This window comes from Mesoplodon densirostris, chromosome X (assembly GCF_025265405.1).
Source record: "Mesoplodon densirostris isolate mMesDen1 chromosome X, mMesDen1 primary haplotype, whole genome shotgun sequence".
In the NCBI taxonomy this organism is placed as follows: domain Eukaryota; kingdom Metazoa; phylum Chordata; class Mammalia; order Artiodactyla; family Ziphiidae; genus Mesoplodon; species Mesoplodon densirostris.
In genome coordinates this window covers 31,758,604-31,902,782 of record NC_082681.1, presented here as the reverse complement: position 1 = coordinate 31,902,782, position 144,179 = coordinate 31,758,604, and positions in this window count along the sequence as shown.

The following is a 144,179-nucleotide window of genomic DNA, read 5'->3' as shown; positions in this document are numbered from 1 at the left end:
TTCACAATGTTGTACAACCATCACCACTATTTCTAAAAAGTTTTGTCACCCCCCAAAAAATTCTGTACCCATTAAACAATAACTCCCCACTCGTTCATCCCTCCCATTCCTGGCCCCTGGTAACCTCTAATCTATTTTCTGTCCCTATGAATTTGCCTATTCAAGATATTTCATATAAGTGGAATTATGTAAAATTTATTCTTTGTGCCTGGTGTATTTTGCTCAGAATAATATTTTCTAGGTTCATCCACGTTGTAGCGTGTATCAGTATTTAATTCCTTTTTGTGGCTGAATAATATTCCATTGTATGGGTATGCCACATTTTATTTATCCATTCATCTGTTGATGGACACTTGGGTTGTTTCCACCTCTTGGCTATTGTGAATAAGGTTGCTATGAACATTGGTGTTCAGATATCTGTTTTTTGAGACCCTACTTTCAATTTAGAAGTGGAATTGCTGGATCATATAGTAATTCTATGTTTAACTTTTTGAAGAACTGCCACACTGTTTTCCACAGTGACCTCACCATTTTACATTCCCATAAGCAGTGCATGAGGGCTCCAGTTTCTCCAACTTCTCATCAACACTTGTTATTTTCTGATTTTTAAAAGATGATAGCTGTTCTAGTAGGAGTGAAGTAGTATCGTTTTTTGGTTTTGCTTTACTAATGACTAATGATGTGGAGCATCTTGTGCTTATTGGCCATTTGTATATCTTCTTTGGCAAATGTCTTTTCAAATCCTTTGCCCATTTTTAAATTGGGTTGTTTGTCTTTCTGTTGTTGAGTTGTAGGAGTTCTTTATATATTTTGGATATTAAACCCTTATCAGATATATGATTTGCGAGTAGTTTTCTCCCATTCTGTGGCTTGTCTTTTCACTCTCTTAGTGTCCTTTGATGCACAAAAGCTTTCAATTTTAATGAAGTGCATTTAATTAATTTTTTTCTTTTGTTACCTGTGCTTTTGGTGTGATGTTTAAGGAAACATGCTTCAAACCATGGTAATGAAGATTGCCCTTATGTTTTCTTCTATGAATTTAAGGCTTTGATCCATTTTGAGTTAATTTTTATATATGGTATATATTAAGGTCTACTGCTTTTGACAGTCTTGATTCATAAATTCTCTTGGCTCTTTCTCCAAATTTGGCTTCATACCATTGTTCCTACCATTTAAAAAAATCTGGGGCTTCCCTGGTGGCGCAGTGGTTGAGAATCTGCCTGCCAATGCAAGGGACACGGGTTTGAGCCCTGGTCTGGGAAGATCCCACATGCCGCGGAGCAACTAGGCCCGTGAGCCACAACTACTGAGCCTGCGCGTCTGAAGCCTGTGCTCCGCAACAAGAGAGGCCACAATAGTGAGAGGCCCACACACCGCGATGAAGAGTGGCCCCCGCTTGCCGCGACTAGAGAAAGCCCTCGCACAGAAACAAAGACCCAACACAGCCAAAAATAAATAAATTTTAAAAAAAATCTGCACTGTTGGATTGGTTACGCAGCTAGGACATTGGCCCCATCTCTGCAAGTAAGAGTCACTTAACCTATGTGCTCTATGCCGCTGTGTCAGAGAAAGATATCAGATATAAACATAGAGTACCAGAAGACTGGTCACCAACTCTAAAAGAAGGATGCTTTCTTACATTATTATGCAGGAGAACCATGTACCTACCACATGCCTAATCACATATAAAAGAATAAAAGTATAAAGAGTATAATATATATAATTGTGTAATAATATCATTTATTAAAAGTATAGAAGGATATTATAATACAGAATTCAGAAGGCTTGAAGAATCATAGGTTGCCCGCAAAAGAGCTATAAGAGCTGAGATCTGGCTCTCTCCATGTTAATCAGATGACCCAATCTCTGCTGCGTTTTTTAAAAAAGCATTATTTATTTATTTGGCTGTGTGGCATGTGAGATCTTAGTTCCCTGACCAGGGATAGACCCATGTCCCCTGCAGTGGAAGCTCAGAGTCTTTTTTTTTTTTTAAGAATTTTATTTTAGGGCCTCCCTGGTGGCGCAAGTGGTTGAGAGTCTGCCTGCCGATGCAGGGGATACGGGTTCGTGCCCCGGTCTGGGAGGATCCCATATGCCGCGGAGCGGCTGGGCCCGTGAGCCATGGCCGCTGAGCCTGCGCGTCCGGAGCCTGCGCGTCCGGAGCCTGTGCTCCGCAACGGGGGAGGCCACAGCAGTGAGAGGCCCGCATACCGCAAAAAAAAAAAAAAAAAAAGAATTTTATTTTATTATATTATTTATTTATTTATTGGCTGCATTGGGTCTTCGTTTCTGCGCATGGGCTTTCTCTAGTTGCGACGAGCGGGGGGCTGCTCTTTGTTGCAGTGCGTGGGCTTCCCATTGCTGTGGCTTCTCTTGTTGCGGAGCATGGCTCTAGGCACGTGGGCTTCAGTAGTTGTGGCTTGGGGGCTCTAGAGCGCAGGCTCAGTAGTTGGAGCCACATGTGCTCCGCTGCATGTGGGATCTTCCCAGACCAGGGATCGAACCCGTGTCCCCTTCATCGGCAGACGAATTCTTAACCACTGGACCTCCAGGGAAGTCCCTCTGCTGCATGTTAATCCTTGATAGTATAAAGTATATACCCTACAGTATAGGATAAAGGATAGTATAAAGTATACATCTTAACCCTTTAAAGAGTGAAGACTGTACTTAGAAGATAAGGCAGCATGACAGGCCAGTGTGCGGGGTCACTTTGGTTAGGAAGCACTTTCAGAGCTGCACTTTCTGTTCACAACACCATGCTGCTAGTGGTTGATGGTGACAACACAGGAGGCTGAGGCCATCTCGAAAGAGTAATGAATTTGCATCTAATGTAAGAGAAAGTGACTCTGGAATGAAAGCCTTGCCATGTCCCCACTCATGCTGTGGGTGACAGTATCTCCCTCTCAGTTCGTCTACTGCCTAATGCTGTGATACCTGCTAGGGAAGGTTGAGAACTGCTTCTTCCTTCTCTTCTCGTGCAATTCAATGCAATTTCACTGAGCATCTACTCCGGACCAGGCCCTGCACTGGACTGAGGATTGACAGATGAAAAACACTTGGTTCTTATTCTTGGGAGCATTCTCATCACAGTCTTGTTTCATTGCTACCTTGCCATATTACTTTATGGAAACTTGAGTGCTTTGGTCTATATTGGTAACTGAGGACATTTGAAGGGGCCTATATGGCAAAGAAACTCAAGATTTCACACTCAGGTTTCCACAGAGGAAATGGGCTTTGAGGATGCATGTGAGAAAGGTATAGATTTGAATGAAGGAAATAGGGCATGCTCCTATAAGAAAATCTTCCATCTGCCAACCACTGTATGGTTGGATCTAGATAGATTGTTGGGCTTTGATAATGTATTCCATTAACAACAAAAACAACAATAATAATGGTACAAATAGTTAACAGTGAGCACTTACTGTTGTCAGGCATTCTACTAAGCATTTTACATATATGAACTCATTAAATATTTGCCTCAATCACATGAAGTAGGTGCTGTTATTATACCAATTTTACAGATGAAGAAACAGACGCACAGACTGATATGCTGGTTTTGCTGTGTATAGGTTTTTAAAAAAATGAATGAATGAATTTTTAACATCTTTATTGGAGTATAATTGCTTTACAATGGTGTGTTAGTTTCTGCTTTATAACAGAGTGAATCAGCTATACATATACATATATCCCCATATCCCCTCCCTCTCGTGTCTCCCTCCCACCCTCCCTATCCCACCCCTCTAGGTGGTCATGAAGCACCGAGCTGATCTCCTTGTGCTATGTAGCTGCTTCCCACTAGCTATCTATTTTACATTTGGTAGTGTATATATGTCCATGCCACTCTCTCACTTTATCCCAGCTTACCCTTCCCCCTCCCCATATCCTCAAGTCCATTCTCTACATCTGTGTCTTTATTCTTGTCCTGCCCCTAGGTTCATCAGAACCTTTTTTATTTGTTAGATTCCATATATATGTGTTAGCATATGGTATTTGTTTTTCTCTTTCTGACTTACTTCACTCTGTATGACAGTCTCTAGGTCCATCCACCTCACTACAAATAACTCAATGTCGTTTCTTTTTATGGCTGAGTAATATTCCATTATATATATGTGCCACATCTTCTTCATCCATTCATCTGTCGATGGACACTTAGGTTGCTTCCATGTCCTGGCTATTGTAAATAGTGCTGCAGTGAACATTGTGGTACATGACTCTTTTTGAATTATGGTTTTCTCAGGGTATATGCCCAGTAGTGGGATTGCTGGGTCGTATGGTAGTTCTATTTGTAGTTTTTTAAGGAACATCCATACTGTTCTCCATAGTGGCTGTATCAATTAACACTCCCACCAACAGTGCAAGAGGGTTCCCTTTTCTCCACACCCTCTCCAGCATTTGTTATTTATAGACTTTTTGCATGACATGAGGATTTTAAAATCATGGGGACTGAATTCCCTGGCTGTCCAGTGGTTAGGTCTCCATGCTTTCACTGCTGAGGGCGCAGGTTCAATCCCTGGTCGGAGAACTAAGATCCCACAAGCTGTACGGCCAAAGGAAAAATAAATTATGGGGACTAACTCTGTAAACCCTGATTAACCAAGAAAAATTTCCCCTAATTGTGCTTTGGAATTTCTTACCTCAGTCAGATTTCTCTGGCTAGTGAACTTGTTATCTGTTAATGTTGAATCTTTTTCGTGTAACCATAACACTGTGAACTATATAGATACCATGAAAGCTTTTGGAAGGTGGCCTGAGTAACAAATCAAAACATCCCTGGGATAGAGTATTCTTTCTTTATCTTCTTCCTCCCTCTTCTCTTTCATACAAAAGCTCTCAGTCCAACACTCTCACCAAAATATACTATCTGTCTTGCAAGTGGATAAAAAGAAACTGTTTAGATAACTCCAATCCCCTCTTCAGTTGCAATGTGAAGAGTAAACTAGTTTTGAAAACTGTGCTAATTATATTTAAAAACACCAGGTAAACTACTTTTAAAGTGGAACAGAAAAAAGTAATTTTATTAAATCTCTGGTGTTTGGAATATAGTAATGGTCAGCAAATATGTATATTTCCCTCATATGCAAAGCTCTTTGCTAGATGCTAAAGTGTAGGTGATAAAAGAGGAATAAGACAGTTTCTGCCTTCCTCCAGAAGCTTAACCCCAATCCCCCCTGTTTTTCTTCACATAGTCTCTTGATTCGCCAGTTCCACTTAATTCTCACTGCCCAGGTGGTAGTGTGGGCTGCTATTCCACTAGACCTGCTTTGCTGCCCATAGTCTCCCAGCCCACTTTCATCTCACTTCCGCCTCACCTGTACACCGTTGCCAGATTAACAGGATTTCCTAAAGTCGTGTTTCCCAAATTGTGCTTTGAGGAACGTTAGCCCCCATTAAAACGAGGATTTTGTGCTATCGCAAGTTTAGAAACCAGGGAATGTTCAAATTTGAAAATTCACGATGTACATGATTAGCATGTTAAAGGGTCTGAGAAGTTCTGTGATAAACATTTTTAACTTTCTTTAACCCAGCATTTCCCATGCTTAGTTGACCACAAAACTTCTTTTTCATGAAACATCAGTTAATATTACATACAAAGCTTCTTCAGAAATGTTGCCCTGAAGCATCGCTTTGATCATGCCATTTTCCCAGTTTAGAAATCTCCAGTGGTTCCCCATTTTCTCCTTGGGGAGGGATGTCCACCTTGCCAGCCTTCTTTCAAGGACCTTTGCAACCTGGTCCTAAGTTAACTGAGCCTGATTTCATTTTCCACTGCTTCCCTACGTGGCCCATTTCCCCCTAACTATATTCCCCCTAACAATAGATTGCTCTGCTCATCATACTGTGCTCCTCAGCTATTAAGGACCAAGGGAAGAAGTAGGCCAAGAATGGGTGGGGACCAAGATCCGAGGCTTCAGGTAGTGGTCATTTGTGAGCAGGGAAGGCCCAACAGCAGGAACCTGGGAGTGGGGCAACTCAAGCAGGATGAAGTGGAGGTAGAGTTCAGCATGAGTATGTGTGGGAATACTAATGGCTGAAAATGGCTTACAACTTGAGATATAACCCTGAGCATGCAGTGCAAGGCCTGATAGCCAGAGAAATGAACATCAGGACAGGGCAGATTCTAAAAGTAAGTGCCAAAAAAAAAAAAGAAAGAAAAGAAAAGCAGTGGTTAGATCAGGTCTGCTATTTTTCATATGCAGAAATAGCTATGGGGTCTGCTGGCATGGGATCAAAAACTAAAACATCCCTAAAGACAGGATGTGTGTGTGAGTGTATGTGTGTGTGTGTGTGCATACGTGCACACGTGCACACCTTTAAGATAGTGACTGTTGATATTCTTTGAGAATCTGATGGAAGTTTTGAGACTTCTTAGAAAAATGCACACACACAAAGAATTTTGCATAGAATTTTAGGGGTTTCATAGACTCTGAAATCCATGGGCCTAAGTTTACTGAAACCATCTTATCTAATGTTTAAGAGGAGAGATAGAGATAGACAGAGAACTTTCCGAACAACAGAGATGCTACCCAGGCTGATCTCTTAGGTGTGTTTTTCTCCTTTATTTCTCCAAAGCAGCCCCAATTTAAAAGCTAGCCGCGTGACATCAACCAAATTATATTTTGCTTCTGCTTATTGACTTACTGATACCACTTCTGGAATTGATTCAGTGACCTGTTCTCTGTTACAGTTTTCTATGTCCCTGGGAAATCTATTCTCTGTGACCTTTTGACCTGTGATACACACATACACACATGCTCACACAGAGTTGCTTAGATACCTCCATGTCCATTTAGTATCCTGGAGAGAAGGAGACACATGAAAGAGGACAAGGGGATGTATAAATCAAGATCTCCAGAGGCTTTAAGACAGGGAGATTTCGGTGTGTGTGAGGACAGGGCAGGGTGTGAATGAAGCTGTTGTGCTGGGTGAGTGATTATAGTGGTGGTACTTGCTTCAAGGAACAAGTGGGCTTTGAGTGCTGTTCACACTAAAGCGTGAGCCTTGACTTTCTTATTACAATTCTCCCAAAGCAATGGTTGTCAACCCTGGTGATATACTAGGATCATCTGAGAAGCTTTAAAAATATGCCCATGTCCAGGCCCCAAACCCCAGGGATTCTGATTTAATTGTTCTGAGGTGTGGACAGAGCATACTTATATTTTATAAACTGCAAAACATTTAATTTAAAAATGCTACTCTACAATATATTAAAAATAGATCTTATGTAAACACCTATAATGTTTTCTTTAGCTACAAGATTTCCTTTGCTTAAAAATATTTTATCATCATCATCATCATCATCATCATCATCATCTATCTAAGGAAACTGTAAATTTCACCTAGGGAAAAGCCCATATTCTATCACAAATGTGTATGGCCAGATTTCTCAGATTCCATTTTTCGGGGTTGGTATATTATAGATTTTGATACAGAAGTAGACAGAACAGTATAAAGAACCCCTATGTTTCCATCAGACATTTAAAATAATTAATAACCTATGGTCAATTTTGTAACATCTATATCCCCATTACTCCCTCTATACTTGTGTCTTAGTCTGTTTGGGCTGCTATAACATAAATACCATAGACTGAGTGGCTTGAACAAGAAATATTTGTTCCTCACAGTTCTGGAGGCTGGGGAGTCCAAGATCAAGGTATTGCTAATAGATTCTGTGTCTGGTGAGAGCTGGCTGCTTCCTGGTTCATAGATAGCCATCTTCTCACTGTGGCCTCACGTGGCAGAAGGGCCGAGGGAACACTCTGAGGTCTTTTATAAGGGCACTAATCCCGTTCACGAAGGCGCCTTCCTCATGACCTAATCACCTCCCAAAGGCCCCACCTCCAAATACCATCACATTGGGGATTATTTCAATTATTCAATTATTTCATAATTCATGTATGAATTATGAATTTTGGGGGGACACAAGCATTCAATCTATAGAAACTTGGCAATTCTATTCCTTTAAAATATATATTTATTGAGGGACTTCCCTGGTGGTCCAGTGGTTAAGACTCCATGCTCCCAATTCAGGGGGCCCAGGTTTGATCCCTGGTCAGGGAACTAGATCCTGCATGCTGCAACTAAAGATCCCGCATGCTGCAACTAAAGACCCTGCATGCTTCAACTAAGACCCAGCGCAGCCAAATAAATAAATAAATAAATATTAAAACATACATTTATTGAGGGATAATTTACCTTCTTTGAGTGTACAGGTCTATGAGTTTTGAAAAACTCATACAGTTGTATAAGCATCACTGTGAGCAAGATATAGGACATTTGCATCACCCTAAAATGTTCCTTTATGACACTTTATAGTATATAGTATCACATGGTATGGATGTACCACAATTTGTCCATTCACCCATTGAAGGACTTTGGGGTTGTTGCCAAATTTGACTATTATGAAAAAAGCTGATATGAACATTTGTGTACAGGTTTCTGTGGAAACAAATTTCAATTTCCTCTTTGGTGAAATGTCTGTTCATACCTTTTGCCCATTTTTTTTCACTGGAATGTTTTTTTTCTTACTGTTGAGTTTTGAGATATAGACAGATAGGTAGAATACAAATCCTTTATCAGATATACAGTGTAGAAGGGTAACTGAGGACATGGGAAGAGACATGACCCAAGAATCGGCTCACCTAGCAAGCTGGGTTCGTGTGAATGTTTCAGGACTGCAAGCAGTACTGATTGTTCTGGGCACTGATCTATGCATGTCCTTGGTATAATCGGGAACATAAGAAAATAAGGAGGTGCATTGTTTAGATGTTCAAGGACGACACAGCCTGTGCTAAAAAGAACCTTTTTGTATTAGATAAAGCTTAAATAAATACGCCATAGTGGACTGAGGGCTTTGCTGTTTTGCCTGAGCGAGCAGCAGCCCTCTACCACTGTGCTTTAACGCATACATCTCGTGTGTTGGACTCATTTTCGTCTCTGACTGAACAACTGCAACATACAGTTTGCAAATATTTTCTCCAAGTCTGTCGATTGTGTTTTCATTTCAATACAGTGTCTTTTCAAGAGCAGAATTTAAAAATTTTGATGTTCTAATTAATCATTTTTTTCTTTTATGAATCATGTTTTTTATGTCATGTCTAAGAATTCTTTACTGAGCACCAGATCAAGAAGATTTTCTTCTATGTTTTCTAAGATTCATTTTGAGTTAATTTTGTATAGTGTGTGGGGTTTAGGTCAACATTTTGTTTTGTTTTTCTTTGCATATGGATGTTTATTTGATCCAATTTCATTTGTTGAGACAACTATACTTTCTCCTTTGGATTGCCTCTGCACCTTTGTCAAAAATCAATTGAGGGCTTCCCTGGTGACGCAGTGGTTGGGGGTCCTCCTGCCGATGCAGGGGGCGCGGGTTCGTGCCCCGGTCCGGGAGGATCCCGCATCCGCGGAGTGGCTGGGCCCATGAGCCATGGCCGCTGGGCCTGCGCATCCGGAGCCTGTGCTCTGCGGCGGGAGGGGCCACGGCGGTGAGAGGCCCGCGTACTGCAAAAAAAAAAAAACAAAATCAATTGAGCACGTATGTGTCGGTCTACTTCTAGGCTATATTCTGTCCCATTCATCTGTCTGTTTATCTTGACACTTCTCTTGATTACTGTTGCTTTATAGAAAGCCCTGAGGGCATGTATCGTGAGTCCTATGACTTTGTTCTTTTCAAAATTGTTTTGGCTCTTCTATTTCTTGTGCTTTTTCATATAAGTTTTTGAATTAGCTTGTTGAGCTCTACAAAACATCCTGCTGGGCTTTTGATTGGCATTATGTTTAAAGTATAGATCGATTTGGAGAGAATTGACATATTAACACATTATTTATTTATGGCTGCAGTGGGTCTTAGTTGCGGCACACAGGATCTTTCATTGCGGCATGAGGGCCCTTCGTTGTGGCACACGGGCTTCTCTCTAGTTGTGGCATGCGGATTTTTTCTCTTCTCTAGTTGTGGTGCACCGGATTTTTTCTCTTCTCTAGTTGTGGTGCATGCAGCCTCTCTAGTTGAGGCTCATGAGCTCAGTAGTTGTGGCACATGGGCTTAGTTGCCCCACGACATGTGGGATCCTAGTTCCCTGACCAGGGATCGAATCCATGTCCCCTGCATTGGAAGGTGGATGCTTTACCACTGAACCACCAGGGAAGTCCCACAAATTAAGTGTTTCAATGCATTAACATGGTATCTCTCTCCATTTATTTAGCTTCTCTTCAATTTAGCACCATCAACACAATGTTGAATAGGAGTGGTGAGAGCAGATCCATTCCTGTATTGTTTTGAGTCAAATAAAAGATATTGTATAATTTCATCTGTAACTATGACTGTGTATATTTGTAAAAGAAAAAGGATAAAAACTCACAAAATATTCATAATACATCTAAATTAATGTCTTTAATTATAATAAAATATTCATTCATGTATAAATTTTCAGTTGTCTCATAAATGTCTTTTTTTTCCCTGTTTATTTGAATCAGGATGCAAATAAGGTCCATACACCGTAATTGGTTGATATGTCTTTTACATTTCTTTTAATTTATAGTTTCCTCTCATACCTTTTTATTCTTTGCAATTTATTTATTGAAGAAACTGGGTTGTTTGTCCAGTAGAGTTTTCCACAGCCTGGATTTTGCTGAAAGCTATCCCACGGTGTTTAACATGTTCCTCTGTCTTCTGTATTTCCTATAAATTAGTAGTTGGATCTAGATGCTTACTCAGATTCAAGTTCAATTTTTAAAAAACAGTTTCAATTATTAACTACTTGGATCAAATCATAAGCAGTATTATTGCAAAAGAGCCCACTACATGTTCTAGTATTGTAATTGCTACCCAACAACTCATTAATATACAGAAACATGCATCATGAGGAGCAAGAACTACCATGCGTCCATTCTATAGATTAGCAGTTTGCCACCATTGAGCCACAGTGCTCCCTTCATTAATCTAGGTAGTCACTCTTCACACTCATCTTGAGTGAATGATGGGATGATGTAAGCTCAAATGCAACGTATAAATATTTCTTTGTAAAAAAAAGTCATAAGTTGAAAATAAAATATCTTGCATAATTTACTATTAAACACGCAAAAACTGCCTTAACTTAAGGTCTGTCTCACTCTATCCAGCAGGCTAACAGGGCATCTTAGGGCATGACAGAGACTCTTTTATCACAGATGACTCACAGGTTAAAATCTTCAAATAAAACCACCCTGTATGCTTCGCTGGCTTTCCGAAGTACCCTAAGGCTGTATTCTGGAAACTCAAACCTATTTCGAAGTCCTGGACAATTTCCCTTACCACCTTCTGGAAAGAAAGCTTTTGGTTCAGGATCTCTATTGATTTCCAGCTTGTAAGACAAGACTTTTAAGCCATTGGCAGCCTTAGTAGCCAGCTAATTTCGTGGGGGCCTTCCAGTCAGTGGGTTCGCAAGCAGAGTGCTTTGTGTCACCCATTTCCTTTAACCCAATATCAAAGTCTGTAGTTGCTTCTGTGTCTGTCTCTGCTGTTATGACACTAATGTGCTCTAGCCATCAAGCGAAGAAAAAAAAAAGCTGCTCTTTCAACCAATACTTAACCTTTCTACTCTTAGAGTCAGTCTTTTTAAAAAGTTACATATATATATGTATACACACACATGTGTGTGTATGTGTGTGTATGTGTACACACAGATACATATATAATTTACCCCGCTTTTTAAAAACTAAGGACTTATTTAATATATAATCACAATGATATTATCACTTCTAACAAAACTAACAGTAATTTATTAATACCCAGTTCATATTCGAATTTCCCTGTTTATCTTAAGAAATGGTTAATTTGAATCAGGATCCAAACAAGGGCCACACATTACATTTTGTGGCTGTGTTTCTTAAGTCTTTTTTATTCTGTAACAATTTCCCCTCCTCATTTTCTTCCCATGTGTTATGGGCTGAATGTTTGTGTCCCTACCCTCCCCAAATTCATATGTTGAAATCCTAACCTCCCCTTTGATGGTCTTTGCAGGTGGGGCCTTTGGGAGGTGATTAGGTCATGAGGGTGGAGCCCTCATGAATAGGAGTAGTGCTTTTATAGAAGCACTTTTATAGAAGCCCCACAGAGCTCTCTTACCCCTCCCACCATGTGAGGGCACAGCAAGAAGACAGCTGTCTGAAACCAGGGAGCAGGCCTTCACCAAGAACCCAATCATGCTTTCACCCTGATCTTGAATGTCCAGGCCCCAGAAATGTGAGAAACAAATATCTGTTGTTTATAAGCCATCCAGTCTGTTACATATTCTGTTACAGCAGCCTGAATCGGCTAAGACACTATACTATTGGAGAAATTGGGTCATTTGTTCCTTAAAATGCTCCACTTTCTGCATTTGGCTGATTACCTCCTGGTACCATTTAACTTGTCCATCTATCTCTTTTATTTCCTATATACTGGTATTTAGATCTAGACTAGAGGATTGATTTGTTTCAGGTTCATTTCCTTTGGCAAAATACTTTGTAGGTAGTTCTGTGTACATTTAATTGCATCAGTCAGAAGGCACATTGTGTCTGTCCCAGTTTTAGCCATGAGATTGATTTCATTATGAGGTGTGTTTGGCCTGTTCCTTGTTAAGCTTTCACCTAACAGGTTTAGAATTCATTGATGATCTTTGTCTAAATCCATTATTTCATTTGAAGTTGTGAAATGGTGATTTTATCATCCTATCATTCCTTTTGCATTGATTAGTGGCATTCTACATGATGAAGAACTTTCCTTCTCAACTATTTTAGTGACCCTGAAATACTGTTTGACCAGGAAATGCAGAATCAATGCTTAATTCTTTACCTTTATTAATTTTTAGCTTAATGAATTATTGCTCTAGAAACCTCCAATGATAATCAATGAGTTTTTTTCTTGAGTATAATAATGAAGTTGTAGAATTTTATATATTTGATGTGCTTGAATCAACCAGTCATTTTTTTAATGCTCAATTAATTTGACAATCTTTGGTCAGTAGAAGTCCTTTCAAGTTGGCTCCTCTGTCTTTTTGACGTGTCTTCAGTAGTCTTTGATAGCGTCCTTGCTTTCTGGTATGACAAGATGCCCCAGTCTCATCTTGAACATTTTCTACTTTAGATCTGGAAACAGCCATTTCTCCAGGGGGCCATGGATCCTTTTTTTTTTAATTAATTTATTTTTGGCTGCAGTGGGGCTTTGTTGCTGAGCGTGGGCTTTCTTTAGTTGTGGTGAGTGGGGCTACTCTTAGTTGTTTTTTTTTTTGCAGTACGCGGGCCTCTCACTGTTGTGGCATCTCCCGTTGCGGAGCACAGGCTCTGGAGGCGCAGGCTCAGTGGCCATGGCTCATGGGCCCAGCCGCTCCGCGGCACGTGGGATCTTCCCGGACCAGGGCACGAACCCGTGTCCCCTGCATCGGCAGGCAGACTCTCAACCACTGTGCCACCAGGGAAGCCCGGGGACTACTCTTCGTTGTGGTGCATGAGCTTCTCATTGCGGTGGCTTCTCTTGTTGCAGAGCATGGGCTCTAGGCACGTGGGCTTCAGTAGTTGTGGCTCGCGGGCTCTAGAGTGCAGGCTCAGTAGTTGTGGCACACGGGCTTAGTTGCTCCACGGCATGTGGGATCTTCCCGGACCAGGGCTCGAACCCGTGTCCCCTGCATTGGCAGGCAGATTCTTAACCACTGTGCCACCAGGGAAGCCCCCATGGACCCTTTTTAATGAGAAATGCAATCACCATAAGTAATTTTTTTTGTTTTTTAAACAGACTATTTTTTTAGAGAACTTTGGGGTTTACGGAAATACTGAGTCCAAAGTACAGAGAGTTCCCATATGTCTCCTCTCCCCGTCTTCCACAGTTTCCCCTTTTATTACCATCTTGCATGACTCCAGTACATTTATTACAATTAATTAACCAATATTGATACATATTATTAACTAAAGTTCATTAGTTAATGTTCATTGCCGAGTTCATTGCCAACTACTTAACAGGCTGCTGCCATCAACTAGAAAGTGGTAGCTTCCTCCCTCAGCTCCTGTGATAACTAGGATTAAGAATGATACAGTTGCTGTGAACTCTTCCAGGAGGTGTCTCTAGGACAAGTGGCTCATAGACTGATGTCTAGGTCTGGCCAGTGAAAGTTGGGTAGGCTGGGTAGGAGAACCCTTTTGGAAGGAAGCATCTGAGTAGAAGCACATTGAACTCCAGGTCAGGCTGGGATGAGAGGTGTTCAGAGTGTTAGTGAGATGGGGATCTAAAGTTAACCCTGGGATATCAGTCTGCAAACTTAGGTTAGGACTCCATTACAGGCCTCAGAGTGATGGTCTTCTAGTCTTAGGTCTTTATCGCTCTCTAGACTAGAGACTTTGTATTGCCTCAGACTAGAGAGGGGTCAGAGCTGAAGGTCAAGGGACCAGGCTACCAGGATTTAGAAATCTACAGGGAGGAAGCTAGGTAGGCTTGAACCTAATCTCTTTGGGCATGCTTCAAGAAGCATTTAAGTGGCCCAACTGGAATCCTGAAATCTAGACCCCCTTCTGTTACCATCTCTCCCCCCTTTTCTGGACTAGTTATTTTGCAATTAACAATGGGTTAATTGCTTGGAAATGTTTACTTGACTGAGCTAAGATTTAAACTTGCTTCAGGGAAACTATCTTGGAAGGGTCAGAAGCCTGCAATGGGTAGTTGGTTGCAAAATGGGAATTAGATGGAGAAAGGATCCATCTCTATTAATCTCCACTTAGGTAGTGATTAGACTTGTGAAGAGAGCTGAGAACTTAATTGTTCAGTGTCATCGGGAAGTCAATTATTTTAATCTTTCTTCAATAGTTAGCTATTAACTGGGAATAAAGAGGAGAATAATTGGAGATGGATTTGCTCAGACTAGCTTGTGCCCTGTAGAGTCAATATTCTTTGCTGTTAATGAGATCTTGGATAAAATGAAGTCGGCACAAAGGGAGGCAACCAGCTAGAGGTGATGCTTGGCTAAGAGCAATATGACGGACTAGATGGATTCAGAGTATCCTGCACCTTCTCCCAATTTTTTCAGCAATCTTTTCCCCAAGGCTGTACACAGCAGTCCCAACCCTGGGTCTATGCCACTATAGACAGAACCCCAAGGTTTCACATGTAATGATTAAGAGTTTGGGTTTGGAGTTGGATCTGATCTAGAATCCCATCATGGCCCCTTATCACCTATGTGACCTTGATTGAGTTACTTAATCTCCTTCTGTTTCCTCAGCTGCAAAATGGCAGTAATAATAATACTTACCACATGATTGTTCAGAGAATTATATGAAATTAATGCACATAAAGCACTTAGTGTAATGCCTGAAAAAAAGGTACTCAGCAACGAATATTTGTTTCCTTTCATGCTTTTCCAGACCACGAATCTTTTGTGGTGGAAAATCCCAAGTGCTCTGATATTTTACACATACTTCTTCCTATAAGGCTGCTACCAATGAAGGCTTGATAAACCCTTGGGCTCTGCTCAGGGCTATGGCCTGGCAGCCCCTCTGTCTTTGACAAGCCCACCTCTACCCTTTCCAATGTGGTATAATGGTTTTGAGTGTGGGCTCTGGAGTGTGGACAGATCTGTGCTGGAATCTACAGCTCAACTACTCCCTGACTGTACAACTTTGAACAAATCATTTAACCCTTCTGTGCCATGCACCCTTTCCTTATCTGTAAAATAGCAATAATAATATTGTTATCTCATGAGATTGCTGGGAGGATTCAATGAGCTGATATATGTATAGTGCTCAGAACAATGTCTGACACATGGTAAGTGCTCAAAAAGTGGTAGCTATATTATTATCTATATTCTCTCCATCCTGGCTACCATTCTCTCAGGAACCTGAGGGGTATCAAGAGTTCACCTGACAAAATCATGTAAGTGGACACTTAATGGGTTAAGTGTCCCCTACTCCACCACCATGAAACCAAAGACACCATTACCTAGTGGCAGCTTATGGGTTCTAAGCTGTGTCGTTTTAAAACATGGCCCCCAAATTTTTGACACTCCTCCCATTGAGAAGTGATGTCTAATCCCCTCCCCTTGAATCTGCATTCTGTGAATGCTTGACCAATAGAATATGGCAGAAGTGGCACTGTGCCAGTTTCTGGACCTATGCCTCAAGAAACTGGCAGCTTCCACTTCCTATCTCTGGGGGTGTTCACTCTTGGAACTCAGACACATTCTGTGACAAAAGCCAACCAGCCCATTTAAAGGCCCTTGTGGAGAGGAAATGAGGCTCCTGGCCCTCAGCCCTGGTTGAGCTCTCAGTTGACAGCCAGCATGAACTTGCCAATCAGTGTGAGTGAGCCATCTGGGATGTAGTTCCTCTAGCTCCCCATTGATCCACCCCAGCTGATGTCACATGAAGCAAAGATCAGCCCGCTTTGCCAAACTTTGTCCATTGTTGTGACCAGCATAAATGTCGTTGTTTTAAGCCATTAAGTTTGAGGTGATTTGTTACACAGCAATAGATAATCAGAACATATATTGCGGGCAGCTGGCTGATAGGTGGGGGAGATCTTCTGGGGCAGGTGGGTCCATGTATTCCCAACTACATCATGCAAGTGGTGACTGGTCCTATCCATGTGTAGAGCTGGCCTTTGAATTATGGAATGGAATTGTCCTGGGATGTGGTTGTTAAGTCTAATGCTTCAGTCTTAAAAAATAAACCACAAACACAAAATGTTTTTGACCAAAATGTTGCCAGTATTACACTAAATATCAATCCCCTCCCTGACAAATCTACTCCTTCTCCATATCCCATATCTCAGAAATGATATCTTGTACTATCCAGTTATTCAAGTAAAACATGTAAGGGTCATCCATGAATCCTTCCTTTCCCTGACCCCTCACATCCAGTTCATTAGAAAGTGCTGTTGACTCTATCTTCAAAATGTACCCTAAATCTGTCCTCTTTTCTCCATCCCCAATGTCACTACTCTAGTCCAGACTATCCTTTTGTCTTACTTGGGCTAACCTGTATTGGACACAAACTTATGTGCCTTCTTGGATTCTTATCTGAGATGCTGCCCACTTGCCAAATTGTGCTGCTGTCATTCTATTTTGGGAGCATCCCTCCTGAACTTTCAGAGCTACAAGGTAGTCTAAGTTGATGCCCTACACCTGCATGACCCTCATGTTCTGCCCATTTACCTGTGAGTGCCAAGTTATCACTCCACTTCCACACCTGGGGAAAATGCCGTACCATGGGAATGGGATCTGGCTTCATGAGAAGCTGCCAAGGGACCAGATGATGCAACTGGAAGTGAAGGGCAATGAGTACCCTGGGGTAGGGGACTGACTAGTGGAAATGAGGAGGCAGGAGGGAGCCAGGCAGATCAATTTCTCCTACTTTCTCCCATTGTGTACAACTCTGAAATGTGCATGCGTGTTTTCCTTTCAACCATTGTGAGCAAACACACCTGGCAAGTGACCTGCAGTTTTCTGACGTGATGACCAGTGAAGTAATGCATTGTGTCACATTGTTTTACATCTTTCCTTGCCTCACTTGCCTTTTTTCCTCATCCTTGTTGCCTTAGGCTTGCGCAACTCCCATATGGTTAGTACTTGATTTTCTGACTGAGGCTCTGTTTTTTCTTTTTTTAAAAAAAAAAAAATATTTATTTATTTTTGGCTGAGTTGGGTCTTTGTTGCTGCGCACAGGCTTTCTCTAGTTGTGGCGAGCAGGGGCTACTCTTCGTTGCGGTGCGCAGGCTTCTCACTGTGGTGGCTTCTCTTGTTGTGGAGCAGGGGCTCTAGGCGTGCACCCTTCGGTAGTTGTGGCACTTGGGCTCTAGGTGTGCGGTCTTCAGTAGTTGTGGCTCGTGGGCTTAGGTGCTCCATGGCATGTGGGATCTTCCCAGACCAGGGCTTGAACCTGTGTCCCCTGCATTGGCAGGCAGATTCTGTTTTTTTTTTAACATCTTTATTGGAGTATAATTGCTTTACAATGGTGTGTTAGTTTCTGCTTTATAACAAAGTGAATCAGCTATACATATACATATATCCCCATATCTCTTCCCTCTTGCATGTCCCTCCCTCCCACCCTCCCTATCCCACCCCTCTAGGTGGTCACAAAGCATCGAGCTGATCTCCCTGTGCTATGTGGCTGCTTCCCACTAGCTATCGGTTTTACATTTAGTAGTGTATATATGTCCATGCCACTCTCTCACTTTGTCACAGCTTATCCTTCCCCCTCCCCGTTTCCTCAAGTCCATTCTCTAGTAGGTCTGCATCTTTATTCCTGTCCTGCCCCTAGGTTCTTCATGATCTATTTTATTTTATTTTAGATTCCATATATATGTGTTAGCATACGGTATTTGTTTTTCTCTTGCTGACTTACTTCACTCTGTATGACAGACTCTAGATCCAGCCACCTCACTACAAATAACTCAATTTCGTTTCTTTTTATGGCTGAGTAGGCACGTGGATTCTTAACCACTGCGCCACCAGGGAAGCCCTCAGGTTCTGTTTTATAAGACCCTGGCTAAGACATTTGATATTAGAAATGGTTCTAGCAAACAGACTATCACGATGGGGTTTGGGAGCTGTGTTGTTCTCCTGTCTAAAAGCAGTAGGTATCATTTCTTTTCTTTTTACATTCTGCATGTAAGTGATATATGATATTTGTCTTTCTCTGTCTGACTTACTTCACTTAGTATGATAATCTCCATGTCCAATCCATGTTACTGCAAATGGCATTATTTAATTCTTTTTAATGGCTGAGTAATATTCCATTGTATATATGTACCACGTCTTCTTTATCCGTTCATCTGTTAATGGGCATTTAGGTTGCTTCCATGTCTTGGCTATTGTAAACAATGCTGCAAAGAACATTGCGGTGCATGTATCCTTCTGAACCATGTTTTCCTCCCCATATATGCCCAGGAGTGGGATCTCTGGATCATATGGTAGCTCTATTTTTAGTTTTTTTTTTTAACATCTTTATTGGAGTATAATTGCTTTACAATGGTGTGTTAGTTTCTGCTTTATAACAAAGTGAATCAGTTACACATATATATATATGTTCCCATATCTCTTCCCTCTTGTGTCTCCCTCCCTCCCACCCTCCCTATCCCACCCCATCTAGGTGGTCACAAAGCACCGAGCTGATCTCCCTGTGCTATGCAGCTGCTTCCCACTAGCTTTAGTTTTTTAAGGAAGCTCCATAATGTTCTCCATAGTGGTTGTACCAATTTACATTCCCACCAACAGTGTAGGAGGATTCCCTTTTCTCCACACCCTCTCCAGCATTTGTTATTTATAGACTTTTTAATGATGGCCATTCTGCCCAGTGTGAATTGGTACATCATTGTAATTTTGATTTACATTTCTCTAATAATTAGTGATGTTGACCATCTTTTCACGTGCCTCTTGGCCATCTGTATGTCTTCTTTGGAGAAATGTCTATTTAACTCTTCTGCCCATGTTTTTGATGGGGTTGTTTGTTTTGGGGATATTGAGTCACATGAGCTGTAAAAATGATACAAATGAACTTATTTACAAAACAGAAACAGACTTACAGATTTAGAGAAGGAACTTTTGGTTACCAGGGGGAAGGGTTGGGGGGAGGGGTAGACTGGGAGTTTGATATTGACATATACACACTTCTGTATTTAAAATAGATAACCAACAAGGACCTACTGTATAGCACAGGGAACGCTGCTCAGTATTCTGTAATAATCTAAATGACAAAAGAATTTGAAAAAGAATTGATGCATCTATATGTATAACTGAATCACTTTGCTGTACACCTGAAACTAACACAACATTGTTAATCAATTATGCTCTAATATAAAATAAAAATTAAAAAAATAAAATAAAAACAAAGGATAAATTATCAAAAAAAAAAACCCAAAGGATAAATTTTTAAAAAAAGCAGTAGGGACCCTATTGCTGGTGTTAAGTGTGTGAAGATAACCCCTGCCACGAAATGGCATTGCAATCACTAGGGCTGTCACCTGTGCTATGTGGATTTTATTGGTATGATATGGAGGTGCAAGCTAAGATATGGGGAGGTCAAGTGGCTGTGGCACTTAATCGATATATGGACAATGTTATTTATAAGGATCTTGGAGTAGAATGGTTGCTTTTGACTGCAGGAGGAACTCTGCCTCTATGGAAGATTTGAAGGAGATCCTTATCTCCTGCAGCTGCAGGACAGACTATACTAAAAATCTGGCTCAGGATCCGATAATAAGGTGCAAAAAAGACTAAAGGTACAACCTTGTCAGGGCATTTTTTCAAGATCAGATAGGGAAAAATTGGAACATCGAGATCTGGAGTGGTTATTTGGTTAGGTGAATCCAAGTATTATGAACCCTCCAGTTTCCCCGAGCTTTTCTTGCTGGCAGAAGCAGCCGCTTTTCCCTTGCCAGAGGAGAGTAAGTTTCCTTTTCATGGAGATTATGTAATGATTTCACCTGAAGCAGCTGCCTTGTGAGATGACCTTTTTTCTCAAGATGCATCTCACTATCCTCATTACCTCCAGTCAATAACCAGAATTACATCTTGGCACAGCTTTGAAAGAAAAGTACACACCCTGCTGTAGAAATTTTTTATGCTCATTCATAGGGAGAACTGAAAGCAGTTCACAATCTCAAAAACATTATTTGCGTGCAAGAAGCCAGATATACCCCAAAATACATACTGCATGATTCCATTTAAACGACTTCCAAGAACAGATAATACAAATCTATGGAGAAAGAAAATCAGAAAGTGGTTGCCTCTGGATGGGTGTTGGGATTAACTGGAAAGGGCAGGAGGGAACTTTCCAGGGTGATGGAAATGTTGCATATCTTATTTTGAGTGGTGGTTACATGAGTATATACAGCTGTCAAAACTAAGAACTATATTTTTTGTATGTGAATTATACATCAATAAAGAATTAACAATCAGTTCACCTTTATATGGCAAGGACATGCTCACTGTCTTACCTCAGGGCTATTTTAACTCTCATACTTTCTATAATAATATTGTATTCAGGGCTTATACATCTTGACAATGAAGAATATCACACTAGCCCACTATATTGATGAATATATTTACATCATGAACTTCTGCAGGTTTGGGGGTCTGGGGCAGAATATACTCTCAAAGGTAAAGGACAAAACCCTGTACTTTATACCTCCTACCACTAAGAAAGAGGCACAGCACTGATAGATCTTTTGAGATTTTGGATACAACACATGGAACACACCTCTGACTCATTTATTTGGTAATCTAGAAGGCTGCTGGGTTCACGTGAGGCCCAGAGCAAGAGAGGGCTCTGCAGGAGGACTAGACCACCTGACAAGCTGATCTGCCTTCTGGGCCTTATGATGTATTAGATCCAGTGGTGCTAGATTAAGCCTCTGGAAAACCCCTAGGAAAGTCACAGTGCAGATCTCTAAGGTTCTGGAGCAGGGTCATGCCCTTGGTGGTTGGCGTACAATATTATGTTAGTTTCAGGTGTACTACATGGTGATTTGACATTTGCATGCATTATGAAATAATCACCATGATAATAATAGTATCCATCTGTCCCCATATAAAATTATTACAATGTAATTGACCACATTCCTTATGCTGTACATTATAGCCCCATGGTTTATTTATTTTATAACTGGAGGTTTATACCTTTTAACCCCTTCACCTATTTTGCCCCACTCCCACCCCCTCACCTCTGGCAACCACTTGTTTGTTCTCTTTATCTATGAGTCTGTTTTCATTTTGTTTTTGTTTGCTTTGTTTTTCAAATTCCACATATAAGTGAGATCATACGATATTTTTCTTTGTGTCTTATTTTGCTTAGCATAATACCATCTAGACCCATCCATGTTGTCACAAATGGTAAGATTTCATTTTTTATGGCTGAGTAATATTCCTCTGTGTGTTTGTGTGTGTGTGTGTGTGTGTGTGCGTGCCACATCTCCTTTATCCATTTATCTACCAATGGACATTTAGGTTGTTTACATATCTTGGCTATTGTAAATAATGCTGCAATGAACATTGGGGTACATATATCTTTTTGAATTAGTGTTTTCATTTTCTTTGGATAAATACCCAGGAGTGGAACTGCTATATTTTGTGGTAATTCTAATTTTTAATTTTTTGAGTACCCTCCATACTGTTTTCCATAGTGGCTCTATCAATTTGCATTCCCACCAGAAAACTGTACTTTTAAAAACATCATCTAGTGTGCTAGTAAGACTGAGCAGCTCATCATGGGGCACTGTATTAGTTATCTCTTGCTGAGTTACACAATTGTCAAAAACTTAGCAACTTAAAACACCACACATTTATTATCTCGTAGTTTCCATGTGTTGGGAGTCTGGTCTTGGCTTAGCTGAATCCTCTGCTCAGGGTCTCACAAGGCTGCAATCAAGGTATTGGCCAGGCTGCATTCCTTTCTGGAGCTCAGGGTCTTCTTTCAAGCTCATGTGGTTGTTGACAGAATTAAGCTCCTTTCAGCTGTAGGACTGAGGTCTCTGTTTGCTTGCTGGTTGTTGACCAGGCACCTCTCTTAGTCTCAGGGACTGCCCGTGGTTTCTTGTCACATGGCCCTCGCACAGGTCCTCCTACAACATTGCCGTTTCGTCCTTCCTGTTCTTCCTCTTTCTCTTCTTCCTCTTCTTCTCCTCCTCCTCCCTCTCCCCCTCTTTCTCCTTCTTCTTCTTCATATACATTGTAGAATGATTGCCAAGATCAAGATAATTAACACATCCATTACTTTACATGGTTAACTTTTTTTCTTTGTTTTGGTGAGAATGTTTAAGATCTACTCTCAGCAACTTTCAGGTATACAATACCATATTATTAACTATAGTTGCCATGCAGATTAGTTCTTAGAGGCCAGGAGGAGAAGTCTGCCAAGGCGGAGTTTATATAATGTAACATAATCACTGCAGTGATTGTCCTGTCACCTTGGCCATCTTCTGTTGGCTAGAAGCAAGTCACAGGTTCTGCCTACACATAAGGGGAAGGCATTATATAAGCATGTGACTCATTGGGAGTCACCTTAGGTATGTCCACCACAGACACTGACTGTGAAAATGAGCTCCTCATAGTAAAATGGGTGTTATCTGACATACCGAGTTATAAGGTTGGGCATGAACAGCAACAGTCTATTGTGTGATGGAAGTGATACAGTTGGGACTGGGCTCAAGCAGGTCCAGCAGGCATGAACAAAGCATCAGAGCAGATGGCCCAGACAGGTGTCACCTGTTTCTGCGGCACCACCCCTCTTTCAAGCCACACCTGTGCTGCCTGATGTTGGTGGTGGTGGTGGCAGGCTGTCTGCTGCTATTAACTGACAGAGGAGGAATGGATTCTGGCCTGATTAGCAGACGGGTCAGGGCAATATGTTGGCACCGTGTGGAAATGGATTGCTGTCCCATTCTAGCTCCACTCAGCAGGGGTTCTGAAGGACAGTGGAGAAGGAAATACACCCAGTGGGTAGACTTCCTTTCACTAAAGCTGATCTAGCATCTGCCACAGCGAGGTGCCCAAACGTGTGGCAGCCCTCATACAGCACCGTTCTTCAGGGAGACCAGCCAGCTACCTGGTGTCAGATCAATTACTTGGATCTCGTCTGTCCTGAAGAGGGCAGTGATCCTTCCTCAGATGAATGGTTTTTACTCTAGACTCGCTTTCTCTGCCCACATTGCCCACACTGGCACCACTGTCTGAGGGCTTACAGAATGCCTGACAGAACAATAGAATGGGCTGTTGAAGGCTCCGCTAAGTTTCCAGAAAGAGGGTTGGCTGCTGTATATTATATGCTGGGATGTAGTATATGCCTTGATACTCTGATATGGAGTACTACATCCCTTATAGTTAGAATACACAGATCCAGGAATCTGAGTCAGGATGCTTGGAAAAAATCCTGTAAATACTGCAAGAGGTGGGAGTCTCCTTCTCACCTTGCTGTCATAACAGCGGTGATGGCAGCCATAGCTACTGCCAGAGACAACCAAGGGTTTTAAACAAAGAATGCCATGGTCAGAAGCAGCTGGAAAAGCTCAATGACAGATAAGGAAAGTGGAAGAATCAGGTAAATGAAAAGAATTTTGGGGTTTTGGCTGTGGTGAAACAAGTTAGAGTTCTGGGATCATAGAGACCTAACTTTAAATCCTGCCTCTACAACTTATCTACATGACCTTGGGCAAATAGTTTTATCTTCTGAACCTCACTTCCTATATCTGTAAAAGAGATAATAATAGTATCTGCCCACAGAGTTATGGTGAGAATTAATTCATGCTTGTAGTAGTATTTGTAAAATTCCTAGAACAGTGTCTGGCAAAGATCAAGTGTCAATAAATTTATGTGTGCAAAGAACATACTTCTCATTTTAAGACAGACATGGTATGACTCTAAAAACAATGAGGTGGAACTGTCCCAAAAGCTACTTGAAGGAGCTTCTTTCATGGTACCCTCAGAGAAGTGCCAATGCCTGTGCCAAAGATAGATTTGCCTTGACACCAATGAATCTTGAGCTACAGGGTCCTGTATTTCCACCAGCCCCTTCCGAAGCTCTGAGTGTGGCCCTAGGAATGTGTTCATATAATCATGTGAACTGTATTTAAACTATATATAGTTAACTACATTTAACTATATTCTAAAGTTCCTTTTAATACATTTTCTCCAGAAATTCCCTTAAAGTAACCACTGATTTTTTTCTTTTTCATTTCTGCATTTTGTTTCTGGCCTTCAATAGGAAAGGATCTTTCAGTGAGCTATCTGCAACACTTTTCTGAAAATGATATATTGGTTTTATTTCCACGTTTCGAGTAGCCCTGCTCTGGCCTCATGCACAGTTGCATTCTGGGATCTCTCTCTGCATCTCTTCTACGTTCCGTTCACTGTTTCCTGGATTTCATACGTTCCTCTCAAGATGTTACTTAAGAAAAGATGCATCGAAAGTAAATTGAGAATTTGAATATCTGAAAATGTCTTTATTCTTTTCTAGAATTTCTTGTTGTTTGGCTGGGTGTATATTTCTAAGTTGGAAAAAAAATCCCCAGTGTTTAATTTCCACTGTTGCTATTGAGGAATTGAATGTGATTCTGATTCCCAATCAGTATTCTTGATCTCTGTTTGTGTCCTGTTATGATTATTCCCACTCTGGAAGCTTAGAATAACTTACCTTTAGCACTGATTTTTCCAAAATGTAATGATGATATGCCTTACTGGGGCTATTTTTTTCATTCATCGTGCTGGCCACTCAATGGGCTTTTCTATCTGGAGACTCATCTGGAGTCTCATGTCCTTTAGTTCTGGGGAATAATCTTGTATTCTTTCTTTAATATTTTCCTTCTCTCCTTTTTACTGTTGTCTCTTTCTAGTATACCTAATAGTCAGATATTGGATATCATGGACTGGTGCATTGATTTTATTTTTTTATCTCTTTCTTCTCCATGTTTGATGAAACCACACTTCATCAGTAACTCCTAACCTCAGTATATGGGGAGGAAAAGCATATGGATGACTGGTAAATGACTGAACAGAATGGAGGAAGGTCTCATCCCAAGTGCTCACAAAAGAAGACCAATGAAAAGCAAGTTGATTCTCCCTTCAAAATTCCAGATAGGCTTGGGAATTGGAGGAACCATGTAACTTTGACAGTGAGTACAGGGTTGAGAACTTGGAGGTAATTTAAAAGTCTGTTTATGGCTACCAAACGTAAAATAGATAGCTAGTGGGAAGCTGCTGCATAGCACAGGGAGGTCAGCTTGGTGCTTTGTGACCACCTAGAGGGGTGGGATAGGGAGGGTGGGAGGGAGACGCAAGAGGGAGGGGATATGGGGATATATGTATACATACAGTTGATTCACTTTGTTATACAGCAGCAACTAACACAACATTGTAAAGCAATTATACTCCAATAAAGATGTTAAAAAAATAAAAAGTCTATTTATGGAACAGTTTTCATGTGCCTAATGCACAGTGAGGCCAAACAAACTGGAACGTCAGAGTTTGGAGCAGAGAAAGGTTTATTGCAGGGTGAAGCAAGGAGAATGGGTGGCTCATGCTCAAAATGCCCAAACTCCCCGGTGGGTTTCAGGGAAGCATTTTTAAAGGCCAGGTGAGGGAGGGGAGTCGCAGGGTGTATGACCAGCTTGTGTACAATTCTCTGATTGGTTGATGGTGAGGTAACAGGGTGGTGTCACAGGGGTTAACGTTATCAGTCCTTAGACTCCAGTAGGTCTGGGGGCTTGTGCTCATGGTCATCATGTAGTTAACTTCTTCCATTTGGTGAGGATTTTAGCATCTGTAAAACAACTTAGGAAATGTGCATCAGATACTGTTATCTAGGTATTTCAGGGAGGAACTAAAGATTCTGTGACTGCCATATGTCTGATTTACCGTTTAAATTCTTATCCATTCTCCTGGCCCAACTGCTACTTTTGTCACTACATGTTCACATCCTTTCAATCATTAATTCTCGATCCAGGCTTTTGTGACTCAGGAGAGGCCTGGGAGACTACAGCTTTTCTACAAACAAGAGGCAGGCAGAGGACATGGTGGTGGTGGTGATGGGGGGTCCTGTCCCCAGAAGGCCCCATACAGTCCTGCTCGGTTACAAGGTGACTTTGGAACGCATTCTAGAAGACAATTTTGGTTTTTGTCTTCCAGTTGTACATATCATGGTGGAAGGTAAGAGTGCACAGTTGTGATCCTGAGTAGCATACTAAAAATAGGGGAGGTGAGTGGCCAAAATGTATACTGAATGTGATATGAAAATACATTTCTATGTTTTCTCATGTCACAAACAATCCACGTTGTTTAATTTTCTTTACATTATATAAGAAAAGGTATACATTGGGGGACTTCTCTAGTGGTTCTGTGGTTAAGACTCTGCACTTACAATGCAGGGGGTGTGGGTTCGATCCCTGGTCAGGGAACAAAGATCCCACAGGCTGCGTGGCGTGGCCAAAAGATTAAAAAAAAAAAGTATACATTGTCAACCAGATATAGCACTTAGGGCCTTCTCAGCTCTCTTCTGAGTATGCGCCCAGTCCTGGGCATGCGTGTGGCCTTCTAGATTCCCAGGAATATGTGGAAGCTTTTCAAAGCCCTTATTCCCCAAAGCATCTCATTGCCCAGCCTTTCCTCCCAAGAGTTTTGCTTAGTCTATTGTTTCCCCAACTGTTATGCCTTACCCCAGGTGGCAGCTACTAATGTTTGCCTTCAAATGATTTTAACAATTGCCCCCCTGGGTAGTCACCTCAGCCCTAGGAGAGTTCTGAGTTAGTCTAAATAAAGGTAAGCACTTTGAGTTGGTCTTTCAGGAAGTCACCAGGCACGTTAAAATAAACAGACACAATTCTTTGAGAATAAAGTCTGTTCTGCTGTCCTGGGTACTGGGTACTTATACCAGGAATGTGGGCTGCTGTTGTCTTCAAGGTCACTGCCGAGCTGGGGAGCAAGGAATGGGTCCAATGTAAATTAAAATGCCACAAATCTCTCTTAGCAAGATCCAGCTGCTTTCTCTTGATTGAGCATACCCCTGTTTCTGCAAGCTTTTGATTAGTATCCAGAGTTCTGAAAAAGTTAATTCTGATGGTTTTTGGCAGTTTATTCATAGCTTTTGTGGAGGGATGAACTTTTGGAGTTCCCTACTCTGCCATTTTCGCAGATGTCACCTGGATTCTTCCTTATTTTTGATGGCCTTGACAGTTTTGAGGAATACTGGTCAGGTATTTTTTCAAACGCCCCTCCAATGATATCTGTCTGATGTTTTTGCTCATGATTTGCTGGGGCTATGGATTTTGGGAGAAACAACACAGAAGTAAAATGCAAGTCTCACCACATTATATCACAGGTATATACTATCAGAGTGACTTATTACTGGTAAGAAGAGTGTAAGTAGAGTGTAGTACTTTTGAGGTTTGGGCTCTCAAGTCAAACACAACTGAATTCAAATCCTGCCTCCTCCAGTTGCTTGAGTAAGTGATGAAATTTTTCTAGGCCTCAGTTTTCTCATGTGTAAAGCAGGAGTAATAATAGTAGCTACCTCATAAGGTTACTGTGGGGAATTGAATGAGAAAATTCATGTGAAGTAATTAACATGATGTCTGGCACAAAGTGAATGCTCAATACATGTGAACTAGTACAATGAGAGGATGTGTGTGTGTGGGAGGGTATACACAAGAGCAATTTTAAAGATAATATCGAGAATCCGAAGTGCTTTTCATTATATAAAGTGCCATAGTTTTTCTTAAAGATTTGATGGGAAACCCAGAGTTCAGTGGGGTTAGATATATTTGGATAAAATGGGAAATTTCATGCGTGAGGCATTAGTCCTGAAGGCAGGCCAGATAGCTATAGTACCTTGAGCTCCTAGGTAGCCAGGAGCTAGTATAAAGCCTGGCATTTGTGGTCAGGATTGGACTCTAGAAGAAAAGGAAGGGGTGAAAACTATATAGTCATTAAAAGCACTACTGTTGGAATCATACAACCCAGGGATCAAATCCCGGCTCTCTTTTCACAGGCTCTGTGACCTTGGGTAAAGTGATTAAACTTCCCTCGGCTAAAGTTTCCTTATCTGTAAAATGGGTATGATAAATTGAGGTTAAATGAAATAACCCAAGCAAATGGCCCAGAACATTCCCTGTCATGTAGTTAGCTGCTCTTTATTACCTATCAATGGTGACTTGTTCGGGAGACACACCATAGCAGTTATAAGTCTTTGAGTCAGGGAGGACGTTTTGTGCCAAGAGGAGGCTTTAGGAAGCTTTACCTTTCAATATGGAGCTTGTTTTGGGCTTCTCCCCTTCGTAGTGGGCTCAGTTCCTTGCTCAGGCCTGCTGCAAGCTGCCCTAGGAGCAGGGTGCCTTTGTGATATTTGTGGTTGTAAGCTGCCCTAGGAGCAGGGTGCCTTTGTGATATTTGTGGTGTCTAAAAAAATCTTTAAAAAAGAGATTTTCAGTGTACAATCAGAAAGAAAATGAAAACCACATGGAAAATTCAGCTCCTTCCAATGTGTTCTTAGTCTCCCATTCTACATCCTGCTAGGCCTTCTTCTGCAGATGATGACTGAGAATATCCTCTTTAGAGTAATAAATCACAGGAACATTAAATGCGTCCTTGCAGCTGCAGGAGGGCTAGTTAGAGGCCTATTCAAGAAAAGGGCTTATGTGGAGGAGTTTTCCCCCCACCTTTTAAAAAGCCACCTGTACCATTTTTGTCTTGGTTTTTAAGTGGAAATGATTTTAAGATGTAATTTTCTTCCTCTACTTGTGTTTATGATGTACAAATAGTTCTTTGTTAATAGGGAAAGAAAAAAAACCCCAAACCCAAATGCTAAACCTAATTAAGTCTCTTTAGAGAAAGTGTGCCTCTTTAACTTTCCAACTTCCTTTCTGAGTTAGTAATTTCAGGGCTGGACAAGATGCAGGTGGAAGGAATTTCTTCACTGACAGCTGGCCCTGAATCTCTCACATTCCTGGAAGTACACCAGTTCAGGGTACAGAGCTATCTGGGAGAACTAGGGCTAGTCTGCAAAAAGCACGTACTGTAATCTAAATCCTTTTCCTGTTCATTGGCAAAATCCCAAAAGTTCTTTGAGGCTAGGAGAGATAGCTTTGAGAAGAAAATTGGGACCAGATCATCTAATCCAGATGTGGAAAACCATGCCTTGAGGAGGGAAGAAACCTTTTATTATAAACTAGGCCTTGAGGGAAAAAAAAATCTCTTCTTTATAAACTAGACCTTGAGGAGGGGAAAATCTTTTCATTGTAATCATATCAATTCTAGTTAGTTTCACATAATGAGGTTAGCCATGCAGTTTGGCAAAGATGATGATCAGCCATGTAGAATGATTTAAAGAGTTCCAGAAGGGCTCCCTCTACCATAAAATCATCCCTAGTCAGGTTCATAATGCCTGATAGCCCTTCATCAGTGATTCTTAGCCCTTTTTTGGTCAAGGACTTGCTTTAAGATCTGATGAAAGACCTTTCCCTGCAGAAACGCACATGTGTGTGCACATGTCAGCCTACATTTTTATAGGGGTTCACAAACTCCTGTGAACTACTGTGGGGAGTCTTTGGATGGTCAGTGTTTCTCATAGTTGATTTTCAAGAGCCACGTAATGGGCAGCCTCCCTACACATAGACCACTGTTGAGGTAAATTGAAAGGAAACCCTATCGCATTTTATCACCATTATATTAAAATATTATTTAGAATAATATATTTAATAATAACTTAATATAAGGGAGAGGGATGAGATTTAGGGGCAATATTTCACCAAGGTGTATAGGTCTACCTTGGTGATGCACAGCTTGACCACAGATCAAATTCTATGTTGAACTGGTTTCTTTCCTTCCTATTTCTACTAAATTAAAAAAAATCCAAACTTTAAAATACTTTAAATGCTTTAAAATACCCCAGGATAGATGAAATAAAAATGGTAAAATTTGATAACTTATTTGTCTTAGTTAGGTTTCCCCAAAGCAGAGTCTGAGGCAAGGACTCAGGAGTAGTTGGGTATATTTGGGGTGTTGTCCCAGGAAGCAGGAGTGGGGTATTTGGGAGAATTAGGGAGGAAAAGTCAATGTGAGGGTGCATTGTGAGGTTGCTACATTGCACCACAAGGGCTTGATTCTGGTTGGGCTTCCTGAGAAGGATACCGGACATCTCCCAGAACTGTCCCCCCGATGGATGAGTGGTGGTAGTTCTCATTCACTCGTTCCTATCTCCGCCCCTCCCCTCATTCAAGGTTATCCCCAAAGGGATTAGCATTCCCACTCTTCCAGGCTGTGCTTTGATATGGACTGACTTTGGAGAAGGCACTGGGGCAGAAGCAGAAATAGAGAAGCTTCATCTTGAGATGGGATGCTCTTGGGGTGATATGAGTCTGAGCTTGCATAGAACTGTCCATCACAGCTCTGGCTGAAATCAGAGGTGGATGGAGGGACTGTGATGTAGGGCCCCAGAGGCATTTGCACTAATACTGAAGCTGAGTAGTGGGTACATGGAAGCTCATAGTCCTATCCACCCTACTTTTGTGTATGTTCGAGAATTTTCATAATAAAAAGTTAGAAATCCTAACTCAGAATCATAGGTCATTGGGAACTGCCTTAAGTATTTAGTGGCTTCCTTGTATAGTTTTGGGTGTTTAGAACAAACATGGGCCCAGAAATTACAATGAAAGCTCCCTGCTGACACTTTGAAGCACTCCATCAGATGCTAAAGTCCTTGAACAAATCATACTCAAAGGCTGGAAGGTTGAATAGTTAAACCAGGAAGTAGATGGGTGTGGATTCACTGATCACTTCTTTGATTGATTCTGTTCTACAAAGTGTGGTAGCAAGTTCTACTGAAAGACTTGGATGTGATGTTTAAATGTCCCCAACAATATGTAGTCTATTTCTTTCTGTGAGAAGTGAAGAAATCTCCACATGTTGGGGCAGAGTCAAATTCTTAGTGATAAAACTGCCCTATAAGTTTCGTCTTTTTAAAGAAATCCTGCTCATTTCATCTTTAACATTACACATAGTGATAATACATCACTGAAGTAATTACTTGCAGCCTCTTCGAGATTCTGAATATATGGCTATGAAATACCTCTTGAGCAAGGCATTTAAAATCTGAGAAATTATCCTTAGTGTCATTATCAATGTCAGAGTCTTCCCCCCTGTCACCATCCCTTGTTTCAATAACTTGCAGGAAAGCGATTTCTCTCAACAGCTGGCATGCTTAGAGTAGAAAAGTGGAGTTGGTATTTGCTGCATTTCTTTGTACAACATGCTGGGAAGACATACCCTTAGGGGCCACAATTTGATTATTTTCACAATTTTTATGTTTTTTTCAATACTGAATGCGATCAAGGGACATGTTACTGATTGCTAACTGTTATCAGTGTATCAAGCAGTGAGTGGCTTGGCATTTGGGTGCCACCTCTATTATTTGCTTAGCAACATATTTCTGGACTGTGCTTATGGCTAATGCTCTTCAGAATTGATCCCAGTGCCCTTTTTCCAGTCTACTTTGTGAGTCACAGAAAACACTTGATAACTGAATTAAAAATCTTTCTTCTTAAAAAAATGCTGTATAATTGACATTTAACATTATACTAGTTTCAGGTGTACAGCATAATGATTCAAAATTTGTATACACTGAGAAATGATCACCACTATGAGTTTAGTTAACATCTGTCACCGTACAAAGTTAAAACATGTTTTTTCTTGTGATGAGAATTTTTTAAGATTTATTCTCAACAACTTTCAAATATGCAATACAATATTATTGACTATAGTCACCATGCTGTACATTACATCCCCACGACTTATTTATTTGATAACTGGAAGTTTGTACCTCTTGACCCCCTTCACCCATTTCACCTACCCCCAAACTCCCTCCCTTCTGTTAACCACCCATCTGTTCTCTGTATCTACGAGTGTGGTTTTGTTTTGTTCTGAAAAACCTTTCCTCTTACGTGGAGAAACTGGATCACTCTTACATTGCTGGTGGAAATGTAAAATGGTAAAGATTCTGGAAAAGAGTTGGACAGTTTCTTATAAAACTAAATATGCAACTACTCTACAAGCCAGCAATTGTACTCATGGGTGTTTATCCCAAAGAAGTGAAAACTTATGTTCACACAAAAACCTCTACACAAATGTTCACAGCAGCATTATTTGTGATAGCCCCCAAATGGAAACAATCCAGATGTCCTTCAACAGGTGAATGGTTAAACAAACTGTGGTACATCCATGTCATGGAATACTATTCAGCAGTAAAAAGGAACAAATTATTGCTTCACACATACATCTTGGGTAGATCCATAAAGAATTACACTGAATGAAGAAAGACAATGCCTAAAGGCTACATACTGTATGATTCCAAATGTATAACATCCTTGAAATGACAGACTTACAGAAATGGAAAACAGATTAGTAGTTGCCAGGATTAAGGTGGGGGTAGTGGGTGTGGCTATTAAAGGACCACATGAGGGATCCTTGAAGCGATGGAAATGTTCTGTGTTGTGACTCTATCAATGTCAGTATCCTGGTTGTGATATTGTACTACAGTTTTACAAGATGATCTTATTGGGGAAACTGGGTAAAGGATACCTGGGTTTCTCTCTGTATTATTCTTTTTTTTTATAGAATTAAAAAAATTATTTATTCCATTTATTTATTTTTGGCTGCATTTGGTCTTTGTTGCTGCACGCGGGCTTTCTCTAGTTGCAGTGAGCGGGAGCTACTCTTCATTGCAGTGCGCAGGCTTCTCATTGCAGTGGCTTCTCTTGTTGCAAAGCATGGGCTCTAGGTGTGCAGGCTTCAGTAGTTGTGGCCCACGGGCTTTGTTGCTCCGTGGCATGTGAGATCTTCCCGGACCAGGGCTCGAACCTGTGTCCTCTGCATTGGCAGGTGGATTTTTAACCACTGCACCACCAGGGAAGCTCTTTCTCTCTGTATTATTCTTAAACTGCATGTAAATCTACAATTATCTCAAAATTACAAGCTTAATTTTAAAAACTCCTTTCCCCTTATGGCGTGGGATTTCAGGGTCAAAAATGCAAAAACGTCGTGGAGCACTTCTCCCTGTATATATACCACTGCTATGCCAAGAGTCTGCATATCAGTGGTTTTGTCGGACTCCATGGGAAAAAAAAAATCTGCTAGCACCCACATGTGTTAGTAATTGCCCTTCTCCATTGTGTGCTATAGCTATTATGGATGTCTGCTGATGTTGTTTGTTTCAGGAATTTTGCCAATAGTTCATTCTGCTTTCTCTAAGTCACTTGTCATTAAAGTTGTGCCTGGTTTTACAAGCTTCTTGACAGTAAAGTGACTTATACTTGTTTTGCCAAGAGGCCTGACAACTTTGAAGGATACTCCTATCACTTCAGTATCTTCTCTGCCTTAGTCACAATATTCATCAATTTCATACAACAAGGAATTACTTCATGCTTGTTCTCAAAAAATTCAATTGGTTTATCACAGGGTTCACTGTACTTTGTTTAATAATTATGTAAAAGCTTTGATGACTTCATGCTTCAATTTGATAGATTTTATTACAAACAGCATGCTGGAAACTAGGGGCAAAGGTAACAAAATCAGATATTCAGATATTTATCTTCTTACTTCACATTTGCATTTTTGGCTACTTGTGTGCTATTGTCACATGCACAGGTTTATTTGTCCCAGCACATACAGATTCATATTTTGTATTCATACCTGGAGTCCTGTTCACTATTTATGTTCATGATGTTTACTGAGTTGTAGCAGTTAATTTACCATTTTTATTGCTACTTTAATATTCAGTGAACCTCTTTGAGTGGTTGATTAGGTTGGGGATGTAATGGTACACAAGAGCTATAACACAAAATGCAAATTTAACAAGCATAAGCAATAACATGCAAAAGGCACAAATATATGTTAACAGAGATGAATTGTACCCTGACAAATGAGTGTTGACAAATACAGCTCTTACTCATGCCCAATCTTGAAGAGCATAAGGATTGTTAAGAATGTAATGTGATTGCTGTGAAAAATCATAATTGGCCTTACATCTCAAATAAGTGGAAGGTATGTGAAGAAATAATCTCATTGCTTTTTCCTCTGCCACTTGCTAGATTTCTGGGGAAATTAGTGACCTTGGAGCACCCAGAGTCTATGCACCATACTTTAAGAAACCATGCCTAAGGGAAAGGTGTATGCTACATATTAAACACATTTATTAATACATTAAGTTTTAATTCTGTTTAAGTTGGTTGAACTTGATTGAACTGAATTGTCAAGTTTCTACTCTGGGTAGGAAATTGTGACAAAACAGATGCTTTTTCCTGACAGGAAAGAAGGTATGGCATCTTCTATAATAATGGAATTGTAGCTAGGATGAGGCCGTCCAGCTGGGAACTACATTTCCCAGCCTCCCTTGTGGTCAGGTGTGTCTGTGTGAACAATGGAATGTGAGCAGAAGTGATGTGTGCTTATTCTCGGACCAGCCCTTTACACATGTGCTCCTCTATGCTTTCTTCCTGTTTCTGTGAGCAGAAACATGGTTGTTCCTGGAACACAGCTTCAATTGGGCAGATGACACTGTTGCCCTAGAGGAGGGTGGAGAAACATGATGGGATGGAATGAACCCAAGTCCACAAATGACTGAATGGAGCCAAGTAGCTCACTTATGTGCCTTGGACTGTCATGTGGAGAGAAACTTCATTGTTCTTTTTTCGCTGCATTGTTGGGTCTTTACGTTATAGCAGCTTAGCCCTTTAACCCTGATAAAGAGGGGGAAACCCTGGAGGTCTGAAAGCCCTAGTTGGTAGGTTGTGGAGAAGAGTGGCTCTTGGTGGTACAGGGCAGGTAGGAGAACATGCGAGCCAGGACTTGGCACAAGACTAGTCACTATGGTAGGTGGGTATTGGCAGGTGAGTGCCCCCCTGATTTCTAATGCCGATTCTGATGGTACTGCCAGGTTGGAGAGATGAGAAGGAAGGAATAAGCTTGGTCATGAGTCATGCAGAAATGTAGTAGTGTTCCTATAGTAAAGATTAACTGACTCGGGAACTGGTGGCACTCAGAGTCACCCCGTTTAGGATTAGAAGGAAATGAAACCAAGGGAGCCGTTTTAGGCCTAGGTCATCCCTGGGCCATGTGATGCTAGATCCAGGAGAGTGGCAGTTCTAAACTCCCCAAAGGGTGACTGGGAATCTTGATTTACTTCAGTCATCATTAGTATAAGAACTGCTGCAGATCTTAGTCTACAGGTGTGGCTTCATTTGTGGCTTCAGCTCTAAGGATTTGGAGCTAGGAGAAATCAGAGCAAAATCTCATTTACCTCACAATTTGACTTACAGCTGATATAGTGCCTTGGCCACGGCTAGGGCACTTTTGTGTAAACTAGAAAAAGTGCCCTCTTTTCTGGACACATGGCCTGGCAAACACACAATGTACCAAGTTAGGAAAGAAAGCATGGCTTGGTGAGTGCAGTGCATTTTGGATTTCAGCTCCCATTTGCCTCCATGACTGGGCATCTTTGTGCAGTGAACAACATGCACAACTGTACATGACAGCCTTGCAGACTACCAGAAGTACAATGAGAGTGAAGAGTGAAATTGGAGAATGAAGGACCAATTCAAATGTGACCCACTGACTTGGAAATGCAAAAGGAAACTATTTTGGAAAAGTGCTACCAAATGAATGCAAGTTTGTGTGCCCAATGCACAGTGAGGCCAAACAATACCAAAACATTGGAGTTTGGAGCAGAGAAAGATTTATTGCAGGGCCAAGCAAGGAGACAGGTGGCTCATGACCCCCCAAACCCCACACTGCCCGATGGATTTCAGGAAGGTGAGGGAGGGGAGTCACAGGATATGTGATCAGCTCATGCACAATTCTGTGATTGGTTGATGGTGAGGTAACAGGGCAGTGTCACAGGGGTCAACATTATCAATCCTCAGGCTCCAGTAGGCCTGGGGGCTATACTCAGATTCATCAAGTATTTAACATCTTCCACTCCGTGGGGGGCTTTCATATCTGTAAAACAACTCAGGAAATGTGCATCAGATACTGTTATCTAGGTACTTCAGAGAGGAACTAAAGCAGAGGACATGGGGGAGGGGCCTGCCCGGGGAAGGCCACACAGGGTCCTGCTCGGTTACAGAACCAAAAGGCGAAGGGTGATTTAACAAGTTTTAAACTTGATATGCAAAGGGCTATACTCAAATATATAATGTATTTTCTTGTATCAATACCTTTTGCTCATGCTGTTTCCCATCTGAAGCATCCTCTCTGGTTATATAATTCTTATACATGCTTGAAGGCTCAGCTCTAGCCTTAACTCTCCAAAAAGCCTTTCATGACCTCTGTAGAGATCCCTCCCTCCCTCTTGCTGCATAATCAAATGGGTAAGCCACAGCTCAAAAAGATGTCTATTTGTTTGAGTGACTGAGAGTCTGGAAAACTTCTTCTCCAGTCCAAAACAATGTTAAATTCCATGTAGGGAACCTCCAACAAGCTCCCCATGGTAGGGTATGGGGACCACGTGGGACCAATCAACTTAAAGTCTTTCCCCTGTTCAAACACTATTTTAACAAATTCTTGTAGAGAAAATAGCACTAGGCTCATTGCCTAGTTCTAGTTCTAGTCCAGTTTTGCTATTAATTAGCCACGTGACTTTGAGCAAGGTGAATCACCTCTCTGGCCAGCCTTAGTTCCCTACCCTATAAAATGAAGAAAGAGCTTTATTGGTTTACCATGTTGTAAAGCAACACGATGAACAATGTGGTAATTGAGCTGAACTGTGAAGATGTATTAATATCTATGTTAATACCTCACTTCTAGCTCAGCCTGAAGCGACTTTTCTTTGGTGGTGAAAGGTCACAAGGTGTTTTACGTGTCTGATGACCAACAAACAGCTATACAAAACTCAAGGAAAATATAACTCTCCCTCTTAGCGTGTGTAATTTTACTTTCCTTGTTGTTATTAATGGGCTGCCACCACATCTTTCTCCTGTAGGAAGTTCATTCATCCATTCTATTTAGGGTTGCTAGATTTATCAAATAAAAGTACAATAAGGGCTTCCCTGGTGGCGCAGTGGTTGAGAGTCCGCCTGCCGATGCAGGGGACACGGGTTCGTGCCCCGGTCCAGGAGGATCCCACATGCCGCGGAGCGGCTGGGCCCGTGAGCCATGGCTGCTGAGCCTGCACGTCCGGAGCCTGTGCTCCGCAACGGGAGAGGCCACAACAGTGAGAGGCCCGCGTACCACAGGAAAAAAAAAAAAAAGTACAATAAGATTCCGCCATATTTTTTTAGTACTTCACAGGTTATGAAGATGCAGGGCAATGGAATGGAATGGAATGCACTATAGCAGCAGGAATAGCCTTGCTATCTAAAGCGTGTCCCTCCACTGGCTGCTCCAGGATTACCTGGGAGCTGGTTAGAAATGCAAACTCTGCGCCCCACCACAAACCTATTGAATCCAAATTTGCATTTTAACAAGGTACCCAGGTGATAAGTTGTATGTTAAAACTTGAGAAGCCCTGGGCTAGCTGCTGATTTCCTCCCCCATCTACTCCACAGCTGTCCCTAAACTCTGGAATAGGGAAAGGGGAGGAGGGTTGCCTAAAATGGGAACTTTCCGTTGGCCCCTGCATCATAGGGACTGTAGCAGATTCAGTGGTTTTGTAGGGCAGTGCTGCATAAATAGCAGGTAACGTTGAGTTTTCTGTCTGGGCCATGTGCTAAAATGAAGTCAGAAACCATATCCACAGTATGATGAGAGCACCATGTCTAGTCAAGCCTTGACCTGGGTCAGGCTGTCATCTGTGCCTGGTTGTGACATCTATGCCTGTGAGTACTCTTGGCTCCCCTTTTGGCTCCATTTCCTCACCTATGAGGCCCTTTCCCTTTTCCTTTCAGGTGCTAGGTGTGCCTCCCCCCACCAACCAAAGTGAACACCTGGGAAAGAAGGCATGTACTCTGCTGTGCGGCCTGGTTCCTAACAGGCTGCGGACCGGTACCGGTCTGCGGACCAGGGGTTCGGGACCCCTGATCTAGTGTGAAATTAAGTACATGTTTCTCTTCCCCTGGGCTTGTTGCTTTCTCAGTTGGCTTCTTCTTTCTGAACCCCCTTTTTAAAGGGCTATCAGTCCTCAGCTAGCTATTGGACTAGGGTATAGGGGGAGGGTCTGGGTCATGCATGCCTTCATAGAATAAGGACAGCTCTCTTTGTAGGCTCTTGACCCCAGCCCTACCCATATTCCTTAGTCTCTCCACTTGGCCAGGCTCTCATACAGTTGCCTTTCCTGCCCCACCCCACCCCTCCCAGTCTGGGCTTTGTTGGGCTATGGGTGAGGCTAGACTGGGGATGGCTGTACCCCAGAGACCAGTCAGAGACACAGAGACACTAAAGCAACCTGGGGAGGCCTAGGAAACCAGAATAGGAAGGAGCGCAGAGAAGTAGGTATAGTATGGTGCCTGTGGGTCTGATAAGAGGGGACTGAGGACTGGGATTCAGAGTCAAGAAAGGCTCCAGTTTTCAGAAGAATTAGGGAGTTGGCCTCAGATCTGGGAACTGACATGCTGACCAAGGATCCAGGGAACAGAGAGAGTCATGACTGGGCACAAGTTATTGGCAAAAAACCAGGGACTGGACAGAGGTCCTGAGGTCACAAAGGGCCAGAAGCTGGGAGAGATTTGGACCTCTAAGTGGGGTTGGTGGCTTTAGGAGCAAAGGTTCAAGTCCTGTGCTGAAGTCCCACCATTTGCTTTATTCATCTGTGTTAGAGACTTGGGCATTATAGAGTGGGGGTTAAGAGTGTGGGTTCTGGATCCAGACGACTAGAGTTTAATTCCTGGCTTCACCACTCACCAGCGGTGTATCTTTGGATAAGGCACTTAATTTTCCTGTGCCTCCGTTCTCCATTGTCTCATGTGAGGGACGCTGTGAGCATCAACTGAGACAACGCACAGCAAACACTTAGCACAGCACCGGCACTCAGACAACCTAGATAAATGCTGTGTGTTATTATGATTAACTTTTTTTAAGCTATTTTTTAAAATTTATTTTTGGCTGCGTTGGTCTTTGTTGCTGCACGCTGGCTTTCTCTAGTTGTCGCGAGCGGGGGCTGCTCTTCGTTGCAGTGCGCAGGCTTCTTGTTGCAGAGCATGGGCTCTAGGCGTGCGGGCTTCAGTAGTTGTGGCACGCCAGCGCAGTAGTTGTGGCTCGCAGGCTCTAGAGCGCAGCAGGCTCAGTAGTTGTGGCGCACGGGCTTAGTTGCTCTGAGGCATGTGGGATCTTCCCGTACCAGGGATTGAACCCATGTTTCCTGCATTGGCAGGTAGATTCTTAACCACTGTGCCCCCAGGGAAGTCCCTATTATGATTAACTTTTGTCAACCTAAATAAGGAGGTAAACTGAGGCAAGCTCAACTTACCCAAAATTTGGGTTTGTTTATTCAGGAATAGCAGGGGAAAGTATAATAGCAAGCTACAGGTGAGTCCCTTGAGTGTTTGGGGTGGGCTGTATTTATAAGCAAGGAGCACAAAGAGGGGGAAGTCCAGCCAGAGTCCAAGCAGTAAGTTCACTGGCTTGAGGATGGGGAGAGATGTTCATTGATTAGGAGATAAGTCTCCATCCTCTGTAAATCAAGCATTTAATGGAAATCTGTCTCTCGGTTAAGTTCCATTCTTCTGAGGGTGCATGCATGAGATTCTCCACTTCCTATCTTCCGGTTCCATTTTAAACTGAAACCCTCTCACACCCTCAAACTCCATGCTTCCATCCTGCTGCTCCTCAAACTGACCTATGGTCATCAGTACATGTTCCGTCTGCTTGGAACACCCTTTTTTGGTTAATTCCTTTTCATCTTTCAGGCTTCAGTTCAGAAATCACTTTCTGTGTGAATTTCTATGAGAAAAATGCACTGTGTTTTCTTTTGTTCTCACACTAACAATACTTTTGACATCAGATATGTGGATTTTCCACACCTAACAATTCTCTGACATCATCTGGGTGTCCTACAAGTCAATTCTTTTCCAACACTAACCGGAGTTATCGCAGACCTCACAGGTTAAGGGCTCAGTCCCACAGGACTGCCACCCACTGAGATGCCAGTTGAAAGTCCAAGTTGTCACCTGTGCTTCTCACCGACTGTCTGTAAATTCGAGGTTCCCATGACCCACTCCTCAGGTTTGATCATTTACAGGAGCAGCTCACAGAACTCAGGGAAACACGTTTATTGGTTTATTATGTAATAAAGGATATGATGAAAGATAGAGATGAACAACCAGATGAAGAGGTACATAGGGCAAGATCTGGGATGGTCCTGAGCACAGAAGCCTTTGTCCCCATGGAGTTGGGGTGCACCGCCCTCCTGGCATGCAGATGTGTTCATCAACCTGGAAGCTCTCTAAAACCTATACTTTTGGGGTTTTTATAGAAGCTTCATCACATAGGCATGAGTGATCATGAGCTCAGCTTCGAGCCCCTCTCCCCTTTCCAGAGGATGGGGGGCAGGGCTGAAAGTTCTGAGCTTCTAATCATGGCTTGGTTTTTCTGGTGATCAGCCCCCATCTGGAAATTATCCAGGAGCCCACCCAGAGTCGCTTCAGTAGATCAAGAGACACTGCTATCACCCAGGAAATTCTAAGGGATTTAGGAGCTCTGCATCGGGAACCAGGGTCAAAGTTCAAATGTTAGAACCAAAGATGCTCCTACTGCTCTTATCACTTAGGAAATTACAAGGGTTTTAGGAGCTCTGTGCCAGGAACCTGGGGGAGGGGGAGTGGCACGCAGAGACCAATGTATATATTTCTATTATCTCACAGGGTCCCTTCCCAGGCACTCTTGGAATGCGTGAGATACCCTCCTTCATTCTCTCACAGCACTTGCTCTTTCACATCATGCATTGTAATTGCTCATTTCCTTGTCTGTATCTCCCATCAGACCCTGGGCTCCATGAGTTTTTAGATTACATCGTTTTTTGTTTTTTTTTTCCCATTGCTGTCTCAGCAGTGCTGGCACATGGTAGAAATTCATTAAATGTTTGTTGATTAAATGAATAAATGGTGAGAGACTCCAGGCATAGATCCTTTGGGGAGCCATAGCCAGACAGGATTTCTCTGTTAAAGCTTAATCTACCGGCAGCTGAACAATGTAGAGACAGAGCCCCAAGGCCTGAGGTCCCTTTCAGATGAAGTCCCACTCAGGAGGTGGCAGTGAAACCCACCTGGCCCCCTCCCCCATACCTGCTTCCTGTGTGTTGTATGGGCCACAGGGGCATTGAGAGGAACAGCTTTCAATTTGAGGGGGGTCCCTACACATCATCCAAGCTGCTTTGGCAGCCACCATCTTTCCCAATCTGGTTTGTGTAATGATGCCTCAAGGCTGGTAAACAAAAAATAGTCTAATACCATTCAAAGCATTCTGGGAAGTACAGTATGTGTGCTCCTGCTTGTGGCATATGAATCTGTCTTACATCATTAAGATGCTGCTTTTCCAAGTGTTCATAAACTCTTAAATTTATTTTCTTTTAATAGACCTCTCAGTCTGTCTTTGTGAGGAAAATGATAGCCTCCACCAGCAGAGCTGCTGGAGCCAGGACAGGGGTTTAAAGGCTGCGGGGGCCTGAAGAGATGGGCTTAGAAGTTTCAGGGGACAGGCTGGACAATGGGCCCCTCCTTCCTCCTCCTGAACTCTGCCACTTTCCTGGGGAGCAATCACAGAACATTCTCAGGGACCTCTATGTGACCATCAGAACTGCCTAGACACTTGTAGAGAAATTCTACACATTTCTCTAAAACTTGAAGGTGGTAGAGTTCACCTGGGGAGAGTTCATTTTGTGTGAGAAAAGTAGACAGGTAACACAGAGCAAGTGAGAATTGGAGCCAGGGAGGTAGCTGCCAGCTGCTCTCAACATGGGCAAACTAGCCATGTGTACTGATTGCAGGTTTGGGGCACTGGGATTAGGACTGGAGAGTTTGGCCCCCTTTAGATAATTTGGAAAAAAGCGCATTTAAGCTTCGGAGACCTTGATTTCTTGCCCCATTATCAAAGGGCAATTTAGAGTCACATTGCTGTCTGTGGGGTTCCAGGGTAGGGATTTGCTAAATCTGCTAAATTTTCTCCTTGGTGTATGCCTTGAAAAATTCTGCTATAGTTGGCCTTCTGAATTGGCAGTTTCCACATCCGTGGATTCAACCAACCATGGATCGAAACTATTTTGTTAAAAAAAAATTCTAGAAAGTAACAAAAAGCAAAATTTGTGGGCTTCCCTGGTGGTGCAGTGGTTGAGAGTCTGCCTGCCAATGCAGGGGACACGGGTTCATGCCCCGGTCCGGGAAGATCCCACATGCCACGGAGCGGCTGGACCTGTGAGCCATGGCCGCTGGGCCTGCGCGTCTGGAGCCTGTGCTCCGCAACAGGAGAGGCCGCAACAGTGAGAGGCCCGCATACCGCCAAAAAAAAAAAAAAAAAAAAGCAAAATTTGATTTTTTTGTGCCAGTAACTATTTACATAGCATTTACATTGTATTTACAACTATACATTGTATTAGGTATTATAAGGTAATCTAGAGCTTATTTAAAGTATGCGGGAGGATGTGTGTAGGTTATATGCAAATACTATACCATTTTATATAAGGGACTTGAACATCTCTGGATTTTGGTATCTGGAGGGTTCCAGGATTAATCCTCCATGGATACTGAGGGACGACTGTACTTCAGTCTACTCTAAACTGCTTTTCCCAACAGGGAACCCAAATCAGTTAAGGCTCTTGACACTTTTAGCCTAAAGCCAATTTATCCTCATAAACAGAAACTATAGGATTCCAAAGGAAGCCACTGCTTGTGGAATATTCAATAGGAGAAAAACCAAAAAGGAGACTTGCTTAGAAGCCCCATGCCTATTCACATGGGAAAAAGAATCCAAATCTGGGGATCTGAGAGGACCACCAGGGCCTTCCTGAGATATTTAAGTGAGAGAAATGATGCAGATTCAAGTGAAAGACAACTTGATCTGGAAGCAGCATTGGTGTTTGGCTGAGTGGCTTTTGACAGTGAGCTGTAATGAGTTTGCTTCCCTGCAGATGTCTTGCAGGCATCTGTAAGGAAAGATGTTCCCAGCTGTTTCGGGGAGTAGGACTGGGAGGGTTTATTGCTAAGTGACCCACCCCATAGCCTGTTCACAGCACAGAAGGGCAACTTGGCCCACTTGAGACTGTACTGTCTATACTAGTATTTCCTTAATATATATATATTTTATAAATTTATTTGTTTTTTGGCTGCATTGGGTCTTCGTTGCTGCTCATGGGCTTTCTCTAGTTGCGGCGAGTGGGGGCTACTCTTCGCTGTGGTACACAGGCTCCTCATTGTGGTGGCTTCTCTTGTTGCAGAGCACGGGCTCTAGGCACCCAGGCTTCAGTAGTTGCAGCACGCGGGCTCAGTAGTTGTGGCTCATGGGCTCTAGAGCACAGGCTCAGTAGTTGTGGAGCACGGGCTTAGTTGCTCCGCGGCATGTGGGATCTTCCCGGACCAGGGCTCGAACCTGTGTCCCCTGCATTGGCAGGTGGATTCTTAACCACTGCGCCGCCAGGGAAGCCCCTCCTTAATATTTTTAAAATATTTATTTGGCCACGTTGGGTCTTAGTTGCGGCTCGCCAGCTCTTTAGTTGTGGCTTTCTGGCTCCTTAGTTGCGGTACGCAGGCTCCTTAGTTGCGGCATGTGAACTCTTAGTTGTGGCATGCATGTGGGGTCTAGTTCCCTGACCAGGGATTGAACCCGGGCCCCCTGCATTGGGAGCGCGGTGTCTTAACCACTGCGCCACCAGGGAAGTCCCCTCGTTAATATTTTTGAGTCAACTTTTTTTATATTTAAACAAATTTTCATTCAAAGGAAACTTTATAGCACTATCGAACATTGAAATCCAGTATCAATACCCTAAATAAAAGTGTAATAACTAGCCTGTAACTGTTAATTAGAAATGTTCATCTGGGCATGACTAACAATCATCTCGCATCTCACTGGTGGTTTGCCTCACACACTTCGGGCAAAACTTTATTGTTCTAAGCAATTTCTCCATCCTCAGGACTACAATGGGCCTTGAAGGCCATCTAATGATCCTCTCTCCCCCATCTCATCCTGAGATAGTCTACACGGTCTTTCGTCTGATAGCCTCCTGCTTCAGCTTGAACTCTTTTTTTTTTGGCCACACTGCATGGCTTGCAGGATCTTAGTTCCCTGACCAGGATTGAACCCAGGCCCTGGCAGAGAAAGCGCGAAGTCCTAACCACTGCACCGCCAGGAAATTCTCTTGAACTTCTCTTATGAGGACATGGGAAACCTTTTGCTTCTGACCAGAAACTGCCATTGCACATTCTTCTTTGCCCTCTGATGTTGACATAAGCATATAGCCTTTGAAGGACTTTTACTGCTAGTAGAAACCTGACATAAGGCCACTTGGGTGTCCCCACCTTTGCACTCTCCCTCTTTCTCTCTTCTCTTTTAACTGAGCCCTTGTAGGGAGGAGGACCAAGGAGCACATAGGTGATGCTGGTGTGTTGGAGAGAATACAGAGGATTGATGTTTGATTTATGTGCATTACTCTGAGGGAAACAAAAACCAAACACAGTGAGCTGGTTCCAGTAAGAAATCCTTAGTCTTGGGAGGGAAGGGGAAAATTCTGAATGCAGATGTGTGCATCTCCTGGTCCAGCTGCCTTTCAAATCATCTTGGAATCTTTTCAGAAAAAGAAGGTGGAAGAGAAGCGGGGGGTGGGGGGTGTCTCTAAAAAAAAAAAAAGCCTTGGTAGGACATCAGCACTTAAGCCTGCTTGGTTGTTCCTCTAAGAAAGGGTATCACAAAGGGAAGAGGTGTTATCTCCATCCATAACAATACATGGCACGGTGACTTTGGCATCCCAAGGGCCTCCGTGCCTCAGTGGTAGCTGCAGATAGGAGTGCCCAGCAGACAGAGTTCCTTAGCACAGGTACCAAGGAATAAATGGGGGGGCAGTGGCAGCAGCACCTGGCAGGAAGCAGCTACTCCTTATGCATTCAATTATTATTCAGGGGTCTTTTGTTAGAGGCTAAGTTCCGTGTGAGAGATAAAGGCAAGAGCTGGTAAAATTTGGGAGAGGACTGGTAGTGTGGCCTGGCAAGGCCTGGGGGAGCTCAGGTAACAAACAGCTCAGAGGAAAACTCTGATGAAACCAGTTCCAGCCATCGCAGAACAAGGGGTACATGCCCTTCTAAAGAAGGTCTTTTTCAAAATTCTCAGAAAGGCCTTTCAAATATAATACTTGGAAGCAAAGTCTGCAACAAAAACAGGAGGTGTCTTGCCCCATCATTATTGTGAATTAGCCACTTGATCACTGACCATCACTTGAACATACAGGCACCGCAGCAGCAAATGGGTCTGGGTGATTGGAGGCCAGCTATTTGTCCTCTAGAGAGACAGAGCTATTAGGGCGATGTCTGGGTGAGTTATTGAAGGGGAGGGAGGCACTCATAGCGCAAAATGGGTCCTCGAAATAGTTTCTTGTGCGATGGCTCAGAAAGAAAAATGGGACTCCAGCCCCATTTGCTAATGTCTGCTGCATCTAGGCGGGGAGTGGGGTCTGTCCGTGAGCTTCATGTTGACACAGGTGCTGGGGAGACGTTGGAGAGGAGAAAACAGGCTGGAAACATTGCTGTGGGGATCAGCACTGGGGTGGGGAGCGGCGGCAGGGGAAACAGCTGCATTTGGGTGCTGGAGGTGGGAGGAGGAAGAGCAGAGGCTTGCTGGGTTTTGAGCGTCCAGCCCAGCTCTGTCTGCCCTTCGGGCCCTGGATCAGGTGGCCCTGGGCAGCAACTGGGGGGAGGGAGGAGGGAGGGAGCTCCTGGGGTCAGAGCCACTCATCTGAGACTGGCTTTGCAGTGGATATCTTCATGTGTGAGGGGTGCACCAAGGTCATAGACTGGTGTAATGTCAAGTTCTTTTTTGTTTGTAATATTTCAAATTCCTGGCTCCCAGGTACTGATCACCAAAACAATCAGGTGGCAAGGACCTGTTTACCTCATATCTGCTTAGGAAAGGAGGTTTTTGCTGGCCTCCACCCTCACAGGAGCTGCCAAGAGCCTCTTCTCTTCTCCTGCAGCTCTCTCTTCCCTCAGCTCTTACAAAGCACACCAGGAAGTCACTTTCTTGCCTCCTTTCCATGGGAGAAAGAAGGAGGAATAATAATGAAAGTCCATATTTGTTGAAGACTTTACATGAGCCAGGCATTCACAATGATCCTGAGGTATAGCTGTTAATACTGGCCCCATTTTACAGATGAGGACACTGAGGTTCATTCACCCCTGCTTATTTCCTTCACAACGTGGATCACCACCTCTATTCATCTGGTTTATTTGTACCTCTGTCTGCCTGCCCGCATAGAGCACACACTCTACAAGCGAGGACTTTTGCCTGTTTTGTTCATTGTGTAATGTCCAGGGCCTAAAAGTATGTGTGGCATATCACAGCTTCTCAATAGGTTGCATCTTTCATCACATCTGGGATTTGATTTTACCCTACTTGCAAGCTCATAATTTAGCCTGTTATTGTTTTGTGGGTGCTGGAAGGAAACACAAGACTCCCGGATCAGAAACAACAAACTGTATGACTCACAGCATGGCAAGTAGTATGAACATCAACATGTTTGCCTCAGTTCCCCGTATCCCCAAGTCCCACAGGGCAACACAGAGGGATGCAGATGCATGCTTTATACATACTGGGTTTACATCATGGCTAAGGGACACTGAGCTTGGGGAACCCAGCATTTTGTAGCAGGCAGTAAGTGTGCCTACTCTTTGTCCCAGAGGTGACATTAATTCATCCCTCAAGATTCCTCGCTGCAAACGTAACCCTGAGAAATGTCCCAGATAAAGAGCACTCATGGTCTTGCATTCTTAGCATGGCCAGCAACAAATACAGGTGCACAAGAGACCCATGGAGGAATGTCTCCCAATATCCTCCCCTCTCTGCACTTCTGAACTGCACCTGGGTACTTGGCAGGGCTACTTTGTATTAGTTTCTCTTTAATGCATAGGCCTTGCCTCCTTATCTGATCTAGACTATGAACTTAATGGAGATAATCCCCCCTGCATAATTTGTGGTCCTCATAACTGTCCAAGTTTGTTGCACACAGCAGCTGCTTAGTAAACAACAAAGACAATGACAGTGACAGCAGCAGCAGGCTTTGGAGTCACAGACCTGGGTGTGAATGTCAGCTCTGATTCTAACTCATGTTGTGACCTTGGGCAATTTGCTTCACCCCTCTAAACCTGTTTCCTCATCTGTAAAATGGGCACAAGACAAGCTATTTATTTCAGAGGGTTCTTGTAATTTAAGTAAATTAATCCAAATGTGGCAAATAGAAAAGTGCCTGGCATGTAATAAGTATTCAATAAACGTTAGCTATTTATTATTGCAATTATTATTACTGAGCCCCGATGTGCCAGGCACTTTAATAATCAGTTTAAAAAATATAATCCTCATCTTATTTGAGCATAATAGAGTTATTATCTCTTTTTTGTACAAAAGGAAACAGGTTCAGAAAGATTAAAGTAACTTTTACACAAAGTGGCAGAGTGGAGTTTTGAGTACTCTGTGTTATTTCTGAATGGTTTTATCCTTTCTGAAGGAGTGGAATTGGCGACACCACTTTTTTTTAAACATTTTTATTGGAGTATAATTGCTTTACAATGGTGTGTTAGTTTCTGCTTTATAACAAAGTGAATCAGTTATACATATACATATATCCCCATATCTCTTCCCTCTCGCGTCTCCCTCCCTCCCACCCTCCCTATCTCACCCTTCTAGGTGGTCACAAAGCACCGCACCGAGCTGATCTCCCTGTGCTATGCGGCTGCTTCCCACTAGCTATCTATTTTACGTTTGGTAGTGTATATATGTCCATGCCACTCTCTCACTTTGTCACAGCTTACCCTTCCCCCTCCCCATATCCTCAAGTCCATTCACTAGTAGGTCTGCGTCTTTATTCCCGTCTTGCCCCTAGGTTCTTCATGACCTTTTTTTTTTTTAGATTCCATATATATGTGTTAGCATACGGTATTTGTCTTTCTCTTTCTGACTTACTTCACTCTGTATGACAGACTCTAGGTCCATCCACCTCACTACAAATAACTCAATTTCTGGCGAAACCACTTTTAAATGAAATGCTTGGAGACCCTCACAGCCACCAAGCCACCGAGAATCTTACCTCAACTTTCCCCAGAAACCTGGCCTGAGGGAGAGGAGGGGGGAGAAGCTGAAGGGGAGAGCTGGGGTTGGGGCTGGCTTTTTGAGGAGCTGAGGGTGAGAACAGTGTGTTGAAGGAGGGCCAAAGCAGAATTAAATCCAAATGCAGGTGATTTCACTGTGGTTGGGAAAATAACAGCTTTCTGGCCAGAGAATGGAAACCCCTCCCACCAGAGGCAGTGGGGCCCAGGCTCCTAGCAGCTGGGAAGGCTCCTTCACTCACCACAGCAAGCAGGTCTCCGGGATCCAGTGTTTGCTTTCCTTTCTCCTGGGATTTATGCAGAGAGGGCTGCAGAGCAAGAAACCATCAGAGACCAAATAAAACCAATTCAAGGCCAAACAGATGCTCTCTTCTTAAAGGTGCTCAGGGTGACTTAATCTGCAACAGAGCTGCTTGTCACCCCTCCCTAATTTGGGGGGCCTCCTGTTGGAGAGTTCATCCCCTTCTCTTGGGATATGAGCCAGCTGGGATAGGTGCTTCACTCAAAGACACGTGTGCATTTTGTCCCAGATCTGAGCTCCCTGAGAAGGGTCTGTGAACTCATCAAGGAACTCCAGGAAGTGGAAGAGGATCAAAGAACACAAGAGAATCGTCATTTAAGGGTCTTTGAAAGTCTAGCTGGATGTGCTGTGAAGAGGGAAGAGGCAGCTTCCTTGCCCAAGGGCTTTGTACAGAGAGAAGAGCTGTGAGGCCTCAAAAAGGACCACTTGCACCATCGTTCCCCGGGCACAGGAGTGGGGCTTTTAACATGCAGATTAGTGCGCCCCCTCTCAGACCCTCCACATCAAAATCTCTGGGGCTGGGTCCCCACAGTTAGCATTTCGGACAGGCTCTCCAGGTGAGTCACACATAGCTTCTAGAGGGCTTTAGTCTTATCTGTACTACATACTGGCTGTGTGATCTTGGGTAAGCTATTTAACTCTCTGAGCCTTAGTTTCTTCCTTATAGAGTGGAATAAAAATAGTACCTCCTTCACAACACTTGGGAGGATTAAATGAGATTTTTTATGTCTCATTCAACATGGTAGTTTTTATTAAACTTCTTGTCCCCCTGCCATGCATTTTTTTTCTGCTTCTTTTTTTTTTTTTTTTTTTTTTTTTTTTTTTGCAGTACACGGGCCTCTCACTGCTGTGGCCTCTCCCGTTGCGGAGCACAGGCTCCGGACACGCAGGCTCAGCGGCCATGGCTCACAGGCCCAGCCGCTCCGTGGCATGTGGGATCTTCCCAGACCGGGGCACGAACCCGTGTCCCCTGCATCGGCAGGCGGACTCTCAACCACTGCGCCACCAGGGAAGCCCCTCTGCTTCTTTTCAGTGGGAAATGCAAACTTATTTTTCTTTATTTGATGCACCCCCTTTCTTCTCACTGACAGGTGTTTGGCCCCTCTGTAAACACTTGTTAAAAACAGTGTTAAAAACCTGGGCAAAGCAGAGGCTCCATGTATAGTGGCTACAGATGGCTACCACATGGCATGCTTCTCTTGAGAAGTGCCTACCTGGCAGTGACCCCTTTTGGATTGCCTTCTCATCCCTCCCCACAGTTAGAACTTAGGCATCCAGCGTTGCATCTCTGTGTGACCCTCCTCTCTGTCAGGGCTACGGACCCTGAGTTAGTCTTGTGGCTGCATAATGTTGCAGCCTGTGTTATCGATCTCTTGTGAGTTTGGTGAATGGTAGTTAATTCCTCAAGAATATTGCCCCCTGTGTGGGCTGACAAAATACAGTCTGGTAATTTCTGAAACAGAAAGCCGGCTCCCAGACCCAAGATGACCCCACGGAGGAGCAGGTCCTGTCTTTGATGGTCATTTGAACATGATTTCATCCAGATTCTTTCTTTCGAGGTAAGAGGGGTGCAAGTAGTTCCCTCTGCTGAGGTGTTGTCCCAGACATTGCTGTTACTCATAAGACATGAAGAGTTATTTGACTTTTGGAAGCAGTGGGTAATGGTGGCTGCACACTAGGATCACCTGGTTAGTTTTTTTTTTTTTTTTTTTTTTTTTTTTTTCCGTACGCGGGCCTCTCACTGTTGTGGCCTCTCCCGTTGCGGAGCACAGGCTCCGGATGCGCAGGCTCAGTGGCCATGGCTCACGGGCCCAGCCGCTCCGCGGCATATGGGATCCTCCCAGACCGGGGCACGAACCCGTATCCCCTGCATCGGCAGGCGGACTCTCAACCACTGCGCCACCAGGGAGGCCCCACCTGGTTAGTTTTAAAACAGATTCCTGGGCCCTGCTCACAGAGATTCTGATTTAACTGGTATCAGCAGGTTTTAAAAGCACCCTACCCAGGCGATTCTAAAGTAGAGTCAGAGCTGGGAACCACTGCTTTAAACTATGTGAATTTGCTCATTCCACAAATATAGGCATACCTCATTTTATTGTGCTTTGCAGATATTGTGGGGTTTTTTTAAACAAATTGAAGATTTATGGCAATCCTGCATCAAGCAGGTCCATTGGTACTATTTTTCCAACAGCATTTGCTCACTTCATGTCTCTGTGTCACATTTTGGTAGTTCTCACAATATTTCAAACTTTCCCATTATTATTATATTTGTTATGGTGATCTGTGATCAGTGATCTTTGTTACTGCTGCAAAAACATTACAACTTGCCGAAGGCTCAGATGATGGTTAGCATTTTTTAGCAATAAAGTGTTTTTAAATTAAGATATGTACATTGTTTTATAGACATAATACTATTGCATACTTAATAGACTACAGTATACTGTAAACATAGCTTCTATATGCAGTGGGAAACCAGAAAATTAATGTGAGTGACTTTATTGCTATATTTGCTTTATTGCAGTGGTCTGAAACTGAACCCACAGTATCTCCTAGGTATGCCTGTATTGAGTGCTTATCATGTACCAGGCACTGTTATAGGCCCTGGGAATACAGCCATGAACAAAAGTGACAAAAATCCTTACCCTCATGGACTTTATGTTTTAATGGGAAAGACAGATAATAAATAAGATAATTATATATATTATATATATAAAATGTTAAATGATGGTAAGTACAATGGAGAAAAAGGAAATTAGGAGGGAATGGCAGGAGTGATTTGTGAGGCACTTTGAATTAGGGTGGTTGTTTTAGTCTGCTTGGGCTATTATAACAGAAATACCATAGACTGGGTGGCTTAAGCAACAAACACTTATTTCTCACAGTTCTGGGGGCTGCAAAGTCCAGGATCAAGGTGCCAGCAGATTTGGTGTCTGGTGAGAGCCTGCTTCCTAGTTTGGAGATGGCTGTCTTCTCCCTGTGACCTCACACAGCAGAAGGGGTGAGAGAGCTCTCGGGGGTCTCTCTTATAAGGGCACTAATCCCATTCATGAGGGCTCCACTCTCAGGACCTAATCACCTCCCAAAGGCCCCACCTCACTATCATCACATTGGGAGTTAGAATTTCAACATATGAATTTTGGGGGGACCACAACAGTGGTCAGGGAAAACTTCATGGAGAAAGGGACAATTAAGGAAGACCTGAAAGAAGTTCCTGGGTTGAGCCATGCAGATTTCTGGAGGAAGAGTCTTCTTGGCAGAGGGAATAGCCAGTGCAAAGAGCTCAAGTCAGGAGTGTGCTTGGTGTTCTAGGAAAAACAGGGAGCCTGGTGTGGCCGGAGGGAAGTAAGGGGGAGAGTGGTAGATAGAGAGCTCATGGTGGCAGTGGTAGCAGCTGGACAAGTTGCTCAGGGCCATGTAGGCCCTTGTAAGATAGATTTTTACTTTGAGTGAGATGAAGAGACATTGGATGGTTTTGAGCAGAGGAGTGGCATGATCTGACTTATGAAGGTCACTCTGGCTCTTGTGGGGAGGCTAGACTATGAGGAGCAAGGATGGAAAGAGGGAGGCTGTGTGGGGGGTTAGGGGAGTGTTCGGATTTGTCTGGGTGTTCTTGTCCCCTCTTATTGTCTCCCCTTGTGGGAATGGCAGTCGTCAGGGGAGTTCGTAACCCTGGACTTTGTGCCACAAGGTTAAAGGGAGAAATAAATCAGATATGAAAGTGTGCCTAACATTTGCAGATGTGGCTTCTCTGGATTAAGAGCCAAACAAACACATCATGGCAATTTCTCTTCCTCTTTTGTCTCTTATTCCACCTCAGATTCCCCTCCCAACCTATTCCTTGAGGATTCCTAGACACATTTTTTTCCCTGCAGTGACCTAGGTCTCTTATCCTGCTTTACCTCCCGCTTTTGACAGAGAGATAAAGACTTCTGCATTAATGTGAGTGGAGATCTTATTATAGCGCCACCTGTGAAACAGCAACAGGCAGTAGAGATGCTTAACTTGTAAAATGTTCATTGCACTGGGAAAAATCAATACCATAAATGTTGACTTAATGGGACCCCTTGGGGAAGGGGACTCTGGGCAATGTAACATTCTAGTTGATTGAAACGTAACCCACTCCTCACCCCTGCTTTTTTTCCTCCCCCCTTTTATTTTTCACATTAGTTCTTGTTTCTGAGTCTAAAAATAATGGGTTTTACCGTGTGCTTATCAGGTGCTAGGCACTGTGCTAGGTGTTTTACAGACCATTGTCTTATTTAATCTCAGCAACAACTGATGATATAGATGTTATCATTATCCCCATTTTAAAGTTGAAGAAATTGAGGCTCAGAGAAATAAGTCACCCAAGGTGGTGCAGCTGGTAAATGGCTGAGCCCATCTGATACTGAAGATCAGCCTATCAGTGTTTGTCCCTCATGGACTCTTCCTGGGCTCCAGGCAGGGTCTCAGTGCTACCGTGCCGGCCACCTGGGAGATGCTCAGGGTCAGTGATGCAGGCAGGGAGGGAGCTCAGGGGCACGGGCTGTGCAGCGGAAGGCCTGGGAACAAGGTCCATTTATTATTATTATTTTTTTAAAATAAAAACCCCAACATCAGCTTGTTTTCTTGTTATTAGGCTCTTCTAGTGGACTGTGGAAAAGCAATGTTTAGTTAATTGATAACAGTGTTAAAATATTACTATAAGTGGTAAAGCTCCTTAATTTGGTATACCTAACTTTTATTTTTTGCAGGGGGTGGGTAGTGGTGGGGTGGTAGGCAGTGGTGCAAGGAAACCAACCTGAATTAGCTATAAATCTGAAATCCAGGCTCTTTTCAATACGCAGTTTCATTCCTTTCAGTCACAGTTGGTAACAGGAGCTAACGTTACCAAAGTGAGAACCCATTTTAATAAATAGATAAGAAAAGTCATTCATTGTTCTATGCAAATGGATTCTTCCCTAGTTTAAAAATGTCTGAAAATGTTTACTTTTTTCAAAAGAATAAAAGCTCTCCTTGCCATTTAGTTTATCCTACTCCTTTGCTTACCAAAGCCGGTTTTCACAGATCAAAGCACAAGACACTGATCTCAGCTCTGGTCTGAATTCCTGCAAAATTTGAATGAGAATTTCTGTTCTGGATAGCTTCCATGTGCCCCTTCAGACCCTCTCTCCATCCTTCTCCACCCTGCACTCTGCCTCGGGAGGGGAGGCTGACCTGTAGGGATGACATCAAAGGCCTGACCATCTTTAGTCAGGCCTAGAGATGGTAAAGGCATCCCCCACTCCTGTTACTAGCCCTGGGTACCCTGCCCCCACCGTTATAAATTGTCCATTTATTAACCTTTACTCTCCAAAATACCCATTTTGAGTGTGCCATCTACTCCCTGCTGGGACCCTGACTGATACGGGTTTTGAGTGATGTCTCTATCTTTATTCCACCAGCAGGTCTGAGACATCAATTTCAAGGTGTTACGACCACACTACTAATTTGAATATACAAAGCTCCATACAAGTCCAGTGATTGGGTAGTGTCAGGGAACACAGGGACAAAGGAACAATCATCACCTGGCCATCAGATTCCTGTGATGTGGGTTTCAGGAATCTGGGTATGGATAGATCATGACTGGGCAAAAGATAGTTCCAGATCAAGGGGTAATGGTAACCTGTCTGGCCTCTTTGCTTCCCTATCAAGATCTTTCCGGCTAGGCCTTGGGTCTCAGGCATGGGGTTAAGGCAGGAGAACCCTGTGGACTGGATTCAATGCCCACAGTTGGTCCAAGGAGCAGGATAGGAACACCTGGTTCAAGTAAGGGACTTAGGAAAGGAGTTTGAGTCAAGAATCAGACAGTGTGACCCAGGAAAACACTAGTTCGTGAACTTTTTGAGGGAAGACATGTGTGACTACCTTGCTCACTGCTGTACTCTCATGAGCACCCAGCCAATAGACTGGCAAATAGTAGGCATTCTATAAATATTTGAGTGAATGATTGAATACAAGATGATGAAAGAACATGCTGACCAATGCACAAAGAAGTTAGGGGGTTACCTTAGGGAGAATCCTATCCCAAGTAGGGAGGTCAGTGTTTGGAAATGAGAGCTGTTATTTACCTTCCTTGGCTATAAGAGCCCCAGCCATGCACTGCACACAGTCCTTTGGGCAAATTAGCCTACCAAAGCCAAGGACCAGAACCCATGGTCAGTATGCCCACTGCAAGTTTTTTTTTAACTTTTTATTTTATATTGGAGTATAGTTGATTGCCAATGTTTTGTTAGTTTCAGGTGTACAGCAAAGTGATTCAGTTATACATATACATGTATCTATTCTTTTTCAAATTCTTTTCCCATTTAGGTTGTTACATAATACTGAGCAGAGTTCCCTGTGTTATACAGTAGGTCCTTGTTGGTTATCCACTTTATTTTATTTTTAAATATTTATTTATTTGGCTGTGCCGGGTCTTAGTTGCGGCATGTGGGATCTTTTAGTTGCGGCATGTGGGATCTTTTAGTTGCAGCATGCGGGATCTAGTTCCCTGACCAGGGATTGAACCTGGGCCCCCTGCATTGGGAGTGCAGAGTTTTAGCCACTGGACCACCAAGGAAGTCCCTGGTTATCCATTTTAAATATAGCATGCCCACTGCTAGTTTTAAATAGAGAAGATTTTGTGAAAATGGGGATCTGATTTGACGAAGGTTTTCTTGGAGCTTAAGTAGCTATTTGAAAATGCAGGGAGATTTTTTTCTCCTGAAAACAAAATGTGCCCGTAAGGTCTCTTTTACTAGAAACATGGGGAATGCCTTTTTCAGGCATTCTTGTCGAAGAACACAAGGTCACATAAAAGATCTAGTGGCAAATCAGTGCATTATAGTTCTGTTGACACTTCTGCTGTCAGGGCTAATAGTTTTACTTAAGAGTACAATGTGCAAGTGGAATGTTTTAGGTTTTAAAAGTGAGTCTGTATGTATTTAGGGGATCTTTGCTTTATCATTTTTCCCTAGACAGGCCTCCCGAGGACTTCTACCTGGCAATGATTGATGGGGAGGAGGGCAATTAAAGTCAAACTCTGTGCTTTCAATTAAGAAGACAAGTTACAGCTCTGGAAGGCTGGGTGTTTGGGGTATATCAGATCATTCATCTGGGGAGCCTTTTCAAATTTACAGACACCTGTACCTCCCCATCCCATGTTGATAACAGTCAGTTGGGAATCACCAATTTAAACTTTGTATCATTTTGAACCAGCCTTTCCCCTTCCAAAGATCTGAAATGAGGGGTTAGCCTGAATTCCAAGAAAAGCACGAACAATGGTGTGGGAGAAGTTGGGTCAGTGAAGTTTTGGGCTCAACCAATGGTAATGGATTATGGCAATCCAGAGTGAATGTCCTCCTTTCCGCTCAACCCCTGAGCTTTTAACATTTCAGGTCAGCCTAGGCACCTGGAGCTGGTGGGAGAGAGCACCTTCACAGCCCTGCTGAGCACCAGCAGACAAAAAAAAAATGAGGTCATGCCTTTCTTTTACACAATTTTAATGTAATCCTCACCAGCATTAGTGAAAATTGCTTTTTGGTGGCTGGAGGGAAGCAAAGAGCACTTGACTGTCTTAACATCCCCATCCCTGACAGCCTCTGTTAAAATGGAAAATTGTTGAGATGGGAAGATCAGCTTCAGAGGCTCTGACGGGGCAGCAGATTCAAATCAACCTTGATTAATCCATCTTCTTTGAAAATTGGTTGTGTAAAATGGTCAAGGTCATAAGGAGACACTTCAGTCCCCAGATCCTATTCACAGAGTGATGGTTCTGTCTCGTTCATGTAGACACTAAATGTGCCATAGTTATGGTGGGGGGAAGGGATTCCGAAAAGGAAAAGGAAGGTACAGAAGGCAGGGAGGGAGGGAGAAGAGTTTAGAGAGCAGGGATGAAAGTAAAAGAGGGAGGGGGTGGAAAGAAGTGAGGAGAAAAGAAACGGGAGGTGGGGGAGGGGGTTATAATTCAGCCCCAGCAAGTGCTGATAGAGCCACAAGGGCACGCTGGGAGCAAGCGCTGGGGAGCTGAGGAATAAAACCTAGATTAGGAGGAAGGGAAAATGGCATAAAATCGAGGTGTGTGTTGGGGGTGGGGGGGACTGACAGTCCAAATACCAAGTCCCAACAAGAAGGGAGCAGCTTTCATTGCACGGAGGCTGTGGGGCTCTGTACTTATGGAAAGGATGACAGGAGTGCAGTTGTGGGGTGCATGGCAGAGATGGTGACAATGGCCACTTCTATACCTGCCTGCCTAGGAGTTCCTCAGAACAGGGCCCACTGTAGCCCCAAGATTAGCATCGTATAGGTTGGGGCCTAGTGGGGACAGAAGCTGCCAGCGCCCACAGGGCCTGGGTAGACGTGGAGAGGCCAGTGGCACAGCTGTCTGTGCTGTTTAGGAGGCCTTCCTGCTGAAGGGCTGCAAAGAGGCCTTGCTCTGGCCCCAGACAGGCTGAGTGATTCCCAACATCCTGGCAGCTGTGTGGGCCGCACCTAAACAGCCCTGGCCCTGCTTTCCCCTCGTTTGCCAGGAGAGGGAGGCACAGCCTGCTGACCTCGCCCAAATCTCAGGCTCTTGCCTGGGCCTGGGACAGCATGAGGACTGCAGTTGGAGGAGAGGGAGCCTAAGAAACAAGGGTGGGTGGGGCAGAGAGGAGAAAGGCTGGAAGAAGGAAAAGGTATAAGCAGAAGTTGTAGAGTCACAGATTTAGGAAGTTGGAGAAACGGAAGGATCCTTATGGCAAGAGAAGGAAAGAGCAGAGTCCCTCCTCCTGCATCTCTCCCACTTTGAACCTATTATCAATTTCTGAACAAGAGTCTTACTCTCGAGTGATGATTTATGAGCAGAATGGTTTTATGGATTCTCTGCTAATTTGACCCTGAGTAATTTCTTTTGCCTCAATGATGGTAGATGGCATACTCTAGTTGTAATTGTTCTAAAAATGCTAACTGTTTCTCAGATCCATCCCATGTGCGGCATCTAGGATTTTCTGGATCGTGGTTGTAGTGGTGATGGTACTGGAGTGCTGAAGACATCAAGTGAATGGTTTCCGAAGCCTCATCCTTTCACAGACATTAATCCGTTTCAATATGATCAAAGGCAGTGGGCTGCCCAGCCAGCCTGGCCCCGCCTATATATGTGGGTCCCCAGCTGCTCCACTAATCAGGATCCTTTTAAAAGATCTGGCTACTCAGTTACCCTGTTCTCCAAGGTGGGGAGGTGTGGTTGGCTTCTCTTGCCAGATGTGCTAGCTGCTTCTTGCAGTGCCCCAGGGAGCCGGGCGTCAGTGGCTCTATTTACTGTTTCAGAAAGGATTGGATACGTCTGTGCTCTGTGCTTTGCGTGTTGCTTCTGGCTGACTGCTTGCAGCAGGCTGAAAAAGCCAAACACCACAAATATTTGTCTGAGGTGGTTGTTATTTAGAATCTCTGATGTCAAGGGAAGCAAAATTAATGCTAAAAGCAGGAAGAGTCTCTCCTTGGCCTTGGGAATGCACGTGGCTGTACTTGATTAATCCCACATGTTTGGTAACCATCCTGAGTTTACTGGAACACTTAATAACATTTTAAGCTCTTTCTTAGTAGAAAGAAGAGGTTACTGCCCTTTCCATTGGTAGTCAACAAGCATGTCTCTGGAGCTACATGGTATATTAGAAGGAGCACTGGATTGAGGGTTGGAGCATTGGTTCTATCAGGTATCAACTTGGTGAACTTGGACACCTGGGTCTTAATGTTCTCATCTGTAAAATGGCATTGTTGGTCTAGTGCAGTGTTTCTCAAACTTTCACATGCATTGGAATCACCTGGAGGGCTTGTCAAATCGCAGATCTTTCTTTTCCATTATGGTTTATCACAGGATATTGAATATAGTTCCCTGTGCTATACAGTAGGACCTTGTTGTTTATTTTATATATAGTAGTTTGTATCTGTTAATCCCAAACTCCTAATTTATCCCTCCCCCACCCCCTTTCCCCTTTGGTAACCATAAGCTTCAGAGTTTCTGATTCAGAAGGTGGAGCCTAAGAATTTGCATTTCTATAAATTCCCAGGTGATGCTGATGTGGCTGGTCTGGGGACAACACTTTGAGAATCAGTGGATTAGATGATCTCACCAAGATGGTCTCTTTCTGAAACGTTGCGATTGTGTGACTGTGTGGAGTGTGGAGCATGGTGGGGAATAGTCAGAGGAAATAGAAGCCCAGCTCTGGGCCACTATTTTAGCCAGAGTTAGAGGTAGCATCCAGTGTGTGACCCAAGGGGCACAGTAAATGAGTTCCTTTCCTAGTGTACCACATGCCTGAAATCTTTACCACAAGTCTCTTGGTTGGCTTAAGGTCCTTGTTAGAATATAAATATGCTCCCTGGGAAGACAAGGCATATACTATCAACAGTCATTAGTTTCCTGAATCCACTCCCATCGTTCAGCAGATCCTGGAGGCCTGGGATATAGGACAGACAGGTTTTGCATAGGTAAGACAAGGGCTGTAGCAAGGCGTGCTTCTTGGAGAAGGTCTGCCTAGATAAGGTATCATAGTGGGGGCTCTGACTAGCATGAGGACAGTGGGTACCTAAGACCTTGAATAGTGATAAAAACCAACCTTTTTAAACCAGATAATCTTTGAAGCAGTGTATATTAGGAGAATATAAATGCTGATAGGCATTGGCAAAGGAAACTAACAATTGCCATACAGTATGAAAAGTTCTAGGAGACAAGAAAACACAGAGGCCACAGGGAGTGACCATAGGAGCTACAGAGGGCGGGGACTTTACTGCCCTGTATGGCAATGGGATACAGGGACTACCCATGACAGAACTGTTTCAAAGTTAAAGTTTGGGGCCTCCCTGGTGGCGCAAGTGGTTGAGAGTCCGCCTGCCGATGCAGGGGATACGGGTTCGTGCCCCGGTCTGGGAGGATCCCATATGCCGCGGAGCGGCTGGGCCCGTGAGCCATGGCCGCTGAGCCTGCGCGTCCGGAGCCTGTGCTCCGCAACGGGGGAGGCCACAGCAGTGAGAGGCCCGCATACCGCAAAAAAAAAAAAAAAAAAAAAAAAGTTAAAGTTTGTCATCATTGCTGTCTTTACCCTCTTTTATTTATTGAAAACTCAATACGTGGCAGATATCATACTATACTATATGCTTCATGTGAGTCATTACATCTAATATTCATGAAAAATATACAAAGTATTATTGACTTTTACTTATGAGGAAACAGATTCAGAGAGGTCAAGTGGCTTGCTCATGGTCACAGAGCCAATTAGTAGCAGAGTTGAGATTAAAACCTTTGCCTACCTAATACCAAAGATAGCACTTAGGAAATCAACTTTATTTAGTAACAATTTACATACAATAAACTGCACCCATTGAAAGAGTGCAATTCAATGAGTTTTGACATATGAATATACTTATGAAACCAGCACCATGACCACGAAATAGAACATATCCAGCACTTCCAAAAGCTTCCTCCTTCCCTTTTGCTGTCAGTCTTTGCCGCCTGCCCAGCCTCAGGCAAACACTGATCTACTTTCTGTTGCTCCAGATTAGTTTGCATTTCCTAGACTTTTATATAAATGGAATCTTGCATTACGTAGTAATGTATCGTCTGTCTTCCTTCACTCAGCAGTCTGAGATTCATCCATACTGTTGCATGGATCAGTAGTTCATTCCTTTTTATTGCTGAGTAATATTTCATTGTAGGGATATATCACATTTTTAATTCATTCACTTGTTGATGGACTTTTTTTTTAGTTTTTGGTTGTCATGAATAAAGCTCTGTGACTATTTGTGTACAAGTCTTTGTGCAGACACATATTTTCATTCTCTTACGGAAGTGACTTTTGATTTCAGCTCTGACATATAAAGAGATTGGAAATCATCACTCCCATCAGAAGGCAAACTGCCATCCGCAAATCTGCAGAGATAGGTACACATGTGTACAACATGAGACAGGTACACAACATGTGTACAACATTGACACAACATGTCCGGTGGTCAACAAAAAATTAAAAAGTATGCCAAAAGGCAAGAAAAACAATCTGCAGAGATACAGCATTTGAGATTTGCTGACATGGAGCAGAAGTCACTGGACTCCATTAGCAGTAGGATCACTTACTTGGCTAGTAATTTGGACAAATTACTAGAGGCTGTATGTGGGCTAGCATGAGAGTTAGAAACTCCTGGGGGCCACAGTCCAAGTGGGCCCCCCCACATCTACAGGTTTTTCCCCCAGGAACCCCACCAGGCTCTCAAAGTGAGGATCTGAGAAAGATGCTCTCCTGGCCCTGACTGGGGAAGGGGAGGAGGAGCCATTGCAACACACACCTGAAGCTTGATCCATGACAAAGGCCTCCTCTTTTGGGAAAAACATCTACCATTGGGTGATACTGAAACTTTATCCCACTTGGGAGAAGGGTGTTGCTTTCTACCCCCATTCCAGCCAGCTCCAGCATTGCTATCACACTTTAAAACAAAACCCGAAAAGAACAAAATAGCCAAGAAGGGACAGAGTTTTAAGGAAATAGATTTGGAATGTGGCAGCTAGGGAAGGGAGTTGGGGACAGGGTAGAAAGACTGCTATGCCTTTGGAGGAAGGACAGAAATACTTGTGAAGGCCACATCCTAGAGATGCAGGCCCACTAAAAGACTGAGACTTAATCAGGAGATTATAGAATGCTCCCTTCCCCCACAAACTACCACCACACCAACCAGTCTCCGGTATACTATCAGTGGGTTATAGATGAAAGAGCTGTGAGACACAGACATTCTCTAAGGAGGCATACTTGGGGAAGACCAAGGTCAAAAGGAGACAAAAACAAGGACACTAGAGGAATTTGAAGCCCCATAAATACACTAATAATCTATTTACTTTAGTTTCTATTGACACAACATGTCCGGTGGTCAACAAAAAGTTACAAAGTATGCCAAAAGGCAAGAAAAAAAAGTCTGAAGAGACAGATCAACCATCAGAACCAGACTCAGATATGACACAGGTATTAGAATCATCAGACAAAGAATTTAAAATAACTATGATTGATATGTGAAGGGCTCTAATGGAAAAAGTAGACAGCATGCAGGAACAGATGGGTAATACAAACAGAGAGATGAAGATTATAAGTCAAAAGGAAATGCTAGAAGTAAAAAACAGTAACAAATGAAGAATGCTTTTAGTGGGCTTGTTGGCAAAGTCGACACAGCTGAGGAAAGAATCAGTGACTGTGAAGACAGGTCAGTAGAAACTTACCAAACTGAAATGCAAAGAGAAAATAATTACTACTAGTAGTAGTGCTACTAGTACTACTACTAGTACTACTAGTACTACTACTAGAACAGAACATTCAGGAACTGTGGTACAATATCAAAAGGTGTAACATTTCTCTTAGGTAAGTACCTGTGGTAGGCAGAATTCTAAGATGGCCCTCAAGATTCCTACTCTATGGTCTACATGTCCTGTATAATTCCCTCCATTGAATGTGGGTGAGAACTGGGAATATGATGAGAGATCACTCCTATGATTAGATCACATTATATGGCAAAGGTGAAGGGATTTTTCAGATGTAATTAAGGTCTCTGGTTGACTTTCAGTTAATCAAATGGAGATTATCCTGGGTGGACCTGACCTAATCAGGTGAGCCCTTAAAAGAGAGTCTATAATCGAGAGGCAACTGCAAAGATATGAATTCTGTAGACAACCATATAATCTTGGAAGAGAACCCCAAACCTCAGATGAGACTGCAACCCTGGTTGACACTTTGATTGCAACCCTCTGAGACCCTGAAGAGAGGACCCAGTTAAGCCACATCCAGACTCCTGAACCATGAGAAATGTGAGATTATAAATTTGTGTTGTTTTCAGCCACTAAGTTTGTAGTAATTTATTATGCAGCATAGAAAGATTAATGCAGTACCTATGGATGAAATTCTGGGGTTAAAGGATAATTGTATATTAACTTTGTAAGAAACTGCCAAACGATTTTCTAAAAAGGTTATATCTTTTCACATTCCCACTAGCGATGTATGAGACTTTCACTTGTCAACATTTGGTATTGTCAGTCTTCTGAATTTTAGCCATTCTAGTGGGTATGGAGTGATATCTCATTATGGTTTTTTCCCCAAATTAATTAGTTAATTAATTAATTTTTGGCTGTGTCGGGTCTTCGTTGCTGCATGTGGGCTTTCTCTAGTTGCAGCGAGTGGGGGCTACTCTTCGTTGCTGTGCGTGCACTTCTCATTGCGGTGGCTTCTGTTGTTGCGGAGCACAGGCTCTAGGTGCGTGGGCTTCAGTAGTTGTGGCTCACAGGCTCTAGAGCACACGCTCAGTAGTTGTGACGCATGGGCTTAGTTGCTGCGTGGCATGTGGGATCTTCCTGGACCAGGGCTTGAACCCATGTCCCCTGCATTGGCAGGCGGATTCTTTTTATTTTTTTAACATCTTTATTGGAGTATAATTGCTTTACAATGAATGGTGTGTTAGTTTCTGCTTTATAACAAAGTGAATCAGTTACACATATACATATGTTCCCATATCTCTTCCCTCTTGCGTCTCCCTCCCTCCCACCCTCCCTATCCCACCCCTCTAGGTGGTCACAAAGCACCGAGCTGATCTCCCTGTGCTATGCAGCTGCTTCCCACTAGCTATCTGTTTTACATTTGGTAGTGTATATATGTCCATGCCACTCTCTCACTTTGTCAAAGCTTACCCTTCCCCTCCCCATATCCTTAAGTCCATTCTCTAGTAGGTTTGTGTCTTTATTCCCGTCTTGCCCCAGGTTATTCATGAACTTTTTTTTTCTTAGATTCCATACATATGTGTTAATATATGTGTTAGCATACGGTATTTGTTTTTCTCTTTCTGACTTACTTCACTCTGTATGACAGACTCTAGGTCCATCCACCTCACTACAAATAACTCAATTTTGTTTCTTTTTATGACTGAGTAATATTCCATTGTATATATGTGCCACATCTTCTTTATCCATTCATCTGTTGATGGACACTTAGGTTGTTTCCATGTCCTGGCTATTGTAAATAGAGCTGCAATGAATATTTTGGTACATGACTCTTTGAATTATGGTTTTCTCAGGGTATATGCCCAGTAGTGGGATTGTTGGGTTGTTTGGTAGTTCTATTTGTAGTTTTTTAAGGAACCTCCATACTGTTCTCCATAGTGGCTGTATCAATGTACATTCCCACCAACAGTGCAAGAAGGTTCCCTTTTCTCCACACCCTCTCCAGCATTTATTGTTTGTACATTTTTTGATGATGGCCATTCTGACCGATGTGAGATGATATCTCATTGTAGTTTTGATTTGCATTTCTCTAATGATTAGTGATGTTGAGCATCCTTTCATGTGTTTGTTGGCAATCTGTATATCTTCTTTGGAGAAATGTCTATTTAGGTCTTCTGCCCATTTTTGGATTGGGTTGTTTGTTTTTTTGATATTGAGCTGCATGAGCTGCTTGTAAATTTTGGAGATTAATCCTTTGTCAGGCAGGCGGATTCTTAACCACTGCACCACCAGGGAAGTCCCTCATTATGGTTTTAATCTGCATTTCTTTGTTGAGAATCTTTCCATGCGCTTGTTGGCCATTCATATATCTCCTTTTGTGAAGTGTCTGTTCAAATGTTATGCCCATGTCTTAACTGAATTTTTTCTTACTCTTTTTATACTTTGGGTCAATCTCCTCTGTCAGGTTTGGTTATTGCAAATATTTTCTCTCATTCTGTGCCTTGAGTTTTCATTTTCTTAATGGGGCCCTGACCCATATGAGAGTAAGTTATATATATCATCATGATCATGGCCTCTTAATACTTCAGTGGATACTTCCTAAGGATAAGAATATTCTCTTACATAACCACGGTATAATTATCAACTTCAGGAAATTTAATACAGGTACAACATTTTATCTAACCCACTGACTCTATGCCAGTTTTTTCAGTTGATTAAATAGTGTTTTCACAGCATTATTTGACCCTCCAGTACAGGATCCAACCTAGAGTCAGGTATTGCTTTTCGTTGTCAAGTCTCTTTAGCTTCTTTTAATCTGGAATATTTCCAAAGCCTTTGTCTTTTATGACACTGACATTTTTGGAGAATAAAGTCCTTTTTAAAAAATATAACATTCCTCAGTTTGGGTTTGTCTGATGTTTCCCCATGGTGAGATTCAGGTGATGCATCCTTAGCTGGAAAACTACCTGAGCGATGCTGGGTCCTTCTCAGGGTGTCACAGAAGCACATGATAGCTATCTGCCCTTCATTGATAATGCCAATCCTGATCACCTTGACCAGGTGTTATCCATTTTTCTACTGTATGCTTACTGTTATTTCCCTTGCAAATCATAAGGAATCCATGGGAATAGTGTTCCATGTGCAGGGCATAGAAAGTACAGAGCCCCGAATCAAGAATATACCTCGAGTGTTGGCAAAACAGCATGGAAGCAGTGTGGCAGCAGTGGAGTGGATGAGGGTGAGGCCAGTAGGAGAAAAGGTCAGAGAGGTAGGAGGTGGAAGACTGTGAGGGCTTCCAAGGCCATTGTAAAGAATTTGGCTTTATACTGACCCAAATGTGAAGTGACTGAAGGTTGAGAAGGAGCTGCCTGTCATTATTTGTTTTTTTGTAACTTTTATTATTTAAAGGCCCCAAGTTTGGAGGGCCTGGGTTTCAGTGAAGGAACCCATTCCCAGAACTGGGCAGCAAGTGGGCACTTAAATTAAGGGACAAGGCAGAAGCCTGAAGAAGTGCTGGGGCACAAGATCTGTAGTAGACCAACAGGATGTGGTGGTGAACCCCCGAGCACTGTTAGAGGCTCCTTTGGACTTCCTGCCACTGGTCTGCATGAGAGTTAGAACCTAAGTGGGGCTTAGCCTGGTGATGGGGGCAAATGAGCCATTTGTGAGGAGAGAGGAACTGCAAGGACCGAGAACCAGGCAGGTCCCAGTCCCTAGCAGCTGACTCTGTTTTCCATGGTGAGAACTCAATAAATTTGACAAATAAATCCATCCTCATGGTAGAAGTCCAACCACCTCTCTCATGTCAGGCATCCATTCCCACTTTCCACTCCCTCCCTCAATTGCCAAATGTGTAATAAGTACCACTTGTGTAGCAGGTGACACTTACCCATGGAAGCAGGTCCTTGGAGGCAATGACTTGCAGTTGTTAGTTAACCTTAAGAAGTGATTCAATTATACTAATTCCAGGATCAATGAATAACTAGTGACAGTCATATTTTGGGGTGGAGTAGGGGGTGAGAGGGGTGGGGGAGATGAGGAGTTTTCTGTAGATATATTGATAGTATAGGGTGAAGATTAAGATTGTAAGCTCTGGAGTTAGACTGTGTTCAAATCCCACCTCTGCCGCTTACTGGCTATGTGATCTTGGGTGAGACACTTAACCATTTTGTTCCTGTGTTTCTTCATCTGTAAAATGGGGCCAATAATAGTACCTGTCTTATAAGATTTTTGTGAGGATTAAATGGGTTAATATATGTAGTGCACATAGAACAGAGCCTGACATAGTTACTACTCATTAAGTATTAGCTATTAGCATTATCATTATTAGTGCCCATCTTTGAGGGAATGGTTCAGATGAAAGTGATCCCCAGCTATTCCTTGTCCCTCATTTTCTTCCATTATACTGAATTCAGATTCTTGAACCTTGAATGAGAGCAGTGAAAATCACTCTTCCTCTTCTTGCATTTGAGGTAAGTTTAGACTGTTTTAAGAGACAAACACAATAAAACAAAGAAATCAGACCTTGTATGGAGTACATATTTGCTAACATTATCATTCTAATAATTATTCTTTGTGTTTAGAGTAATTTATGGAATCCAAGTGCTCATGTTTATAATTTGATTAAATATTCACAAAATCCTGTGAGTTGGGCAAGGCAGAGATAATTAGCCCCATTTGACAGAAGGGAAAACCGAGGCCCAGTAAGGCTGTACCTTGCAGTATCCCAGCACTAAAAAGAACAAAAAGAATAAGAACTTGGACCTTCTAGTTCCAAGCCTGTGTTCTTTTTACTGTACTAGGCAATATCTAGCCAAAACAAATTTTGGCTCCTTTCTGTTGCCAGAATCCTATTCCAGAGTCCTGTTCGGGACACTTGACACCATCTCTTTCCTTTATATGTCCCTCTATTCCAGATGAAAGGCTAGGTTGAATATTCCTGAGACACTTTTTAAGGCTGGGGGAATAAGACAGTTAAAGAGCCATCCTGGGTTGAAGAAAGCATCAGCTCTGCATTCCAGGGCCAATGTGCATCTTGGGCACCCAGTGCCAACTTGGCTGAGTGAGCCCTTAGGAGTAATTGTATGGTAGGTTCAACTGTACCATAAGGGTGACCATCTACTGTGTCTATCCTTAGGAAGAGTCCTGGGGCCCAAGAGCTGGTGGACTAGACTGGCAGGTCCCTCAGTCTCAAGCTCTGTGGAGCAGCTGGGGCCATTGAGGGTGTGCAGTGCTCAGGAAACCTTGCCAAGGATGCAGACAAAAGAGATGTCAGTGAAAGCATTGTTTGTAAATTACATCAGCTGTAGATCCCTGGGTAAGTTCAAAGAGGAAAAAAAGACTCCATCCATTTGACCGCTCTCTCAGTCTACTCAGATGCAGTAATCTCACTTCTCAGCACAATCACAATGCATTTGTATCTCTTTATAGCTGAGTCCTAAGGAAGTGAACTTGGCATTCCCAAAGCCCCAGAGACCTTCATGCTTTTGTAGTCAAACCCAAGGCCAAACTGAGGAAGGCCTTCTTCCCTCTGGCTACCCTTCCTGGATGGGATAAAGATGGAAGAAGATATACTTTGTTTTTTGTTTAAGTTGTTATCATGGAAAATATCAAATGTATACTGTAGCAGATGATACTCCCATAGCATATCTTTGGTCCATTTCTGATCTTAGTCACAGCTCTAATGGACAGTTCCATGCAAGCTGAGACTCAGCTCACAGTGAAAGTATCCTACCTTTAATGTGTTCCTCTTGTCTTTCTACTTTTTGCCTCAGGAACTTTTCCCATCCTCTGGGTGGGAAAAGTTGAGGATGGATGAATGAATGTGTTTTTCTATGATATTTTAGGCAGTCAATTTTGGGAGGCATTCTGTATGCATCTCAGGTCATCCTGGCAGATTTGAGCTCCCAATACCCATAGTGGTGACCTGAATAATATTCTTATATTGGAGTTTCTACCTTCTCTATTTTATTCTTCCAGCTCCCTTAATCCTGCTCTCTGGAATTGATTCCCAAATAAACTACCAGCACACACGTCTTTGTCTCAGGCCTTGCTTTTAGGGGACCTAAACTAAGAAATATGCAGAAGTAGATGGAAATGTATCATGAATCCCCATGTACCCATCACTCAGCTCAACAATGATCAACTCAGGGCCAATCTTACTTCATCCATACCTCACCCAGCCCCAGATTATTTTGAAGCAGATCCAAGACACCACATAAAGATGCACTTTAAGCTGCCTCGAACCCCCTTTCCACTCTGGAAGGTGAATTTTAGAGGGTAAAATGATCAGATTAAGTTGTAGTCTTGTATTTGTCTTTTAGTTTGCAAATATTTTCACTATACCCAAATTTTATTCTTAGTATAGAATAATAATAGCCATCTCCTAGCTAAAGATTCTGAAAACCTTAACTTTATCTAGTTGCTCCCCTATTCACTGATTTCTGTGGTTCTCCCACTGTCCACACCACAGTTTAAAGCCCAAATGCCTCAGCCTGGAGATACTCTGGTGTAATAGAGCATTGAACCAGGGGCCAGAACATGTCAGTTTCTAATTAGCAGTGTGTCCTTAAGCTAGTTACTTGATGGATCAGAGAATCCACTTCCTCATCTGCCTGCCCTGCCAACATTATAGGGTTGTTGGAAGATAAAATGAGGTCAGTATTTGAAGGCCTATTAAACTGTAGGACACTCTAATAAATGTAAGGATCCTTGCTCAAGATCCTCCATAGTTTGGCCCTACTCAGCTTTTCAAGTCTTATTTCCCATTGTACTCCAATAGAAACTTTCTGCCCCATACCTGCTGGAGCATTCATTCATTCCTTTGTTCATTCAATAAACATTTACTGAGTGGCCAGACACTGAATGTATGGGTATGAATTAGAAACAATTCCTGAACTATAGGAGTATACTGACTGGGAAGGGAGGCAGACAAGCAAACAATGACAAGAGGGTGTGTTAGTACACAACGAGAAAGGTAAGCTGAAGGTGCTGCTGAGCGCAGCTAGCTCAGGGAAGCTGAGCTGAGGAATGGATCCGGGAAGGCTTCTTGGAGGAGGTGCTAGCTGAGCTAAGAATTAAAGAAAAGTAGGAGTTCACCAAGCAGATTGGGGAGGGAAGGCACTACAAGCAGAAGAAACAGTATGAGCAGAGGCACAGAAGTGTGAAACATCTCCATGTATTCAGGGGAACCACAGCTGGTTTGGTAGAGCTGGAGCATGGAGTGTGGGTGGTTGGAGTAGAGTGGAAAGTGTCCAGTGATGCAGCTAGAACAGTAAGCAAGGGTCAAATTAGAAGGGTCCTTCTTGTCAAGGACTTTACCCTGAAGGCAATTGGGAACCTTTGGAAGGTTTAACCCTAGGTGTATCATCAGAGTCTATTGGACCCAATTTTATTTTTTAAGTGTCTATTTTGAACAGTTCTAACTTGTAAGAATTATTTTTTTAAGAACACAATAGAACTTATTCTGTCTTGCAATTACTACGTGAGTCCACTGAACCCTTTTATAAAGTTAAGATACGTTATGGTATCCTACTGATCTTATTTTTCTTATACAGACGGACGGTCCTTGACTTACGATGGTTCGACTTTACGGTGGTGTGAAAGTAATATGCATTCAGTATAAACTGTACTTCAAATTTTGATCTTTTCCTGGGTTAAGGATATTCTCTAGATACTCTCTTGTGATGCCAGGCAGCGCAGCGAGCCACAGCTCCCAGTCAGCCACGCAATAACAAGAGTAAACCACCAACACACTTATAACCCTTCTATACCCACACAGCCGGTCTGTTTTTCACTTCCAGTACTGTATTCAATAAACTACATGAGCTATTCCACACTTTACTATAAAATAGGCTTTGTGTTAGATGATTTTGTCCAACTGTAGGCTAATGTAAGTGTTCTGAGCACCTTTAAGGTAGGCTAGGCTAAGCTATGGTGTTTTGTAGGTTAGGTATATAAAATGCATTTTTTACTTAATATTTTCAGCTTACAGTGGGTTTATTGGGACATAACCCCATCATAAGTTGAGGAAGATCTGTATCTTGAAACACTTTGCTATTTCAGTGTCCCAGGAATTATTTCATTATTACTCGTCAGTTATTCTCAACTATGGTGGAAAAAAACTATAAAATAATAAGAATCTAATAGAATCCTGGAATAGCCCAGAAGGCTAATGCAATTCTGGAATAAATCATCACCATTACACCACTTTCCGGTTTTTTTTTATTGTGTTGCCCAAAGTCGTGCATCGTCCTGCAAAAATGTATAAAGAAGTCTGAAAACACATCTTTGTAGGTTTTTATAGGCTTTTTTTAAACACAGAGGAAAATGCAGAAATTTTAATTTTCTACTAAGAGAAGAAAATTGACAAGGATGATGTTTCCCAATTATTAGATAAATCAGAAGATGAATCGAAAGAGACAGCAGCACTCTAGACTAATGGTGATGGCGAAATTGATTATGTAAGTGAAATCTCAGACTGAGAGTCTACAGATGTAGATATCCTGGATATCCTAGATACAATTTTTCAAACTCAAGCATCTATGAGGAAGCAGTGTATTTCCAAGGACAAAAAGGAAACATGATATTCTTACCCAGCTAGTCATTCAATAGGAAAGACTTCATCAGGCAATATTTTGTGACATGAATCTGGGCTACCCTGTTTTGCTAAAAGGACATGTGACACTATTCTTTTTATCTTTTATAATATTTCTGCATGAAAATTTACTTGATATAGTTCATAAGTGGAGACATGCTGAAAGAAGATGTAATGTATATCCAAAGGTGAATGGATGGAAAAAGATAATGTAGAAATGAAAAATAAAACATCATTGAATTAGTCATTCTAATCAGTGTCTAGAATTCTAAAAATGAAAATGTTAAGAGCCATCAAAGTTTTAAAAAGTATTACATTTTGACATTTTAAGTGTATGAAGAACCAGAAGCAACAACAAACCAGAACTTCTTAGAGATGTGTTTGAAATCTGGAGTCAGTATTTATAAGGTGATATGTTCCAGGTTTGTGCGTGACAGTTGTTGAGCAGTGAGTTACATTAAAAGAATATTGCCCATTTGGGGTAGATATACCTTCAAAACCAGGAAAATATGGAATAAAATTGGATTTACTTGCCTAAATTCTTACTAAGCTTGCTAATCAAGTTGTTTTTCATTACCCCTTTATCCTTACTTCTGTTACTTATTTGTAAAATGACTTAAAATATAAAACTATAAAAGGTCCATTAGATCCAGATGGTAAGTAGTTATCACTATTTTTCCTGGTACATTGAAGGTTAAGCAGGAGAATCATCTGTTTCAAAGTTAGTAAATGGCATGCATGGGGTTTAACTCAGATTCACCAATCTCCACTTTAAAAAAAAAATTATTTATTTATTTGGTTGCACCGGGTCTTAGTTGTGGCAGGCAGTCTCCTTAGTTGCAGCTCGCTGGCTCCTTAGTTGCAGTATGTGGGCTTCTTAGTTGCGGCAGGTGGTCTCCTTAGTTGTGGTACATGGGCTTCTTAGTTGAGGCAGGTGGGCTCCTTAGTTGTGGCATGCGAACTCTTAGTTGCGGCATGCATGTGGGATCTAGTTCCCTCTCCAGGGATCGAACCCAGGCCCCCTGCGTTGGGAGCGCAGAGTCCTATCCCCTGCACTACCAGGGAAGTTCCCCAATCTCCACTTTCTGTGTTATGATATTTTTGAATAATCCTGAATTGCTTACAGTCCCTGTGAGCTGGGCAGCCATAACGGCACTCTCTGAATGGATGAGTTGGTCCTAAGACTTGCATTTGGGAGCTGAGGATAACTGGTACTTCCCAGTATTTCTATGTAACTGTGTTGTGTGCCTGTGGTTCATCTTATCTCCCAATATGGATGTAAGCCCCTGGAGAGCATGGACAATAGTGTCAATTTGTTTTGAATTACCCTCTGTCTCTAGCATGTAGCAAATATATCTGAAATCTTTCCTGAGTGGACAACAATAAACCCAAGCAGAAAACAAAATCAAGTGCCTCTTTGTGATAGAATAGGTAGAGGTTGGTTCAGCCAACATTCATTGAGCCCTAGTTCTGTGCCAGGCCCTGTGCTAGAGATTGGGGATGTGCTACTTGTTCCTGTCCTCAAAGAGCTCTTGGTCTAGCAAATCAGAGAACACAGGGAGACCAACAGAAATACATGTTCTCTAGCTGTCCATGGCATGGACATACACATGGGCTGGAAATCTCACAGCACTAGGTTCTATTATGCTATGTGCTTTATACATAGCAGGCCTTTGGTTCAGGGTTCAAGGCTAACTACGTACTCAGTTTCCTAGCACTGCTAGTGTCAGAGTTCCTTCTTGATTCCCATTTCTTGTCTTTTGGCTCTACCTCCTGACTATAGATGATCTTTTATGTCATGTTTTTCACTCTCTGAGGTGTAAATATTGCCAAGGATCTCCTAATTAACAAGGGCCTGGAGCTCTGGCCTTGGACTCATCCACACGTCCTTGACCTAATATGTGACCAGAAAACAAAGCAGCCTGTCATCTGCATAGAGATTTGAGTGAATTCATGAATGAATGAACAGATAGAGGCAGTATTTCTAGGTATCTGGTCCATCTCTGGCTCAGAAATTTATTATGATTATTATGATTTTGGTTCAAAGGCTCCAAGCCATAGAATAATATTCATCCATTGAAATTTAGGCAAGCTATGGAGGATTCAGCTCTGCTTTGCTTCAGGGCTCAAGTGTGGATGGAGAAGCAATAGCTGCAAACCTTGAGCATTGGCACCCCAGTCAGATAGATCTGGATTCAAATCTGTCACTTATTGTATGACCTTGGGTAGGTGTCTTTAACTTTTCTGATCTGTCTCATTTTCCATATCTGTAAATGGGGTAATAATTGTACCCACCTCAGGGTAGTTATGAGGATTAAATGAGATAATGTATATAAAGCACTTAGTACAATACCTGGTATGGGGTAAGCTCTCAAATGAGAGCTGCTGCTATTAGTATTTTGGGTAGCCTAACCCCTGAGCCCTCCTCTGAGGGTCAGAGTGACATGGTGACCTAGAGCTTCATTGGGGCTTCTGGCCAATTCTGGCAGGAGTTTTCCTCTCCAGGTGTTCCCTCTAAGGTTGATGGAAGCTCCAGGCTCAGAATCAGGACAAGGGCAACGTCGTCATGTTGTGCAGTGGCTCTGGGCTAGAGGCTGCAGGGCTGAGGGAGCCTGGGAGGAAACCTGCGGCAAGGCAAGGACATTGCTAGGGCCAGAGGGGCTGAGGCTTTCGAATTCCTCTGGCTTTGACTCTTTCATATGCAACACCAGATGCCTGGCCAGAGGATGACTTGTGTCCTGCTCTGCCTGTGTATGTCATCTGCCATCTGCCTGGCATTTGAAATACACTTGGGATTTTACTTAAGAATCCAAAGAAGGTATTTATTTTCATCAGAAATTGTTTCCTGTTATACATCCGTTCTTACTGAATTAAAAAATAATAAAATTAGAAGTGTACAACGTAGGTAACATCCACCCTCCCCATTTCCACTTTCCAGAGATAACTCCAGTTAAGTTTGGTATATAGTCCTCCAAGTGTTCTACCTACCAGTATTCAGGGTATCTGTGTTTTATGCAAGGAATGTGTTCCCAAGGGCCCAACATAATTAGAAATTTGCATAATTCAAGACCAGTCTTGACAAAGGAAGACCAGAATTTCTGTTTATCAGCTAAAGTGGCGCCACCATGTGGCAACAGTGGAAATATGCCTTACAATTCACTTGGCCTTCAGGTTTTGAAATTATGTGATTCTTGATGACGTTTTAATTTGGGGAGATTTGCATTATTTCAAATGTGCATAAACTGGGACTGAAATATTTTTATATCAAAATACAGTAAGTCCCATACCTATGAACCTTCAAGTTGCAAACTTTCAAAGATGCGAACATGCATTCACATGTCCAATCACGTAAGTTAGTTCATGTGTCTGGCATACATTGTCACGTGCGTGCATCCTCTGCAAGTTGTTGTGCTTTTGTGTACTTTAGTGTACAGTACTGTATAGAGTACAGTAGTACAGTATCTTTATTTCAAGCCCAGGATGGCTGGAAGAAGTGTAAAAGCAGCAGTGATGTAGCTGGTACAGTACTACCTAGACATCATGGATTGTTTTTTCAAGAGGGTAGATAGAATTGAATCCAGCAAGGAACCAGAACCTGTGCCGTCAACGTCAGGTGTGAGTGAAATTGCAGCTTGAGCTGCGTCTCCTATTGCTGATGATCCTTCAGCTCTACCATCTCCTGCCTCCTCTCCCTCCTCCAGTCAGTAACTCTTCTTGCCTGTTCACTCGATGCCAGCCCCTGTATGCCAGCTGTTGTACTGTACTACTGTACTTTTCAAGGTACTGTACTGTAAGATTAAAAATGTTTTCTTTATTTTTAGTGTTTGTTTTTTATGTATTATTTGTGTGAAAAGTATTCTAAACCTATTACAGTGCAGTAGTATATAGCTGATTGTGTTAGTTGGGTACCTAGGCTAACTTTGTTGGACTTACGAACAAATTGGACTTACGAACATGCTCTCAGAATGGAACTCATTCGTATGTAGGGGACTTACTGTATTTCAGATTCTTATAATCTAAATTTATTTAAAATGGGACTACACTGTGTTAACTTTAAAATGGCATTGTATTACAAAAGCTGTTCTAAAACTTGCTTTTTAAAGTTCAGATAACAATGTATTTTGGACACTCATGTCAGCAAATATACTTTTTACCTCTTTTTTATCATCTTTATTGGAGTATAACTGCTTTACAATGGTGTGTTAGTTGCTGCTGTATAACAAAGTGAATCAGTTATATGTATACACATATCCCTATATTCCCTCCCTCTTGCGTCTTCTTCCCACCCTCCCTATCCTACCCCTCTAGGTGGTCACAAAGCACCAAGCTGATCTCCCTGTGCTATGCGGCTGCTTCCCACTAGCTATCTATTTTATTTTTGGTAGTGTATATATGTCCATGCCACTCCTCCACCATCTTGAAGTTTCCCCCCACCCTTTCTTTTTAAGGGCTGTGGATCATTCCAGGATAGCAGTGTATCCTAAAGCATTTAAACAGTCCTCTATATTGATGGCTAATTCTCCCCAGGGATAAGGCTTCCTCCCCCTGCCTTTCTGTCATCAGATTTATCCTCAGTAACAGGGACCTGGACAAATCTATGTACATAGTTCAGAGTGCCAGAGATTTACCTGAAGCCAGAGCAAAGCAAACTTCTGCATCTTGGGGACCACCAAGGTAGTGGCAGCCCTGACCAAGGGGCCCAGAAGTCCCTTGCTTTTTTCTCTTCCAAGTGCAGTTGGCCTTGTCACTGAACTGGCCTGGCCTGGTGTCACAGGGTGGATTCTCTGGAGGCAGATGCTGAAACAGTTTGAGGTGCAAGCTATTTGTTAGGGATTTAATACCCATGAAGTGAAAGGAGAGAAGCAGGATTGGGCAGAGGCAGAAGTTGAACTGGGAGATAGGCTGGTCAAAGCGTTGGCCAACTTGGTGGGGAAGTTCTGTAATAAGGATTGTCCATCAGAGCTGTCCTATGTAGACCTGCAGTGGCTTGGCCTTTTTCCACCACTGCCTTGCTCATTGGATGCAGGTTGTCCCTGGACAGATGTGATCTCAGGTGAGGCCATTCTGCAGCTGAGGCACAACCGAAAGGTGCTGACAGCTGGAGGTTGTCTGCTGACCTCCTTCCTGGGAACTGGGCAGTAGGTGCTTCTGAGGCAGGAGCTGGGGAGTCCATCTCTGTGACCAGCACATCTGATCTCCTGTGTCCTACAATACACATAGCAGGCTCCTCTGGAGGCCTGGCAGCCTCAGAGATTTTATATGCGAGGTCCAGGTAGGATTTTGGAGGTTTGCAAGCAGAAAGGGCTTGCTGCCATATAATGTAAGGGTAGCCAGGCAGAGTGGCAAGCAGTTCTCTACTGGGACACAGACACTAGACTAGGGACTCGGCTTGGCAGCAGGGTACCTACCTGTGTGACGTGTGAGGATGACTCTCCATTTGTGCATGTGTGGGAGTGAACGTGGGTATTAACTTCTACTGCCTGTGTGAGGCATGTGGTGGCACTCAAGGAATTCTACTTGATCAGTTCTTCATAGGATTGCAGATAGATTATTAGGGTTAGTTTCTGTCACTCACTAGTCCTTCCAGGTTTGTTTCCTCTGCAAATTGGGTGAATATGCCCTCTTTATTGGCTTGTGATCTGCCATGTTTGCCATTTGGCCTTGCTTTGAAAACGAGGTGTTCGGAAACCATAATCTCAGGTTCTGTCCACAGCATTAATAAGCCCTAGAAGTTGAGAGTTATGTTTTTTTTAACATCTTTATTGGAGTATAATTGCTTTATGATGGTATGTTAGTTTCTGCTTTATAACAAAGTGAATCAGTTATTCATATACATATGTTCCCATATCTCTTCCCTCTTGCGTCTCCCTCCCTCCCACCCTCCCTATCCCACCCATCCAGTTATGTTTTATTTGGCGGGAATTTTTAGGACTTAAAGCCCGGGAGGCAGCATCTCAAGTAACCCTGAGAGAACTGCTCCGAGGAGGCGAGGGGGGAGCTAGGATATATAGGAGTTTTGCAACAAAGGGCACGTAGTTGGGAGCATCAAAAGATTTTTGTTAGTTAAAGAAAACCAGATATGTCCAGTTAAGGAATTTAGTGCTTTTCTATGTGTGGGAAGATGCAAGAGTCTGGGCTCACTGAAATCATTCCTTTGGTAGGCACTTCAGCTATCTGGGGCCAGTGTCGTGTATTTTCACATCCTGAGTTTCCATAGGGAGTGGCTGCTAGATAGCAGGTATTCTTTCCTTCCTGAGTAGGGCTCACCAGCTCACTGTCTGGTGGTGGCTGAAATTGCTGATGACTGTGACATCTTTTGTTTACTGATTTGGCAGGAAATATTCCATTTCTCACTAGTCAGACTCCCTGGAGCAGCCAGATCTCCGGAGATGTGGTTGGGGTACCTGCATTTGAACAAGTTCCCAAGATGATTCTGATGAACAGCCAAAAGAATTGACTGTTGGGTAGCACTTGTTGCTTTAAGTGTTCCCTCAGCTCTTCTTGTGTGAGTTTTATTTCTCCAGTCAGATTGTTTGCTCCAGGAAGAATATTATGTGTCCTAATGTCATGAGCTTGTGGGCACATAGTAGGGGCTTAGTTTGCTATGGGTTTACTGTTTGTGTGTCTGTCTGTGTGTGTGTGCGCTATCCTGTAAGCCCTGGTGGGAATCTCTAAGACCAGAGATGAGGGAATGTGTGTGTGTGTGTGTGTGTGTGTGTATGCATTGGAGAGGAGAATCAACTATAGCAATGATAACTTTTGACTGCCTTTTGATATGTATAGAATCTCACAACTTTTCTGTGCAGTTTGAAATTTCAAAATATAACTACTGAGCCTGAGCTCTAGAGCCCGTGAGCCACAACTACTGAGCCCACGTGCCACAACTACTGAATCTCACGTGCCTAGATCCTGTGCTCTGCAACAAGAAAAGCCACTGCAATGAGAAGCCCGTGCACCACAACGAAGAGTAGCCCCTGTTTGACACAACTAGAGAAAGCCCGTGAGCAGCAATGAAGACCCAAGGCAGCCAAAAATAAAAGCAAATAAATAAATATCATGACTTAAAGCGAATCAAAGCAATTACAAGAATATGCTTTTTCAAATTACAATTTGAATGTTTCTCATCCCTTCAAAATGCCAGAACTATAATAAAGTATGACTAATTCAGGCAAAATGTGGGGATTTTGGAGGAGTGAAAAATCTAAATTGATTAATACAGAAATTCAGTTTTATATCTTATGGTAACTCAGACTACCAATAATATTCCATCTAGAGCACCTCCCCATTTTTTATGAGTAGGTAAGAATTATTTTTAATTGATAACTGTGTTTAAAAAATGAATTTGCCAAATTTCTAAAATACAGTTTATTTTCTTAGACAGGTTAAACATATCCCCAGACTTTTTAACTGTATGGCCTTGGGCAAGTTGCTTTATTTCTCTGAGACACTGTTTTTCTTTTTTTTTTTTTATTATTAGTTTCTGCTTCATAACAAAGTGAATCAGTCATACATATACATCCGTTCCCACATCCCTTCCCTCATGCATCTCCCTCCCTCCCACCCTCCCCATCCCACCCCTCCAGGCAGTCACAAAGCACCGAGCTGATCTCCCCATGCTCTGTGGCTGCTTCCCACTATCTATCTACCTCACGTTTGGTAGTGTATACATGTCCATGCCTCTCTTTCGCTTTGTCACAGCTTACACTTCCCCCTCCCCATATCCTCAAGTCCATTCTCAAGTAGGTCTGTGTCTTTATTCCCGTTTTACCCCTAGGTTCTTCATGACATTTTTTTTTAATTCCATATATATGTGTTAGCATACGGTATTTGTCTTTCTCTTTCTGACTTACTTCACTCTGTATGACAGACTCTAGGTCTATCCACCTCATTACAAATAGCTCAGTTTCATTTCTTTTTATGGCTGAGTAATATTCCATTGTATATATGTGCCACATCTTTATCCATTCATCCGATGATGGACACTTAGGTTGTTTCCAGCTCTGGGCTATTGTGAATAGAGCTGCAATGAACATTTTGGTACATGTCTCTTTGAATTATGGTTTTCTCAGGGTATATGCCGAGTAGTGGGATTGCTGGGTCATACGGTAGTTCTATTTTTAGTTTTTTAAGGAACCTCCATACTGTTCTCCATAGTGGCTGTATCAACTTACATTCCCACCAACAGTGCAAGAGTGTTCCCTTTTCTCAACACCCTCTCCAGCAATTATTGTTTGCAGATTTTTTGATGATGGCCATTCTGACTGGTGTGAGGTGATACCTCATTGTAGTTTTGATTTGCATTTCTCTAATGATTAGTGATGTTGAGCATCGTTTCATGTGTTTGTTGTCAATCTGTATATCTTCTTTGCAGAAATGTCTCTTTAGGTCTTCTGCCCATTTTTGGATTGGGTTGTTTGTTTTTTTAAAATTGAGCTGCATGAGCTGTTTATGTATTTTGGAGATTAAGCCTTTCTCAGTTGCTTCGTTTGCAAATATTTTCTCTCATTCTGAGGGTTCTCTTTTGGTCTTGTTTATGGTTTCCTTTGCTGTGCAAAAGCTTTTAAGTTTCATTAGGTCACATTTGTTTATCTTTGTTTTTATTTCCATTTCTCTAGGAGGTGGGTCCAAAAGGATCTTGCTGTGATTTATGTCATAGAGTGTTCTGACTATGTTTTCCTCTAAGAGTTTGATAGTGTCTGGCCTTACATTTAGGTCTTTAATCCATTTTGAGCTTATTTTTGTGTATGGTGTTAGGGAATGGTCTAATCTCATACTTTTACATGTCCCTATCCAGTTTTCCCAGCACCACTTATTGAAGAGGCTGTCCTTTCTCCACTGTACATTCCTGCCTCCTTTATCAAAGATAAGTTGACCATATGTGCGTGGGTTTATCTCTGGGCTTTCTATCCTGTTCCATTGATCTATCTTTCTGTTTTTATGCCAGTACCACACTGTCTTGATTACTGTAGCTTTGTAGTATAGTCTGAAGTCAGGGAGCCTGATTCCTCCAGCTCCGTGTTTCGTTGTCAAGATTGCTTTGGCTATTCGGGGTCTTTTGTTTTTCCAAACAAATTTTGAATTTTTTTGTTCTAGTTCTGTGAAAAATGCCAGTGGTAGTTTGATAGGGATTGCATTGAATCTGTAGATTGCTTTGGGTAGTAGAGTCATTTTCACAATATTGATTCTTCCAATCCAGGAGCATGGTATATCTCTCCATCTATTTGTATCATCTTTAATTTCTTTCATCAGTGTCTTATAATTTTCTGCATACAGGTCTTTTGTCTCCTTAGGTAGGTTTATTCCTAGATATTTTATTCTTTTTGTTGCAATGGTAAATGGGAGTGTTTTCTTGATTTCACTTTCAGATTTTTCATCATTAGCATATAGGAATGCCAGAGATTTCTGTGCATTAATTTTGTATCCTGCTACTTTACCAAATTCATTGATTAGCTCTAGTAGTTTTCTGGTAGCACCTTTAGGATTCTCTATGTATAGTATCATGTCATCTGCAAACAGTGACAGCTTTACTTCTTCTTTTCCAATTTGGATTCCTTTTATTTCCTTTTCTTCTCTGATTGCTGTGGCTAAAACTTCCAAAGCTAGGTTGAATAAGAGTGGTGAGAGTGGGCAGCCTTGTCTTGTTCCTGATCTTAGTGGAAATGGTTTCAGTTTTTCACCATTGAGGACAATGTTGGCTGTGGGTTTGTCATATATGGCCTTTATTATGTTGAGGAAAGTTCCCTATATGCCTACTTTCTGCAGGGTTTTTATCATAAATGGGTGCTGAATTTTGTCGAAAGCTTCCTCTGCATCTATTGAGATGATCATATGGTTTTTTCCCTTCAACTTGTTAATATGGTGTATCACATTGATTGATTTGCATATATTGAAAAATCCTTGCATTCCTGGAATAAACCCCACTTGATCATGGTGTATGATCCTTTTAATGTGCTGTTGGATTCTGTTTGCTAGTATTTTGTTGAGGATTTTTGCATCTATGTTCATCCGTGATATTGGCCTGTAGTTTTCTTTCTTTGTGACATCCTTGCCTGGTTTTGGTATCAAGGTGATGGTGGCCTCGTAGAATGAGTTTGGGAGTGTTCCTTCCTCTGACATTGTTTGGAAGAGTTTGAGAAGGATGGGTGTTAGCTCTTCTCTAAATGTTTGATAGAATTCGCCTGTGAAGCCATCTGGTCCTGGGCTTTTGTTTGATGGAAGATTTTTAATCACAGTTTCAATTTCAGTGCTTGTGATTGGTCTATTCATATTTTCTATTTCTTCCTGAGTCAGTCTTGGCAGGTTGTGCATTTCTAAGAATTTGTCCATTTCTTCCAGGTTGTCCATTTTATTGGCATAGAGTTGCTTGTAGTAATCTCTCATGATCTTTTGTATTTCTGCAGTGTCAGTTGTTACTTCTCCTTTTTTATTTCTAATTCTATTGATTTGAGTCTTCTCCCTTCTTTTCTTGATGAGTCTGGCTAATGGTTTGTCAATTTTGTTTATCTTCTCAAAGAACCAGCTTTTAGTTTGGTTGATCTTTGCTATAGTTTCCTTTATTTCTTTTTCATTTATTTCTGATCTGATCTTTATGATTTCTTTCCTTCTGCTAACTTTGGGGATTTTTTGTTCTTCTTTCTCTAATTGATTTAGGTGCAGGGTCAGGTTGTTTACTCGAGATGTTTCCTGTTTCTTAAAGTGGGATTGTATTGCTATAAACTTCCCCCTTAGAACTGCTTTTGCTGCGTCCCATAGGTTTTGGGTCATCGTGTCTCCATTGTCATTTGTTTCTAGGTATTTTTTAATTTCCTCTTTGATTTCTTCAGTGATCACTTCGTTATTGAGTAGTGTATTGTTTAGCCTCCATGTGTTTGTATTTTTTACAGATCTTTTCCTGTAATTGATGTCTAGTCTCATAGCATTGTGGTCGGAAAAGATACTTGATACAATTTCAATTTTCTTAAATTTACCAAGGCTTGATTTGTGACCCAAGATATGATCTATCCTGGAGAATGTTCCATGAGCACTTGAGAAAAATGTGTATTCTGTTGTTTTTGGATGGAATGTCCTATAAATATCAACTAAGTCCATCTTGTTTAATGTATCATTTAAAGCTTGTGTTTCCTTATTTATTTTCATTTTGGATGATCTGTCCATTGGTGAAAGTGGGGTGTTAAAGTCTCCTACTATGATTGTGTTACTGTCAATTTCCCCTTTTATGGCTGTTAGTATTTGCCTTATGTATTGAGGTGCTCCTATGTTTGGTGCATAAATATTTACAATTGTTATATCTTCTTCTTGGATCGATCCCTTTATCGTTATGTAGTGTCCTTCTTTGTCTCTTCTAATAGTCTTTATTTTAAAGTCTATTTTGTCTGATATAAGAATTGCTACTCCAGCTTTCTCTTGATTTCCATTTGCATTGAATATCTTTTTCTATCCCCTTACTTTCTTTTTTTTCCTTTTTTTTTATTTTACAAATTTAATCAGTTATACATATACATATGTTCCCATATCCCCTCCCTTTTGCGTCTCCCTCCCACCCTCCCTATCCCACCCCTCCAGGCGGTCACAAAGCACCGAGCTGATCTCCCTGTGTTATGAGGCTGCTTCCCACTAGCTATCTACCTTACGTTTGGTAGTGTATATATGTCCATGCCGCTCTTTCACTTTGTCACAGCTTACCCTTCCCCCTCCCCATATCCTCAAGTCCATGCTTTAGTAGGTCTGTGTCTTTATTCCTGTCTTACCCCTATGTTCTTGATGACATTTTTTTTTCTTAAATTCCATATATATGTGTCAGCATACGGTATTTGTCTTTCTCTTTCTGACTTACTTCACTCTGTATGACAGACTCTAGGTCCATCCACCTCATTACAAATAGCTCAATTTCATTTCTTTTTATGGCTGAGTAATATTCCATTGTATATATGTGCCACATCTTCTTTACCCATTCATCCGATGATGGACATTTAGGTTGTTTCCATCTCTGGGCTATTGTAAATAGGGCTGCTATGAACATTTTGGTACATGTCTCTTTTTGAATTATGGTTTTCTCAGGGTATATGCCCAGTAGTGGGATTGCTGGGTCATATGGTAGTTCTATTTGTAGTTTTTTAAGGAACCTCCATACCGTTCTCCATAGTGGCTGTACCAATTCACATTCCCACCAGCAGTGCAAGAGTGTTCCCTTTTTTTCCACACCCTCTCCAGCATTTATTGTTTCTAGATTTTTTGAGGATGGCCATTCTGACTGGTGTGAGATGATATCTCATTGTAGTTTTGATTTGCATTTCTCTAATGAGTAAAGATGTTGAGCATCCTTTCATGTGTTTGTTGGCTGTCTGTATATCTTCTGTGGAGAAATGTCTATTTAGGTCTTCTGCCCATTTTTGGATTGGGTTGTTTGTTTTTTTGCTATTGCACTGCATGAGCTGCTTATAAATTTTGGAGATTAATCCTTTGTCAGTTGCTTCATTTGCAAATATTTTCTCCCATTCTGAGGGTTGTCTTTTGGTCTTGTTTATGGTTTCCTTTGCTGTGCAAAAGCTTTTAAGTTTCATTAGGTCACATTTGTTTATTTTTGTCTTTATTTCCATTTCTCTAGGAGGTGGGTCCAAAAGGATCTTGCTGTGATTTATGTCATAGAGTGTTCTGCCTATGTTTTCCTCTAGGAGTTTGATAGTGTCTGGCCTTACATTTAGGTCTTTAATCCATTTTGAGCTTATTTTTGTGTATGGTGTTAGGGAGTGATCTAATCTCATACTTTTACATGTCCCTGTCCAGTTTTCCCAGCACCACTTATTGAAGAGTCTGTCCTTTCTCCACTGTACATTCCTGCCTCCTTTATCAAAGATAAGGTGACCATATGTCCGTGGGTTTATCTCTGGGCTTTCTATCCTGTTCCATTGATCTATCTTTCTGTTTTTGTGCCAGTACCATACTGTCTTGATTACTGTAGCTTTGTAGTATTGTCTGAAGTCAGGGAGCCTGATTCTTCCAGCTCCATTTTTCGTTCTCAAGATTGCTTTGGCTATTCAGGGTCTTTTGTGTTTCCATACAAATTGTGAAATTTTTTGTTCTAGTTCTGTGAAAAATGCCATTGGTAGTTTGATAGGTATTGCATTGAATCTGTAGATTGCTTTGGGTAGTAGAGTCATTTTCACAATGTTGATTCTTCCAATCCAAGAACATGGTACATCTCTCCATCTATTTGTATCATCTTTAATTTCTTTCATCAGTGTCTTATAATTTTCTGCATACAGGTCTTTTGTCTCCTTAGGTAGGTTTATTCCTAGATATTTTATTCTGTTGTTGCAATGGTAAATGTATCCCCTTACTTTCAATCTGTATGTGTCTCTAGGTCTGAAGTGGGTCTCTTGTAGACAGCATATATATGGGTCTTGTTTTTGTATCCATTCAGCCACTCTGTGTCTTTTGGTGGGAGCATTTAGTCCATTTACATTTAAGGTAATTATTGATATGTATGTTCCTATTCCAATTTCCTTAATTGCTTTGGGTTCGTTATTGTAGGTATATTCCTTCTGCTGTGTTTCTTGCCTAGAGAAGTTCCTTTACCATTTGTTGTAAAGCTGGTTTGGTGGTGCTGAACTCTCAGCTTTTGCTTATCTGTAAAGGTTTTAATTTCTCCATCAAATCTGAATGAGATCCTTGCTGGGTAGAGTAATCTTGGTTGCAGGTTTCTCTCCTTCATCACTTTAATTATGTCCTGCCACTCCCTTCTGGCTTGTAGAGTTTCTGCTGAGAGATCAGCTGTTATCCTGATGGGGATTCCCTTGTGTGTTATTTGTTGTTTTTCCCTTGCTGCTTTTAATATGATTTCTTTGTGTTTAATTTTTGACAGTTTGATTAATATGTGTCTTGGTGTATTTCTCCTTGGATTTATTCTGTATGGGACTCTCTGTGCCTCCTGGACTTGATTAACTATTTCCTTTCCCATATTAGGGAAGTTTTCAACTATAATCTCTTCAAATATTTTCTCAGTCCCTTTCTTTTTCTCTTCTTCTTCTGGAACCCCTATAATTCGAATGTTGGTGTGTTTAATGTTGTCCCAGAGGTCTCTGAGACTGTCCTCTGTTCTTTTCATTCTTTTTTCTTTATTTTGCTCTGCAGCAGTTATTTCCACTATTTTATCTTCCACCTCACTTATCCGGTCTTCTGCCTCAGTTATTCTGCTATTGATCCCATCTAGAGTATTTTTCATTTCATTTACTGTGTTTTTAATCGATGCTTGATTCATCTTTAGTTCTTCTAGGTCCTTGTTAACTGTTTCTTGCATTTTGTCTATTCTATTTCCAAGATTTTGGATCTTGGAAATAGAATCTTGGATCAGCTTTACTATCATTATTCTGAATTCTTTTTCAGGTAGACTGCCTATTACCTCTTCATTTTTTAGGTCTGGTAGGTTTTTATCTTGCTCCTTCACCTGCTGTGTGTTTTTCTGCCTTCTCATTTTGCTTATGTTACTGTGTTTGGGGTCTCCTTTTTGCAGGCTGCAGATTCGTAGTTCCCATTGTTTTTGGTGTCTGTCCCCCGTGGCTAAGGTTGTTTCAGTAGGTTGTGTAGGCTTCCTGGTGGGGGGGACTAATGCCTGTGTTCTGGTGGTTGAGGCTCGATCTTGTCTTTCTGGTGGACATGTCCACGTCTGGTGGTGTGTTTTGGGGTGCCTGTGGCCTTATTATGTTTTTAGGTAGCCTCTCTGCTAATGGGTGGGGTTGTGTTCCTGCCTTGCTAGTTGCTTGGCATAGGGTGACCAGCACTGTAGCTTGCTGGTCGTTGACTGAAGCTGGGTGCTGGTGTTGAGATGGAGATCTCTGGGAGATTTTCGCTGCTTGATATTATGTGGAGCTGGGAGGTCTCTTGTGGACCCGTGTCCTGAAGTTGGCTCTCCCACTTCAGAGGCACAGCACTGACTCCTGGCTGCAGCACCAAGAGCCTTTCATCCACCCGCCTCAGAATAACAGGGGGAAAATGTAGAAAGGAAGAATTAGTAGAAGAAAGAAAGAGAGAGGGAAAGAAAGGAAGAAGGGAAGGAAGGAAGAAAGAAGGAAAGGAGGGAGGGAGGGAGGAAGGATGGAAAGAAAGAAAGAAAGAAAGGAGGGAGGGAGGAATGAAAGCAAAAGGAAGAGTGAATGGAAGAAGGGAGGGAGGGAGGAAGGAAAGAAAAAGAAAGTGGAAAGAAGAAGGGTGGGAGGGAGGGAGGTAGGAAAGAAAAAGAAAGAGGGAAAGGAGGAGCGGAGGGAGGGAGGGAAGAAGGGAAGGTAGGAAAAAAAGAAAGCAGGTAAAGTAAAATAGAATAAAGTATGAAATATAGTAGCATTATTAAAATTAAAAAGTAATTATTGAAAAAAAAACGGACAGATAGAACCCTGGGACATATGGTGGAAGCAAAGCTATACAGAGAGAATCTTACACATAAGATTACACATACACATTCACAAAAAGAGAGCAGGGGGAAAAATCAAAAATCTTGCTCTCCAAGTCCACCTCCTCAATTTGGGATAATTTGTTGTAAAAAGAGGAAAAGGGCGAGAAGTCTGAAATCTTGCTCTCTAAGTCCACCTCCTTAATTTGGGATAATTCGTTGTAAAAAGAGGAAAAGGGGGGAAAGTCTTAAATCTTGTCCTCAAAGTCCACTTCCTCAATTTGGGATGATTCGCTGTCCATTTATGCACTCCACAGACGCAGGGCACATCAAATGGGCCGTGGAGCTTTAATCCACTGCCTCCGAGGCTGCACAGAGAGATTTCCCTGTCTCTGCTCTCACAGCTCCCGGGTCTCAACCTTGGACCTGGCCCCGCCTCTGCGCGTAGGTCGCTGGAGGGCGTCAGTTCTTCGCTCAGACAGGATGGGTTTAAAGGAGCCGCTGATTTGGGGGCTCTGGCTCACTCAGGCAGAGGGGAGGGAGGGGCGCGCAGTGTGGGGCAGGCCTGCGGCGGCAGAGGCTGGCGTGACGTTGCAGCAGCCCGAGGCGCTCCGTGCGCTTTCCCGGGAAAGCTGTCCCCGGGTCCCAGAACCCCGGCAGTGGCGGGGTGCACAGGCCCCCCGGAAGGCGGGGCGGACAGTGACCCGCGCTCGCACACAGGCCCCGCGGCGGCGGCGGCAGCAGCAGCCCCAGCGTCCCACGCCCGTCTCCGAGGTCCGCGCCTGTCTCCGGTGCTTCCCCAAGCAGCCCTCTTAATGCCCTCTCCTTGCGCACCAGGCAACAAAAGGGAAAAAAGTCTCTTGCCTCTTCGGCAGCTCCAGACCCTTTCCCCGGACTCCCTCCGGGCTAGCCGTGGTGCACTAACCCCTTCAGGCTCTCTTCCTGCCGCCAGCCCCAGTCCTCTCCCTGTGCTCTGACTGAAAGCCAATACCCGAGCCTCAGCTCCCAGCCCCGCCCGCCCCGGCGGCCAAGCAGACAAGCCTCTCGGGCTGGTGTGTGCCTGAGGGCACCGATCCTCTGTGCGGGAATCTCTCCACACCCCTGTTGCTGTGCTCTCCTCCGCTACTCCCGAAGCTTTCCCCCTCCGCCACCTGCAGTCTCTGCCCACGAAGGGGCTTGTAGTGTGTGGAAACCTTTCCTCCTTCACGTCTCCCTCCCGCTGGTGCAGGTCCCGTCCCTATCCTATTGTCTCTGTTTATTATTTTTTTCTTTTGCCCTACCCAGGTATGTGGGGAGTTTCTTGCCTTTTGGGGGGTCTGAGGTCTTCTGTCAGCGTTCAGTAGGTGTTCTGTAGGAGTTGTTCCACGTGTAGATGAATTTCTGATGTATCTGTGGGGAGGAAGGTGATCTCCGTGTCTTACTCTTCCGCCATCTTCCTCTCTGAGACACTTTTTCATCTGTAAAATGGGAGAGATAATAATACCTAATCTACAGGCTGATTATATAAATTAAATTCAGTAATGCATGTAAAACAGCTAATAAAATACCTGTTACATAATTACTGGTCAATACATACTAAATGCTATTATTGTTTATAATAATAATGATGATGATGTTGATGACGATGATGTCTGTGTCCTTATTTACAACCCAATCTGTATAACCTGGAGCTTGTCACCTTACCTTTCTGAGCCCCAGCTCCCTTGTCTGTAACACAGGGACAATAAAACCTGTTTCATGGGATGATTATGAGGATAAAATGAGGTGTGTGTTGAGGGAGCTTTTTAAACTGGAGCTCATGAAGCCCCACACCCAACTTACTTGTGTAATAAACTTACTATTTATTTGCTCAATAAATCCTTCTTCCAAAATAGCAGCAACAGGTACTCCATTGCAGTTTAGGTCAAATCAATATAGATGTTGACTGAATAAAAGGTTTAGATGGAAGAAGAGAGAGAATTTTCAGAATGCTCAGTAGGGACATTATTGTGGGGCCCTTGCTCTGTAGGCTCTAAGGAAGGTCTGCTCTTAAGCTAGTAAAGATAACTTATCTCAGTTGTTGAGCAAATACTCTAAGAGACAGGAAGGAGATAAGCTGTGACCTTCAAATTTGACAAGGTCACTCCCTGGGAGAGAGGATGCTTTTCCTCATCAGGAGACTAACCTCTTGTCTTAGATGGACTTGGGGTGGGTGGCCAGTGGCCTTTGGCCGAAAAGCCATTCAACATGAAGATAACCTCCATGGTGACCCTCAGACAGCCCCTAGAAGCCTGTGAATACAAATCCTCCCAGTTTTCTTTTAGCGTTTTGGGTTTCAGAGAGTTTCCTGTGGGGAAATGAATGAAACTTTTGAAAGGGTAAGTGAATGATTGGCAGCAATATTCATCCAAAGATAAAATGTCAGGCAATTCATGCCTCAGAAGACATTTAGATCTATAGATCAGCCAGGGACATGTGCAGTCAAGTTGGTTCAATTTCATTATTTATTCATTTAATAAGCATTTCTAGCAAAGCCTCGTTTAAACAAAATGCTCACAGAATGGAATTTTCTGGCTAACTGCAGGCTGACCATATATACCTGTAACCGTGAAAATGCAACTGTTACAGCTGATTTTCAGATTAGAACCTTAAAAGCCTTAAGGAAAAGGATGTTTGTACATTTAAAAATGATCTTTTTAAGCTACAAATTGATATTGCCAATATTTTTCTCCCTTCTCAGAGAAACCTTAAGTTTTTAAAAATCCATGGCAAATAGGAAAAAAGTAACAATTGCACGAATTCCTCAGCTTGCAACTCCTATACATACATGTCTTAAATATTTACATATTTTTCTGGAAATATTTATTTTTTAAAACAGGATTTAATTTACAAAAGAAAACACCACAATTTGTATTGTAGATATGATTTGTTGATATTTTGCATTTTGGAAGGTTGGGGTTTGCATCTCGATGGTTCTTTTTGAGTGCTTCTGGTCTGTGTTCCCTTAAGAGCAAAATGTGTCAAGGGGACTCTGGCTCTTTTGGCTGGCTTCTCACATTTTGGTTAGAATAAAAATGAGATTCAAGAATGCTCCATACCTGGGGGCTTTGACACAGGATGAAATTCCAAGCTTTATGGCTCATTATGGCTGTAATCAAGATATGTCATTACAGCTTTCAAAGTGACTTGCTCATGCTTTTTTTCTCTTGTCTAAAACCTTCAGTCAGGCAGATTTTAGCGTGAGGAACTTCACTTCTTCCTGTCTTCTCCAGAACGTTAGTTATCTTTTCAGGCAACTTCTGCTCTAAAAACAGATGCTATTTCAGGGAATTCGTATTACTATAGATTTTGCTCCTTAAGCATCTACTTCGTGAAAAGCCTTGTACACAGCCTTCTGGAGAGGGAGCAAGGACAGTAACTACCACCACCTGACTTGGCCCTTCTTCTGTCCTCATGGCCTGGTTGAGACTACCAGCACCACACTGCCCTTCCCTGCCCTCCTGCTCTAGATGGGGCTGCATCACAGTTCTCACCAATGGGATGTGACCTGAAATGATGAGTGCCACTTCTAGCCCTGGCCCGCCGAAATCTCCCTCATAACCTTCCATTCACTCTCTTTTCAAAATCTGCCTGGATGAATAGGATCTAGTGGAGGACTCAGAGGCCCTAAAAGATGCCACATAGTGGAAGGAGGCTGGATATCTGAATAACTGCCTGGAGCAGAGCCCTCCTCCCACCCCACCCCACCATCCATATCAGACCCCACAATCCATGTCACTCATGTTTATTTCTCACCACTGAAAGAAACCATTAAACACTTTTATGTTAAGCCACAGAGATTTCTTTTAAAGTAGTCAACCTACCTTTACTAATAAACTTCAGACCCGCTTCTCCTTATTGGATCAGGGATGAGTACCTGACTCTTCAGGCACAGCAATATCCTCACTGGCTCATGACCCTATGGCCTAGCATGTAACTGGGGCCATCAGATTCCTTCCTTTATGAAGACCCTCAACTGGAAGCAAATATAGTAGGTATGAATCTCAGTCTGTTATAGAACCAAACTTGGGTCTGCTTGCCCATGCGCAGTAAAGGCAATCTACTGACACCAGGTTGTGGTGAAGGAAAGTGTAAGGTTTATCGCAGGGCGCCAAGCAAGGAGTTCAGGGCAGCTAATGCTCGAAACACCCAAACTCCCCAATGGGTTTCAGGGAAGCATTTTTTTAACAGCTTTATTGGAATATAATTGCTTTACAATGGGGTGTTAGTTTCTGCTTTATAACGAAATGAATTAGTTATACATATACATATGTTCCCATATCTCTTCCCTCTTGCGTCTCCCTCCCTATCCCACCCCTCTAGGTGGTCACAAAGCACCGAGCTGATCTCCCTGTGCTATGCGGCTGCTTCCCACTAGCTAGCTATTTTACGTTTGGTAGTGTATATATGTCCATGCCACTCTCTCACTTTGTCACAGCTTACCCTTCCCCCTCCCCATATCCTCAAGTCCATTCTCTAGTAGGTCTGTGTCTTTATTCCCGTCTTACCCTTAGGTTCTTCATGACATTTTTTTTCTTAGATTCCATATATATGTGTTAATATACGTGTTAGCATACGGTATTTGTTTTTCTCTTTCTGACTTACTTTACTCTGTATGACAGACTCTAGGTCCATCCACCTCACTACAGATAACTCAATTTCATTTCTTTATATAGCTGAGTAATATTCCATTGTATATATGTGCCACATCTTCTTTATCCATTCATCTGTTGATGGACACTTAGGTTGTTTCCATGTCCTGGCTATTGTAAATAGAGCTGCAATGAACATTTTGGCACACGATCCAGCAATCCCACTACTGGGCATATACCCTGAGAAAACCATAATTCAGGGAAGCTTTTTTTTTTTTTTTTTTTTTTTTTTTGCAGTACGCAGGCCTCTCACTGTTGTGGCCTCTCCCGTTGCGGAGCACAGGCTCCGGATGCGCAGGCTCAGCGGCCACGGCTCACGGCTCACGCTCCACGGCATGTGGGATCTTCCCGGACCGGGGCATGAACCCGTGTCCCCTGCATCAGCAGGCTGACTCTCAACCACTGCGCCATCAGGGAAGCCCCAGGGAAGCATTTTTAAAGGCCAGGTGAGGGAGAAGAATCGCAGGGTATGTGATCAGCTGCTGCACAATTCTCTGATTGGTTGATGGTGAGGTAACAGGGTGCTGTCACGCAGGTGTCAATATTATCAATCCTCAGGCTCCAGTAGGCCTGGGGGTTATGTGGTCAGGGTCTACAAGTAGTTAACATCTTCCATTCAGTGGGGGGCTTTCAAATCAGTAAAACAACTCAGGAAATGTGCATCAGATACTGTTTTCTAGGTACTTCAGAGAGGAGCTAAAGCAGAGGACATGGGGGAGGGGCCTGTCTCCCCCCCCCCCCGCCCAAAGGCCCCATGGGGTCCTGCTTGGTTACAAGTCCATATTACTTACATATGCTGGAAATGTAACATTTTTTCTTGTATTTGCTTTCAGCTTCCATTCAGCCAGTTGGCAGAAACTTATTTTCAGTCTTCAGTCTTTTTTTCTTTAAGCAATTTCAGTCAATACAGGGTTTCCTGAGTGAATTCAGAGTACCAACTCCCTCCACCCCAGCTGCAGATGACATCTATGTTTGAGGTGTTTCTTCTTTCCACTGTGGTATCCATCACTGTTGAATTCTTCTTGTCCTGATCACTAAGTCTCTCCAAGTTCAGCTCTCTCTCAGCTACTTCTTTGCTCCTCTGGAGACATGGGAAACATCTGGCTGCATCTCACAGCACTCTGAGGAAGTCCCATGAGGCTATCCCAAGGTTGTTTGTGTAGATTCATCACACAGCCATCTCTATTTCCCCTTTTACATGTTGGTGAGGAATAACTCTGCAGGGCTTGCCACTTCTCTGGGCTCCTCCCAGGAAGTTTGGTACAGGCCTTGTTTACTTTTGAGCCCCCAAATCTATCTGTTGGGTTCTATGGTTGTCCCCAAGAAATTGGTTCAGGCTGGTAGGGCACAGGGATTCCCATTAGCATATAATTCTCTTGCTTCTCATCTGATTCATCCTCTCTGTGGCCCAAAGAGTCCTCTAGTATGGGTGGGAGGGATGAGAAAAGCAAAAGAATAACAGGAAATAATGGGATGGGAACCACTATGGTTAATATGTCAATATCATCCTGCTTCTACAAAGAAAGAATCTGCCACTGGTCACATGACAAAAAGAATCAGACTTGAAGAATAGAACTGAGTTGGGTGAATGGCGGAATGGCCAGCAACAGCGCATCAAGTCCTTCTTGTATTTCAGAATCTCAGACTTAAAGGCTCATGTCATAGGTCAGGCCCACTCAGATAATCTCCTTATTTTAAGATCAACTGATTTGGAACCTTAATTATATCTTCAAAAGCTCTTTGCAGCAGCACCTAGGTTTGTGTTTGAATAACTGAGAGAAGATGTATGTACATCAGGGGGTCATCTCAGAATTCCACCTAGTACACTGCCTTATGCTTTATATGTGAAATCTTGTCTTCACATGTATTATTTCATTTTTAATTTATTATTTCATTTTTTCAACAACTATATTAAACTGGCAGGATGGTATTATGACCACTTAAAAAAATACATATGAGGAAGTTGGAGCAATGAAAAGCAGTCAGTTGATGATAGAGAAGGAATTAAAACTCTTTCTCATTCAGTGCTTTGTCTTTTAATGCCATACCTATCATTGCGTTAAAAAAAATGTATAATCCAATTTGGATATAATAGAAATGAAGAGCAATTACAGTCTAATGTAAGTAGATTTGCTTCAATGTAGGAAGACTTACATTGTATTCAATGTATTCTAATCCATTTGTATAAATGTTTACATTAAGGAAGGATTAATCATGTTATAATAATGGTTTACAGCAGAACCCTTTAAATTGTACCCATTATCACCCCTACCTGCTTAGTGAATAATGATAAGTAGTATTTGTTAATGTTTTACAGTTTGCGAAGTATTTCCATCCATGCTTTTGTGTCCACTGTCAATGAAAATTATATTTATTGTAATAAATGCTTGTATGTGTGAAAATGATTTAGGAAAGTCATTTGTTTTTATTTGTTTATTTTTTTAAACCATTCTTTTATTTATTTATTTATTTATTTATTTATTTATTTATTTATTTATTTAGGCTGCTCTGGGTCTTAGCTGCGGCACGCAGGATCTTCATTGTAGCACGCGGGCTTCTTAGTTGTGGCATGCATGTGGGATCTAGTTCCCCGACCAGGGATCGAACCCAGGCCCCTGCATTGGGAGCATGGAGTCTTACCCACTGGACCACCAGGGAGTCCCAGGAAAGTCCTTTAAATTGAGTTTAAATTGATTTTCATCTATAAAAATGTTCATATTTACTGAATTTTCAGGACTACCCTTTTGTGAAAAGTTAGATGTCCCTGTAGGAGGTGGAGGTGTAGGTGTAGGGGTGTGTGTGTGTGTGTGTGTGTGTGTCTGAGTGTGCACATGTACAACAAATGCAAATGTATGCAAATGTAAACCATATCTATGGTATTTCTTTGTAGTTGCACTGGCACATTGGAAGTCATATTGACATAGTGGAACCAGGGACAGAAGCTGTGGAGCAGGATGTGTATGTGAGCCTGTGTGTGGTAGGGGCACAGAAAATGACTAAAAACAGTGAGAAGAAAAATTGTAGAGTGAGAGACCAAAATGGAGAGAGCACTTAAGTATCTGGTTGCAATGGGCATGAATTCTCCTTTGCTTGACTCTGATGGGAAAGCTAGTTTTTTCATACCTAGCCCACCTTCTGCCTCCCCTTCTCAGCTCTGATAGCTCAGCCACTTGAAGGAGAGTAGCTTGAGAGGGAGGTGTTTCTATGCTGCTGAGAACTCTCTTTGCCTCTTTCCTATCTCTCAGAGAGGCCATATCTGGTTTCCCCCTACAAAGAGAATCATTGGCTGCAAGGGAACAGATTTTAGTCTCTTGCATTCCCTTCCAAAAGTAGTAACATGTACTGATGAGGGCTGTTTTTCACTGACAGCAATTTGATCATGGGTGGTTGGGTAGAAGGCTTTGTATTTGGGGGGACTAAAATGTATTTGGGGGAGCGTTTTCAAGATGTATACTGAAAAGGAGGGGAGAGGACTGAAGGATCTCTGAGTAGGGTACGGACTATCAGCATTGCTGATCTCTATGTCGTTATTGGGGCTAAAAGATAGAAATGTGGGCTTTGGAGATCATACCAAGAGTGAGATTCCACCTCTGAGGAGGAAATGGGTGCTGGGTAATCTCTTCAGATGTTCACTTTAGAGGGAGAAATTACTTCTTTATACTAGTTGATAAAAAGACAGTAGTTCTAACACACTGATTTGTGATTTTGACACACATCAGTTAGCCAGGCCAGAAATCTACCATGCCTCTAATTCACAATATTTGCTTCCTGAGCCCAAGTAGACTGGAAAATAAAACCCTCTTCTCTTTTATAGACAAACAAACAAAAAATCCCCCAAACCCACACATAACACAAACACAATTAAATACAAGTCCCAATTATACCTCTTCTTTTGGTCTTGACATTAGAGACTGAGTGGTTAAGTATATCAACTTTGGAGTCAGGACAGAACTAGATTTTATTCCCGTCTGTCAATTAATAGCTAAGTGATCGCTGGCAAATCATTTTGCCTTTCTGGCCTCAGTCTTTTCATCCATAAAATGGGGGATAAGAATAATAATTGCCTTACAAGGTTATATTGAATATTAAATGAGATAATGAATTTAAAGTATGTAGTACAGTGCTTGGAACATAGTAAAGTGTTCAATAAATGTTAGCTGTTATTATTATTACAAGCCACCTGTTGAGGAAGTTGATGTATATTGCTACTTTAAGAACAGGAAGACCCCTTTGCCTTCAAAAGACAGTCTCACGGCCTCTGCCTTTCCCCTATTGAATGCTTTGCCCATGAAAAGAGAGAATTTCTTTCCAGATCTAATTTTCCAAGCAGTCTCACTGTGAGTTCTATAGGACATTAAGCAAGATAGGGAAGCAGTATAAGACACGCAGGGCTGTGGGCTTGGATCTTGGATCTTGGGCTGAGAAAAGGCTTTTATTTCCACCAAGGAAGCAGTATCATAAAATGGGTGAGCTTAGGAGAAAAAAAAAACCCCAACAATTTGGACCATGCAGAAGAGCATTTGTGGGACCTCCCTGGTGGTGCAGTGGTTCACACTCCATGCTCCCAGTGCTGGGGGCCCGGGTTCGATCCCTGGTCAGGGAAATAGATCCCACGTGCGTGCTGCAACTAAGAGTTCACATGCTACAACTAAGGAGCCGGTGAGCCGCAACTAAGGAGCCCGCAAGCTGCAACTAAAGGAGCCCACCTGCCGCAACTAAGACCTGGCACAACCAAATAAATAGATAAATAAATTTTAAAATAAAAAAAGAAGAGCATTTGTTTTCAAGTGGATTAAGGGAGGATACTGAAGAAAGATGCTTAACAAGGAGCACAGTGAAAACAGTCATGAACCTTTGTATTGATAAATGTTGATAATAGTAGTATTGAACCCTTATAAAGATTGTTGTGAGGATTAAATGAGATAATACACGTAAAATGCTTAGCATGGTGTCTGGTACACATAGCAAATTCTCAACAGATATTAGCTATAATACTTATTAATACAAGCTCTGTTACCACTCCTTGGAGATTCTGACTCAGTAGATTTGAAGAGGGACCTAGGGATCTTCTTTTTGTGAAATTTTCTCCAGTTGATTCCTAGGCCTTAAATGGAAGCATGTTGTCACATGTCCCTGCTGTGACATGTGATCATGTCTCCTCTACTTCCACAAGGCACTCTAGTCACCCTACTGCAGGGTAATGCCCAATACTTCATTAGTGACTCTTAACAGGGTAGTCTGTACCAGAGAACTGCATACTGGAGTAACATAGCCATGTCCTGGAAGCTATGTTACATCTCTGTGTTGATTACATCTCTGGAAATTTGCGCCATTCTGTATTGATTACATCTCTGGAAATTTGCGCCATTCTAGATTAAGAAGAATGTCTTCTATTTGCTTACCAACAATAACCATCTACTTGGACCAAATTTGAAAACAAATCCCTTAATGAGGTTATTTTCTCTTGATAGCAGACTAACTTTTTTTTTTCTGGAAGTATCCAATCAGTGCATTCTTTTCACTGGACTCTCTTTTCTTTATGCTTAGACCAAAGTGTTTTTGTATGTTGTAGACTACTAAAGAGATTGGAAGTTCATTTAGAATGGCAAGGCAGGTGGATTAGTTTTGGCACCCTGGATTTAGAGCATGAATGCAAGAGAAGGGTAGAAAGGGCAGCCTGGCACTTGGGACTTTTCTGGACAGCTGTGTGGAGGTTTGCCCAATTCTCAATTCATTCCACACCCTTCTTCCGCTCTGACATTAGGCAGCCAAGCAGGCCTTTTGATACTCAAGGAATTAAGGGCAAATAGTGTTTTACAGTTATTCATCACCACCAAAGTCCTAGAAGGACTAGAAAGACAGCTTTTCTTGAATGGCCCCATTTTGAAGCAAAGTAAAGGCAATAGAGACGGTTGTGGAAGCAACTGAGGCTTCAGTGAAACAAGTCTCATTATTACCATTTGTTAATTTCAAATCCATAGACACAACATGATTATTTACCCCTACTCCCATCTGGAAATGTGAGATGATGGATCAGAGCCGTCTTTTCCTTTACTTTACCCATTGCATCAAGTTCCAGGAAGGATCACCTCTTGCCAAAGCCTCCTTTTATCCTAGTTCTCAGAAAAGCAGGCTTTATAACAGAGCCACCATTTACAGAGGAGGAAACTGAGGCTTAGAGAGGTCAAGTTATTTTTCCCGTATCTTGGCCAGTGGTGGAGATATTCAAACCCATGTAATCTGGCTCCAGAACCCCAACTATTAAGGTTAAACTGCCTCTATGTGTATTTTGCCAAAAGCTCTATAAGAAATGCCTAGTTAAGAACTCGATTTATTTTTTGAATCTTTAAAAATTATTTGAAGTATTTTAGTAAGAAAGTAATACATAAACACAGTAACAAGTTCAAGTTCTACAAAAGATCATATAGTGAAAAGTGAGTGTTCCTCTCCCACCTACCCCAGTTCCACAGTTCTCAATCTTCCCCTCTCTAGAGGCAAATGTTATTTTTTTACACGTCCTTCCAGAAATAATCTGAGCATATACTACTCCATATATACCCTTAAAAGATAAGTGGAAGCATATGATACATACTGATGCTTCCAGTCTAACTGAGAAATCCTTCCTTGGCAAATAACACCATCTCCAAGATCCAAGAAAGTCTACTAGCCAAACACAGGTGAGGACAGGATGGATATGATGTTTTATATACCCATGAAAAACCTGGTGATGTAAAGAATTCATCCTGTAGTTTCAAGCAGTTAATCTGGATAGGAAGTGACTCCATCTGGAAATGTCTGTTTTGAGGAGCTTATGCTCACTTGGGTTCATGCTGGATGGCATTGCTCCCTCGGTGCAGGGATCTCCTATGTGTTATAGAAGGTTGTATCCTGCTCAGTATCTAATGAGCTTAATTCCTTGTGTGTATACACTGGGTGCTCAGTCAATGATGGCTGTATGTATGCCTGCAAAATTTGTTTTGTTTGCTTAAAAAAATATCCTTGCAATGGAGTGTGGGTTACTCGTATGATGACTCCTTTTGTTCTCCACATTCGCTTTTCAGCATCAAGGTGTTCTGCACTCTTAATGTGTACAAATTTTGAATCATGCTGAAAATCTTGTTTCCTACACACTAGCAAGGAATTGTTGGTATGGACCAGAATTGTACAAAAAAGAAATCCTGGCTAGTATTTTTACTTTCAGAAAAGCATTGACAAAATATTACCTAGCACCTGAGGACCACAGGAACACAAATAAAGTATCACCTATTTATTTTAAAAAAAGATGTTTTGCTCTAAGTTATAAAGAATTGGTGTTAAATTTCTAAACGACAACTACTGTCAGTTTGGGAGGGGATAAAGTTTATGATAAGGATTATGGGTGTGGGAGGTAAAGGTAGGATATGTATGTGCATAATCAAAAGTAAGGCGTTGAACAAAACTAAAACATGAACACTAAACTGGAACAAATCACACTAATTAGCTAAATATTGGGGGCAAATGGTTATAGCAGAAAAAGCAGAGATTTTGGAGTTGAACAGACTTGGATTTCAATCCAACTTTGCTCTTGAGGACCCTGAACATGTCCTCTCAGAGCCAGTTTCCTCATCTATAAAATGGGTATGATCATGATTAAAATCTTCCTTTTTAAATACATTTAAAAAATTGAAGTATAGTTGATTTACAATGTTATGTTAATTTCAGGTGTACAGAAAAATGATTCAGTTATACATATACATGTATATATATATATACACACACATATATTTATGTATGTATTGTTTTTTAGATTCTTTTCCATTATAGGTTATTATAAGATATTGAATACAGTTCTCTGTGAAAATCTTCTTATTATAAAATGAACTTAAGAAAGCTAAACATTCATCAAAGAAAAAAAAAACAATCCTTTTATTATCATTGAGGGAAACAAAACCTCCAAAACACCTAGTAATATTTTTCCTTATTAATTGTTCCCTTAATAGCCTATACTTATTTTCACAATTCACTTGGCATCTTAATTTTATACACCAAAGCCCTTTAAGAGTTTCTCCTTGACTCTTTTTTTTAATATTTTAAAGAGACCATGAAATTTATTAGAATTCCTAGTATGAATGCACAAACCTGAAATAGCAAAAAGAGTACATCTAAGTGTGAAGAACCATGTTTTATACATTTTGACTCTTGATTTTTTTACCTTTCTCAGTGTGGGAGGCAAACTTCTAAGGTGACTCTCAGTGATCCCCACCTCCTGGTAGTCATGCCCTTGTGTAATCCTCTTTGGGCTGGATCCAGTGACTTACTTCTAAGGAATAGAATACAGCAAAAATGGTGGAATATCACTTCTGTGACTAGGTTATAAGACTGTGACTTCCATCTTGCTAGCTGACTCTCTCTCTTGCTGGCTTTGCAAGATGCCATGTTGGACAGGCCCATTTGGCAAGGAACCAAGGGTGGCTTCCAGCCAACAGCCAGTAAGGAACCTCGGGCTGACAGCCTGTACAAGACCTGAGTCCTGCCAGCAAGCACACAAATGTGCTTGGAAGAGGATCCTCCCTCAGTCAAGTCTTGAGATGTGACCCCAGCCCTGGCCAACACCTTAATTATAGCCTGTGAGAAACCCTAGAGCAGAGGACCCCATTTAGCCATGCCCAGATTCTTGACCCACAAAAACTGTGAGATAGTAAATGCGTTATTGTAAGCTGCTAAATTTTAGGGTAACTTGTTATGCAATAGGTAACCAATATGCCTAGAATGGACTTTCTAGTACTATTTCCTAGAAGTCAAAAGAATGATCCATGCTGAACTTTCAATAGAAAAATATAACAATAACAACATTATCATTTATTGAACATTTCATATGTGCTGGGTATAGTATTAATTGCTTTACTGTACTAAATTCATTAACTTATTTAATTCTCATGACAATTCTCTGAGGTAGGCATTATGATCTACATTTTACAGATTAGGAAACTGAGTCTCAAAGTGCTGAATCAACTTATCCAATGTAAAACAACTAGTGGCTTGTATTACCTCAAAACACGTGCTCTTAATCAGATAAATACAATTGGCTTCATCACAATATGATGACTTAAGATGTACTCTGTGCTTAGCTCAGTGCTTGGCACATAGGAGGTGCTCAGTATAGGTGAGCTATAATTATTACACCTTGAACTCACAATAAAGAGTCTCTTTGTCAGTCTGCATTCAAAAACCAGCTCTTCACACCCTGCTAGGGTACACGGTCTTGCCCATAGTGGTCACAGTGGTCCACACATCCTGAACAAGTTCCCGCTTCACCAAGTGATCTTAATAACCCATCCCAATATGTCCTCTCAGGAGGCTCATCCAGCACGTTGCAACGAGCTGAACTCATTTTCATTCTGCTTGGATGCTGCCGCTGAGCTCTGGGAGCTCTCGATCTGTTCACATGGGTTACCCACGCCCATATACAGATGCTGGGCTATTTAGAATAGTGACTGAATTTGAGGCACCAGTTGCCTTCCAATGGTCTGTTGCCGCTGAAATTAAATACTCCTTTCTTTTATACCTCTACAAGGCTTGGTTAACTTCTATTTACAGATGGAATTTTACAACTAGCATATTTTATAGAGCACTTACCCTAGTGATAATAACAGAAACACCTTACAATTGTGTCAGCTTGACTGTTTATAAAACACTTTCATATGCATCTCATTTGATCCCATGGCACTTCATCTATGTCTTATGAGATGAATGACTTTCTATCTTGTATTATAGCTATTTATGTACATGAGGCAGTATGGTCTGGTGGAAAAATCACAGATTCTGGCATCGGATAGACCTGGATTTGAATCCCAGTTCCACCACTTACTAGATGTGTGGCTTGAATAAATTTATGATCTTCCCTGAGCTTCTGTTTTCCTCATTTATAAAATGTGCTTAGTCATGCTCATAGGGCTATTGTGAGGAATAAGATAACATGTAAAGTGAAGGACAGTTAATAAGGACTCAACTAATATTTTCTCAAAAATATGTTAGTTTGCATGCTGATACCTAGCAAAATCTGTGACTGTTCTTTACATCTGCAACAGGCCTGGCACTGTGTCTTCTGTCTTTTAGAAAGAAGCTCAATGCATACTTCTTGAATGGGCAAGCCTGGGGGTAGTCAGGAAAGTTATTGTTATCCTAGTAGGTGGAGGTTAAATGGCCTTCCCAGGGCTCACATGGCTGATAAATGATAGAACCGGAATTCGAATTCTGGTCATTTTCTGCCTAGTCCAATGAATCTTCCTATGGTCTTTTGGATTGGTTTGCAAGAATGATGTACTGGGAATAAAATCTCTTGTAGAAGAGAGCCTACAGAGAGCCTATGCTGGGTTCTGCACTAGGATTCAGATCTCTTTGGGCATGCTGTAGAGAGCCTCCCGTCCCACTCCTCCATGGGTTACCAAGGAGACTTCTGAGAGTCATGTTCACATGCTAGGTCCAACAATAGTGCCTTAGCTGTTAGAAGGTTTGGGCAAATCTGAGTATAGTCTATTGCCTACCATTCAGATTTACCCATTGGCCTAGTTCCCCAAGGATTTGTGTCTAAATAGACACAAAGGGTTGAGGATAGTGAAAGTAAAAACAAGATACAAGCAGGAAAAAAAAGTAGTTTCTCTAAAGAGCTTTGTGAGACGATGGAAAGGAGATAAGGCAGCACAGCTTTTATGCCGACCTAATTGAGAGTTGGCTCAGAACATAGCCAACCCTGGCACATGGGGTTTCCAGGGAACAGAACTCAGCTTTGGCACTTGGAGGGCATGTGGTACATCAGGGGCAGCACAGAGCTGTAGATGCTACCTGGCTTCCAGTCATTGGCACAGCAGTAGCACCTGGGGCCTTTTTTTTTTTTAATTTATTTTTGGCTGCATTGGGTCTTCGTTGCTGTGCATGGGCTTCTCGTTGTGGTGGCTTCTTTTGTTGCAGAGCATGGGCTCTAGACGCCCAGGCTTCAGTAGTTGCAACATGCGGGCTCAGAAGTTGCAGTGCATGGGCTCTGGGGCATGTGGACTCAGTAGGTGTGGCTTGTGGGCTCTAGAGCGCAGGCTCAGTAGTTGTGGCACACAGTCTTAGTTGCTCCGCAGCATGTGGGATCTTCGCAGACCAGGGCTCGAACCTGTGTCCCCTGCATTGGCAAGCGGATTCTTAACCACTGAGCCACAAGGGAAGTCCCGGCCATTTTGTTTTAAGAGTAGTGCAAGGCAGCATCAGTGGCTTGATGTAGCTCTGGAGGCTTTGGGAACAGGCACAAGCAGTATCCTTGGTACAAGCATTAATGCCCTTGTTATTCATGGTGAACACTGGTAGCAGTGATGAGATGCCTGTGATGTGGCTTCTATAGGTAGCAGAAGCATAAAAAGTCCATAAGGTTGAGAAGGCTTCCTTATGAGTAGACTTGAGACAACCACTGGGGAGTATGAGAAATAGTGGAGGACCTAGAGGTACCATAATAATGGGTTTGGGTGAAAACCAGAGAAATGCTATTTATGATGGTTAATTTTATTTTAACCTGTAGCTTGGTATGATTTGGGGAATTCCAGATTAGACACCAAAAGCCAGATGGATAACAATTTACCCTGTAATCTGGAGCCCTTCCTGCTCCTGTTCCCCAGTGTGAGAGGTGCTAATTGTCAAAGGTAGAATCCTCCCTCCCTCCTCCTGCTTCAACACCCTACAAGTTCAATACTCTATGCTATCAAGCAGAATTCCTGAGAGCACAGATATTAGAAAGAGAGGTTTCTGAATGTCACTCCAAATCTCCATCTGACTATTTAGAGTAACTCAAGCTAATAGGCTAAAACTTCCAGGATGATTTGGATGAAGGTGGTAAGCACTCTGGAACTTCTGAGGTGGGTGGGTGGGGAAACTGCCCATCACTAACAATGTGCACAGAGACTGCTAGCCATTTGTCTTGCAGTGGGTGGCATAGCTGTGCTTCCCTCTTACAAAGTGCTGCCCTTGCAAAGGGCTGAGATGGTGGCATCATGCCTTTGCTGTCAGTGATACAAATTACATCTGCCTACTCTAAGAGAAATAAAACAAGCTTCTTTCCCTCATGATGACCTAATTGTCTTTCTTGTCCTTCGAGGTTAGCCAAAGGTGTGGTAAAGGCATTAGGTACGTGTCAAGAATGACACCACCACCACCAGCAACAAAAGTAAACATACATGTTCTACAGTACACACACACACACACACACACACACACACACACACACACTTTTTTCCACCATTAGTCCATCTGCCTTCTCACAGTGGCTTAAAGATTGGGTGAGAGAATTGTCTTCCTGACCAAACTAAGTTTTCCCAAAATGTGTTTCTAAGACCAATTGTTCCAGGGAACTTTAGTACGTGGTAGACAAAAAAGGGTTCCCTGATCAAGTAAGTTTGGGAGACTTGGGTTATACAATGGATTATACAATGCAATTGGGTTTCTCTACTATAGGACTTCCTGGTGGGCTAATGTATGGAGACTGGGAGGGGGAAATAATAGGTGAAATATGAAGAATTTCCCAAAGAGAGGCAGCAAAACATGCTGTTATGCGTGGGGGGCTCTGGCAGCAGACATTTTGGGTTTAGAACCCAGCTAGGATCTGTCACTCACTACTTATGGGACCTTGGAAAAGTTTACTTCACATTTTTGTGCCTCGATTGTTTTTGTCTGTTGAATGGGGATGATAATGATGATACTTATGTCACAGGGTAGTTGTAATATATAAAGTGCTTAAAAGAGTTCTTGGCTCTTAGGAGATGCTCAATAAATACAAGCTAATATGATTTGACTCTGTAACTTTTCCTGCAAACCTGAGCTGGGTTCTTCTGGTATAAAGACTATAGGGGGATGGCATGAGGGAAGAAAGCAAGTAAAGGAGGTCAAATCAAGCCTGAGCTGAAGGACTACAGCTCTGAAGTCCAAATCTCAAAGATTATTTCCTTCCCCCCATCTCCAGATATTTTTTTAAGAGATAATTGCTTACCAGCCTCAAATTGGTTATGTGTATATTTCTGGATGAAGGAGGATGGACTAAATGACTGAGAGGTTTTGTCAATTATCCAATGACTTGAATGGCTTTGATTTCTGCATCTAAAAAATGGATCTACTGTTACTGAACTGTGTCTTGGAATTTTGGTAGGACTAAGGAATGGTACCAAAACATCCAAGATTAATCCAAGCCCACAGTCAAATTGAATTACCTTCTCACAGTTCAGTTTCATCAGAAAATGGCAAATGGCAAGAAATCAAGCTGCACCCTGACTGGGCAGATTGTTCTCTGTGAGCTGATGTTCTACACCTGCAACTAACTTTTAGCGACAGCTGGTATCATATAGAACAGTAGTTCTCAAGCTATCATGTGTATCAGAATCACCTGTGTGGCTTGTTAAAGTACAGAGGGCTGGGCCCCAACCTCAGAGTTGTTGTTTCGGTAGGTCTGGTCGGGGGCAGGTGTGGAGAGAGAAGGCTGAGGATTTTGTTCCCATGTAATGCTAATACTGCTGGTCCAGGGACCACACTTTGAAAACCACTAATATAGAGGTTAAGGGAACAGGCACGGAAATTAGACAGACCTGGGTTTAATTTCTAGTCCCACCACTTAAAAGATGTGGAATCTTGGTTAAGTTACTTACTTGTGTGCCTCAGCTTACCCATCTGTAAATTGGGGATCATAGCACCTACCTCATGGGGTTGTGAGGATTAATGAGTTAATATACATAAAGCCCTTAGAATAGTGCTTACTGTATTAGTGTTAGTTGTTACTATTGTTGTTATTATTGTTATTAAGAGGTCAGGCCACTAAGTTGGCACAGGATCCCTAGAAGTGGGATAAGAGCATTGACATGGCAAGCTGTATCACTGCCTTTTAATTTGCCATTTTAAATGGACATTAACGGTAGGATTTGACACCTTGGCTTTCTAGAGTTGGAGCTGCTTTGGGGCAGAGTGATCTAAACCCCAAGGGTTGACATGCACTCCCGGTTGTCTGGTTGACTGGTCTCTCTTACTTCCTATCTCCACCCCACAACATGCTTCAGTTCCTCTCCTAGCAAAGCGGTTAACAGTACAAGTTTGGCCACAGGCCTCTAAGGCAGATGCTCCATGCCTCTTTGGGAATCTCATGGCAATATTTTCATACCAGAGAACATTTATGAAGTGCTCACTTGTGTTCAAACCTTCATGGTTTGATCTCTCTTTTTTAGGGTCCCAGCTAATTATCCTGTTTAAAAAAATGTCCCAGTTTAAAATTCTGAAGCCTTTGGTAAGTTGCCCACAGAAGAAATGTGTAAGTTTATAACCCATTCATCATGCCCTCAAGTGTGCCTCCCCTGTATACCTCTAGTTTTGATGATAATTAGGAAGCTTGTTAGCGTCATCAGGATGCATCTCTGTGTCCTGGTTGGGGGAAGGTGCATAAATCTGGGCATAAGGTTACCAACTCTCAAGCTCTTTGGATGACGGTCCAAGGTGTTTGTAAAGATCAACCCCTGCACTTCACTGTGGTGGCTGATTCTGGTAGGCTGGAGGGGAAGGTTAATAATGCCTATTAGCTTCAACCAAGTCTTTCTCGATGGACTAAAATGGAGTGCGGCTATCATCCACTGTGGCTTTCTCCCTCTGCTCATTAGTTAATGTCAGGGCTTTGACAGTGCAGAGCGAAAGGAAGGGTGTATGTGTTTGTGTGTCCCCATTTGCCTTTTCCCTCACCAGCTGAGAGTAATTTATTTCTTCCCGCAAAGGGAAATATGCCTTAAGGATAAGAATCCTGGCCTGTAAATTGGAAAACCTTGATTCTAGAACTAGCATCACCTCTGACTTGCTCTATGACCTTGGATGTATTAGTTAGATTTTCTGGGCCTTTGTGTCCTTTTCTGCAAAATAGAATGATCCTGATTCCCCCCCTCAGTGCTGTTGAATATCTAAAGAGGTAATATAACTGGTCATGCTTTGGAAAGTGATTAGTGCTTTATGGATATAAGAGATAATTTGACACCCAACAAATTCGGATTAGAGATCCCGTGCTTTTTTCACACACCTGCCAAGTCTTTTTTTAATTTATTTTATTTTTGGCTGTGTTGGGTCTTTGTTGCTGCATGCGGGCTTTCTCTAGTTGCGGCGAGCGGGGGCTGCTCTTCGTTGTGGTGCGCGGGCTTCTCATTGCGACGGCTTCTCTTGTTGTGGAGCATGGGCTCTAGTTATGCAGGCTTCAGTAGTTGTGGCACTAAGGCTCAGTAGTTGTGGCTCACGGGCTTAGCCACTCCACGGCATGTGGGATCTTCCCAGACCATGGCTCGAACCCGTGTCCCCTGCATTGGCAGGCAGATTCTTAACCACTGTGCCACCAGGGAAGCCCTGCCAAGTCTTATTTAATGAGAATGACAACCCTTATAACTTTTTAAAACTAAAAATATAAATTGAATAACTGTATTTTTACAGAAATAAAAATTAAATTATAGTTCAATATTTTCCAAAGGGAAAAAGAAGAAACATCTTTCACAATAAAAAGCATAGGGGGGATTTATCTACTTGGTGCTTCCAATGGAGCATTTTCAGAAATAAAAAATACGTTTCAGAACTGACCACTAGATGTCAGTGTTGGACAAGCACAGAGTTCTTGGCAGAGACTCCTGCATTAGCGTCTGGCTCCATTTCAGCTATCAAGTTTCTCTGCAAAGGAGAGGGAGTTTGTGTAACTGAAGCAAAGATTTTGCTTTCTCACTTCTCACCCCGTCTTGCGGAAAACAGCCTGATGCTCTGGGTAAGTCGCCGTTATCTTCACTTTCAGTGATTCCCTTTATAGATCTGCAGTCTGCTGAGAAGTTTAAAACACAAAATTAAACATGTACTTAGCTCCCTGAAGGCCACATACTTATTTTTCTTCACAAAGGTGCTTTTCTTTTTCCAGACCCGCCTTCCTGGACTACCTTTGTGTAAGATTAATCACATCTAACAAGGAAATACTGCTCTGGGGCACCCAGGTTCCAAAGCTCTCAAATCAGGGTCTTTATTTTTTTGCTACAGAATGACACTTGCTGTGATTTCAGATCGCTCTCTAAAAATGGCAGCTACTTGGTGTGTCACACCAAGAAAACGTTTCAAGAAAAAGTGGTCGCATTGTAGCTGTGCTAAACAGCCTCTTTCAGTCCTCTTTCATTTTACACTTTTACTGGAAGTCTTGAAAAGAGGCGATGTAATTAGGTTCCAGTTGTCTCTGTTGAGCTCAGAGATGCTCACCTTTCCTTGGGGGAAGATGAATTCCTGTTATGTTGGTTTCTTATCACATCCTGGCTTATGGAGGAAATGTGCAGCGAATTCAGACTAAAGCTAGTGATAAAATCAACTTAGCTCTTTGAAAAGGCCACCTGCTCTGGGGTTTTAGAATTCACACTTGCGGGGCTACTCCTCTTGAACAATTTTCAAGGGTGGGTAGTCAGTTTTTTGTGCCCCTCTTGCCCTTTATAGGAGGCCGGCTCAGACGCATTTAGAAAGCATTTTGTGGAGGAATTTGGAATTGCAACATCCCTTCCTTGGTTTACTTTTGTCCCTTTTGCCCTCCAGTTGGCCAACAGGAAGAAAATGGTTTGGTGAAACAAAGTCAAAGGTGGCTTTCTTTTTTGGCCACACTTCCTGGAGACCAGTGGAGGGGGGCTGGATGTGGCGTTGGTTTCAAGGTCCTCTTGGATCTGGTGCCTGCCTGCTCCCACTTCACTGCGTCTCAGCATCCCTGGGTCTCCTCAGGGAGGAGTGTTTGGAGTCTTGGAGGAAGAAAGGCCCCTCACCCTCTGGCAGGCTCATTTTCCATCACTTGGCCACTTTCCTGCTTGTGCCTGAGGCCTTGTCCCTTCCCAGCTGCTGAAGGACCTTGTTCCTGTACACCTCAGCTTCCAGCCTGGCACTTTCATCCTCTTCCTCTTCTTGATGCTTCCCCTCTGCCTTCCTGCAAATGAGGGAGTTAAGAGCAATAGTTTTGAGGTCAGACATACCTCAGCCACTTGCTACCTGTCCAACATGAGGCAAGTTCCTTCGTTTCTCTGAGCTCTGGTTTCTTAATAACAGTACTTACCTTGCTGTGTTTCGTGAGGATTAAATGAGGTAAAGTATGTATGTAAAGCAACTAGCACTTTGTTGGAGTTAGGGGATCCGTAGCTGCTGCTGTTAATTTTCTTGTTTCTGACTATGCTACTAATTGTCTGCCTGCTCTCTTTTCTCTCTTCTCCCTTTAACTGTTCAATATTTCTAATGACTGGGTTCTCCTTACCTTTGCTCATTTACATTTACTCACTGTTCATTGCCTCTTGTTTTGGCAATTATATTTTAAATTCCCAAGCTTTTTCTTGTTCTTGGTTTCTTGCTTGTAGTAACCTGTCCATATTTTACAGATGCAAAGGTCATCTCCAATCACTCTAAAGAAAACAATTAAATTTTAAAAATTCTCTTTTGTTTCCAGAATTATCTGTATTCCAGGGTCTTTTTGTTTTTCCTGTTTGCTCAATTATTATCCCTTCTGTGCTTACTGAAATTTTATCTGCTTTTTTCTAGGCCCACCTCAAATGCCACACCCTCCATAATGTCATCCTTAATCCCCCAAATTAGAAGCAAATTTTCCTTCCCTCCTTCACTTCTATAACCCTTGGTTTGAATCTTTTTATTACATAGCACCATATATTGTATACCTAAGTGCTTGTTTTTTGTGGCTCAATTTGACTTTCTTCTTGGAGTATAAATCCCTGGAGGTCCAGGACTGTACTATACATGCTAGCCTCCCTGTGGGTATTTTGTATGGGGCTCCTTGCCTTTATGGGGGCAGGGAGGGACTTTACTGGTCACCACCGCAGTGTGAGAATCATATAAGAATGAAGTAAGAATGTCCTGGTAGATCAAGGATTGCAGTGGTTGATGGAGAAGGTGGTAGATCTTTTCTAGAAATCTTTACAAGTGGCTGTGTCCTCATTGGACTGACATGGGTGAAGTGGAGACTTGCCGCAAATGAACTGTAGCGATTCTCTAAGGATAACGTCTGTGGGTCCCGAGCCTGCATTGCTGGGATGCCCTGCCCCGCTGTAGCAAACGGCCAATAGCTTCAAAATACATGTGTCAGCAGGGACCTGGCTGACTAAGGTCTCAGCAGTGGGTTTGGACCACATCAGGTTTTCTTCAGAGGGGATTAACACGTATCTGAATGTTTTCACCCAAACTACCCTGCAGGGAAATCCTTCACAACAAACATCATAGTACAAATGACAAGCTTGCCTTTTTTTTTCTGTCTGAGGCCTGTCAGTTTCACACAAACAACACGGCAAGGCCAAGGCCAAGACCTGACTGATTCGACTGCTAAGAATACAGTGAGCCACTTTTAGATTTAGACAGTTTAGTACTTACATGGGCAATGAAAAGAAGAATAAGCAGAAAGTGCCAGCTTTCTGTGGTCATCGCTCCACACACTAAAAAGGATGACCCGGAAACAAAAGGGAGCCGGATGACTGCAATGCAAGTTGGGACACCCCATTGCTGAGAAGCCCGATCTAGGCTGCCACAAAGTAGTTTTATATTCTGCATAATATATATTTATATACATTTATATTAGAAATTATATTTTGGGACTTCCCCTGCGGTCCAGTGGTTAACACTCTGTGCTTCCACTGCAGGGGGCGTGGGTTCAATCCCTGGTCAGGGAACTAGGATCCCACGTGCCACATGGTGTACCCCAAAAAAAAAGATTTTAGAAATTATATTTTATATTTATATAAAATTTATATTTTATAAATTTATGTTTATATATTATATATTAAAGCAGTTAGATATTCTGAGAAGGCAAGGCAGAAAGCTCCATACCTCACTGGGGCCCGGGAGGCAAAAAGAAATTGTCTCATGATAGCCTCCAGGGCAGGGGGTGGGGTGGGAGGGGAGTGTGGGGGTGAGGGGTGAGGGGGAAGGTACACCAGTGGGAGACGGCCTCATAGTAGCTCCTTACAGGCCTCCTCCCATCCTCTCATGTACCAGGAGGATCACAAAACATTGCACACGACTCAGGCTGCAGTTCCACCCTTTGCCTTCATGATGTTTGTGGACGTGCGCAAGGCCGCCAGGGTGCCGTGGCAGAGCTGATCCCCAACACGGCTCATTGGTGCCTTCCCTGGAGCCCAGTCACATGTTGGCTGATAGTAACTTTGGTTTCTGCATATAGAAAAGTTCTGAAGAGCACCCACCCACCCACCTCCCACTGCAGCCGACACATACACACACACACACATGCACACACACACACCCCTTCTTTCCTAGATTCAGAGTTTAGGTAGTTGCCAACAAAACTATCTATACATTATGCCCTCATTCTTATTTTTCATCCTGACCATTATGCTCCCTACTCAAGTTAGGCTGATTCACTTCCTTGCTTCCTCATCCAGGGTTCTTTCATCATAAGAAACATCTAAGAATCTTCCTAATCAGGACAGGGATTGGCCTCTTGAATCTGGGTCTCCTTGAGCCTGGCCTCTCCAGTTTGCTCTCTTGCTCACTTTATCCTGAACATTTGCTTTCCACAGGTCTTCAGGATTCTGAACACACATATGGCTTTTGACCAGAGGCCTTTCCCTACACTTTGTCACACATGTCCTTGTTGTTCCTGACTGCTTTGCCCAGCCTTGGAGCCCCAGCTTGACTAGGCTGTCAAACTGAGATCCTACAGCTTTTCACTCTCCTGCCTGGTTTCTGCTCCATTGTTCTACCTTGACCTTGGGTTCACATGTGCTTCTTTTTTTATTTTATTTGTTTTTTTATACAGCAGGTTCTTATTAGTCATCGATTTTATACACATCAGTGTATACATGTCAATCCCAATCCCCCAATTCATCCCACCACCATCCCCACCCCCACCGCTTTCCCCCCTTGGTGTCCATATGTTTGTTCTCTACATCTGTGTATCAAATTCTGCCCTGCAAACCGGTTCATCTGTACCATTTTTCTAGGTTCCACATACATGCATTAATATATGATATTTGTTTTTCTCTTTCTGACTTACTTCACTCTGTACGACAGTCTCTAGATACATCCACGTCTCAACAAATGACCCAATTTCGTTCCTTTTTATGGCTGAGTAATATTCCATTGTATATATGGAATATATATGTATATATACGACTTCTTTATCCATTTGTCTGTCGATGGGCATTTAGGTTGCTTCCATGACCTGGCTATTGTAAATAGTGCTGCAATGAACACTGGGGTGCACGTGTCTTTTTGAATTACTGTTTTCTCTGGGTATATGCCCAGTAGTGGGATTGCTGGATCATATGTAATTCTATTTTTAGTTTTTTAAGGAACCTCCATACTGTTCCCATAGTGCCTGTATCAATTTACATTTCCACCAACAGTGCAAGAGGGGTCCCTTTGCTCCACACCCTCTCCAGCATTTGTTGTTTGTAGATTTTCTGATGATGCCCAGTCTAACTGGTGTGAAGTGATACCTCATTGTAGTTTTGATTTGCATTTCTCTAATAATGAGTGATGTTGAGCAGCTTTTCATGTGCTTCTTGGCCATCTGTATGTCTTCTTTGGAGAAATGTCTATTTAGGTCTTCTGCCCATTTTTGGATTGGGTTGTTTGTTTCTTTAATATTGAGCTGCATGAGCTGTTTATCACATGTGCTTCTTGATCCCCGCCCAGATGCCAACCTATTGCCTCATCTAGAGACTCATTTTGATGTATTGATGGTTCTCTGGATCTTGGCTTTCTGCCCTGGGTCTTCCTGCGTGTGTTCTTAGATTACCAGCTTTCATAAAGCGACATGTTGAAAGAGTCTAATCTAGTAGAGTGAGGCTATGAACCATGTGTAAGTCCTGGCCAAAATCTGTGCTCTGATAGGACACCACTGTATTTGTATTATTGCTTCAGCATCAGTCCTATGATGTAGGACTTCCTCTTTCTGTTAGATACTGCAGTTAGGGCTGCTTAAAATAAGTAGGGTATACTCCAGCTCTGCTCCCTTGGAGGTCATACCCCAGCAGACAGTACTTAGTTAGGACAGGGGAGTTTGGTACGAAGAGTCACCAGCTTTTCACTCCCTCTACTATGAATGAGTGGATTAGTGGTGATTCTTCCCAGGGATGGCTATCTTTGTTTAAAGACTTAATTTCTTTAGAGCAGTTTTAAGTTCACAGGAAAATTCAGAGGAAAGTGCAGAGACTTCCCTTCCCATAGACCCCTGTGTCCCCACACATGCACAGCTTCCCCCCCCCGTCAGCATCCCCCACCAGAGGGGTACATTTGTTACCACTGATGAACCTACACTGACATATCACAATCACCCAAAGTCCATAGTTTACCTTAGAGTTCACCGTCAGTGTTGTTCATTCTGTGTGTTTGGACAAGTGTATAGTGACATGTATCCATCATTATAGTATCAAACAGAGTATTTTCACTGCCCTAAAACTCCTCTGTGCTCCACCTATTCATCCCTCCCTCCTTGTCTCCCTCCAACCCCTGGAAACCACTGATTATTTTACTGTCTCTATGGTTTGGCTTGTCCAGAATGTCATATAGTTGGACTCGTACACTATGTAGCCTTTTCAGATTAGCTTCTTTCACTTAGTAACATGCATTTAAGGTTCCACCATGTCTTTTAATGGCTTGGTAGCTTATTTATTTTTGGCCTTGAATAGTATTTCCTTGTCTGGATGTACCACAGTTTATTTATCCATTCATCTATTGAAGGACATCTTGGTTGCTTCCAAGTTTAGGCAATTATGAATAAAGCTCCTATAAACATCTGTGTGGAGGTTTTTGTGTAGACATAAGTTTTCAACTCCTTTAGGCAAATACCAAGGAGCACAATCGCTGCATTGTATGGTAAGAGTATGCTTTGTTTTGTAAGAAACCACCAAACTGTCTTTCGAAGTGACTGTAGCATTTAGTATTCCCACCATCAGTGACTGAGAGTTTCTGCTGCTCCACATCCTCACCAGCATTTGGTGTTGGCAGTGTTCCAGATTTTGGCCATTCTAATAGGTGTGTAGTGGCATCTTGTTGTTTTAATTTGCATCTGTCTGATGACATATGATGTGGAACATCTTTTCATACACTGAGCAAATTATTTAAAAACAGTCTTGGGGGCATCCAGTTATGGTTGGGGTTGAGAGCAGTGACTCATTATTCATCTATCCATCCATTCATTTATTCAACAAATATTTACTGAGTATTTTCTATGGACCAGGCACTGTTCTAGGCCCATAAGTGAATGAAACAGACACTATTTGAAATTCTCATGAAATTCTAGTTGGTGATATGGAGGGAAGAAAACATTAAACAAGTAAACAAAAATAAATCAGATGAAATCAGGTACTGACAAGTGTTATAAAGAAAATAAATTGGCGATGTGCTAGAGTAGACACATGCTACATAGGAAAGGCCTGTCTGAGAAGGGGTTATAGGATTTATGTAAATTTCAGGAGGAATAGCATTCTAGGCAGAGGGAATAGCTAGTATTGAGGCAATGAGCTGGAACTCAGCATTCTAGGCAGAATATAAATAAAGCCATGGTGTCTCAGTCTTCACAGAAGGCTGTGGCTGTGGGTTTTGGAAGGGGAGGAGATGGCACTGTGAGGGCATCTCAAATAGACTTCCTTTCATCAACATCCCTCCAAACATGTAAGGACTCAAATAGCTGGCAGGCCCCTTGCCCAGACACAGAGGAAACTGAAAGTGAGGCTTTTAGTTTCCGACATCCATTCTGATGTTCAGGAACTGGCAAAGATGATTGTGAATCCACTTTTAGGAGTCAGGAAAGCATAACTTTTATTCCTTTCCTCCATCTCTCTCTCTCTTTCTCTCTCACCCCTCCCTTCCCTCTTCTCTCTTCTCTCTATATACATTTAGTGAAGGAATTTGACAGATTAATTCACACTAAAATGTTAGTGGTTATATGTGATTCCTCCTGTGGGTATTTGCCTTTTTAAAGAAGACTCCTGGGGAAAAGGCAACAAATACAGGAATGAATGAATGAAATGACTGTCATTTTCTCAAAACAAGGTATGTTGGAATTTCAAACCCTGGGTTGGCTAGGTAAAGGAGAAATCCCCTTTAAATCTATTAACATCTCTCATGTACATTTTCCAGATTCAAGATGTCTCATGTGTGTACCTCCATCTAGACTCCTTGCTAACATGCTGTCCCTGTCCTAGATCGGGAGGTGGTTCTAGATGTATGCATAGCAGCCTCTGGGGATCATCCACGTTTTCCATCTGCTGCTGGAACCCTTTTTAAAAAATTTTTATTTATTTATTTTTGGCTGTGTTGGGTCTTCGTTGCTGCGCGCGGGCTTTCTCTAGTTGCGGCGAGCAGGGGCTACTCTTTGTTGCGGTGTGTGGGCTTCTCATTGCAGTGGCTTCTCTTGTTGCGGAGCATGGCCTCTAGGCGCACGGGCTTTAGTAGTTGTGGCACATGGGCTCTAGAGCGCAGGCTCAGTAGTTGTGGTGCACGGGCTTAGTTGCTCCATGGCACGTGGGATCTTCCCCGACCAGAGCTCGAATTCTTAACCACTGTGCCACCAGGGAAGCCTGAGCCCCTTTTCTTGAACCTTGGTTTCCTGCCTGAAGAAAGGAATAATTTCTACCCTCTCCCCATGAGCTTGGAAGGCTGACAGAGAAAATTAAGATCATTGCCATCAAGTTTTTATCTGCTCTAAGCAAAAACAGGAAACCAAGAAATAAAGGCACAGCTCAGCAATAGCTTCTGAGTGGGTAACATGGGAGAAGTTTTTCTTAAATCCTCTTCCAATGTACCTTCCCACCCACATGTTCTTAGTCAGATTTATTTTTTGCATATCAGTTTCTGAGGATGACAAGAAACTTGCCCTTTTCTTAACTATGGTTTTCAGAAGCAGATTATGCTGCACTTAGTGGAGACCTCTTAATGGAACCCTTGGAATAAATAATACCCTCAGCTCAGGGAGTGGGTGTTGACTGGAGATTTTAAGACTCATAATGGAGTGTCAAAATAGCCATTGCTGATGTATGGGTCCTTTGTCAATTTTGGAAATGACACTGGGTAGAGCCACACTCTCCTCTTGTATTAAAATGCCATGGTTGAGAAAAGTTCTAAGAAGAACGTTCAGCAACTCTTGATATTTAAAAGTCCCACATGGAATGGTGGTCTTTTTCAAAGGTAATTTGGGTTTAGCCTGGAAAGGCAGCTGTCCTCAGAGGAGGGGAGCAGGGCATTTCTCTGGGGGGTGGGTAGGGGGCAGCTCCAGGATGAAAGGAGGAAAAGATTGGCATTTCCCTGGCCTGTGTCTTGAGGTGCTTGTTTCCAAAGGAGCATAGGGTCAGTGTTTTATGATTTCCCTAGAGTAGATGGAGAGACCTCATGACATCAAGCTGTCAGGCAACATTTCCAGGGCTCAGGCCTTTGCTATTCTCTCTCTCCTGTTGGAGGAAATAAAAAGTGTGGTCCTCTCACTAGGCCTATGGGTCTGAGGGCAGCCTTGCCTTGAGCTGAGCCCCTCTCTTTGGATATTATCTCAATGGCCACACTCTCAGCAGAGGCCCCCTTAGTGCAACCTTCTCATGAGCAGTGGTTTTGTAGTAATGAGGTTCTATGATATGCCTCTAGGGCTATTTAGTGCTCCGTGTAGGTCCCCTTTGAACAACAGATACTTATGAATACCCACCGTGTTCATGATACAGTGGGCTAGTTGAAAACCATACGAAATCTGTTCCTGCTCCTCATGAGTTCAAGAGCCTGTTGGGGAGATTAAAAAACGTGGAATAAATAGAGAAAAATGCAGGTCAGCATAAAATGGGGGGCTAGATCACATGAGTCAGACTATAGGGCTTAGTAGGGAAGACGAGGGAGAAGTGATATGGGCTGGTGAGGCTAGGAAGGTCTTTCCCGAGGATGCAGGCCTTAAAGCAGGAATAGAACCTGGTCGGGTGAAGAGAAGTGAGTGCATGTGAGGCAGAAGGGCCAGCAAAGGCACGGGGGACTGGCCATGGTGTATCTATGCATGGGGGAAGTCCGTGGTGGTCCAGCAGGGTTGATGTTTCTGAAGTGGAGTGTCTTCACTGAGGAGTTGTGGGGCTGGATACGCATAGGTGTGGCCAGATAATGAGCATCTCAGAAGCCAGAGAAGCTTTGATTTGAACTGTGTTCATTAGGTTCTTTTGTTTGCAAGGGATAGAGACTCTTTCAAATGATCTGAAGTAAAGAGGTAGGGAGTATTGTAAAAGAACTGTAAAGGAGAAAGAGACTTTAGGGGACTCAAAGATCAGGAAGCAGAGTGCAGTGGAACCTCATGGGAACTGTACTTGGATCCAAGGCAGCTTCGGCAACCTCAGCAGCAGGATTTGACACTTGTCACTGGAGTGTTGTACTAGTAACACCACTCAGCCCTATTCCCCTTCACTCCTGACTGCCCTCCTTTCCCCCTCAGCTCAGGTTATTATCCTTTCTATAGTTCCCAGTTTTATTTTACTCATCATCTCTGCTTCCTTATAATTTTGGTTTGTATAGCCCACCAAGGCTCCAGCTTTCTACTTTTCCCCTTAAAGTTCCGACTCTTCCTCATGCCTTCTCTCCAGGCATCCTTTCAGCCTCAGCTCTTGCTTCTCTCCCCACCCCCTCCCCTTCCCTTCCCCCTCACTCATCTCTCTCTCTCCCTCACCCCCTCCCTCTCTCCCTATCCCTCTAGTATTTTTAGGCCAAATTTCTTTTTTATTTTTAAGGGAAATATCCAGAGATTTTATTCGCATATGATTGCATAATCCTTTGAAAAGGAATGTGGAGCAAGGTTAGAGGTCAACATTGTTAGGATTACATGCTACTTCAAAAATTCTTGTTAGGCCAGATTTCTGAGAGAGAATCTGACTATCCTAGTTCATATGTTTGTACCAGGCTCTGTCAGCAGCCTTTGGACCAGGGGCCTATCCTTGGTCCTTTCAGTCCAGGCTTGGGGAGGGGAGGTGATGTCAGAGAAACCATATAAGAGATTGGTCAAGCAGGAGGTGATGGATCCTGGATATGGGTTCTGGCAGTAAGAATGAAGAGGAAAGAATGACTAGAGGAGATATTTCAAAAAAAAACTTGGTAGGAATCAGTATCTCACTGACTGCGGGGTAGGTAGAGAGAAGAAAATTAATGATAAATCCCATGATTTCAGGTCTGGCTGACTAGGAGAATGATAAAGCAAGGAATAAGTGAGCTGGGCCAAGGAGTTAGTTTAGGGGGAAGATAGTGAGTTCTGTTTTTGCCATGTTGAGTATGAGTCAACAGTGGATTCTGTTGGCCACCTCGGTGACCTGTGTTGTGTCCTGTGCTTGGTGACCTCCTTTCCTCCCTAACTTGGACACCCAGTTAGTGTAGAGTCCTGAGTGGCTCAGGTGACTTAAGCCAGGGGCTAGAAGGTGTGTGGAGAGCTTCTCTGAAAAGGTCTACTTTACTCATTTTCTCCTTCACCCTTAAGTAGCTAATTGGTCCCATGGAGCAATGGTTTTTGCCAGGAGGGCAGAAAGGAAGGCAGATGTGAGGAGACCTTTCCAGTCCTGTGTGAAACCTGATTCTGTTTCGGTTGCTGTTTTCTAAGTCTTCAGAAGGGAGAAAATGAGTAAAGATGTAGAGAAATGAGGTGAAGAAATGGAGAAAGCCTTGAGCAAGTTGGAAACAAGCTACATATTCATGGCTGTCCCATACCCATTTCGAGCAAAGCAGTTGAGAGGAACATGCCAAGTAGAGAGCACACAAGCATTTGACAGAGACCCAAGTGGAACGAGCTGAAATTAGTTAGGAAGGGTACCCAGTGGCTCACAGGTTTGGAGAAAATGCTGAGCAGCCAGACCTTGGGAAGGGCAGGAAATAGGGCAGCCTTGGTGTTGGCCTTCAGGACTGAAAACTGGAGGCTCAAAAGCTGTCAGGATTCTCTCGGCCTCTTGTCTCTGCTTTGCTCTCTGTGTTGGCTCCATTATTATACTGAAGACAGGATTCCCTCTGTGGTGGAGGACATGGCCACGCTAGCTCTGAGCACACATACTCGCAGCTCTTTGACCAGAGAGGAAGGGATCCTTCCTTGCCAGCTCTAGTCCAGCAAGACTTGGGGAAGTGCTCTGATGGATTTGTCTTGAGTTACGTGCCTATTACCAGATTAATCCCCATGACCAAGAGTATGGGACCCTATCCATGACCAGTTTTGGAGCAAGCCAAGTTCACTTCTCAGCCAGTTACTATGGCCAGGGATATTGAATCGTGTAAAAAGAATGGCAGCTACAGTTTGGGCCACATGCCTAGAGCTGGAGGGGAGGAGGAATGTTTCTCCAAAAGAAGTGAGGAGAGAAGCAGCACAGACAGGGCCACGGGGGCATCTTTGTGAACCAGCTAATCACCCCAATTTGTGTTTTTCCATTGCAATTTGTGTTTCTCCATTTAGTAACCTGATGACAATGAAACAAAGTTATAAGGTAAGAAGGCTCACACAGAAACGAAGGTATTAAGGAAGTAACGTACATTTTTTCAGTATCATCACTTGCCTTCCCTTCCATTGGTGGTCCCACCCCACCAGCACATGCTATGCTCCAGTTATACTGAAATTATTTCAATTCCTTAAAACCACTGTGTTCTTTCTGTTGTTCCTGCAGCTTCACTTCATCTTTCGGGATTCATTTTGGGTGACACTTTCTTTGGGAAAACTTGGCTGTCTACCCCCATCTTCAAATCTGGGTTGGGTGCTTCTTGTATGTGACCTCATTGCACCCTGCACGACTTCCTGTATTTTGTAATTGCTCTGTTACTTGTCTGTCTCTCCCACTAGACTGTAAGCTCCATGTGGGTAAGGCATTGTCTTTCTCAATCACTACTCTACCTCTACTGCCTAGTGATGTTATCAGATGTGCTGTTGATGCTCAGTGAACATTTGCTGCATGAAATAAGGAAAGAATGACTCCAGTTTCCAGGCTCAAGTGGCAGGGCCGAGTACCCTGAAAGGATCCCAGAACAGTCCAGAAGCAACTAAGAAAGAGAATGGGTCTTCCCTGGTGGCGCAGTGGTTGAGAGTCCGCCTGCCGATGCAGGGTACACGGGTTCATGCCCCGGTCCGGGAAGATCCCACATGCCGTGGAGCAGCTGGGCCCATGAGCCATGACCGCTAAGCCTGTGTGTCTGGAGCCTGTGCTCCGCAACGGGAGAGGCCACAACAGTGAGAGGCCCACGTACCGCAAAAAAAAAAAAAAAAAAAAAAAGAGAATGGCCTTTTTGAAGATGTCTCTTCTGAAATAAAGAAGAGAAAGGAAGGATAAAAGAAAGTCTTTAGGTGAATAAAGTTTATTACAGCATTTCAGTAAAGGCAAAGGTACTTAGGAGTTTCTAATTCTTTTAGCTTTTGCTTTCGCTAAGTAATGATTTCTTATAATTAAAAGTAAGGGTTAAACTAAATATTTTTATTTTCTTGTTAAATTAACAAGTTAATAATACATTTTCCCAGTAAAACAATTATATCACTATTAGAAAGTGAACCTGCAGGTGAATTGTGTTACAACCCTTATTTTAGTTTTCTACATCTGAAGAAAGCTCATGTGTTGGGTCTAAGTTAGCTTAAGCACCAGTTTTTATGTGGTGGAAGTTGACTGATGTGTCCAAGATGACAATATATTAAAGTGCGGGCCACAGACCATCTACATCAGGGGTGGGGAGAAGCTGATTGCCATGCTGATGCGAATGCCATGGCGACACTGCCTGTGAGACCCTGGGGATGGTCCAGCGATCTGTGTGCAGCAAGTCCTTCAGGTGAGTGCTGCAGATTTGGCTGTCTTGGTGGTCTCGGTCATGCCCTCATAGGGTTTGCTCAGTCCTGCATGAGTAAGATATGGCACTGGGGTGCCAGGTAGAAGTGAGGTTACCTATGTCAAGGGTTGTGTCTAAATGTGCAAAAGAATTTGAAAAGAAAAGGTTAGTTCTGCACCCCCACTAAAATGGCCAGGGGAACCCCCCTGATTGTTTGGCTGACATTAAGCATTCTTTAGAAAGCTAGATGGCATGTGTAGACACAGGCATTGTTTCCAGAAAAGCTCCACGACTAGGCCCATTCCAGGCTGAGGAGCTACTGTCGAAGAGAAGCATAAGGTCATCATTCTAGAAGGTACCTTTTGTCAAGAAGCCTCTTAGTTCCTTCTTGATTTTTGAATTTCCATTTGTCTGTTAGATTTCTAACGGAAACATTTCAGCTTTAATTTCAAGTCTAGTACAATTGTAGCTGGCATTTTAAAAAGTTTTTTAAATTTAATTTAATTTATTTTTTTATACAGCAGGTTCTTATCAGTTATCCATTTAATATATATTAGTGTATACATGTCAATCCTGGTCTCCCAGTTCATCCCAGCACCACCACCCCCTACCCCGCCCCTTTCCCCCCTTGGTGTCCATATGTTTGTTCTCTACATCTGTGTCTCTATTTCTGCCCTGCAAACCAGTTCATCTGTACCATTTTTCTAGGTTCCACATATATGCATTAATATACGATATTTGTTTTTCTCTTTCTGACTCACTTTACTCTGTATGACAGTCTCTAGATTCATCCACGTCTCTGCAAATGACCCGATTTCGTTCCTTTTTATGGCTGAGTAATATCCCGTTGTATATATGTACCACATCTTCTTTATCCATTCATCTGTCGATGGGCATTTAGGTTGCTTCCATGTCTTGGCTCTTGTAAATAGTGCTGCAATGAACATTGGGGTGCCTGTGTCTTTTTGAATTATGGTTTTCTCAGGGTATAGGCCCAGTAGTGGGATTGCTGGGTCATACGGTAGTTCTATTTTTAGTTTTTTAAGGAGCCTCCATACTGTTTTCCATACTGGCTGTAACAATTTACATTCCCACAAACACTGCAAGAGGGTTCCCTTTTCTCCACACCCTGTCCAGCATTTGTTGTTGGAAGATTTTCTGATGATGCCCATTCTCACTGGTGTGAGGTGATACCTCATTGTAGTTTTGATTTGCATTTCTCTAATAATTAGTGACGTTGAACAGCTTTTCATGTGCTTCTTGGCCATCTGTATGTCTTCTTTGGAGAAATGTCTATTTAGGTCTTCTGCCCATTTTTGGATTGGGTCGTTTGCTTTTTTAATATTGAGCTGCATGAGCTGTTTATATATTTTGGAGATTAATCCTTTGTCTGTTGATTCATTTGCAAATATTTTCTCCCATTCTGAGGGTTGTCTTTTCATCTTGTTTATAGTTTGCTTTGCAAAAGCTTTTAAGTTTCAGTAGGTCCCATTTTTTTCATAGCTGGCATTTTAAATTTAGTTAGGGAAAGATCATGGAGCACTTTGTGAAGCTCTCTAATGATACTCTTTGAAACATTCTGGGGATCTCCCACGATCTCTCAGGATTAAGGACAAGCAGTAGGTAGAAATGATAGCACATTCTAATAAATAGTGATTAAAAAAATAGCCCTGTACTGTGCATCTCTGTGAAGCACTGTTTCTCAAATGATGTTACATAAGGTGTTCTACAAAATGGAAACAGTGGTTCTGCTAACAAAATGCGTTCTGTTGTTAGAGAAGTTTGTGATGCTGCATACTAGAAGGCCCGTTTAGAGATTTATGATTCATGTTAAGGCTCTGATAAGTCCTGCCGTAAAGTCATCTGTTTAACTTTGTGTAATCTGTTTTTTTCCTAAATTTAATTAGCCTCTTTCAGTTGACCAGCTTCTTCAAACGGAAGCAAAATGTGCCAGAGGATCAACTAACCCAGATAAGTTTATTGAGCTCAGTGTTTCACTTCAGACATACAGATCAGGAGGCAGTGGCTAACCTGGGCAGCTCTCCCTCTTACAAGGTTTATGAGCACACATGCTATAACTACTGAATCTTCCTTAACCATTGGGGCCAGCTTGAAGGATATCACATTTTACTCAGACATGGCCTTGATTTCCAAAGAATCCTTGTAGTAAGTAATACCTAACTTTGGTAGAACTTAAAAAAAATTCATTATTACATATAATCCTATCAACATTTATTTGAGGAAGGTATTATCATTCCATTTTAGAGGGCTAAAGAGCTTAAGTATCTGCCCAAGCATGGTAGATATAAGGGATGGGATTTCCCTCCATAATGTGGGTGAGCCTCATCCAATCAGTTGAAAGCTTTAAGAGCAAAAACTGAGGTTTCCCGGGGAGGAGGAAATTCTGCCTCAAGACTATAATATAGAAATTCTGCCTGAGGATATTCTGCCCTATAAGTTTTGGACTTGCCAGCCTCCACAGTCACGTGAGACAATTCCTTTAAATAAATCTCTTAATATACATATACATATACATGTGTATCCTGTCCTGTTTCTTTGGAGAACCCTTATTGATACAGCATCTAAAGTCAAGCTGCTGTCATGCAGTCAGTTTGTATCAGCAGGCTTTCTGTCAGAGGCCTATAGGCTTTAACTACTCTAGGGAACAGTCTGGTGATGAGAGAAATTTTCCTTATGACATGAGTTTTGTTTGGAAAGGCCTACATTCCCCTTAAAGGGGATTTTCCCAGGGACCTCTACCAAACACTACTTCACTTACACATTCTTACTTGTGAAAGAGAAAACAATGGTTTGTCAGATAGAGTTTTCCTACCCCAATTCAAGAGAAAATGTCCCAGAATTCCCAGAGGGTTATCTAATATTTCTCTGGGGACTGACAGGGCAACTTGCTCTACCTGCATTATATATATGCTGCTTTTTACTGTATTTCAAAGTGCTGTCACAGACGTCATCTTGAACTTTTGACGTAGGTGTGGCAGAGGCTGCTATTTGTGTTCTAATACCAGTTCCCCCTTTCTTCCCTAGTAAAACCCCTCAATATCTTGCTGAGTTAATTGCTACCCAGTTAAAAGACTACTAGTCCTCCTTCGAGCCAGGTGAGGCCTAGCTTGTTTTAGCAGTGTATGGAGCACTGTGGCTAGGCACACAGATTCTGGCATCAGGCTATGTAGGCTTCAGATCTCCGCCTCATCTCTTACTAACTGCTAATTTACTTCTCTGTGCCTCAGTTTCTGCATCTGTAAAATGATATGATAACAGTACCTACTATATTGAGTTTCTATGATGAATAAACGAGTTTGTATTGGTAATACCTTTAGAACAGTGCCTAGCACAATAGTAAACAGTCTATTATTTGTATTGTTATTTTGGCCAACAAGATGTAGGTGGAAGTGTTGTGTGAGGTATCAAGGAAGTGGTGCTCCTTCCTGCTTCCTCACAGCTGGAATGTGGTTGGAGCTTGAGCAGCGATCTTTGGAAGAGGAGGCAACAAGCTAAGGATCATGGAACAGCAAGACAGAGCCTAGGTCCCTGACGGATGTGGAGGTACTGCAATAGTCCTGGACTGCCTTTCTCCAGACTTCTCTTCTTGAGAGAGAAGCTTCTACTTGTTTAAGATACTGTTGTTGTTATTTTTTGTTGTTATAAGCAGCCAAACTTAATACTGATTCTGTAAGTGTGACAGGAGGTACTATCCTCTTTTTACTGTTGAGAGATTATATACAGTAAAGTTCCCCAGTAAGAGTCAGAATACTGGATTGAGCAGAAGGCAGTGGTTAACTAACCCTTATGTAGTCCAGCTTGTAACCTGGTATGAGGGAAATTTGCCAGGCCTGCTTTTGGGGAGAGGTGTCCCTTTTTATCCCAGTCCTGTCCTCACCTTCTTCCTCTAACCCAGGCAGAGCTGCTGGGTCATTAGCTGCCTTTTCCTTCTGTGTGGAAGTCATAAGAAGACTGGGACCACATTGATAATTGTACTGAAGAGGAAGTTAGCGCCCTTTGTTTTCCAAGGCAGAGTTATTTTCTAGACTCATTGACCATTTCTATTTCCATCTTCCTGGAATCTTTCTTTCCCATTTCCCACTACATATTGACTCTAATTGACCTTGTCAGGTCCAACCTCCAAATCCATGCCCTTCAGACAACCCTCTCTGATTATTCTAGCTCTTTTTTTTTTTTTCTTGGTACGCGGGCCTCTCACTGTTGTGGCCTCTCCCGTTGTGGAGCACAGGCTCCGGACGCACAGGCTCAGCGGCCATGGCTCACGGGCCCAGCTGCTCCACGGCATGTGGGATCTTCCCGGACCGGGGCATGAACCCGTATCCCCTGCATCGGCAGGCGGACTCTCAACCACTGTACCACCAGGGAAGCCCTATTCTAGCTCTTTTTAAACAGCTTATTCTGCGGTTCTAGCAGGGAGATCCAGCTTCTTGCTGCTCCCTGATGGAAGGAAACATGAGCCTTCATTGGCTTGAAACCTTCATTGGTTCATTGGCTTGAAACCTTCATTGAAAGCTTCATTGGTTTGAAACCAACATCTGTGAAGCAATGAAGAAAGAAAGGGTCTCTCCTATGCAACGAAATTAGCTGAATGAAACATGATGATGAGTGGAGTGATGTGGCACAGACCACCTCCCATCTTAGCTGCCCTTCTTTTTGTTGTTGTTGTTAGTTTCTGCTTTATAACAAAGTGAATCAGTTATGCATATACATATGTTCCCATATCTCTTCACTCTTGCATCTCCCTCCCTCCCACCCTCCCTATCCCACCCCTCTAGGTGGTCGCAGAGCACCGAGCTGATCTCCCTGTGCTATGCGGCTGCTTCCCACTAGCTATCTATTTTACGTTTGGTAGTGTATATATGTCCATGCCACTCTCTCACTTTGTCCCAGCTTACCCTTCCCCCTACCCGTGTCCTCAAGTCCATTCTCAAGTAGGTCTGTGTCTTTATCCCTGTCTTACCCCTAGGTTCTTCATGACATTTTTTTTCTTAGATTCCATATATATGTGTCAGCATACAGTATTTGTCTTTCTCTTTCTGACTTACTTCACTCTGTATGACAGACTCTAGGTCCATCCACCTCATTACAACTAGCTCAAGTTTATTTCTTTTTTTTTTTTTTTTTTTTTTTTCTTTTTTTTTTGCGGTATGCGGGCCTCTCACTGCCGTGGCCTCTCCCGTTGCGGAGCACAGGCTCCGGACGCGCAGGCCCAGCGGCCATGGCTCACGGGCCCAGCCGCTCCGCGGCATATGGGATCCTCCCAGACCGGGGCACGAACCCGTATCCCCTGCATCGGCAGGCGGACTCTCAACCACTGCGCCACCAGGGAGGCCCAAGTTTATTTCTTTTTAATGGCTGAGTAACATTCCATTGTATATATGTGCCATTTCTTCTTTATCCATTCATCCAATGATGGACACTTAGGTTGTTTCCACCTCCTGGCTATTGTAAATAGAGCTTCAGTGAACGTTTTGGTACATGACTCTTTTTGAATTCTGGTTTTCTCAGGGTATATGCCCAGTAGTGGGATTGCTGGGTCATATGGTAGTTCTATTTGTGTTTTTTTAAGGAACCTCCATACTGTTCTCCATAGTGGCTGTACCAATTCACATTCCCACCAGCAGTGCAAGAGTGTTCCCTTTTCTCCATACCCTCTCCAGCATTTATTGTTTCTAGATTTTTTGATGATGGCCATTCTGACTGGTGTGACATGATATCTCATGGTAGTTTTGATTTGCATTTCTCTAATGATTAATGATGTTGAGCATTCTTTCATGTGTTTGTTGGCAGTCTGTATATCTTCTTTGGAGAAATGTCTATTTAGGTCTTCTGCCCATTTTTGGATTGGGTTGTTCGTTTTTTTGTTATTGAGCTGCATGAGCTGCTTGTAAATTTTGGAGATTAATCCTTTGTCAGTTGCTTCATTTGTAAATATTTTCTCACATTCTGAGGGTTGTCTTTTGGTCTTGTTTATGGTTTTCATTGCTGTGCAAAAGCTTTTAAGTTTCATTAAGTCTCATTTGTTTATTTTTGTTTTTATTTCCATTTCTCTAGGAGGTGGGTCAAAAAAGATCTTGCTGTGATTTATGTCACAGAGTGTTCTGCCTATGTTTTCCTCTAAGAGTTTGATAGTGTCTGGCCTTACATTTAGGTCTTTAATCCATTTTGAGCTTATTTTTGTGTATGGTGTTAGGGAGTGATCTAATCTCATACTGTTACATGTACCTGTCCAGTTTTCCCAGCATCACTTATTGAAGACGCTGCCTTTCTCCACTGTACATTCCTGCCTCCTTTATCAAAGATAAGGTGACCATATGTGCGTGGGTTTATCTCTGGGCTTTCTCTCCTGTTCCATTGATCTATATTTCTGTTTTTGTGCCAGTACCATACTGTCTTGTTTACTGTAGCTTTGTAGTATAGCCTGAAGTCAGGGAGCCTGATTCCTCTAGCTCCATTTTTCGTTCTCAAGATTGCTTTGGCTATTCAGGGTCTTTTGTGTTTCCATACAAATTGTGAAATTTTTTGTTCTAGTTCTGTGAAAAATGCCCGTGGTAATTTGATAGGGATTGCATTGAATCTGTAGATTGCTTTGGGTAGTAGAGTCTTTTTTTTTTTTTTTTTTGTGGTACGCGGGCCTCTCACTGTTGTGGCCTCTCCTGTTGCAGAGCACAGGCTCCAGACGCGCAGGCTCAGCAGCCATGGCTCATGGGCCCAGCCGCTCCACGGCATGTGGGATCCTCCCAGACCGGGGCACGAACCTGCGTCCCCTGCATCAGCAGGCGGACTCTCAACCACTGCGCCACCAGGGAAGCCCAGTAGAGTCATTTTCACAATGTTGATTCTTCCAATCCAAGAACATGGTATCTCTTTCCATCTATTTGTATCATCTTTAATTTCTTTCATCAGTGTCTTATAATTTTCTGCATACAGATCTTTTTTCCCCTTAGGTAAGTTTATTCCTAGATATTTTATTCTTTTTGTTGCAATGGTAAATGGGAGTGTTTTCGTGATTTCACTTTCAGATTTTTCATCATTAGTGTATAGGAATGCCAGAGATTTCTGTGCATTGATTTTGTATCCTGCTACTATACCAAATTCATTGATTAGCTCTAGTAGTTTTCTGGTAGCATCTTTAGGATTCTCTATGTATAGTATCATGTCATCTACAAACAGTGACATTAGCTGCCCTTCTTATGTATGGTATCCAGATGTCAACTCAAGATTTGGGTTGATGAAGAAGTATTATATTGCCATGTTAACTGAGAACAATTTGGCTTTCCACTTCTTATTTCCTAGGGCCTCCTTTCACATATCCAAAATATCTTTTATATTTCGTAGCCCATCTTTTCTGGAGTCCCTTACTTTAGTAACTCAAAAGAACTGGCAGAGGCTATGAAATGTGTTTTTCTTCTCCGTTCCCACCAGCCTCTGTGAGCGGAAGGGAACATATCATTACTGGTATGAAATATGCCTCCTTCTTTAGAATGCAGAAACAGAAAAGTTAATTTTGCATTTAAAAGGGTAACATAAAATCAGTGTTATACTAAGAACGCTTGCTATTTCTTGTTTGCTGTGGAAAACACTACATGAAATCCTTTATGTATATTATTTTGTTTCATCATCTCAGCACCATGGGTAGATATTAGTACTGTACCTACTTTGCCGATAAGGAAAGAAGCTCAGGAAGGTTAAGTAGCTTTCCCAAAGTCACACAGCTGGTATTTGAACTCAGATCAGTCTGACTCCAAATTCCATGATTTCAACCATATGCTATACTGCCTCTATTGTCAGTATTCCTTACTTAATCTGTATGATTTAATTAACCATTTGGCAGTGTGATATAGTGGAAACAATGGCTCTGTCATCAGACTTGAATTTGAATCTGAACTTCTTCTCTTGCTAGTGGTTTGACCTTGGGCACACCTACATCATTTAAATAAATGGGTGAATGAATGAATGAATGAATAAACAACATATCTTGCAGCAGAGTGGTGAGGATTAGATGTGAACATGCCCAGCACATAGCAGATACTAGATGAAAGTTTTCTCCATCTGTTCTTCCTTTTCCCACGTGGCTAGCTTGTGTTTTTGCAATGAGACTCCAAATACCTTCAGGACAGAGGCCATGTCTTTTGTGTCTTGTATAGACTCAGTATCATATACAGTGCTAGGCACACTATAGGAAGTCAATTAATAATTTTTTATATTAACACTTTTTGTATTTATGTAATACTTTAAAAATGAATTATATAAAATATTGTAGTAGTTTCAGGTGTACAACATAGTGATTCAATATTTTTACACATTATGAAATAATCACTACAATAAGACCAGTTACCATCTGTCACCATACAAAGTTGTTACAGTATTATTGACTACATTCCCTATGTGTACATTACATCCCTGTGACTTATTTATTTCATAGCTGGAAGTTTGTACCTCTTAATCCCCTTCACCTATTTTGTTCTCTCTTCCTCTCTGGCAACCACCAGTTTGTTCTCTATATTCGAATCTGCTTCTATTGGTGTTTTGTTAGTTCATTTGTTTTGATTTTTAGATTCTATGTATAAATGAAATCATATAGTATTTGTTTTTCCTCTGTCTCATTTATTTCACTTAGTATAATACCCTCCAGGTCCATTCATATTGCTGCAGATGGCAAGATTTCATTATTTTTTATGGCTGAGTAATATTCCATTGTATATATATGCCACATCTTCTTTATCCATTTATTTATCAATGGACACTTAGGTTGCTTCCATATCTTGGCTATTGTAAACAGTGCTGCAATGAACATAAGGGTGCATATATATTTTTGAATTAGTGTTTCTGTTTTCTTCAGGTAAATACCCAGAAGTTAAATTGCTGAATTGTATGGTAGTTCTGCTTTTCATTTTTAAAGAATCTCCATATTGTTTACCATAGTGGCTGCATCAATTTACATCCCCACCAATAGTGCATGAGGGTTCCCTTTTCTCCACATCCTCACCAACACTTGTTGTTTCTTGCCTTTTTCTTAATAGCCATCCTGACAGGTGTGAGGTGGCATCTCATTGTGGTTCTGATTTGTATTTCCCTGCTGATTAGCAATGTTGAATACCTTTTCATGTGCCTGTTGGCCATCTGTATGTCTTCTTTGGAAAAATGTCTATTCAGATTCTCTGCACATTTAAAAACTTGGGTTGTTTGTTTTTTGATATGGAGTTGTATGGGTTCTTTATATATTTTGGATATCAACTGCTTATCGGATATATCATTTGCAAATATACTCTCCCATTCAGTAGGTTGCCTGTCCATTTTGTTGATGGTTTCCTTTGCTGTGTAAACACTTTTTAGTTTTGCTTTTGCTGCCCTTGCCTGAGGAGAGAGATTCAAAAAAATATATTGATAAGACCAATGTCAAATAAATAGTGTATTGCCTATGTTTTCTTCTAGTAGTTTTATGGTTTCAGGTCTTACATTTAAGTGTTTCATATATTTTGAGTTTATTTTTGTGTATGGCTTAAGAAAATGGTCCAGTTTCATTCTTTTGCATGTAGCTGTCTAGTTTTCCCAGCACCATTTATTGAAGGGACTGTTTTTTTCCCTATCATATATTCTTGCCTCTTTTGCCATAGATTAGTTGACCATATGAGCATGGGTTTATTTCTGGGCCATCTATTCTGTTCCATTGATTTACGTGTCTGTTTTTGTGTCAGTAGCATACTGTTTTGATTACTATAGATTTGTAGTATAGTTTCAAGTCTGGGAGCATGTACCTCCAGTTTTGTTCTTCTTTCTGAAATGTTACTTTGGCAATTCAGTGTCTTTTTGTGGTTCTGTACAAATTTTAGGATCATTTGTTCTTCTAGTTCTGTGAAACATACCATTGGTATTTTGATAGGGATTGCATTGAATCTGTAGATTGCTTTGGATAGTATGGACATTTTAATGATACTGATTCTTCCAATCTATGAGCACAATATATCTTTCTATTTATTTGTGTTATCTTCAGTTTCTTCCATCAGTGTCTTTTAGTTTTCAGTGTATAGCTCTTTCACCTCCTTGGTAAAGTTTATTCCTAGTTATTTTATTCTTTTTGATACAATTGTAAATGGGATTGTTTCCTTCATTTCTCTTTCTGATTGTTATTAGTGTATAGAAATGCAACCAATTTCTGTATGTTAACCTTGTATCCTGCCACTTTACTGAATTCATTTATTAGTTCTAATATATATATATATATATATATATATATATATATATTTCTTGGTGGGGCCTTTGGGGTTTTCTATATATAGTATCATGTCATCTGCAAAAAGTGACATTTTACATCTTTCTTTCCAATTTGGATGGCTTATGTTTGTTTTTCTTGACTAATTGCTGTGATTAGGACTTCCAATACTAAGTTGAATAAAAGTGGTGAGAGTGGGCATCCTTGTCTTGTAATACTTTTTTTTTTAAATTAATTTCTATTGGAGTATAGTTGCTTTATAATGTTGTGTTGGTTATCTATTTTAACTATAGCAGTGTGTACATGTAAATCGCAAACTCCCAGTCTATTCTTTTCCCCCATCCTTCCCCCCAGTAACCATGAATTCATTCTCTAAGTCTGTGAGTCTGTTTCTGTTTTGTAAATAAGTTCATTTGTATCAACTTTTTTTAGATTCTGCATATCATATATTTTTTTCTGATTTCAAACTTTTTTAACATCTTGATTTGAGTATAATCACTTTACAATGTTGTTTACAATGTCAAAATTGTTTCTGCTGTATAACAAAATGAATCAGCTATATATATACATATATCCCCATATCCCCTCCCACTTGTGCCTCCCTCCCGCCCTCCCTATCCCACCCTTCTAGGTGGACACAAAGCACCAAGCTGATCTCCCTGTGCTATGTAGTTGCTTCCCACTAGCTATCTATTTTACATTTGGTAGTGTATATATGACCATGCCACTCTCATTTCGTCCCAGCTTACCCTCCACCACCCCACCCTGTGTCCTCAAGTCCATTCTGTACGTCTGCATCTTTTTTCCTGTCCCACCCCTAGGTTCATCAGAACAATTTTTTAAAGATTCCATATATATGTGTTAGCATATGGAATTTGTTTTTCTCTTTCTGACTTACTTCACTCTGTATGACACCTCTAGATCCATCCACCTCACTACAAATAACTCAATTTTGTTATGGCTGAGTAATATTCCATTGTATATATGTGCCACATCTTCTTCATCCATTCATCAGTCGATGGACACTTAGGTTGCTTCCATGTCCTGGCTATTGTAAATAGTGCTGCAGTGAACATTGTGGTACATGACTCTTTTTGAATTATGGTTTTCTCAGGGCATATGCCCAGTAGTTGGATTGCTGGGTCATATGGTAGTTCTATTTTTAGTTGTTTAAGGGACTTCCATACTGTTCTCCATAGTGGCTGTATCAATTTACATTCCCACCAACAGTGCAAGAGGGTTCCCTTTTCTCCACACCCTCTCCAGTGTTTACTGTTTGTAGATTTTTTGATGATGGCCATTCTGACTGGTGTGAGGTGATACCTCATTGTAGTTTTGATTTGAATTTCACTAACGATTAGTGATGTTGAGCATCCTTTCATGTGTTTGTTGGCAATCTGTATATATTGTTTGGAGAAATGTCTATTTAGGTCTTCTGCCCATTTCTGGATTGGGTTGTTTGTTTGTTTGTTTGTTTTTGATATTGAGCTGCATGAGCTGCTTGTATATTTTAGAGATTTATCCTTTATCATTTGCTTTCTTTGCAAATATTCTCTCCCATTCTGAGGGTTGTCTTTTTTTTCTAACATCTTTATTGGAATATAATTGCTTTACAATGGTGTGTTAGTTTCTGCTTTATAACAAAGTGAATCAGTTATGCATATACATATGTCCCTATATCTCTTCCCTCTTGCATCTCCCTCCCTCCCACCCTCCCTATCCCACCCCTCTAAGTGGTTACAAAGCACCGAGCTTATCTCCCTGTGCTATGTAGCTGCTTCCCCCTAGCTATCTATTTTACATTTGGTAGTGTATATATGTCCATGCCACTCTCTCACTTTGTCCCAGCTTACCCTTCCCCCTCCCTGTATCCTCAAGTTCATTCTCTAGTAGGTCTGCACCTTTATTCCTGTCTTGCCACTAGGTTCTTCATGACCATTATTTTTTCTTAGATTCCATATATATGTGATAGCATACGGTATTTGTTTTTCTCTTTCTGACTTGCTTCAGTGTGTATGACAGTCTCTAGGTCCATCCACGTCTCTACAAATGACCCAATTTCATTCCTTTTTATGGCTGAGTAGTATTGCACTGTATATATGTACCACAGCTTCTTTATCCATTCATCTGTTGATGGACACTTAGGTTGCTTCCATGTCCTGGCTATTGTAAATAGAGCTGCGATGAACATTTTGGTACATTTTTGATAATTGCACTCAGAATTAGATTGCACTTTATTCCACCTCTGCCTTGGGCTCTTTTTTTTTTTTTTTTTTTTGGCGGTACGCGGGCCTCTCACTGTTGTGGCCTCTCCCGTTGTGCAGCACAGGCTCCAGACGCACAGGCTTAGTGGCCATGGCTCATGGGCCCAGCCGCTCCACGGCATGTGGGATCCTCCCAGACTGGGGCACGAACCTGTGTCCCCTGCATTGGCAGGCGGACTCTCAACCCCTGCGCCACTAGGGAAGCCCATCAAATCGAGTGTTTTCAATCACTATTACCACATCGTTTATTCACAAGCTCTCAGGTAATGGAGGCCAAGAGATGGCAGAGATTTACCTTGGGAGTTTAATGGTAGTAGGTTTTGAAGTTACACTGGCCCCTTTACCTCAGAAGTCGGAGAATCCTCTTTGTGAGTGGTAAGAAGAACCATGCTGTCCTTGCAAACAACAAATCATGAATTTTGTACTGTTGTTTCCAGTATGATCAACAGACACTACACAAGATAGTTAACAAGAACGTCTGGATAGTTACATAGTGCTTACCATGTGACAGACGGTTTTCTAAGTTTTTAGCATACATTAACCTGTTTATTTCTCATACCAACTCAATGAGTCAGGTACTAGTTTTATCACAGTTTTTGGAATGAGGAAACTAAGGCTCACAGGGGAAGTGATTTGCCAAGGTCATAAGGCTAGTAAGTAGAAGAGCCAGGACTTACATGCTACATTGTCTGGCTGCAGAGTCCTAAACCTCTACACAGTGTAGCTCAACAAAATAAATAAACAAAAAATAAGTCAGGAACTGTCTCTCTCTTGTTCACTGCTGAATCCCTATCACCCAGTAAAATGACTGGCAGATAATAGATACTCAATAAATATTCATTACATTAATACAGGAATAAATAATTGAATAAACATTGGTTTGCAATGAATATCCAGTGTGGCTCTATGGACTGAACTGTCCCATTACCAGCTAGCTAATTAGTAATGGTGAAATTTCTTGAACATAGTACCCATTTGTTTCGTGTGATGCCAAGAATCTTGGCAATTAGAGTTGTACTTTAATACCCTTGCTCACAACATCAGCTTTACCTGGCTTTGGTGATCTGCTAAAGTGGATCCCCTGGTTCTGAGTCCCAGCTCTAAATTGTAGCTGAACCCTAGATGCCACCTGCTGACTTGTGACTGTTTGGGCCCAGAGGCAGCAGGACCCTAGGTGGAGAGAATCCCAATTATGATTTTAAAAATCTGTATGATTATCCATACAGATACGGATCTGTAACACAAAGGCAACAAGAAGCAGCTGGAAACTATCCATATCGTGCATGTTCTCTGGAGAACTGCCTGATCATGTGATCACAGAGCATACGGATTCTTAGCAGAATGAAATAATCAACATGCTTATAACATAAAAGCATCTGAGAGGCAATGAGAAGCCATCTGTCTCTCAGCTCTGAGACCAAATTCAGGGCTAGTATTAGGCCTCTTGTGTGTTACAGCTCCATTTTATTCTTAATTCAAACCAGATTCCTATTAAAACAGACTCCTAAAAATGCCTAACAGCCTAAATGGGTAATCACGCTCTTAAAAATGCAATCTCTCTGCCTTCACTCTGGGGCCCTTATGTGGCACTAAACATTTTTAAAGTTTTAAGAGAATAAATTTTCACTTAAAAGATGGCAGAGACCGGCTTGTCTGTCTTATGCCTCAGAATACAGAGCTACATCTACAGTTTAATCATTGGAATTCTCGGGTTGATAATGCAACTTGATAGAACTAATGTATTATTCACTGTTTAATACAATTATACCTACTCAGGACCCCTGGTCTGAGCACTTCACTTGAAGTGATGGGTCTCTTCAGTAAAGTAATTAGTAAAAGGCTAATTTAATAATGCAGCTGGCTTTGTTAATTTCTTCCTACACTGGACAAACCAGTTTCCTTTTTCGAATTGTTTGCCCCAACCAGTTGTTTTGGCATTCTGTACTGAATTTTGTCTTTGATGAAACCTGTCTACGAGTTGGTCAAAACAGTGTAAACAGTTGAATGACTACAGGCATGATCCTGTGCAAACACTGGCATTCTGTTTTTCTCCCTGGCTCAGAAATAGAAAGATTTGGCCATTCAACCATGCTAAAAAAAACATAATGGCAGTGTAAATTGTTAACAGAAATGTTGTCAACACATACCACTTCCCTCACTAAAATGTGACTATTTGTCAAGGGTGTAGTTACCTAAGAAATCAATGATGTGGGAGGCAAATTAGTAATAATATACTCATCTTTTTCTGAACTAGAAGACTTCAACTAGGTTTGGGCATGATTGGTAAATGCTCCTTTTGCTCTGAATGAACCCTCCAGTTTGCATCCATCACCACATATTTCCTAAGACAAGAGCTGGTGATCTATTGATTTCATGAAATATTCTCATTCATAATTATCATTAATTGAATAGAGCTGGACCTATCCTCTTTTCTCTGGATTTCTCTTACCAGAACATGATTATTCTGCTGTCTTAGGTATATAAGTGAAAAATGGATAAATCAAAGAGATAGGGGCTTCCCTGGTGGCGCAGTGGTTGAGAGTCCGCCTGCCAATGCAGGGGACACGGGTTCGTGCCCCGGTCCGGGAAGATCCCACATGCCGTGGAGTGGCTGGGCCCGTGAGCCATGGCCACTGAGCCTGCACGTCCAGAGCCTGTGCTCCGCAACGGGAGAGGCCACAACAGTGAGAGGCCCGCATACCGCAAAAATAAAAAAAATAAAAATAAAAAAAAAGAGATAGAAGAATTACCTTTGATTGAAGGAGGTGGAGGGGCTATAAATACATGTCTAGACATCCCTTTTTTAACTTCCATCTCTGCATCATTAATAAATTCATTAATGAGGGCCCTGTTCAGAAATCTGTTATCAACTCTAATCATTTGTGTGTTTGAATCAAGGTCTTCTGCCTTCATTAGTGTCATTAATGCCTGTCAGCAAATGATAATGTGGAAGATTCTCACAAATTTATATGCATTCCCAGAGTGGAGACCCAAACCCAGTCAGTATTCTTGCATGACAGCAGCTGTAACAAATGGCCATCCTTCCCAGGAGAAGTGTAAACAGGTCGCTAATTAATGCATTTACCATTAGCCTCTGTTTAGTCTTCAGTCATAGCATATTCATTCATTATGTTGGGACACCAAGTACAATGTTGTTATGGAAATGAGGTATTTGTACAGTCTCCTTAGATCCACATGATGGATTGAGTTATCTACCTGTTTTTCTCTAGGCAGTTTCCCAGATATCAGAGTACACAAATGACCTTGGAGAAGGTCCTTCTGATGTAAGTTGCATAATGGGTTGACAGTTTACTTAAATACATGCAGTGAAAATCAATGTGTGTGGGAGGATAAAGTTGGGGGATATTAAAGAGGAAAAGGGAAAATAAATTCTAACTTTTAGGAGATGTGATATAATGGCAAGGAATTGAAATCAAAATGAGAAGTGGAATGGTACAATGAGAAGTTTCTTGCTGCTGAAAGACTGAAATATAGACTGATGGTCAATCCCTTTCCCTCATATCCACAAAACAATCAACAGTTCTCAAAGGAAGATATAGTTAGGACAAACTTTTCTTTCTTCCAGCTGGCAATTCTAAATCCTTGGATAAAAGCTTCAGATAAAGAGTGGGGGCATCAAGGAAGCCTAATCATGCCTTATTTATTGACCATATAGGCTGTATGTTGACCATAAATAGTAGTTCTTATCATAAGTCATCCATTCATTTATTTAACAATACTTATTGAGCAACATTTGGGGCCAGGCACTGTGCTATATATTTGTGATACAAAGGTGAAAAAAATTACAGCTCTCCCTTCAAGAAACTCAGGAGATAAACTGACAATACAGTATGGTTATCATAAGGAACACAAATACTATGATGATGTTATGTCCAGGATGCTATGAGAGCATATAGGAGGGATTCTTCATGGAAAGCTTAGTGATGTTTCACAGAAGAGGTAACATTTGAGCCGAGTCTTATAGGATAAGTAGGAATTTTTGAAAGAGGAAAGGAGGAGACATATATGTCAGGTAGAGGTAAAAAGACATTAAACATTATACTGTGTTTATAGAATGGTAAGAAATTCAAGGTGACTGAAGCATTGTCTGCATAGGAGATAGGCTATCAGGAGGAGTGATGGGAGCTGTTAAGCTGCATAAGAAGTAGATGTTGATTAGGAGTATGGGATTAACATATACACACTACTATATATAAAATAGATAACCAACAAGGACCTACTATATAGCACAGGGAACTGTACTCAATATTCTGTAATAACCTATATGGGAAAAGAATCTGAAAAAGAATAGATACATGTATATGTATAACTGAACCACTTTGCTGTACACCTGAAACTAACACAACATTGTAAATCAACTATACTCCAATATAAAACAAAAATTAAAAAAAAAGTAGATGATGGCCAGACAGAGTAGAGTCTTATTTGTCATACTAAGAGGTTTTGGACTTTTTCAGGGAATAAAGAGTTAATGGAAGCATGACATAGCTAGGTTGGGTGTTTTATAGATTACCTTGGTGGCAATGTGGAGGATGGGCTGGAGTGGGGAGAGATTGGGGGCAAGGAGAGTGGTCAGGAGCTTGATGAAGTAATCTAAGTAAGTGATAAGGAGGGTCTGAACTAAAACAGGAACATTAAAGAGGGAAAGGAGGTTTGAATTTAAGGGATATTTGAGAAATCCAGTTAACAAGACTAGTAACTAAGTAAATGGCGGGGTGGGGGGTAATGAGAATTGAGTCAAGATGTCTTTATGGTTCCCTTTCAGAGATGCTTGAGAGCTATAGTACTATTGTATGTAGTTATCAATGTGTAGATGGAGAAACTGAGGCATGGGGATTTTATAATTTGTCTAAGTCAAGTCAGGATTAATAACTGTCAGGATATTAGGGCCTTTAATAGACCTACTTCTTTCCTAGAAGAGCTGCCTTTTCTAGGGTTATGAGGGAAACTTATTTTTCTTAAGGTCGTAGACCTACATCTCAATTTATAGGTGTGAAATGGGAAATGCCTATGTTATTTGGTCTTTTCTGTTATTCTTTTCTTTCAGGAAGAGGGCCATTTTTCATGTTTCCTATTTTAGCCACATCTGCTTGATGACCAAACATACAATTAAATCGTGATAGATTCAGCCAATGAAGTGGAAAGAGCACTGGCTTGGGAGTCAGGGGACATAAAGTCTAATCCTAGTTCTTTCACTAAATAGCTGCTTGAGTTTAGGAGGTCACTTAACCAATCTGAGCCTTAATATTCCCACCTCTAATATAATAATCAAGCCTTAATATTTGGTTTATTTCTGTCTCTATGATTCATTCTGTGTCTGTGTGATGTAATGCTAAATAACTTGCTAGACAAATATTCACCCACAAAATCATCCATCCAAGAAAATAGCCCTGTTGTTTTACTGAAATGACCAAAACATCCAATGATTTGGGTGACGGCAGTTCAGAGTTGAGGTATTCCATCACTCTGATATAGAAGTCCTCTCCTGGTTTTCAATTCTTAATCCCAATTTCTATCTCCAGATTCAACCTGCTGCCTTTTTCGTATTGACTAACTATTAAACACAGGGAGGCTGTTAAGAAGAAATCTGTGGATTGGTCTAGATCCCCGTGCTCCCTTCAATCAGCTGCTCCGGCCAGTAGAAGTGTAAAGAAAGCTGAAATAGTATGAGCTATCCCCCGGCTACTTGTAGGCAAAGACTTGGTGCCATTTTTCCAGTTCCAGACAACTTTATTCCTGTTGTATCAAGGACAAAAAGGGTGCCAAACCCTAATTACTCAGGTGCTTTTGAGACAGTTGCTTCCGTCTTTGGGTCTTGGTTTATCTTATCTGTATAAGAAAGATAGTGATACATGTCTGCTCTTTGTTACCCTGACAAGGTTATGATGTTGAAAGAGATCATATGGATGAAGGAATGAGAGTTGAAAACAGGAATGGTAAATGGATTTCAATTCCTGTGCCCCTTGGTTCTCTGGGCTCAGTTGGAAAGAGTAACTGCTGTGGGGATAGGGTGGGAAGTGGCTGAGCACAGCTCCTGTGCCAGTAGTAGAACAGGTAAGTTATTGGAAGTGAGGAAGTAAGCTTCAGGAGGTCTAGAAGCCCAAAGGCAAAGGGTACTTAGCCTGGTCCCCTTTATCCTCTCCTTCACAAATTGCAGTTCAGTTTAATCACCACTCAGCATTTTGCCCTCAAGAGTCAGGTGCTGTGTGAAAAAGCTAGTTTTGACTGCATAGCTTCCTCTGGTCAATAGGAAAGACTCTCAGAAGGGTTATTAGAAAAATGAACTACAGTGTCTTTTTTTGGGAGGGGGAGGGCATGGGATCCAGTCTATTGGGAACCAGTCAGAGCAATTCTTCCCCTTTGGCTCAGAGTAAGACAGGGCAGCAAAGGTGTTAGGGATTTGCTGACCCCATAGCGTCCCCATGAGCGAGAGACAAATTTAAGGCGGTAGATGGTGGTTTAGGAAGGAGAACTCCAAAAGGGTTTGCAGGTGAAAAACCATACCTGTTTGACCCTAGGGCATAAAGACTGAATGCATGGGGCCCGCAAAGTCTGAGGATCAGTCTACACAGGAAAGCACACTTTCAGGACAGTGAGGGGAGAAGGGTTTTTTGAAAAACTTTTATTGAAGTATAATATACGTACAAAGAGAGTGTACATGTCATAAGTACACAGCTTGATAAACTTTCACGAACTGAAAACCAGCAATAAGAGTTACTGTTTTGGATTCATGGTCAGAGTGCTCTTTGGGAACCATGCTGAGTCAAGTGACTTAATTCACCCTGGCATCCTCTACTGTGGAGTTCTATGGCTGGTCTTTGAGTGTTAAGGTGTTACACAGTTGAAACTAAAGTGGGATTTGGTATCTAAGTACGAATTGATTTATGTGTGTATTTTCCCCCCCACTCTGTGAGACCAAGAACTCGTTTCATTCACTGCTTAGAAATTTTTCTGCCATGTAATAGATACTCAGTAAAAATAAATAAATAAGTAAGTAAGTAAGTAAGTAAGTAAGTAAGTAAGTAAGTAGGTAAGTGGGATTTGGTGTTAGGAAACCAGGGTCCAGATTCTGGACCCACTACAATGTTGCTTTGTGACCTTGGGCAAGTCTTTTCACTTCTCAGAGTCTTAATTTCCTTATTTGTATAAAACAGTCAATGACAATTCCTACATTATCCAAGAGGTCAAATGTAGTTACAGTTGTGAAAGCACCTTTTAAAAATTTAAAGTGTCATTTCCCCAGTGCCTAGCACAGTACCTGCCACGTAGTAGCAGGTACTTATGCTACTTATATGAGTAGCATATAAGAAGTCTCAAAAATGTTTGCCAAACATTTTTGCCAAAATGTTCATGCCAAAGGTAATTCAACACAGTGTACACCTAAGGCTGTCTTTAAGGTAATTTCCCTCAAGAACATTAAGGTCAATTCAATTACCCTGGATCTTTCAGCTTTAGAGTCCTCTTTGCTTAAAGGGGAGGAAATTTATTCAGTGGGAATAATAATAAAAGCACAACAAGGCAAGATCATAGAATCCCATGGTGTTATGGTAGGACTACAGTTTGAGATGGCTGGACATGTTTTTCTTTTTAGTTTATAGTATTCCCCTGTGGCCCCTGATGCTTATCTGTAATACCTTATAGTATAATGTTTAGATAGTTGCTAGGCCCTGCTGTCTCCATGGAGACAAGGGTAGATTTGTGAATGTGCTGGTCGTTCCAAGTGACTAACCACAGCAGACAGTTTAACCAACATTTTCTCTCTCTCTCTCTCTCTCTCTTTTTTTTTTTTTTTTGCAGTTCAGAAGTCTTGAAAAAGCCTACTGGACTGCATGATTTGTATGGAATTCACTTTGTAAAATATCTTCCTTCCTGAATTTAGTTTACTTTGCCTTAGGGAGAGTGCAATTTGTTTATAGGAATTATAGCTTCTTGCCTGTAAATACTCTCTTGGTAAAATGAAACTATTTGCATATGGGAGGATTTCTAAGCCTCACTGCCCCTCCAAGCTCCTCCAAGAAGATGTTCAGTAGAACAAAGGCAAATGAGAAATGTGCTTGACTAAGAATTGCCCCAGTATGCAAGCTACTCTGGAGCCTGGAAAGTCTTTTCCTCATTAGAGTAAAGCAATGGACCAAAGCCATAGTCCCCCATGAGTTCTCCATCTAGCTGAGCTTATTCTGTCCACGAGAAAGTGGCCTACTTATGATGGTGGTTGACAGCACCAAAGCAAGAGAGAGAATGTAGGACAATTTCTCTCTATGACAAATCCCTCTGAAAGTGGGAAGCTGACAGCAGGTGATGCCATCAAAACAGCCTTTGGCTTTCAGAGGTAGCCCTTCATCTCCTGGCCCAATACCTTCTCTTTCCCTTCTCCCAGGCTTCCCTTCATATTTTCACAAGAAGCAGAACAAGTATGGCTCTGTCGGATTCCAATTACCCTTGCCTTGAGCTTGAATATAGGCAGGCTGAGTTTGGGAGAGTGAAGTTCAAGGGTCTGGGAGCTTTGGTAAAAATTTTTAATAGAGTCAAAGCTCTAATATTAATCCCAGTAATTTCAAATTTGTAATAACTCAGAGGGCTGGCTTGAAAGTTACCTTTGTTCAGCAATGTATTCAAAGAAAACTTTATTATGGAAACTGTTAAACATGTGCAAAAATAGTGAGAATAGTATAATGAACCTCCATGTACCCATCACCCAACTTCAACATTTATTACCATTTTGCCCATATTAGCAAAATGTTTCTTCATGCAGAGTTTCATCTTGGTTTCATATAGGACTGTTTAATGCCCTTAAGGCTTTAAACTATCTTAAGAAACTGTAAATACTCTAGTATTTACTTTACATGGCAGTAACTGATCTATCAATTACAAGTAATTCCTAATTGTTCATTAGATAGGTCTCTTGGGGTCATTCTGGAACAACACTCCCTTAAAGCATTTTGAGTCCAGCTCAAGTTGTTTTTCTTTGAGAGTAATAGAACTGCGTTTCTTTTAAATGTTCCTATTTGGATTTTCCCCTGGTTCACACTGACCTTATCTTTACCATCTTCCCTAGGTAATAGCAATTACCAAAGAGGGCTGATAAATTTAAGGAAGAAGGTGTTTGCAGCCCTGAGTTTTGTGTAATAGCTGAGCTCTTCCTGTGGAGGCACAAAATCACTTAAGGCCAGCATTTCAGGCTGGATCACAGGAGGCCATTGGCTTGTTTGTCCATGAATAAACAAAGAGGATTATGAATGGGACCTAAATGAGATAGTGATTGTCCATTAGCCCTCCGAGAAAGGACTGAGTCAGGCTGTCCAAAGGGCATAAAATCAATCTGGGTTTGTTGGAGTGGATGATTCACTTCCAAGCTGCTTAGATGAACAACATTATTATTTCTCTACCATCAGCTAGGCCTATTATGCTTTGTGTGAAGCAAGACTATTATGCTTGGAAGCACTTGAAAGTGCTTGAAGCTTTCCAAGCTCCTAAAAATGCATACACAACCTGGTATAAGTGCTTGGTCTATCTGAGAGCTATTAACTCTTTGCCTATAGAAGAGAAAATGTCACCTCCCATCTTTTGCTTCATTAGCAAAGTGGCAGAAATAAACTAGGCAAACAAAGCATTTTATCAATTCATTTGACTTTTCCAGAGTTCCACTCTCTCTGGCTATCATAGGCTGCTGTATCACATTTCTAATAGAGTCAGTTTCCCTAAGCCTGCAAAAACGATGAGAGAACTGTGGTGTTCCCCCGTCCCTCTTGAAGGAGGAATTTTGGGTTAATCATAATACTTGACTGTGAAACCCATCTACAAATCTCAGGGGGAAAGTCTGCTTCCCATGGGCCCTGGGTATGATGGGATATATAATTGGTGCCTCTGGGGTCTGAGTTAGTGCAGCTGCAAATCAATTAAGCTCAACACTTTCAAAACCATTTTCTCTCATGCAGGTGGAAAAGAATCCCAAGTGTGATGTGAGTTTGAAGGAAAAAACATCTGTGTAAATTGGGTCTTGGAGGGTCCTCTAAGACCATTATTTTGTGGAGATAAATTATTCTGTCATTGCTCCCTACCCTCTCATCCTTTCCCTTGTTTGGTACTGGCTGAATGTGGAAATAAGACAAGGCTATCAATCAGAGGCATGTAATTCCCTTCTGTTTGAATGTGTAAGTCTCGAGATAAGAGCAATACTCAACTGGAATGCTTGCAGGTTTCTTTCTTTCATTTTTTTTTTCTTTGAAAGAGTTTGACTAGTAATGACTGTTGGATTCAAAGCCATGTTTTACAGCATCTCTCTGTTCAGGTTTCTTTTTTTCTTTCTTTCTTTCTTTTTTTTTTTTTTGATAAGTAAGAAGTGGACTTATTTAGACAGAAACACACTCCACAGACAGAGTGTGGGCCCTCTCAGAAGGCGAGAGGCCCAGAAATGTGGTGTGGTTAGTTTTTATGGGCTGGGTAATTCCATACGCTAATGAGTGGGAGGATTATTCCAACTATTTCAGGGAAAGGGTGGGAATTTCCAGGAATTGGACCACTGCCCACTTTTTGGCCTTTTATGGTTAGCCTCTGAACTGTCATGGCACCTGTGGGTGTGTCATTTAGCATATGCTAATGTATTACAATGAGCATATAATGAGGCTCAAGGTCTACTGGAAGTCGAATCTTCTGCCATCTTGGACCTAGTTGGTTCTAACCAGTTTTTGTCGTGTCCTATGGCTGTCTTTCTTTTAAAGGTTGTGCCCTGCCCCCTTCCCTCCTATTTCATTCCCCCCTCAGAGATTTTACCCCCATATTCTTATGGGAGGCAGAGGGGTGAAGGTCTATCTTCTGTAACTGCTTCCAGGCTGAGTAGGGGCATAGACCCTGCCTGTCAGGGAGTAAAAATATGTGGATGCCTGATCTAGGGGCCCCTGGGGCATGACAGCTCCTTGTTTCAAGTCGGTATGGACTGGAATCCTTGCACGGCCATCATCTTGACATGGAACTGTTGTATGTTCAGATTTCTTGATGGGCTTCATCATTTTGATGTGGCAATTGTTCCCCATCTTCAAAAGATATTTTTAGGTACCTAGGCCCAGACACTTCTTATTTCAGGGACTGGAAAGGGAGGGGGGAAAACATATTGGGAATGTGATGGTCCTGAGCTTTTATTTTTCAGGTCTGAGATTCTCTTCTACTTCCTTTTCTCCATTTTCTGACAACCTCCAAAGGGTGGCTGGGACCCACGGGAGGAGGATCAGGCCAGGCCTCATTCCTGTACTTCTTTGTTTGCCCATGTCAAGTGCTGTCTGTGGCCCACAGGGTGCCTTCTACTTCTCCTCCACTGCTGTACAGGATGAATCAACATTTCCCCATCCATCCCATCATGTGACACAGCCACTCTGAAGTGAGAGAGAGTCTTGGGAGTTGCACTTGTAAATTTATATTCTGTAACAGTCTCAGTGCATCAGTGTACATTAGCTGATGTATGGTCTATTGGTGGTGGTGGAGGAATACCCCTAAAGGAAAGGATATTTCTTTTAATATCAGGGCCTCTCTCATTCTTTACATGTTGTGCTTCAGTATAAATGAATGGGGTTGTTCCCAAAGAGAGCAATCCAACACAGTTGTCTTATTTTTCCTCCAAGCTGGAGGTAGGCATTAGTATTTGTTTATGTTGGGGGTGTGAGATGAGGGAGGAATGTAAGGAAATCTGGAAATTTCTTTAATGAAATCCAACCCATTTATTTTCCAGGGTTAGTACTGGAGGGAGGATTTCCATGTGGGGTGGGCCACCTGGGTCTTAGCACCCTCAATTTTCTTTCTCTTAGGAGAGCTCTTACTCTCTTAGGATCTCTCTTGTTCCTACATTGACCTGAATCTTAGGTTCTCAAAAGTGGTTGAGAAGCCTGGATTGCAGTTTCAGTGCTCTCATTAACTACCCATTAGGCCTTGGGTAGCTTCCTTTTCCTCAGATGAGCAATCTGTAAAATTAAGGGGTTGACATAGATTCCAGATCTCTAAGATTCCTCCAAGCTTTCTGGCTCTGGCTCTCTGGTTCTAA